This window comes from Capra hircus, chromosome 9, assembly GCF_001704415.2.
Source record: "Capra hircus breed San Clemente chromosome 9, ASM170441v1, whole genome shotgun sequence".
Classification (NCBI taxonomy): Eukaryota; Metazoa; Chordata; class Mammalia; order Artiodactyla; family Bovidae; genus Capra; species Capra hircus.
Window position 1 is genome coordinate 46,943,378 of NC_030816.1, and position 144,179 is coordinate 47,087,556.

At 39.7% G+C, this 144,179-nt stretch overlaps 1 protein-coding gene and 1 long non-coding RNA gene across 6 annotated transcripts; both read left to right on the top strand.

The window, feature by feature from the left end:
- MAP3K7 (mitogen-activated protein kinase kinase kinase 7) lies at positions 17,830 to 92,039 on the top strand. Of its 5 annotated transcripts, XR_001296084.2 has the most exons (19): positions 17,830 to 18,202; positions 32,019 to 32,129; positions 35,900 to 35,965; positions 36,465 to 36,510; positions 37,603 to 37,741; positions 41,378 to 41,502; positions 47,056 to 47,184; positions 48,876 to 49,006; positions 50,613 to 50,694; positions 53,343 to 53,473; positions 54,138 to 54,267; positions 56,819 to 56,899; positions 64,499 to 64,563; positions 73,471 to 73,576; positions 78,080 to 78,141; positions 78,818 to 78,933; positions 88,935 to 89,700; positions 90,493 to 90,547; positions 91,567 to 92,039. XR_001296084.2 is itself a non-coding variant. In XM_013966480.2 (17 exons), the coding sequence occupies exons 1-17, from the start codon at positions 18,083 to 18,085 to the stop codon at positions 89,113 to 89,115; spliced, it is 1,821 nt and encodes a 606-aa protein (XP_013821934.1). In that variant the 5' UTR covers positions 17,830 to 18,082; the 3' UTR covers positions 89,116 to 92,039. The 5 variants fall into 5 exon arrangements, 2 of the variants coding, with proteins under 2 accessions (XP_013821934.1, XP_005684732.2); XR_001296081.2 differs by having other exon boundaries at positions 88,935 to 90,547; XR_001296083.2 differs by having other exon boundaries at positions 90,493 to 92,039.
- Positions 98,181 to 101,834, top strand: LOC102173003. Its single transcript, XR_310275.3, has 3 exons — positions 98,181 to 98,467; positions 99,505 to 99,532; positions 101,166 to 101,834. It is a non-coding gene; the product is annotated as an uncharacterized LOC102173003 (long non-coding RNA).

A 144,179-nucleotide genomic window follows, 5' to 3' on the forward strand; every position in this document is an offset into this window, starting at 1 on the left:
TGTTTTGGTTTCTGTTATCTCACCAGCTTTCTGTGATCACTCTCCCAGTTTGGCTCCTGAGGCCCAGCCTATCACATAAATAGATGATGACTGCTGTACCACAGTGACCCCGAGAATAGACAGCTAAAGGAAAGGGCTACAAAGGGTCCTTCACTGGGAAGGCATGAGGCTCAGAAAAGGGTTGAGACAGTAGAAGCTACATCTCAAGAGCCCCGGTCAAGCCAGTTATGCAACAAATTTATTTAAGTCCCTACAATGTGCTAGGCAATATGCCAGGCACTGAGTAATTCGGTGGTGAACAAAATATAGTCTCTGACCTTATAAAGCTTACATTAGTGGGAGAAACAGTAAATAAGCACTAAAAATCAAATACCTATACATATATCCTTTAGAATTTATTACACATACTATGAAAAGTACGGTTCTCTGATGGATTATTAAGGAGATCTACTTTAGACTAAGTGGGGAGAAAACACTGAGGAAATGTCATTTCTGTTGTGACCATAAGAAGTATTAGAAAGCAGAGACAGTCAAGATAGAAAGGAGATGTGAAAGTCTGTGAGACACAGCAAAATTAGAGGAAAGGGAAGAAGGCCTGTTTAAACTAGAGCAGCATGAGTAAGGGCGTATAAGCTCTTGGATGAGGTTTCAGACTAGTGAGCACAGACCAGATTTGAGCAGTTCTGATAAATGTGCCAAGGCTTTGGATTTTACTGAAGTACAATGGGAGACCCTGGGTTCAAGTCAGAGGTTCAAATGAAGTCTTCCTGAGTGCCACCTACCCCAGAAATCACACCAGTTCTGCGGACCAATATTCTGGGATAATAAAAGAATGTCAGCTCCAAGAGGTCAGGGATTCTTATCTGTGTTGCTCACTGCTCTATTCCATGCCTAAAATAGCAGGAACTTGGGAAACATTTGTTGAATCAACAGGGTGTCTCTAAGAACAACAGGTCTTCCTTATGACTGTAGATTTTGTTTCAATGGCTCTGCTCTCCTTTAGGCAACTATTGTTTCAACATCATAGCCACTTTTTACTGCTTCACAGCAAAGAAAAGCTTAACTCTCTAGCACATACTCCAAGAGTCAAAATGTTTTTAAAATAGAAGTCTATTTATTTGGTGTTTTGATCCAAAAGAGTTGTTGAGGGAGGGAGAAAAATGGTTTCATATGGTTCATATAGCAGATATTAGGAAACTTACCGTGGAAAGTGAGGGGGAAAAAAAGCAAACTGTGAAGAAGTTGCAGGAAAGCGTTGGTGGACCAGTTGGAACATAACGGTTCACATAAGTAACAGTTCAGGATAGATCCCTAGGTACCACTGAACCCAAATGCTCTGACATTGTCCTCAGGAGTCTCCACCCACACTCCAATTTCCGTTCATAGGCTTTGTTCTCAAGCAAACTTGTTCCACAAAGATACCTACTAGGAGCTTCAGGTATACTGACTAAGAGTCTAGCAAAACAAGCAGAAAGAGAATGCCTCTTTCCCATGGTTTTAGCCAAAGTCTATTGGCTCTTATTGGTCTGACTTGGTTTACACATCCTTTCTTGAACCAATCACCATGGCTACAGGGGTATACAACTCTTCATGGCCATACCAAGATGGTGTTCTTACCACTGAAAGGGGGAGTGAGTAGTCAACCTCACCTTAAACCCAAGTAAAGAAAATGGTCATTCTCCAAAGAAAAATGAAGACGCTAATGCCAGAAGAATTTTAGGGAAGTGACTGTTTGGGGGACAAATAAAAAGCAACTACAGAATGTTAAGAATTATTTCTATGTACAAAGAAGAGTAAAGGGAAAGAATGGCTAGAAATTGCTTTTTTTTTTTTTTAAGGAATGCAGAGATTATATTACAAACATTCAAATAACAGACTATACACATAAACTTTCTGTAATGTTTCCTCAAGTTTTGGCTAAGTGCAAGTTTCAGATGAACAATCCAATCAATGCATGCACATTTTTAAAAAAAAGCATAGCTTTTAATTTATATATGTTTACCCTGACATGTGACAGGAAGGCAGTAACCATTTACAAGAATTTTATGCACCTCAAACAAAGATTTAACTTGATATATTTTTAAGCTAAGCTGAAAACTGCCACAATGTGGAAAGCTAAATGTGGCAATTATTTCAAACTGATAATACACTATTCATTATAGTATTACTTGTATTTTGGACCACTTATTTACTTAATCAAAAATGTATACAATTTTGAGCATTTTTATACTTAATCAAAAACTTCAAAAATCTTAACTGCAAAATATGGCTTAACTGGGAGTTCCCAGGTGGTCAAGTGGTTGGGATTCTGGACTTTCATTGCCATGGCCCAGGTTCAATCCCTGGTCCAGGAACTGAGATCCCATAAGCCATGTAGTGCAGGAAAAACAAAAAAGGCTAAACCAAATACAAGAATACTGAAAAATGAAAAGCTCAATGAGATTAATGAAATAATAATATATTCCTTAAAACAAACAAAATTCTACAATAATGAAAAGTCACTGGAAGAGAGTTCTTGAGAGGAAATGACAACTGAAAAGGAAGAAGAAAAGAATTAAGTAGACGGATGAGATATGCAAATCAGTAAGTTGTGATCGATACAGAAAAGTATTACAGAGGAAATGCATTACAACTCTGAGTCGTGCAACTTAAGTACTAGGAGAAAAACTAAACACACTGAGCAAAACCAATAATCTTCTATTAAAAACTATCAAAATTTGCAAGCACCACACACATTTGTAACAACAGCATATAAACAGAACTGGAAACAACAACACAAGCTCAACTTTAAGCTTTTGTGAGGGCAGAGAGGTAAGACTAAGTAATCATTCGTCTTGTTCACTGATAGATCTTTAAATGGTCTTCCCTTGTGGCTCAGCTGATAAAGAACGTGGCTCAGCTGGTACAATGCAGGAGACCTGGGTTTGATCCTTGGGTTGGGAAGATCCCCTGGAGAAGGGAAAGGCTACTCACTCCAGTATTCTGGCCTGGAAAATTCCATGGAATGGATAATCCATGGGGTCGCAGAAGAGTCAGACACGACTGAGTGATTTTCATCTGGCACATAAAGAATGTTCAATAAACTTTGTTCAGTTGAAGAATGACACATATAATCATTCTATCCAGTTATTTCAAGTAAACAGTTTGGTGGGCCATTTTGTGATCTCAAAATGAAACCAGTTAATCCAATACAGCATTTATGTGACTATGAATCTATAATCAAATAAACCCAGAAAGACTCTACCAGTCATATGTTGGGGTATGTAAGTTTCAGATTGGAAAAAGATATAAAAATTCTACCCATTATTTGTGTCTTGTAGACCTGCAGTGCCACAACCAAGATTCTACCTGGACTGGTTGCAGAACAAGTTCTTAGCTTGGCTTCTAGAAGCAAATCCTGAGACAAGAACTGAACGTACATAGCTTTTTAGAACAGTTGACTCTGACGAGGAAATATGAAAATGATAGAGAAAAGGAAAGGCAGCCATTAGAGGGTGTATTATTAAGCCAACTAACCCAGTGGACAACACAGGGAAGCTTTAGAATTATTTCAGCAAAGGAGTGGAGAGCCTGGGAATTTATACCTCTACATCACAGCTCCACTGGGTTAAGGGCCATCACCTGAGGGAGACAGTTCTTATTCACTTTCAGCCTACCCAAGCATGTACACAAAGGGGGTTTTGGCAACCCAAGGCTAGTGCAACAAAGATGCAGTTGCTGGCCCCTGAAAGTCAGGCTGGCACGCATGGGAGAGTAATAGAATCTGAGGGGATGTGGGTAGAGCACTCACAGTGTCTGCTACACCAGGCAAGTAATGGCAATATGTATATAAATGGGAAGAGGTCCTAGAATAAAGATAGGATATGAAAATAAAATGTAATTGTAATTTCTTAGTATTAGGTTAAATAGCCTTTAAAGGCACTAAAGTACAGTAGCTACCACTATCTGTGTTCAATAAACCACTGTTGTTGATGAGGGAGTGAACCAATGATTTAGGACTGAACTATTCAGAAACAGATATACCAGAATTTCACATTCATAGCAGCTCAGTTACACTGAGCTTTGAATATTTATTTTCTAAATTTCACTTTTGACAACCTAGCTAAGAGAGGATAGCTTTTATGTAGAACTTTTTATTCTATACAAGTTACATACTGTTTTAGTCATAAAGTATCAAAAATAAAAACAACAGATTAAACCCTAACCACTTTCCCTATATGAACATGATTATACAATCAAAAATCTAAAGTCAGAAAGCATCTTGAAAGAAATAAAGTCATTTAACTTCTTGTTCTCTATATATCCTAAACCTTGTAAATCTTAAGCTTACATTCTCAAGCTCTAATGACTTTTAAAGTCTAATTTTTTAATCCAGATTTCACGCCTTAGTTCTAAAGATAAAATCTGTTGCTTTCAGAAATCATTTGTATGTATGCCAGTTCAATATGCCTCAATCGGAGGTGAATTATCAATTCTGATTATACCTTTTTTAAATAAATTAAGCTAGAGACACAGGAAATAATGTATTCTTTGTTTCCCAAAGGGGATCAATCTGAGATTTATTAAAGTTGATAATGAGTCCCTTAGAAAAAAGTAGAAATCAATTCTGAGCAGGAAAGTTAAGGTAAGCAATATTACATGAAACGGAAACCAAAGATGACTCCACTTTTGTTTAATAACCACCACATGTCAATTCAAATATGCTATTGTTTTTCTTCTAATGAAGATGGCTTATATTGATTAATAAACTCTTGAATTGCCTGCATATATGAGGAGGTGTAAAACTTGCTCTCATTTAGATTGATCAAGAATTGCTTAATTTGATCTCAGAATAAAATTCCCCTTCAGGCAGTGAATTGCATCCAGTTTGGATTAGGATAATGACATACTTAAGCAATTGCCATTTATCAAGGAAACTGGAAGTAATTACCAGAAAACTTACAGAAATTTAGAGATTTAAAACCTTAACAAAAACTGAATGACAATATTTGCTATTTTTCATTCTCCCCAAAATTATCAATTTCTATTCAAAGGCATATAGTATATTTGATACATTCATTATAATATGACCACATTCCTAAACATCCTTGAAGATTCATTCCTAAGGACTAAGTGACCTTTCACTCTTTAAAATATTTCACTCTACTTAAATTTCAACTTCAATTTCCTCTCCCTGAAACCACAGAATCTCACCACACCAGGCACAGGTTTAAGCATGTGCATACATGCTAAGTCACTTCAGTCATGTCCAACTCTTTGCAGCCCGATGGACTTAGCCCACAAAGCTCTTCTGTCCATGGGATTCTCCAGGCAAGAATACGGGAGTGGGTTGCCATGTCCTCCTCCAGGGGATCTTCCCGACCCAGGGATCAAACCCACATCTCCTACACTGCAGGCAGATTCTGAGCCACCAGGGAAGCCCAAGTTTAAGCTGGCCTTAAATGAGTAGTAAACGATCAGATAAGAAAAGAGAATACTATTAGGAAAATCATAGTGATGTAATCCTAAGGTATAATTATCAATCAAATAAATGAGTAGGAAAGGCCCCATATTATTTTTTCAGGGAAGGCCCATATTCTTCAAACAAATAAGATTATAATTAATCATCTGTCTTAAGGAAACCCAATATACTCCAAAGTAATTTAATCATCTAATAGCTCAACAGAAGCCTAGAACTAGTAATCTAACTCCACAATTTCAGGCAAAAAGGCTTTGGTGACTTACAAGGAACCTCTGAAGTGAGGTGAAGTCACTCAGTCATGTCTGACTCTTTGCAATCCCACGGACTGTAGCCTACTAGGTTCCTCTGTCCATGGGATTTTCCAGGCAAGAATACTGGAGTGGGTTGCCATTTCCTTCTCCAGGAGATCTTCCCAACCCAGGGACTGAACTCTGGTCTCCAGCATTGTAGGCAGATGCTTTACCATCTGAGCCACTGGGGAAGTCAACCTCTAGAACTCATTAAAAAAGATGTCTTCTTAGGGTTGCAAGCTAGTTGTCTTTTTAAGCAGTACTCTGGTTGATAAAATATTATAAGACACTAGTAAGTTCATTACAACTGTAGCAATCTCTTTAAATATACCACTCCTCCAGCCTCCTTTTGCTAATCTATAGTATTATAATTGTCCCTGCTTAACTATACTCCCTTTCTCCAACCTTATCCTCCAAAGGACTAGTATACAGTATTGGGTTTTTAGTTCACATGGCCACTAGTGGTTTTGGAAAGGAAGAATCAAAAATCTAATTGTTCTTAAAGCAAACCACTAAAACTGAGTTACTGAATTTACAAAACCAGAGATTACATCCAAGACCAATATCTCCTCTCACTAAGGTGAACTGCTGTTCCAAGCACCCTACTGGAAAGTCCTGAACTTTAGTTAAATGTATTACAAAATAAGAATAGAATCACTAACATCAACTTTATTTTTTAAAACAACAGGAAAATGGGCCCAAGATTAAAATGTTATCAGTAATTTTCAGTTCTTCAAAAATGAATTATTAAATTTATTTCTTAAAATATATGCTGCTGCCTATATGTTACCCTAATGGTTCTCAACTCTACAACTGGGCTGTGAAATAGAAACTCAGGCTGCCTCAGTCACAGCTGAGACCTGCTGGATCAGAATCTCCAGAAGTAAAATTCACTGACTAATCTGTAGGCTGTGGCTAACTTTTATGGACACACCATGTCATGTCTCTCTATGCCTTTACACAGCATTTCACTCATATTAACATCTTTGGACACCATATAGGTTCTAGGCACTGTACTATATACTTTCACATACCATTTGGAATACATTAAGATTTAGAGATAGAATGATATTTTAATATGTAACATCGATATGATTCATATTCCTATTAACAGAAACAAAATATTTTAATATTGATAGGACTACAGCATATTCATTTAGCTCAATATTGACAGCATGGCTAAGTCAATCTTTAAATATTAAAACTTACCAGATTACTTCTTTATTTAACAATTCAAGCTAACACTTCTAACATGGGTTTAATAATCCATGCAAAAATTTATGTACTTCAGGTAGAGATTCCATTAAGGAATAGTTGTCAAAAACCACTTCTTGAATGTCTTCTAATACTTTTAATATTTCTTCAAATATCTGAGCACTACTGATTTCCCAAACCTATCAAATGTGATAGAACAAGTAAATATTAAAGATAAAACTATTTAATACAATCACATTTAGGAAGTGATTTTCTGTCTACACTATTTCCCTTAACTTTCTGGATGCCTCTGGGCATAGCTGGTAAGACTCTGTTACTTTTCCTGTACCATGTGTTAATGTTTAAGTGTGTTACATAACTGATTAACAATTTTTAGAAGATTAATTAGCATCCCAACAGAAATTTAACAGAACTTTTCATTAATACCTTAATCTTGATAGTACCAATTTCCCCCTCAAAACACTGTGAATTCCCAGAGATGGCTTCCAAATACGGAGCCTCTATTTACTTAATGGAGCTTTGAGCCCCTGAGAAGAGCTCTGTAGGGTGCTGGGGAACTCACAGGAAAACGTTAAAGGGGCAGCTTACAAATAAGAATGCAAAGTAGACCCTCTCAGCCTAGCAGGTTTCAAGTACTATCTATCCCTTACCCTGATTGCAACTTCAGCAGAGAAGAGTGGTTTGTTTGCTGAAATAATGAATAGTAGATGGCATCCATTTTAGTGGAAAGTTTTAATTTGTGATTCCCTGAGGCTGTGTGAAATGAAACACCCTTATTCATTCCCGTAAATGAAGCCAAATTGTTTCTGGAATTTCTTCTGAAAAAGGCCGTCTAGGAACACTGATCTGACATATTGGTCTGTGAAAGAAAACATTTAATGAATGCCCTTTTGTAGTGAAAAGCACTATTTCTATGAAGACCATTTTTATTTCTGAAGTATGTTATCTGATTAAATTTCTGCTTTTAAAAACTGATGCTGAGGTACAACAGAATGTTTAAGCTTGCCTCAGACATTCAGAAAATAAAAACGTCTATCCTGTCTGATTTTGCATCTGTTTTAGTTAAAATACAAGTTACGTCCGAAAGCAATCATCAATGCCACAATAACACCTTATTACTAAATTTCAACAAACAATTCAAATGGATTAAATAGTAGTGAGTATTGGGGAAGAAGAAGAACAAAAGTTTACCCTTGCAAAACATACAAGGTGAATTATCTAACCATTAGTCATTTTAACATTAAAGAGAGGTATAAATTGACTGATAGAACAAAGCACCTTCAGAATTCTCAAATACTTAATAAATCTCTGTGATAAATTAGGTATGCTACTTGTTATAGGAAATATTTAGTTAATCTATTCCTTACACCTGAAATAAACAGCATTTACTTAGAAATGTGTATATTCACTTAAGTTTTGGAAGATTATTAAGTGTCTACATTTCGGGTGCAGTTCTAAATCCTGAGACAACAGTGGTGAACACAATGCTTACGATCAATCCCTGTCCCAGTGGAACTGACATCCCCTGGAGTGGGGAGAGGGTGGGAGGACAGAAAATAAACAAGGCAATAAAAGTAAATAAGATAATGTCAAATAGGTAAAGGGAGAGAAATAAAACTGAGTAATGGATAAAAAGTGAAGCGGTAGGAAGCTGAGGTGAGCCAAGATCTAAATGATAAGATAGAGACATCAGTGGGAAATTAGAGAAACTGCAAACTGGAGTTGGGAATTGCACATCTACCTACCTGTGGACCTGTATCCATGAAACTAAAAGATGCCTGCCCCTTGGAAGAAAATTTATGACAAACCTAGACAGCATATTAAAAAGCAGAGATGTCACTTTGCCTACAAAGGTCCCTATAGTCAAAACTATGGTTTTTCCAGTAGTTGGATGTGCGAGTTGGATAATAAAGAAGGCTGAGCATTGAAGAATTGATGCTTTTGGACTGTGGTGTTGGAGAGGACTCTGAACAGTGAAGTTGAATAGAAGGATATTAAGAAATAACACTTGAAACAATGTCCCATAAAACACAAAAAGAAACTGAAGGAAGCAGTCAGAATTCTGGGGGATCTGGCTGAATATTCATTGGAAGGACTGATACTGAAGCTGAAGTTCCAGTACTCTGGCCATCTTACACAAAGAGCCAACTCCTTGGAAAAGACCCTGTATGTGGGGAAAGACTGATGGCAGAAGGGGATGACAGAGGATGAGATGGTTGGATGGCATCACTAACTCAATGGAGATGAGTTTGAGCAGACTCCAGGAGATGATGAAGTACAGGGAAGCCTGGTATGCTGTAGTCCATAGGGTTGCAAAGAGTTAGATACAACTTAGCAACTGAAGAACAAAAACAACAACCTGTAGACCACTGCTGCTGCTGCTGCTAAGTCGCTTCAGTCGTGTCCGACTCTGTGCGACCCCAGAGACGGAAGCCCACCAGACTCCCCCATTCCTGGGATTCTCCAGGCAAGAACACTGGAGTGGGTTGCCATTTCCTTTTCCAATGCATGAAAGTGAAAAGTGACAGTGAAGTTGCTCAGTCGTGTCCGACTCTTTGCAACCCCATGGACTGCAGCCTACCAGGCTCCTTCGTCCATGGAATTTTCCAGGCAAGAGTACTGGAGTGGGGTGCCATTGCCTTCTCCGTGTAGACCACTAGTACATGAGAAAAGAAATCTAACTCATATAAAAGCAGGCCTTCTCCTAACATTTGCAGGGCCCAGAGCAAGAGTATAAACAGAGGCTCACATATGTAAGTCAAAATATTTGTAACTTCTAACTCAAAATGACTGGTAAAGGGAACAAATTCCATCTTGCACCAGCATGCAAGTGGTATGAGCCCCTGACCTATCCCCACTCCTCCTATGCTAGACCTAATTTTACACTGCAAGGAACCTACCACCACCCACAAGTGGACACTCCAACCTACCCACTGGAGCCCATTCCCACACCCTCCCTACACAGAGATCTGCCTTGGCTAACCTTCAGGAGACAAGACCCAAATCCAATGGGCACTCCGAGTTTTTCTCATGTTTAGCTTCTTGAAAAGTAACACTGAAATATCCTTTTATATTGATTTCCACAACATTACAGTTTTTAGTTTTCTACAAATTTCTTTGGCAGTTCCTCTGCCTCTTCTCCTACCTTAAAGATTTTACCCCATAAGGTTTTAATTCCTCTTCTTTCTCATTTTATACATCTTTACTAGGTAATCTTGTTCATTTCCATGACTGAAATGACCATCAATATCTGTTTCTCCAGCACTGCCTTTTTCCCTAAGATTAGTTGCCTACTTGATAATTACACTTGGAACTCTCTCAGGCATCTCGAGCTCAGTGTCTTGAACTGCTCTTTATTCTCCTCTCCCCCAATCTTGTTCCAGTCTTCCCTGCTTCTGAAAATAGCACCCTTCCCAACTGAGTTGCACAAGTGAGAAATCTGGGAATCATCCTTTATACCTTTTGCCCTTTCCTTTGTCTCCTTCCCCAGCATCCCACCAATTCTGTTTCCTGAGTATCTCTCAAATCCATTTATCCGTAACTCCTGTGGCCACGATCTGTATTGTTCAAATCACTAACACTTCTATTACTACTGCAACACTCTCCTAGCATCTCAAAATTTTCATGTCATGGTAAAGGTTAAAGATGATAATATTGCAAAATATTCTGGGATAAACTGGAAAACATTTTAAAGAATCTATTTGGGCTTAATTTAAAAAACAAAACAAAAAACCTGCTTTTCCCACATTCGGTTATTTTAAAAATAAAGCATTACAACATCTAAAGAGTCCTTGTAAACATCAAACACGTTTTTTCAAAATTTTAAGAGGAATTTTTATAAGCTTTCCTTCATAAATATAACTTTTTAATATAAGATTTTATATTGTACTTGAAATACCTACTAACAATCCTAATCAAGACTTTTTAAAAATGAACTCTTCAAATTCTTGATAGTCATTATCAAAGAGAACATATATTCATACAAGAAAATGAAAATGTTTAAATATTTTCACAACCATTTAAAAATCTACAACAGCTGAAATAGTAATTTAAAACTCTCTAAACAATTCTTCCTCTTATTTAAATGGCAAATACAATGTTCAAACTCCTTGAGATAATATGAATAGATCTTGAAACCAGCTACATTGTTTCATATCAAGAATTTCAAAAACAAAGATGCAAATTTTATCTGCAGGACACATAGACACCATCAAAGCAGTTGCCTTGCCACTAACACAATTGATGGGGACAAAAACAGAACATCAGCTGCAAACAGAAATGCTAGCTTTGTATAATGTCAGAGAACATCCTGGAGCTGCACCTTTACTCTACTTTTGCAGGTCCACTCTGACCAGTCACATTGTGGACACTTGGAACACAAACCCTCCCAGGAGCCCAAAGACCTAGAATGAAGACGTGGGGAGTATATGGAATAAAGAAACCCAAATATCAAAGAAATGCATGAATTTGGGGAGCCACTCTCCAGCACTTTAACAAAATTGCTAAGGGATTGGCTCTTTTCTGTGAGAAAACTGCAGTTTTGAATACAGTGGAAAACTACTTCTGAACTTTCTATAAAGAATATTTGACTGGCGGGCTAGTTTGGTTCTGGCACACAGTAAAGACACACATTCTAAGTATAGAGCACAACCTGAACAGACATATAAATAATGAACATTTGTTGGCTGCATTCCCAGCAACCATTCCGTGCTTTGCTTTCTTAAAAGTCTCTAGATCTTTCTTCTGGTTAGCAGCTCCTTCTTCTCAAAGCTCACAACACGGTGAGTCCTAGATCTAAGATAAAGACATTCATAACTTCAAACCCCATCTCCATTCTTCAGTCAAGGATATAGTCGCCGAAGTTTAAAGTTCCCTGTTCTTCTGAAGCAGCTATCAAAAGAGATGCTGTCATTGTACTAGACAATGGGATATGTCACATGAAAAATGAAACTGCTACAGCATGCATTCTTAATGGGGGTGATATCATCTCCCAGTGGGTGAAATTGGAGAGGAAAAAAATTTTACTGACTTTACATATAAAGCAAAAATATGCATACAGTACATAAACAGATTACTAAGTATATATGCAGTAGTAAAAACTCTGGGGGCTATTAAGAAAAAGTCTTAAAAGGTTCCATGGTGATTGCAGCCATGAAATTAAAAGATGCTTACTCCTTGGAAGGAAAGTTATGACCAACCTAGGTAGCATATTCAAAAGCAGACATTACTTTGCCGACTAAGGTCCATCTAGTCAAGGGTATGGTTTTTCCAGTGGTCATGTATGGATGTGAGAGTTGGACTGTGAAGAAAGCTGAGCGCCAAAGAATTGATGCTTTTGAACTGTGGTGTTGGAGAAGACTCTTGAGAGTCCCTTGGACTGCAAGGAGATCCAACCAGTCCATTCTGAAGATCAGCCCTGGGTGTTCTTTGGAGGGAATGATGCTAAAGCTAAAGCTCTAGTACTTTGGCCACCTCATGCGAAGAGTTGACTCATTGGAAAAGACTTTGACGCTGGGAGGGATTGGGGGCAGGAGAAGGGGATGACCAAGGATGAGATGGCTGGATGGCATCACTGACTCGATGGACGCGAGTCTGAGTGAACTCCGGGAGTTGGTGATGGACAGGGAGGCCTGGCGTGCTGCGATTCATGGGGTTGCAAAGAGTCGGACATGACTGAGCGACTGAACTGAACTGAACTGAACTGAACTAAGGGATTAACAATGGGAAAAAAGATTGAGAAACTCTGTTCTAGAATAATGGCAAATATCACAAAAAGCAGATGACAACAATGGAAATTCAATTACTGATGTTACCATTAACTTTATGATTCAAATGACACTCTAAGTCTGTTCTAGCTCTTAGCTTTCAACTTAACTAAGCTAATAAATCCCCTTTATTGTTTAAGCAATGTTGTCTTGTCTGTTACTCATAACAAAGTCACACTAACAGGTAAAATACAGAACTTGTTCTGTTAAGTACTGACATTGAGGATGGGTGGTACAGAGTGCTCAAACTGGGAGGGACTTCAAGTCCAGTTTAATAGCTTGATATTCAGTTCACTTCAGTCACTCAGTTGTGTCCAACTCTTCGTGACCACATGGACTGCAGCACGCTGGGCCTCCCAGTTCATCACCAACTCCCGGAGTTTACTTAAACTCATGTCAAGTCAGTGATGCCATTCAACCATCTCATCCTCTGTCATCTTCTTTTCCTCTCGCCTTCCATCTTTCCCGGCATTAGGGTCTTTTCAGATGAGTCAGTTCTTCGCATCAGGTGGCCAAAGTATTGGAGTTTCAGCTTCAACATCAGACCTTCCAATGAACATTTAGGACTGATTTCCTTTAGGATGGACTGGTTGGACCTCCTTGCAGTCCAAGGGACTCTCAAGAGTCTTCTCCAACACCACAGTTCACGTGCACGCACACACAAACACCACAGTTCAAAAGCATCAATTCTTTGGTGCTCAGCTTTCTTTGTAGTCCAACTCTCACATCCATACATGACTACTGAAAAACCATAGCCTTGACTAGACAGACCTCTGTTGGCAAAGTAATGTCTCTGCTTTTTAATATGCTGTCTAGGTTGGTCACAGCTTTTCTCCCAAGGAGTAAGCGTCTTTTAACTTCATGGCTGCAATCACTATCTGCAGTGATTTTGGAGCCCAAAAAAATAGTGTCTGCCACTGTTTCTCCATCTATTTGCCATGAAGTGATGGGAACAGATGCCATGACCTTAGTTTTCTGAATGATGAACTTTAAGCCAACTTTTTCACTCTTTCACTTTCAAGAGGCTCTTTAGTTCATCTTCACCTTCTGCCATAAAGGTGGTGTCATCTGCATATCTGAGGTTATTGATATTTCTCCCAGCAATCTTGATTCCAGCTTGTGCTTCATCCAGCCCAGCATTTCTCATGATGTACTCTGCATATAAGTTAAATAAGCAGGGTGACAACATACAGTCTTGACATACTCCTTTCCCAATGTGTAACCAGCCTGTTGTTCCAAGTCCAGTTCTAACTGTTGCTTCTTGACCTGCATACAGATTTCTCAAGAGGCAGGTCAGGTGGTCTGGTATTCTCATCTCTTGAAGAATTTTCCAGTTTATTGTGATCCACATAGTCAAATAAAAAAGAAATAGATGTTTTTCTGGAACTCTCTTGCTTTTTTGATGGTCCAGCAGATGTTGGCAATTTAATCTCTGGTTCCTCCACCTTTTCTAAAGCCAGCTTGAACATCTGGAAATTCACAGTTCATGTATTGTTGAAGCCTGGCTTGGAGAATTTTGAGCATTATTTTACTAGCGTGGGAGACGAGTGCAATTGTGTAGTAGTTTGAGCATTTTTTGGCATTGCCTTTCTTAGGGATTGGAATGAAAACTGATCTTTTCCAGTCCTGTGGCCACTGCTGAGTTTTTCGCAAATTTGCTGGCATATTGAGTGCAGCACTTTCACAGCTTCATCTTTTAGAATTTGAAATAGCTCAGATGGAATTCCATCACTTCCACTAGCTTTGTTCATAGTGATGATTCCTAAGGCCCTCTTGACTTCACATTCCAGGATGTCTGGCTCTAGGTGAGTGATCACATCATCGTGATTATCTGGATCTCTGGAAATTTGTGGAGACGCTATAGACAAGTGACTGAAGTTCACATGACATTGTGAGGTCTAAGCTTCCATCCTTAACTCATGAAAGTTAAAAAAGTTAAAAGGAATATGAAGTCAAAATTCAGGTGAACTGAGACAAATTCCCCTCCCTCAATTCTCTAGATTCAAACTATATTATTTGATTCTTTGATCGCAAATAACAAAAATACAACTTGAATCAGCTTAAATGAAAAAATGGGAATGTACCAGCTCATGAAATTAAAAGACGCTTACTCCTTGGAAGGAAAGTTATGACCAACCTAGATAGCATATTCAAAAGCAGAGACATTACTTTGCCAATAAAGGTCTGTCTAGTCAAGGCTATGGTTTTCCCAGTGGTCATGTATGGATGTGAGAGTTGGACTGTGAAGAAAGCTGAGCACCAAAGAATTGATGCTTTTGAACTGTGGTGTTGGAGAAGACTCTTGAGAGTCCCTTGGACTGCAAGGAGGTCCAACCAGTCCATCCTGGGTGTTCAGTCCTGGGTGTTCTTTGGAAGTACTGATGTTGAAGCTGAAACTCCAATACTTTGGCCACCTCATGCAAAGAGTTGACTCATTGGAAAAGACCCTGATGCTGGGAGTGATTGGGGGCAGGAGGAGAAGGGGATGACAGAGGATGAGATGAGTCTGGGTAAACTCAGGGCGATGGTGATGGACAGGGAGGCCTGGCGTGCTGCGATTCATGGGGTCGCAAAGAGTCGGACATGACTGAGCTACTGAACTGAACTGAACTAGCTCATAAAATCAAATCACAGAATGAGAGAGGTACACTGGACCTTAAGGATGATAAGATCCAGAGTCATAAGCACTGCTGAGAGAGGGGACTTAAAAAAAAAAAGAAAGAAAAACAGCAAGCAAATAGCATAAGGATTGATTTTAGATTACTATCAACATCAGAAGTCTGAATCTGTGCATAAAATATAGAAGCAGAAGTATTAAGGTAGATGTTCAAGATCATGAAGGAGATTCGCTTTGAAATGCATCCAACGAAATAAGAAAGATGTACGCATGAGAGGATGCATAAGACAGATATGGGATAAAAACAAGTATAGTAAAATGTTAATGATAGCATCCTACCAGTAAGTATGTAGTGGTTTACTGTGAAATTCTTTCAACTTTTCTGTATTTCGATATTTTTTATAACAAAATTTTTTGGGGAAAAAAAAAACCAAGCAGAACACCATCATGATTATGGTGACTAATCCCTTGTCTGCCTTTAGTTATAAACTGAAGGTACAGAAAACAGATCATGCACTCCATGAAAGTTAGGACTGGCAAAAGTATTCATTCAGCCAAAACATAAAAGAATTATCTCTTCAATTCCCACTTGGTAGCATCCACTGTTTTAAGATCAAAGTGTTAAAGAAAAAGTAAATATGACCTGTGAGTGAAAGGACAAGGTTAAAAGTTGACCATTCTAGTTTGGCAATTTGAGTAAAGAAATGACAGGTAAAAATGGTTATCCTATTAATTTAATATGTTTCCATTTGGTGGTTGTTTTTTGTTTAGTTGCTCAGTCGTGTCTGACTGGAGAAGGAATGGAGAAGGAAATGGCAACCCACTCCAGTATTCTTGCCTGGGAAATCCCATAGGTTGTAGCCTTCCAGACTCCTCTGCCCATGGGATTTCCCAGGCAAGAATACTGGAGTGGGTTGCCATTTCCTTCTCCATTCTATTTGGTTATTAGTGCACTAATTAAGCATCATTTTGTTGTAATACACATAGAAATAAAGCTCTGATTTCTCACTTGGACAACTGAGTAAACAATGGGATCCTTCATGGAGACAGAAAATGCACACAAAGAATATATATGTAGTGGGTGATAACTTCTGAATTTGTTTTTGGAATCTTAAAGTTCATGTGCTAAGTTACATCTAAACAGAGATGTCCAGTAGGTCCAGAATTCAGGAAAAATTTGAAAACTGGGAGAGATTGTGAGTTATCATCATAAAAGTGGTCAATATCCTGGGTAAGATCACCCAGAGATTGCTCTGTGAAAGAAATTATTCTTCCATTCTCTTACCCATTCACCAAATTATCATTGTTATTAACACTACAAATAAAAAAACGACACCCTGTCTTCCAGGAGGTCATAACTTCTTAATTGCCAAATTCAATGACCTATTTGCAATCCCAATGTTGGTTAGCTATTCCTTACTTGAAAAACTCTCCTCCACTGATACTGCCATCACCATTCCCCTCACTTTCTCCTTTCTGACTGTTCCCTTTTTGGTCTCCTACTGAGATAGAACTTGACTTTCACAACGTTTCATTCTTAAACCTTCATCTCTAACTCCAATTTTCCCAATTAGCCTTTAGGTCAAACTGACTGATGTTTAACAGATAGTTTAAAATTAAAAATTATGTTGACAGTACAACACAGGAAATATTCTCACCTTGGAAATATACTGAGCTAGGTGCTTGTGAGAATCATAATTGATTTACTCCCGAGCCTGTCTACTCCTGTCCTGAAAATGGCAACAAAAATATTTAATTTTAAAGGCTACTGTTAATGATAAAATAGGGATACATAAATGTAAAGCATCCAGCACAAAGCACTGCACTCCGACATGTATCAATACATCCTATATGTTCAAATGAAAGACAAATTATGCCAAATCATAAATATCTACCTTACCTAAAATTAACTTCTGTTCGTGAGCCTATATTGTATTATTCAGGTTACATACGCTGGCTCGCTGTGTATTATTTTCTTTAGAATCTCTGCTAGCATCAGGGACTGGCTCAAAGTAACAGTAGCAATCGCTTCCCTCCAAACACAAAATACCTTTTCCTAGGCTTTTTAAGAAATAGTGCAGTTTAGCTTAGGAGTGAAACTGCATAGTAAGCTTCATCACAAAAACTCAATCCAATACTACCCCGTCCATCTGCAGGTCTCTGACAGAAAAGGGAGCGGGGTCAAAACATACTTCACCCAGCAAGGCTGAAACTGTAGCTTTTATCTTTCCCGCTGGTTCCTAAAGGACCAACCGTACTGAGATTCCATCGTGCTCTGCGCCACTTCCGTTCGCGCGTTTTAATTACGTCACATGTCAGCTCTCGCGGTATCATCACTTTGCTGAAGGCCCTTAATAAAGGTCTCGCGAAATTTGTCTCTCAGGTCCAAACTAGCCTCCCACCCTCCCCCACTCCACCCCTGCGCCACCCCACCCCCAACCTATCCTTCCTTTCTCTGTCTCAGTCACCGAATTCTCCCCTCCCCTCCCTTGATCTCAAGGCCCTCCTCTTGTTTCCGATTTCTGGCCGGAACCGGAAGTTTGGTGGGCGGGGCCGGACGGCGGAAAACGCAGCTGAGCCGGAGCCGGGACTCGGCTGTGGCCGCTGTCCCTGTCCCCGCCACGGATCGCCGTGGCTCCAGGTTGAAGGTCGGTCCGGAGGCGGGTGGGCGCGGGTCTCCCCCGGACTGTCCGGGCGGCAGCCTTCCCGGGCCCCCCGGGCTCCGCGAGGGATCATGTCTACAGCCTCCGCCGCTTCTTCCTCCTCCTCGTCTTCCGCCGGTGAGATGATCGAAGCCCCCTCCCAAGTCCTCAACTTTGAAGAGATAGACTACAAGGAGATCGAGGTGGAAGAGGTGAGCGAGGCCCGGCACGGAGGCTCGAGCCCTGGCCTGTCCTGGTCTCTGCCTGGTCCTGACTCTTAAGGCGCCTCCCCAACCTTTCTATTTCTTGAGACCCACCCGGGAGTCCCCACACCCCGCAGAGACCGGGTATAAAGGGGCTCTCTGCGTTCGGCTGCTCCGGGGTAGCTCTCTTTTTTTCTCCCTTTAGCACTCTTGAGTTTGGATTTAATACTCCGGTGCTTGGAGTTTGGGTCATCTCAAACGGAAAAGGATAAACTGGTGCGATCGTCTGGTCCACCAGTTCTAGAATCTGTAAGTAGTAAAATATATCAAAGACCATGGCCGTTTTGGAGTTTTAGTTCTCCAAAACATGGTGTTCTTAAGGGTCAAGGATTATATTATGTTTGACTTCTGGCTCAGCATCTGGCACGCAGTGGGTGCTCAGTGGATGCTTCGTAAATTAATAAATCCACAAGTCTAATAGTTTTTCTAAGTACCGAATAGCTGTTTCGCCGATTCCATAGAGCAGTAGTCATATTAAATGTTATTTAATAGCCTTCAATTAGACTAATTTAGGCTAATTTCACCAGTAGTAATGTAGACTGGTTTAGGATGAAAAAATGTTTCCAGTAGCATATTCTGAAGAAATAACGATTGATTTCAGTGACAACTAGAATGTGAGATCAAACCAGAAATCGCTGTTATAAAACCCGAATACATCCTTTATTCTGCAATATTTAAAATTATTTTGGAGCAAGGTAACAATGTGCCTTTAGCACGTTGCTTCTTTTCAGTGCACAGAGGTTGGTTGTATAGACCATAAAATTTAGAAAAATGAAAGCTATGTATATTTTAAAGACACTTCAGAAAGTATTAAAACTTTGGTTGGAAATAGTATTTATTATTTACCATTTGTTTATCATTTAAGAAATTTACTAAATACCCTGCATTACATACACCCACGAGAATCCTGCATGTTCTCAAAGAATTATCTCTATTTGAAAAATTTCAAGTTACTTTTAGACAGTGGTAAGCTAAAAGTAGATAATTATCCTTCGACGAATAATTTTTTTTTCTATGCATGTTTTGGAAGAATAATGGATTACTTTATTTTTACTTGCTTAAAATAATCTTAAAGATCGCTGAAAACAGCCTCATTTCACAAGATAGTGTAAGTGGGAAGAGCAAAACCTTTGGAGTTAGATGAAGGTTCAGTGAATCAGCTATGCCATTTATTAGCTGCGTGATCTGGAGCAAGTTTCCTGACCTTTTTGAGCTTTAGTTTCCTTAACTATAAAATAATTATAATTTCTACTTCATTTTATTTGTATGAGACTTTATTAGGCAGTACATGCAAAACACCCAACTCAGTGCCTGACACACATTATTAGGAAACTGAGTTCCAGAAAGGAACTGTGACCTGCTTTAAGGTCATATGGCTAAAAGAAGGACCCATATTTTGGAAGGGGGGAGTTTTGTGTGTGTCTTTGTGTGTGTGTGTGTGTTTCTATTGAGACTATGATAAATTCTTTTTTCAGAATTGGATAGTTGATCCCACTTTCATGGCTAACATTCTTTCTTTTTTAAGAATAAAAATTCGGTGAGTCAGTATAAAAGAATTGCAGTTTTTAAATAAGCATTTACGTCTACTCTGTGGCGAACTGCTTGCTATGCTTGTAGACTACAAATTGTTATATAATAATAACTTCGTGGTCTACCAAATGTTTTCAGAGACTTACATCATCTGATTTTTACAACCTTAGTTTTCCCGCACTGCTTTCTGAAGCATTTTACATTCTTGGTTATTAGTAAGGTCTCATCTGTCCTTTAACTACTCTTCCCCCAAAGCTATTTAACTTCCTGTTTGGGTTCTGTTTCCAAAGACCCTTGTTTTAGTTTAGATGATGTTTCAACTATTCTTTAGTAGATTTAGGACATTCCTAAGAAGTAAATTTTTGTTTCTAGATGAAATTTTCTTACATTAGGTAGTCTTCTAATTTTGTTCTTTTCAGTTTTTATTACTCAGTTTATTTTCATGTTAAAGATTTGAACTTAGACCTTTCTAATGTTAAAACCATTACATAATTTTCATCATATTCTTTATTTTCACATTAAAGCAGTATTACTATATAATCTAGGAAGCACCATGGGCACTCATTAGTTCTCAACTTAGATTCTGCTCTCAGCTTAAAATCATGAATAACAGAAAGATGACTAGAAACAAAAAGTATTTTATATTGCTTTCATTATTTCATATGGTACCAGTATATTGCCTACAAATGAATCATATTCTGTTTCTCAAATAACAGTGTAATTGAATCAGCATTATACTGATTCAGTTAGAAACTGTATAAAGAAAAATACTCTGACCATAGGCCAAATATGCAGTCATTTCACAGATGCATATTTTTAAGGCATCAGCTGATTTTAATCCTTACATTTCTTATACCATGACTCAGTAATAGTCAGTGTGAAACTTTCTAAATTCAGTTTTGATTCAAATTATGTCAGATCACAGCATTAGAAACCTATGAAGGTATTTTTAAAATTTTGTAAGTCATTTAGCTTTTATCATTCTGGATCTGACTGAATTGTGAGTTATGTATCAGTCCATTGGGGACTAGGTTGCAAGAAGTAATAGAGGCAGTGTGGTGTGGTTAAAATAAAAGTGTACTGGGCTGGGTATTTAGAAAATGTAGATGCCATACTGATTCTGCCATCATGTATTTCAATAACTTTGAGCAAGTAACATGATTTTTCTGAGCTTCTTGATTTCTCACGTAAAAAGAGAGATTGAACAAGATAATTTAAGGTTTCTTCCAGTTCTAAAATGAAATCACACCTACTGTTTCACCCTTTTTCTAGCATTTATGCTCTGTTTCCACAGTCAGCTTTAAGGACAGTGATCATGATGAAATGTAGTTTATGACTGCTGCTGCTGCTAAGTCACTTCAGTTGTGTCCGACTCTGTGCAGCCCCATAGATGGCAGCCCACCAGGCTCCCCCGTCCCTGGGATTCTCCAGGCAAGAACACTGGAGTGGGTTGCCATTTCCTTCTCCAATGCATGAAAGTGAAAAGTGAAAGTGAAGTCGTTAATCCTAATTAAATAGGGCAAACAATACTCCCAGTTTACAGATATTGACAACTAGTCATAGAGTTTCATTTGCCAGAAGCTTCATATCTAAGTACATGGTAGAGCAGGGAATTGAGTTTGAGATTTCACACTCCTGAGTCATTTGCTCTTTCCTCTTGGATTTATAAGGTACCTTTGGTTCTTTCTGAAGTTAGTTTGTAGCCAAACCTTATTGTAAGAATGGGAAACAAAATACCAATTTCATTTATAATAGCTGGTCTCCAGCACCTAATGAACATTCTTTTCTGTGCTAAAATTATGAAAGATGAGTGAAGAATCCTAAGGTTCTCTCCTTAAAAACTTTGACTTATCCTGAGACTGGATTTTCAGAACCATAAATTAAAACTATGAATGTAATGTAAATTATACACTTAAGCAATAATTTGAAAGTAGAGTTTATCAGAGAAGGCTCCATTTAGTGGGAAAGATTTTGAAACTAGATTTTGAATAAAGTAAGCATCACAGATTGGGAAAGATACTAAAATGAACTCTTTGTAGTTGTTCCTCTGCCTCTAATGCTCTTTTCCCTAGAATTTCATTGACCTGTTCTCACCATTCAAGTCCCATTCAAATGGTGGTGCTAGTGGTGGTAAGTCGAGTCCACCTCTTGCGACACAGGGACTGTAGCCTGCCAGGCTCCTCTGTCCGTGGGACTCTCCGGGCAAGAATACTGGAGTAGGTTGCCATTTCCTTCTCCAATGTTACTTCCTTCGAAAAGCTTTCCCTGAGCAACCTAGATTTTTGTCAGTTCTAATATCCTTCATGACACTTAGCTGTCACTGAAAGTAGGTATCCCTCAGCAAAGTTTAACCTTATTCACACTTAAAACTCCAATGCCTAGCATCTAAAGGTTTTCTATAAATAGTTGCTGAATGAGTAAATGAAGTTACTGCAGCGTAATCATGAGAATTCTAGTGTCCATATGGTTCTCTTTATGTGAGCTGGTTCTTTTATGTGATTAAACCAGAGGTTAAGATAAGTTAGTGATTTGGCTAACACAGTATTTACACTAAAAATAAAATCTGATTCTCTTTGCAAATGTTGATTTCATTGCAATTAATTATACCTAGCAAATAGTTTGGTTTAACCAGGGGTAAAAGATTCTGCAGAGGGTCAGGTGCTATAACAATACAAGCCATGTATTAGTGGGCCTTTACTAAAATGCTAAAAAGACCCTGTTTGGCATGGTCACTTTTTAAAGGGGAGATCCACAGTGTTGACATTAAGAATAGCATATGTGCAATGCGCATATAATAATTGGATACTTTATATGTTCTTAGAGACATGCAGAGGTTTTGTTTTAAATTGAAATACAGAAAGAGCTTTGACAGTGTTGTACATTTTGTGATTTTTTTATGTTAAATGTGTGGGCAACTGATAATAGAACCTAACTTATAGTGGCCTGAATAAACTGTCTATAGATTTGTTATTAGTATTAATATTAAGAATATTCAGAATTATTAATAAGTGCTTCCATGTGAATCTTGATTGTTGGTTTCAGGAGAAACCTGTAATTATTATCACAGTGAAGAGGTAGCCACAGTGATAACATTTATAGTGTGCCTTTGTAACTTAAAAGATGACATTAGCATATTATTTGAAAGAAAGGCCTGTTTAAGGGGTCAGATGTCTTATGGCTGGTTTTAAAAAGTCTGAATAATCAACTTTACTTCTGTGTTATAAAGTCTGTCTTGTCAGCAGGTGGCAGTTCTACTCTGCCACAGTTAATTAATAGATATTGAAGTTCTGAAATAGTTGGAGGCTCCAAGTTCTAACTAATAAATGTTCAGATCTATGCTTGTTCTGTCATGTCCCAAATTTCTAGCCAGAGCAATGGCGGCATGGCCAGGGTCCATTCACATAGATCACAGGTCAGGGCCAAAGCAAAATGACAGCTACAGTCATTGAACTAAAAATAACATGAATTGGAGACAATTAAGAATTATTTCATAGTAAATTAAGAGTGCATGGGTGCACACCCTTTTCCATTTAGTTTTCCTTTAGTTAAGTTTTTTTGTTTTTAAAAACCTGACTTGACAAAGGAATGGAGTGTTTGTCCATCTTAGAGAAATTAGTTTTTAAAGGAGTTGCTTTCTTTGAACACATACACCAAATTTTGATTTTGGTATTTTTGCCTTTTAATATTAATTGCATGGAAATATTTTTTTTCTGTCATTTCACATTCTTCTGCTGCACTTTCTTATATTCAGAAATTAACTTTAAATCTGCTTTCCTACATGAGACTAAAATTGTGGATCCCAAACCATGAGGGCTAAACCACGGAGGGAGAGGTACATATAATAAGGGAATTAATCTGAAAACATTTGATTTAGAAAACAGTCATATGTTCAGAAGGAAATATTTCGATTTGACTTCCCTTTTAAAACCAAAGTTCTCGCTGCATTCCTTTGTTTTTCTATTTTTATAGATGAGGGATTGTGAAAAATACCTGAAATATTTATTTCTGGGTTCGCCATTTTGGATGGATGTTTGCATTGGGGGAGATACTTGTAATTTGGACATGTGCCAGTTTTTACACTCTTGGTGAAAACTGATCTTTGGGGAGAGCTGTCCATTCACAATAATTGTTAATAATAATATGTCAGAGAAGCTTACTCAGATATGAGTACAATCAAAAAAGCAAATTTGATTGTGAACTTGAATTAGAAATTTGGTAGTAAGTAAAGAGTGACTTCCTGTCATTGTTTTGTAGTTTAAATATTGGTTTCTTTTATTATTTACCTCAGTTGCCATTGTGTCTCAGCGTGCCATCTGTGCCACTCTCTCCTTCTGATCTACCATGTGTCAAGAACAACAGTGCGTTGCTCTCAAGAATTCCCCTTTTCCTTTCTTCCTGCTGAAGATATGTCAGTGGTCTGGAAAACTTCCATAGACCGTATCAGCAGTAAGCGAAGGCTCTCTGGTCTGTGTGATGGTTTCCAGTGAGGTATTTTGTCTTACTGTTAGTTATGGTTTTAGTATAACCTGATACAGTCATTCTCAAATATCAGAATCACCTGAAGAGCATGTTAAAACACAGAATGCTGGACCCGACCCTCAGACTCAGTAATTCTAAGTGGAAAACTGAAAATTACATTTTCACAAATTTCCAGGTGATGCATGTACTTCTGACCCAGAGATTACACTTAGAGAGCCATTCACTTAATGCTCTTGCTGTTTTTATATTTGCTTTCTTTTTGCTGGTTTCTTCTTCCCCTGTGTTCTAAATGTTGAAGTGCTTCAAAGCTCAGATCTGGAACCCCAGTGTTCACGTGCTGTTTTTTGGTCACCACACCCAAGGGATTGATTCGAAGTACCAACTAAATGCTAGTGACTCTCCCAAGTTTTTAATATTCTGCCTGACTTCTTAACTCATGTTTCTCTTTCTTGATATCTCTACTCAGATAACTAAATAGGCATCTTAGGCTTTATATGAGTAAATCAGAACTCTGTGGTATTAAAAAAAAAAAGAAAATCTGCTTGCTTCATCCTTTCTTATCCTTTATTAAACTGTTTCTGAATCTAGACATTATAATTGACTCATGTCTTTTCCTGTCCACCTGTCCTGCCTGCATGCAGGTCATCAGCAAGCTCTTTTGACTTTACCTCTAAAACATATGGTTTATGAGACGGTTGGATGGCATCACCGACTCAGTGGACATAAGTTTGAACAAGTTCCAGGAAGGACAGGAAAACCTGGCGTGCTGCAGTCCATGGGGTTGCAAAGAGTCGGACACGACTTAGCTACTGAACAACAACTAAAACATATTCCCCTGCTTCCCTGATGACTCAGCAGGTAAAGAATCTGCCAGCAATTCAGGAGTGGCAGGAGACTCAGGTTAGATCCCTGGGTAGGGAAGACCCCCTAGAGTAGTAAATGGTAACCCACTCCAGTGTTCGTGCCTGGGAAATCCCTTGGACAAAGGATCCTGGTGGACTACAGTCCATGGAGTCACAGAGTCGGACATGACTGAGCACAGGAGCACAAAAACAAGCTGAAACATATCCCAGTTCTGCTCATTTTTCTGTACTACCATCAGCCTTGTTCTCAAAGCACTTCTCTCTTGCTTGGGCTGCTTTTACAGCCTTCTGCCTGATCTCTCTCTATATATAAGCTAGCTTCCTTACAGTTCATTCTTCACACAGAGCCAGAATGATTTTTTTTAATGTAAAATCCTATCACATTCCTCCTTAAATTCCTCTAATTGCTTCCCATCACACTTAGACTGAGATTCAGACTCCTTTTCATTGTGCCAAGAACCCTCCAGGATCCAGACTTTGTCTGTCTCTCTGGCTTTATCCTTCCTCACTCTTCCCTTTTCCCACTATGTCCTGCGTACACCAAACCCTCCAAGTGTTTCTCTAGGTCATCATTAAAATGTCACCTTTCTCAGTGAGGCCTAATTTAAAATTAGAGTGGGAGGAGTGCATGAATGTGTACACACACAGACGCAATTACGTTTCTTTTCTTCTTAGTGCATTTATCATTTTCTTGAAACATTACGTCTTATATATATATATAAACCTATATATACACACATTTTGCTTCCTCTTTGTCTCCCTGCACACAGAATATAAGTAGTTAGAACAAGGAGTTTGGTTTAACTTGTTTACTTCTATATCTGGAATATGTAGGATAATGCCTAAACTATAGCTGGGGTTCAGATGTTGAGTAGGGATTGTAGGGTTTTTTTCCCCTTTAGGGTCTTTACATTAGTAGTTTCTTTGGTTCATTCCTTGTGTCATTCAAATATGAAATTAGTCCATGGGGTCGCTGAGAGTTGGACACAACTCAGTGACTTCACTTTCACTCATCCCAGAAGGAAATGGCAACCCACTCCAGTGTTCTTGCCTGGAGAATCCCAGGAACGGCGGAGCCTGGTGGGCTGCCGTCTCTGGGGTCACACAGAGTCAGACACCACTGAAGCAACTTAGCAGCAGCAGCAGCAGCAGCAACCTCCTCAGATGCCTTTTATACTATCCAGCCATTAACTTCCACAGAAGTTTATCCCATTATTCAACTTTTTCTTTTTATCCATGGCAGTTTTTTATAAGCTGTTACTTATCTTATTCATCTTTTTATCTCACATGCTTGCGAGCTCAGTCATGTCTGACTCTTTGCAACCCAAAGAGTAGGCTGTCCCACCAGGCTCCTCTGTCCATGGAATTCTGCAGGCAAGAATACCAGAGTGGGTTGCCATTTCCTCCTCTAGGAGATCTTCCTGACCCAGGGATCAAACCTGCATCTCCTGCGGCTCCTTCATTTTCAGGCAGATTCTTTGCCACTTGAGCCACATGGGAAGCCCCATCTTTTTGTCTATTGACTGTCTTTTCTTTCTTCTCCCTAAAGTACATTTAATGTGAATCTAGGCCTTTGTCTTATTTATGGCTTATCTCTTGTATCCCAGATGGTAGCTGAATATAGTAGACATTCAAGAAATATTGGTTTAAGGAATAAATGCAGTTCATTGTTCTGTTGGCTTTAGCTTCACTTCACCTTTTGAAAGCAGGAGACCTTACCCATTTCTCCCCACCTGCTAACTGGACCCTCCCCTTTGGCTTTCATTGATCCTCTGAGATGCAGCTGAGCGCTGCATTTAGCTTCCTGTATTTTGAGCTGTCTGCCATCCAACAGCCTCCTTCCTGCAGTCAGAAGACACTTATGTGTTCAGTTATCCTGTTTTTCTCTTGGCAGGAGTTTTTCTGTTCTGTCAAGGCTGAAAGAATGGGGGGCCTCCCTCTGACTGTCTCCTTTACCACACTTAACTTACTTGCAGCTTCCCATGTTGGCAGAACCTGTCCTGTGAGGCTGCTTTCTCCTACAGATCTCAGTGAGAAGTTGAGGGGGAGGGGGCATGGAAATAAGTCTTTTCTACCCTTGAATCCCTAAGTCTGTCCTGAAAGCCACCATCATAGACTCTCATCTCTGGCCCTTTTCAGCTGGGAAGTGTTTGTGTGTGTGTGTTATTGTTTTGTCTTGAATTTCTTCTCTACCTCACTTTCAACCCTTGAAGGCAGGGATGAGTTCTTTATATATTTTTTCTTTTACCCCTAATATTTATGCCATTTGAAAAGATGGGAAGTTACATTTTGATTCTGTGATATGGTGATTTACAAGAAATATGAAAAGAATCCACCTGCAATGCCAGAAACCCTGGTTTGATTCCTGGGTCGGGAAGTTGCCCTGGAGAAGGGATAGGCTACCCACTCCAGTATTCTTGGGCTTTCCTGATGGCTCAGACGGTAAAGAACCCATCTGCCATGCGGCAGCCCTGGGTTGGGAAGATCCCCTGGAGGAGGGCATGGGAACCCACTCCAGTATTCCTGCCTGGAGAATCCCCATGGACAGAGGAGCCTGGCAGGCCGCAGCCCATGGGGTCACAGAGCTGGACATGACTGAGAGACTCAGCACACATATACTTGGTCATTCAGATGACCAAAATATTTCTTAAATATATTTGGTCTTTGTCTGCTGTTTCTGGCTCACAGCTCCCTAAACCCTCTGAATTTTGTAAGTGCTGAGAGATAAAGATGTCCTGAGGTTAATTTTGGACCACACCTAAGAACAGGGCTGCTTGCCAGGAGAACCGACAATGTGATTAGGGGGTTGGAACTTTCAACCCCACCCCTCTGACCTCTGGGGAGGGAGAAGGGCTAGAGGTTTAATCAATCAGCAGTGGCCAGCAGCTTAATCATTCACGTCCATTTAATGAAGCTCCACATAAACCCAGAAGGACGGGTATCAGAGAGCTTCCAGGTTGGTGAACACATGGGCACAGAGAGGGCATAGAAGCCTTTGGTGGGAGAGAGGGAGGGTACAACACAGTCTCGCAGAACTGAGCCCTTAACCTGTGGGATCTGATGCTCTCTCCAGGTGGATGATGTCAGAATTAAACTCAGTGGTAGGCTGTCCAGCAGGTATCTGAGGAGTGCTTGAAAGTGTGGGGAAATCCCCCTCCACACACTGGAATTTAGTAATCAGAATCATTACATACACAGAAATATAATTCATTAAGCACTGATTCTGTGCCTCTGAAGGAGAAGGCGATGGCACCCCACTCCAGTACTCTTGCCTGGAGAATCCTATGGATGGAGGAGCCTGGTAGGCTGTAGTCCATGGGGTCGCTAAGAGTCGGACACTTACTAAGTGACTTCCCTTTCACTTTTCACTTTCATGCTTTGGAGAAGGAAATGGCAACCCACTCCAGTGTTCTTGCCTGGAGAATCCCAGGGACAGGGGAGCCTGGTGGGCTGCCGTCTATGGGGTCGCACAGAGTCAGACACGACTGAAGCGACTTAGCAGCAGCAGCAGCAGCGGCTGTGCCTCTGACCTTTGAATTATTACAGTTATTTTTTCTGTTATGTATTTCAGTTTACCTGTACAACCTCAGGCATCTTGGACTTTATTTAATCATTTTAGATCTGTTGTTTCACCATACACGTGAAATATCACATGGCCCTGATGCACGCAGAGGCTTCTTAATAAGTTCATGGACTCTTATCTTACATGAAATGCCTGTTTTATATTTCAGAGTGTTTCCAAAAAATTGCTTTTGTAAATGAGAGGGAGAAAGTTTATCATGTCCTTAGTTGCCCACATTGTGTTCTCATGGTTTTAAGTTGCAGGCTCAGGTTGGCCATCATCTCAGCACTAGGTGGCACTTGAGCATCACAGTGAGTCGTGCACACCTCACACAGTTTTTGCAACAGATGCATGATACACAGATGTAATGTTTGAAATCCCTGTGGGGGCATTCTTGAGAATAGCAAAATGAAACAAGAGACCTGCTGAGTACCAGTTGCTTTGAGGTATCTGTAAATACATGAAAAGGGAAAGAAAAGTGAAATTACTATCCACTAAGTCCTGTCTGACTCTTTCGTGACCCCATGGACTGTTGCCTGCCAGGCTCCTCTGTCCCTGGAATTCTCCAGGCAAGAATACTTGATTGGTTAGCTATTCTCTTATGAAGCCATTCCTTCAGGAATTTTCCTGACCCAGGGATTGAACCCATGTCTCCTGCATTGGAGGCAGATTCTTTACTGTCTGAGCCACCAGTATCAGTATCAGTTCAGTTGCTCAGTTGTGTCCAACTCTGCGAGTCAGACCTGAGCCACCATTTATAAATACATAGTTGGAGAATGTATTAAATTACTTCCCAGTCGTTATTCATAGTACTGTTAACAAATAGACTGGTCTCTCCATCCTTTCTTCACCTGATACTGTCATAATGTTGAAATTCATTTTAGGTGTGCTGTTCATTGTGGTTAATTTTAAAGAAATAAGTAGTATAACTCCTCAAACTTACTCATACCCAACTCCAAGCATTTATTATTATTTTGTGGTGTATAAGAAAATGTCTGATTTTGACTTATGAACCCTATAGATAATATGCTGAAGAAAATGTAAACATCTCCCTTTTACTGTTGAGAAAACAGAATCTCAAAGACATTAATTTGCCCAGTATTGATAGCTAGCAGGCAGACAGAGTCTATATTTAAACGCAAGTCTGTTGGGTTTCAGATCCTAGGTGTGCTCTTGCTATTATTCCAGTGGTACCAGGTTTAGCCAATCACTGTTCATGTTAAAGTAACTGGATGCAAAGTTCAAATAAGTGACATTGACTCCTTTCCCTATGAGAGGTACGGAGGAGGGCCAGAGCCTAATTAGCAGGGGGTCCCTGAGCACCAAGGCCCAGGAATGGAAAAAGAAAAGTCGCCAGAATCAAGACAACTCAGTTTCCTTTAGGCTGATGGCATACAGGCTTCCCAGGTGGCTCGGTGGTAAAGAATTCACCTGCCAAGCAGGAACGCAGGTTTGATCCCTGGGTTGAGAAGATCCCCTGGAGGAGGTCATGGCAACCCACTCCAGGCTTGCCTGGAAAATCCCATGAACAGAGGAGCCTGGTGGGCACCAGTCCACAGGGTCACAGATGAGTCAGACACAACTTACAGCCTAAACAACAATGACATCAAAGGTTGAATATAAAATGAATTGTTTATAATATGTGTTTCAAATCCTGGCTTCTCTGACTCTGTGATCTTGGGCAACTTGGCAACTGTGTGACTCAGTTTACTTACTTTTAAAATGGAGGAGGATTAAGTATGTTAATGCACTAAAGCACGTAGACTAGTACTTGGCACATGGTAGACATTCACTGAATGTTAACTGTTTGGGTAGTTTTATACATTAAGCAGCATGAGAGATGTCCATACTGCTTTTTGTAATGGTTGAAGTGGAATTTGAGTTATGGCTAGAGTGGCCATCCATTTCAGCTTACAACTAACTATCCTGGTATTTACTAGCACCTGTTTCTCACTCTGGAAAGAGTACCTGTTCATGTAAGTTTGCCTGAAGTGAAGACTTCCTCCAAGAGATGTAACTGCTCCTTTCTGATGCATGGTACAGATTTGCATGCGTGCATGCGCAGTCGCTGCAGTTGTAGCTTACTGTTTGTGACCTCATGACCTGCCTGGCTTCTCTGTCCATGGGATTCTCCAGGCAAGAATACTGGAGGGGGTTGCTATTTCCTTCTCAGCTCAGTTCTTACTGCATAGAAAGTACATCATTGGTGAGAACTGTAGATTTTTCCCTTAAGGAAGTACTTAGATCCTTTGGAATTTGAAAGATTGAAGTAAGTGGCACATAACTAAGGTCATTTTCAGTGATAAAATAGACTGATTTTATTCTAACAAGTATCAAAAGCTATTCTTTTGTTGTTGTTTTAATATAATGGTGAATTTCAAACATCAGTAAAAGTAGAGTAGCTTGAGAGAGGAATGAACTCGAGAGCTACCTGTCAGCTTCAACAATAATACAACATATGGTCGGTTTTTATTTTGTAACTTAAAAAAGTAACTTTAATGAGATATATTTTACATATCACAAAATTTAGCCATTTAAAGTGTACAGTGATTTTTACAATTTACTAAGTTGTGCAAACATCACCGGAAATCTGTTTGCAAACATTTTCATCGCCTTGGTAGGATTCCTCCTACCCATTTGCAGTTACTCCCAGTTTCCACTTTCAGCCCCAAACAACGACTGATCTACTTTTTACCCCTAAAGGTTGCCTTTTACAGACATTTCATATAACTGGAGTCATACAGCGTGTGGTCTCTTGTGTCTGTCATTTGAGCTTAGTAAGGTTCATCCGTGTTGTAGCATGTATCAGTAGTTTATTCCTTTTTCTTGACGAATAACATTCCAGTGTATAATATGCCGTGTTTTGTCCGTCCTTCACATTGGCCAGTCTTTTATCATCTATATTTTTATCCTTTCCCCTCTACTCCCTACCCCACTGAAAAAAGCTATTTTTAATTTCATAAATATAAGAGCTTAAAACATTGATTACGTTTCTGCTTTCTATTTTTGTTTTTCCAAACCATCTTCTCTGTATCTTCTCATTCATCTTGCCTGTTTTAATTTGTTTTCTGTCTTTAAGAGTCCTTTTTTTTAATTTTGGTTTTGAGAATGAAGAGGTGTCTAGAGCATAAACTTCCAAAGATAGAGACAGTGCCTTTCATTGTCTCCTTGTTTTAACGAAAATTCATACTGGCTCTGTGGCAAATCCCGATCGTGATGATTTCGAAAATCTTTAACCTTTCAGGTTTGCTTCAGCGTTATATGTGGGCTGGATCTATTTGTTTCTGATTCTCATGGGGTTTTTTTGTTTGTTTGTTTGCTTTTAACTCAGGTTGTTGGAAGAGGAGCTTTTGGAGTAGTATGCAAAGCCAAGTGGAGAGCAAAAGATGTTGCCATTAAACAAATAGAAAGTGAATCTGAGAGGAAAGCTTTTATTGTAGAGGTAAGTTGAAATGTCATTTCTGTTGTGTAGTTCTTTACCTAAGATACTCTGTGAATTTGATATTTGTGAAAAACAAAGTGTTTCTCAATTGTCATTTCTCTGTGTTCTTAAACGTCAGCAATTTAGTTGAACTAAAGGGAATGCCATAGGAACATATTTTCATTCATACTCTTAGTTCTGATTAAAGATTAGAAGATTTAGCTGCATAAATGAATTCATCCCTGAATTAAAATACAGTTTCTTCCATGTAATTCAGATCTATTTCAAGGCATAGAATTTAAATTTTAAAATAGAAAAGAAATGGTAATCTCTCCCATTATCTAAAGTTAAGAAGGGAAATTTTATGCATTCATTTTTGACTGAATGTTTTAAGAAATTCGAATGAGATTATTTTAAGGAAAAATTATGTCAAATTGGCTTTTCTCATTTAGCATGAAAATTTATAGCTGTTCTCTTACAAATTTGATGATGGAGAATTCAATAATCATGAGATTATTTATTATCAGGTTCATTCTTTTATGCTGTTTTGTATATTAGATTACAGTATTTGAATAAATCAGTGATTTTATAACTTTTTAATTTCATTGGCCAACAGAAGTGGTCTTTACCTTATAAACTTTCTGAATTTTTATCTGTGATTTTATTTAATTATAATGTCAAAATATACTTCCTGATATTTTTAAATGCATAACATGAAGTAGATTTTTGTAAATTAGTTGAATGAATTGAGAGATACTGATGAATGGTTTGATGTCATCATGAGGAAAAACGATCTGTAGTCCAGCAGTCTGGCTTTATCTTACCTTATTCAGTTTTTGTTTATGGTTTAAATGAGGATATTGATCAGATACTGTTGTATTGGCAGTTTCCTAAAACTAGATAAAATCATATGTATTAAAGTCTAGGAATCCAGTCAAAAAGATGATAATAGCTTGGAGAAAAAATTTTTCATCAAAGTTATAGATACACATAATTTAAATTGTTGAATGGTTCTCCAGTTTTTATTAAAAATCCCATGTATCTCCTCCCATCAAGTTTTCTCCTTCTCAGAGGCAACTACGTTGAGCTCATCCTTAGTTTTGTTTGATGTCCCTCAATCCAGACTCACACCTTCTCTATATTTCTATCTCTGTGTTTATCTCTGCATTAAATATATATCTATATTTAGAGAAGATATTATTATACCTTCTCTAAAGAATCAACTTTTAATCTTTTTTTTTTTAACTTTACAATATTGTATTGGTTTTGCCATACATCAACATGAATCCTCCACAGGTGTACACATGTTCCCCATCCTGAAACACCCCTCCCACCTCCCTCCCCATACCATCCCTCTGGGTCATCCCAGTGCACCAGCCCCAAGCATCCTGTATCATACATCGAACCTGGACTGGCGATTCATTTCATATATGATATTATACCTGTTTCAATGCCATTCCCCCAAATCATCCCACCCTCTCTCTCTCCCACAGAGTCCAAAAGACTGTTCTATACATCTGTGTCTCTTTTGCTATCTTGCATACAGGGTTATCGTTACCATCTTTCTAAGTTCCATATATATGCGTTAGTATACTGTATTGGTGTTTTTCTTTCTGGCTTACTTCACTCTGTATAATCGGCTCCAGTTTCATCCACCTCATTAGAACTGATTCCAATGTATTCTTTTTAATGGCTGAGTAATACTCCATTGTGTATATGTACCACAGCTTTCTTACCCATTCGTCTGCTGATAGACATCTAGGTTGCTTCCATGTCCTGGCTATTATAAACAGTGCTGCAATGAACATTGGGGTACACATGTCTCTTTCAGTTCTGGTTTCCGCGATGTGTATGCCCAGCAGTGGGATTGCTGGGTCGAATGGCAGTTCTATTTCCAGTTTTTTAAGGAGTCTTCACACTGTTTTCCATAAGAGGCTATACTAGTTTGCATTCCCACCAACAGTGTAAGAGGGTTCCCTTTTCTCCACATCCTCTCCAGCATTTATTGCTTAACCTCTAATCTTTGGGACAATAAAGAGGCTTTCACTAGCTGTTTGAAGACCGGGAAGGAGGGAATCTTTGGCCTAATTTTAAGCAATTTCTCTGCCCTTTTATTAGTAATCACGTAATGTGACTAGCTACCTGGTACTGTCACCACTCCCCAACCTTTTGGAGGTTTTAGAGTTAAATCTGGTTGCTTCTCACTTTTTCTCATTTGCTTTTAGATCTGTAGTGTCAGTTATTGCTTCTCATTTGCTTTCCAGCTTCCAAAAATGTGTGCTGTTTTCTCATATCACGTTTTCTTCATCTTTCTGAGTTTGTCTTGAAAAAAAGTACCTTTCCTCTTTTGGTAGTATTTGATGGGGGAGCAAGAGTAAATGCTTGAACAATCTGCTATCTAAAGCTCAGTACTTCAGAATCTTAACAAGGTGAAATATAATAAATAGTGATATTAAATCTCTTAGGATTAAAAATCTAGAAATGTTGGCTGTAGAAAAGTTCAGCTTTCTAGTAGCATGTGGCAAAAAGGTTTACCTTTGGGCTTCATATGAGCCAGCAGTATTATGTAGATAATAGAGAAGGAGACGGAGAAGGCAATGGCACCCGACTCCAGTACTCTTGCCTGGAAAATCCCATGGACGGAGGAGCCTGGTGGGCTGCAGTCCATGGGGTCACTAAGAGTCGGACACGACTGAGCAACTTCATTTCACTTTTCACTTTCATACTTTGGAGAAGGAAAGGCAACCCACTCCAGTGTTCTTGCCTGGAGAATCCCAGGGACAGGGGAGCCTGGTGGGCTGCCGTCTGTGGTGTCACACAGAGTCAGACTGAAGTGACTTAGCAAGAGAAGGAGAGGAAGAAGAAAGGGGAAGAAGCAGAAAAGGGGGAGAAGAAAGAGTAGGGAGCAGTTAGGGGGGATATGTTAATATTAATTTGAGATAAAGAGCAAGAGAAATGAGTACAGCCAAACCACTCATGGATCTCACTATGAATCATTGGATTGGATTTGATTGGATAAAACTGAAAGTACGGAGACCAGTTAGAAGGAGGCTGTATAATTACTACATTGGTTCAGATTGGAATTGCTAAGGCAAAGGCAGTTGTAATGGGAACTGAGAAGAGGGAATTAACTCAGGAGATAGGAGGTGGAGGGAAAAGAATGCAAGAGTGCAGATTTTAAGTCAGACAGACCAAAATTCAAACTCTGGTTCTACTACTTCCTAGCTCTAGGGTATTTAGCAATTCATTTAACCTACTCTGAGCCTTATCTTCAGGGTACCTCATCTTTAAAATGAAAATGATAATACCTGCCTTGCAAAGTTGTGAGGATTATACAGTATCTGTGAAGTGCCTCCCAGTGCCCAGCATAGAGTAGGTAGAGTATTCCTTCAACCATAGCTATGAAGATGAAGGTGCCGATGATACGGCTTCCTCTGGTTTGGATAACTCAGCTCAGTGCCATCTCAGGGATGGCCTTCTAACATTTCTTGGCAAACTTAATTGCTTCTTATTGTACTCACACCTTGTTCATAACTCCTGTTATAGCACTTTGCATGTTGCTTTAATTATTAGTGTATGTATCTCTCCCACAACTAAACTGTGAGAACTCCAGGGCAGGGATTCTGTACCATTGTAGGCAGGTGCTTATGATCACGGTGCCTGCTACTTAGGAAACAGTGACTGTTGAATGATTAAACTAATGTTTTGTACAACCTTAAGACTTGAATGATACTGTGAGATCACTTCCTCAAAAGTTAGCACTTTTCAAAAGGAACCTTTTTTTGTTACAGCTTCGACAGTTATCGCGTGTGAACCATCCTAACATCGTAAAGCTATATGGAGCCTGCTTGAATCCAGTAAGTTTGTCATTTTTTCATTTTTCTCTGTCTGTGAGAAAAAACATGGCAAATACATGCAGCTGTGTAGTTTATGAAGCTGTTTTGATCTGGTGTATTATTTCTAAAACAAAAAAAAAATCATACTGTGTGTGCTTCTAATCTGTTAGCAACACAGTATAAGGGAAGAGTTATCTTGGGTGGTCTTATCCAGTAACTTCATTTTCTTTGGAGATTCAAAATAACCTGTGATAGCCTCTGTTCATTTGCACTGGAAAAAATCCGCAAAGGTCTTGTGATTATGTTTTTATATACATCTTCACTCTTAGACAGTGGGCCTCTAGAAGACAAGGTCTTAGATCACAGATACCTTTTTTTTTCCTCTAGTGCTATTCAGATACTGGGGACCAAAAGAATGATTTTTAAATGCATTTATAAAATCAAAGCTCGATCTAAGTTGTCTCTCAAGTTCCCTAGGATGCTGTAGCTCTGTGGTTATTCTGACATATGTTTCCTTCAGGTGTGTCTTGTAATGGAATATGCTGAAGGGGGCTCCTTGTATAATGGTGAGTGTCATTAGACCTGTCTTTACTAGAGTAAAATAATTGAAAAGCTTTTAATACAAACTGTAAGTTACTTAATGTTCTTCACAATTTATCCTCAGAGTCCCAAAAGGAGATAGTTAAGAAAAGAAATCTGCCAAAGATTAAAAATCTGCTAAAGACAAGAGGCTACAACATTAGTATGTGAAATTTAGACGTCTAAGTATAGTAATCTTTTAAATTGATGGTACTCTTCATAATGTTAAAAGCATTACTTGCTTTTTAAATAGATTTTAAAGTATCTTCATACTCAACAACCTTTTCTTTTTGCCCTGTCTTAGCTTTCAGTCTCCTCATTTTAGAACTTTTTAGCTACACATCCTTATTCTGCTTTATTTTGCCTTTTTTTCCCCCAAAAAGTAAATTTGTGAAAATGTTCACTTTATGGAACATTTTAGTAACAATGAAAGGAACCTGTATTATTTAGTTCCCTTTATAGAACAGAGCTAATCCATTTAGTTAGCTGTGTAGAACAGAGCTGTTTCACTCTAAGAAACACCAACCATATATATAGTCTCTTGTCACACCATTTTCATAGCATGTAGCGTTTATTTAGCTGTGTCTCCTGCTCATGTGTTTGTCATTGTTAATGGCTGTCTAATACTTCTATGTTTTATTTTGAATTACTTCTAGTTTTTAGCTATTATAGAAAGCATAATTGTAAACATTTCAGTGCACATCATTTTGTTTTCTTCTATACTGTTTGTTTGTAGCTCTCTAAAAGTACAGTATGCTATCAGATGCTTGTAATTTATATTATTGCGTGCAAGACTGCATCTGTTGAGATTAAAAAATGTGGTAATATATATTAATTGTATTTGAATGTACGTATAACATTTAATAGATGTCCTATTAAATGTTAGGTACTTATGTGGTAGTTATCCATTTGAAATCATTAGCTGTTTCTATCTTTTTATTTAGAAAAGAAGGAAAAGCATGAGCGTTGGGAGCCTGTGCAGGAGAATACCCAGTCATGTGTTCTGACAGTGCTGGTATTCACCTTGTGTCTTGTTATATGCAATAAAGTTCTTTTTAGTTTGTGCCTTTCTCTTGCAGTGCTGCATGGTGCCGAGCCATTGCCATATTACACCGCTGCCCACGCAATGAGCTGGTGTTTACAGTGTTCCCAAGGAGTGGCGTATCTTCACAGCATGCAGCCCAAAGCTCTAATTCACAGGGACCTGAAACCACCAAAGTAAGTTCTAATCATGCGGTCTCTCTCTCAGCACCCCCCACCCATTCCTGAATTTAAGCTGGTCATTGCACGTCAGTTTTTCTTTTCTCTTCCTTTTTAGCTTGCTGAAGAATGTTTATTTTTATTCTTTTAACATTGTTTATTTTTAACACACCTCCATCATTTAGCCATCTAAACTTGCATTTTAGAACGTTGTCTTCAGTGGCATTTTTATTTTAGTGGCATTTTTATTTTTAATAACTTCTGCCTTAGATGAGCGTACTTCTAGAATCTGTTAGTCTGTGCGTCCTGTTTTGTGCCCACAGTATATATTGGTTTCCCTGAACAGTTTCATGAGAGCAGAGACAAGCCTGTCTTGTTCCCCATTGTATCCCTAATAAGCACAATGTCCACACATAGTCAACATTCCACCAAACTACACAGGGTGGTTATTATTTGCATTTTCAGAAAAAGGCAAAGGGCATTGCTGGCACATCTGAGTAGAAACTGAAAATACTCTGGACTTCTTTATATTGTGGATCCTGGGACTTTGAAAAAAATTGAAAATTCCTTAAATTAGTATTTTTAAAGGCTAAAACTTCAGAGATTCCCCCCGCCCCAGGGGTACTCAAGTTAAAGAAAACATACATATTTCTGCCCCCATTTCTCTCTAATTTTTCGCTTTTCTATCCACCTGTGACAAAAATCCCCCCTATGCCCTTTCTCCTCTACTGCTAGCCATCACATGGGTTCTCAGATAAGAGGTTTCCCCTAGGAAACCAGTCAGAAGTATTCCATTCTCTTGACAGTGATTTAAAGCATCAAAGTATCCCTTCCAGGTAGAACTTCTCACTCTCCTTTCTAATCTGATGCACTCTACATAGGTTTCAACTCTTAGAATCTCCATTCTCACGAGTGTACCTTATTTCCACCTCCAGGCTTAAACTGATTTCTCGTTCCCTAGGTCCTTGGTCAAATCATGTTTAAGTCCCAGGTTTATGATACTTCTTTTTAACTTGACTCCCAAGATTGTTGTTGTAGCTACCTATCTTGGCTAGTAAAGAAGAAAGCAGCTTTTTTGGTCCCTGTTTTGGGAGATTGTGTTTTCCTTCCCCCCGCCTCCCCAGATTAACACAGAGTTGAATTAGCAAAGCAAATTTGTAAAAATATAGCTCTTACCCAGGAACAATGAGGTGTGAAGGTATTATGCCTTCATGATGCAAGTATGAGGCATGAAGCATCGTTTTCCTAGAGGAGCCAGAACCCATTAGATGCAACACCTGTTTGCACTGGGGCATATTTGGCTTTGAAATGACTAATGAGTTATTAAACAATATACTTTAAAATAATCTCACAAGAGATGTTTTTTAACATCTTTTAGATTCCATAATTATAAAGGTTAAACATCTATTTCCATTCTCCATTCAACCACACCCTGTAAATCCATAAATTTCAGGTTTATTTAACCAACCTATTTAGGCAGACCAGATATGTCTTACCAACATCATCTGCAGCTAGGGACTCTTCGTTTTGCTAATAAATACCATTCACATATTTACAAGAGATATAGTCTAGGTCATTCATTCCTCTCAGTCATTCTTACAGTTGGACTCATGGTGTAGTGTTGAAAATTGCCTGTGGGGCACCCTGTATACAAATTGGGCTTTATCATTGAATTTATTTTTTAGAAGGTACTGGGGAAAAGGAAACTGTTTGGAATGGCTGTACTTTCATATATAATTGTATATACAGACACATGTGCCCTATCTTATTGTCCCTGGAAAACCTGTGGAGTCTCCAGTCAGGAGGAATTTTTTTAAATGGTACAGAAAGAAGGCGCCTGATGATACAATTAGGTGTTTCATACAGTATCAGCTTGTGCCCCTACTTTAGTTACCTTTTTGTTAGTTCATTCAGAATCTTATGAATAAAGGGGTATTCATTGTAAATAGTAATAATATAAAAGTCATTCAGAAAAAATACTGTGATATTTTGAATATACTAGGATGAAACCAGGAAGTCAGTTACAGAATTCTTCTCTTGGATAAAGAGTAGTAAGAACTTAGCAACAGTGAAACAAGGAAAAATTTTTTGTTTGTTGAAGTGTATATAAAGGTAATTTGCACTTAGCATTCTTTCTACTTAAATTATCACAGTATTTGTGGCATTATGGAGATATGAATAGTAGTTTATCTGGCTTATTTTGGTCATGATGGACTAAAAAAAAAAACTAATATTCTAAATAATCTGTCCATTTAGAATTTTAGAACAGAATTATATGCAAAGAATTTATAACTTTATGTAAATATCTGTATATAATGATATAAAAAAACATCCCGGGAAGGGGATAAAGCAACATTATGTATAGTGTAACCTATACATGCTCAAATCCCCATATACTGCTCTTGACAGTGCTCACAGTGCTCATATAGTAACGTGGCTTTGACTCTTAAACTCACATGAGAAGAATTTTGGTCCTTCAGCAATATGGCAAACTGGGTAAACTGCAAAAACATCCAGCAACAAACCCAGAGGTGCTGCATATAACCGCAAACGTCCTTTACATGCATAGGTGATCTTACAAGAAGATAAGGGCATCATTAAGCCAAAAGATAGAGAACTGAACCCTAAATGGGTTCGGTGGTTTGTGGGTTTTGCTCCTAAATTTCAAAGTGAACATTCCTGATTCATGTCCCAGACTCTATCTGTCTTATAGGTCAGAATCCTCTGCATTCAGTGACATATAGGGAAAGGAACAGGAGTGTGTGTGTGTGTGTGTGTGTGTGTGTGTGTGTGTGTGTAGGAGATTTTTATGGATCAGGCTTGAAGGTGAAGTACATCACATTGTACTGGCTAGAATGGTCATAATAACCATACCTAATTGCTCAGAAGGCTGAGAAATGTACCCAAAAAGGAAAGGAAATAACTGAAGACTCATTTCTGTTCACAGTAAGGCTAATCAGAGCAGAGAAGGTTTGGAAACTTTTGGTACCATGATCCACAGTAGGAAGTACTTCACAGTCTGTCGTGTGTACATAATCATGTGTGTAGGCCTGAAACTGAACTTTCCTGAGACAATATTTAATCTCAGTAGTTGTGATATACTTTGATATTTTCTATTTTTTTTTAATGCTGTCATAATCTTCTAGGTTGTTTTGCAATCTAGGTCCCCAGATACGTGATCTGGAATTTTTATGATTTAGATTTTATGACTAGGTTTCTACGTGCACCTTAAAAAACACTGGGGTAGGTAGGTAAAGTACAGGAGCCAACAGTTAATGAAGGTATTGATACCCATCCACTCCCATTTCAGAACACCTTAATGTTCACTTACTAGGTGTTTTTTAAAACACCATATTTTGGCCCAGAGAGAAGCATAATCAAGAAAGATTATGGAGATAGAGATGGAGACATCAAAATTTGAGTCTAGCAGTCACCCTAAGAACTGGCTTAAAGTTAACTTTTGCCAATATTTCTCTGTATTATTAAGCTATTACAGGTGACGGGTTCACATTTTACAGAAGTTGAATGGTGACATTTTGCTTATTAACCTTTTCTATTTCCTCAAGTGTCTCTTTTATTGTAGAATCAAATACTGGTCTTATAACCTTTAATTCATTTTTTGGCTTATTTTTGTCTTGTTTGTTTTTTAAACAGCTTGCTGCTGGTTGCAGGGGGGACAGTTTTAAAAATCTGTGATTTTGGTACAGCCTGTGACATTCAGACGCACATGACCAACAATAAGGGGAGTGCTGCTTGGATGGCACCTGAAGTTTTTGAAGGTAAAATAGCAAAAGCGTGATGTGACTGATAATCTGCCTTATTACCCCATGTAAATCCACTGTGTTTATGGCTTTCCCCTGTTTACATGATTTTATTTCTACATGGCGTTTACACAAGATACTTCCTAAAGTCTAAGGAAGTACTGCATAAATACAACCTAGGATCTTGAATCTCATAGCAAGATTTCGGTTGTCTGTGAAGTTCAGGCATATGTACAGTTGATCCTCATGCTCAGATTCCATAACTGCAAACTTGGCTATGTGACCCCTAGAATCAGTACTCATAATTCTTTTCATAAGTTACTCACAGGTATGCATAGAGCAGGAAAAAATTTTGAGTGGCCCAACACACACATTCCCTGCTGAGGTCAAACAAGGCACTGCTCTGCCCTCTTGTGTCAGTTCTCATGCTGTATCACTTCTGTGATCTATCGAGTGCCTCATTTTTTCCCCTTTTTTGTACTTTGTGTTGATGATTTCACAGTTTAAAACAGCCTCTACGAGTAATACTGAAGTGTTTTCTAGTGTTCCTAAGTATCAGAAGGCTGTGATGTGTCTTACAGAGAAAATGCACTTGCTAGCTAATCTGCATTCAGGCATGAGTTACAGTGCTTTTGGCCATGAGTTTAATATTAATGAATCAACGATTTATATTAAAAAGTGTTTTAAACAGAAACACATGAAACAAGGTTAATATATTGATAAGTTGACAAAACTATTGTGAAGAGGCTCACAGGAACCTTTGTTTACAAATTTTAACAGTTCAGTTTAGTCACTCAGTCGTGTCTGACTCTTTGAGACCCCATGGACTGCAGCACACCAGGCTTCCCTGTCCATTGCCAATTCCTGGAGCTTAGTCAAACTCATGTCCATTAAGTTGGTGATGCCATCCAACCATCTTATCCTCTGTTGTCCCCTTCTCCTCCTGCTTTCAGTCTTTCCCAGCATCAGGGTCTTTTCAGATGAGTCAGTTCTTCGCATCAGGTGGTCAAAGTATTGGAGTTTCAGCTACAGCATCAGTCCTTCTAATGAATATTCAGGACTGATCTCCTTTAGGATGGACTGGTTGGATCTCCTTGCAGTCCAAGGGATTCTCAAGAGTCTTCTCCAACACCACAGTTCATGCGCACGCACACACGAACACCACAGTTCAAAAGCATCAATTCTTTGGTGCTCAGCTTTCTTTATATTCCAACTCTCACATCCATACATGACTACTGGAAAAACCATAGCTTTGACTAGATGGACCTTTGTTGGCAAAGTAATATCTCTGCTTTTTAATAAGCTGTCTAGGTTGGTCATAACTTTTCTTCCAAGGAGCAAGTGTCTTTTAATTTCATGGCTGCAGTCACCATCTGCAGTGATTTTTGGGAGCCCCCAAAAATAAAGTCTCTCACTGTTTACATTGTTTCCCCATCTATTTGCCATGAAGTGATGGGACTGGATGCCATGACCTTAGTTTTCTGAATGTTGAGTTTTAAGCCAACTTTTTCACTCCCTTCTTTCACTTTCATCAAGAGGCTCTTTATTTCTTCACTTTCTGCCTTAAGGGTGGTATCATCTGCATGTCTGAGCTTTTTGATATTTCTCCCAGCAATCTTGATTCCAGCTTGTGCTTCATCCAGCCCAGCTTTTCTCATGATGTACTCTGCATATAAGTTAAATAAGCAGAGTGACAGTATTCAGCCTTAACGTACTCTTTTCCCTATTTGAAACCAGTGTGTTCCGTGTCCAGTTCTAGCTGCTGCTTCCTGACCTGCATACAGATTTCTCAGGACGCAGGTCAGGTGGTCTGGTAGTCCCATCTCTTTAAGAACTTCTAGAGTTTATCGTGGTCCACACAGTCAAAGGTTTGGCATAGTCAATAAAGCAGAAGTAGATGTTTTTCTGTAACTCTCTTACTTTTTCGATGATCCTTTGGATGTTGGCAATTTGATTTCTGGTTCCTCTGCCTTTTCTAACTCCATCTTGAACATCTGGAAGTTCACGGTTCATGTACTATTGAAGCCTGGCTTGGAGAATTTTGAGCATTACTTTGGTAGCGTGTGAGATGAGTGGAATTGTGTGGTAGTTTGAGCATTGTTTGGCATTGCCTTTTTTGCTGCTGCTGCTGCTAAGTTGCTTCAGTTGTGTCCAACTCTTAGTGACCCCATGGACTGCAGCCCACCAGGCTCCTCCGTCCTTGGAATTTTCCAGGCAATGTGGTGCCATTGCCTTCTCCATGCCTTCCTTAGGGATTGGAATGAAAACTGACCTTTTCCAGTCCTGTTCACTGCAAACGTTATAAGACAATACAGGGCATAACGAGAACCGAGTGTACTTTGTGCTGGTTTCCTAGTGATTAAAAATCGGCCGTTCAAAGCTTAAATGAGCATGCCTTAGGAAGAATGCAAGTAACTGCACACATACATCTGTGTGTCTTAACTCAAGTTTTAAAACAGTGATCCATAAGTTGCATATGAGGTTTCTGTATAAGAACATCAATTATCTTTTAAACAATTGAGAAAATTTGAACTGCAGACATGTGATTCATACATTCAGTTCAGTACACTTCAGTTCAGTCGCTCAGTTGTGTCCGACTCTTTGCGACCCCATGAATCGCAGCACGCCAGGCCTCCCTGTCCATCACCAACTCCCGGAGTTCACTCAGACTCAGGTCCATCGAGTCAGTGATGCCATCCAGCCATCTCATCCTCTGTCGTCCCCTTCTCCCCCTGCCCTCAATCCCTCCCAACATCAAAGTCTTTTCCAATGAGTCAGCTCTTCACATGAGGTGGCCAAAGTCCTGGAGTTTCAGCTTCAGCATGATTCTCTCCAAAGAAATCCCAGGGCTGATCTCCTTCAGAATGGACTGATTGGATCTCCTTGCAGTCCAAGGGACTCTCAAGAGTCTTCTCCAACACCACAGTTCAAAAGCATCAATTCTTCGGCGCTCTGCCTTCTTCACAGTCCAACTCTCACATCCATACATGACCACAGGAAAAACCATAGCCTCGACTAGATGGACCTTAGTCGGCAAAGTAATGTCTCTGCTTTTGAATATGCTATCTAGGTTGGTCATAATTTTTCTTCCAAGGAGTAAGCATCTTTTAATTTCATGGCTGCAGTCACCATCTGCAGTGATTTTGGAGCCCCCCAAAAATAAACTCTGACACTGTTTCCACTGTTTCCCATCTATTTCCCATGAAGTATTGGGGCCAGATGCCATGATCTTCGTTTTCTGAATGTTGAGCTTTAAGCCAACTTTTTCACTCCTCTTTCATCAAGAGGCTTTTAAGTTCCTCTTCACTTTCTGCCATAAGGGTGGTGTCATCTGCATATCTGAGGTTATTGATATTTCTCCCAGCAATCTTGATTCCAGCTTGTGCTTCTTCCAGCCCAGCATTTCTCATGATGTACTCTGCATAGAAGTTAAATAAGCAGGGTGACAATATACAGCCTTGACGTACTCCTTTTCCTACTTGGAACCAGTCTGTTGTTCCATGTCCAGTTCTAACTGTTGCTTCCTGGCCTGCTTACAGATCTCTCAAGAGGCAGGTCAGGTGGTCTGGTATTCCCATCTCTTTCAGAATTTTCCACAGTTTATTGTGATCCACACAGTCAAAGGCTTTGGCATAGTCAAGAAAGCAGAAATAGATGTTTTTCTGGAACTCTATTGCTTTTTCCATGATCCAGCATATGTTGGCAATTTGATCTCTGGTTCCTCTGCCTTTTCTAAAAGCAGCTTGAACATCAGGGAGTTCACGGTTCACATATTGCTGAAGCCTGGCTTGGAGAATTTTGAGCATTACTTTACTAGCGTGTGAGATGAGTGCAACTGTGCGGTAGTTTGAGCATTCTTTGGCATTGCCTTTCTTTGGAATTGGAATGAAGACTGACCTTTTCCAGTCCTGTGGCCACTGCTGAGTTTTCCAAATGTGCTGGCATATTGAGTGCAGCACTTTCACAGCATCATCTTTCAGGATTTGAAACAGCTCAACTAGAATTCCATCACCTCCACTAGCTTTGTTCGTAGTGATGCTTTTAAGGCCCACTTGACTTCACATTCCAGGATGTCTGGCTCTAGATTAGTGATCACACCATCATGATTATCTGGGTCGTGAAGATCTTTACATTAGAAGGTATGAAAGCCCATGAAATTCAGAAACATTCAATAATTGAATTCTGATCTTGACTTTAATTTTTGATGAATTTAAAGGTTTTTGTTCTTTGTTTTTAGCCACCAAGAGAAAGAAATTTGTTCTGCAGCTGATCCCTTGAGTGGAGCTATTTTGCCACAAGGTTCAGTTAAAAAGTTTGTGGAAAAGCCAGTGTTCAATTATATAAGGTTAAATAATGCCACTTGTTTTAAGTTTGTATGTAGAATACACATAATTGGCCTTGTTTTGAAATTATTTATTTAATGTGACTTTCTTTGAGTTAAAATAGTACAGTTATTACCATAGTGTGCAGAGCAGAAAGATTTGTTTTTGCAGAAGAACCCAGAAATGAAAGTTACTCTTAATGTTTAGAGCAACAAAACTCAGACTATTAGGCTATGTAGATTTCTTCATTTCTGAAAGATGTCAGCACCTATGCTTCAGATCAGACTGGTATGTCACTGTCCGGTTTATAGTGCACAGTGCCTCTGGCACATGCGAAGTGCGTCTGTAGCTACTGTTGTAATAATCGGTCATTCTCACAGTGGGTTGTTCATGGGTTTTAGGGTTTTGTTTGTTTGTTTATCAGCTGATTGACCAACCAACTTATAATTATGTACATTTCCCCGCATATATCTGCTTACTGTAAGTTTGGTATTTGTAGTTTTCCTGCTTACAACTTACTTTTAAGTTTTCAAGTTAATAATTTATCTCATCAGATATTTTAGGAAAAAAATCTTCACACTAGATTAGAAATTTCTTCTGCTTTGATAGTGTTTTCCATCAAGAGAATGGGAAAAGAAAATTTTAAGATTAAGAAATTACAGAAAGGAATAAGAAATTACAGAAAGGAATGTATAAGTTGTTTTAATTCTCTGCCCCAGAGAAAATATGTTTAAATAAAAGATAAGGTCTACATTTATTGACAAGAAGGTAGAAAATAACTAACTTTCTAAAGTGGGTTTTGTTTCATTTTTTCTTTATTGGATGATAATTGCTTTACAGTGTGGTGGTCTCTGCTGTACATCAGTGCAAATCAGTCATAACTATACATATATATGTGTGTGTATGTATGTGTCCCCCCTTCCTTCTGAGTCTCCCTCCCCTACCCCCCACTCCAAGTCCAGATCATCACAGAGTGCCAGGCTGGGATCCCTGTGTTATACAGCAGCTTCCTGCTAGTTATCTATTTTATACATGATAGAGTAAGTTTTTGAGTACATTATTAATACTTAACTCATTTTAAAAGTATATTTATTGCAAAGACTTGAGGTCTTCAGAAAGAGTTTCTCAGCCCTACCTGTGGCATTCTCTTGTTTTTGTACATAATGCTTATTCTTAAAATTTATGAAAGCCACTACTTCTGTAAGTCATGTGGGGAAAAGTCTTGAAATATTACTACCTTTTTTTCTAGGTAGCAATTACAGTGAAAAATGTGATGTCTTCAGTTGGGGTATTATCCTTTGGGAAGTGATAACACGTCGGAAACCCTTTGATGAAATTGGTGGCCCGGCTTTCCGTATCATGTGGGCTGTTCATAACGGTTTGTGAAGTTTTTCGTCAGTATATTTTGTATATTTCTTATTTGGAAATTGTTTCTCCCCTAAAGAAGACCATTTATCCCCAGTGTTAAAGTATACGATTTCCTGTAACCAGCCTCAAGCCCTACCTGCCCTGACACTGATCGAGCAGAGCTGGGGCAGTCCTGGCTCTGGACAAAGCTGAGAAGGTCTGCTGGCTGTACCCGTGCGGAAGAGGCCGTCAGTTGACAGCCAGAGCCAGCTGCCTCGTTGCCTCTCTCCAACAGACAGGAACACGTTGGACTGGACGCTGTGGGGAAAAAAAAAATTTCTCACATGGTTAAGATAATTAGGGAGCTATTGCTTCTTTCTCATTAAGAAACAGTGTCTCACTGAGGAGAGAAAGCAAAACATATCGAGTAAGAGTTGTTACTGAAGCTATTCATAAAGGCAAAACGTGAAGTGCATCATGTAGTCTTGCTTTTTAGCTTCCCATTCATCTTTATGATGTGAGTGCTGTTATTGCCCCATTTTACAGCTTTCCTTATTAGGAAGCTGAGACCTAGAGAAGCTAAGTAATTTTCCTGGGGTCACAGGTTTAGTAAGTGGTGTTGCTAAGATTAGATCTGGATGTTTCTGACTCAGATGTCCATATTTTTAAGTTATATTCATTTATGGACACAGTGTCCTTGCATCCCTCCTATTCCCTTTATACCTCTAATTACAATGTTTCTAACCACTCATGATACTAGAATACATCTCCTTCATTAATCAATTTACTTTGCAGTTCCTTTGGGAAAATAAACTTCTTGAAAGGAAATTGCTGAATCTTTTAACTTTTGCTATCCTTCTCTATTGTTTAATTTCTATCTCTTGATTATAATTACTCTGACTAATGGCATTTTTGACACACTGTTCCACATGTGATAGAACAAATATCTGCCCCACTGTTTTGGTCATTCATAGACCTGTCAAGGAGTCCATTGGAGTAATCTTGTGTGTTTACCGGTTTCCGGTTCATTGTGTTACCTTTTTTGTTGTTATGGAGAATGCTAGAGCATTGACCAGGACAGTTTGTTTTCTTCTTCTATCATGTGTCAGTAAAATTGAATGTCAGTGAAGTAAGAAATAAAAGAACTAACTTATTAATTGATAAATTTACAAAGATTTCATTATAATTGAGCCCTTCTTTTAAGTTAGGGACCTTGCTATACAAAAGTTGGCCTTGTTTTCGGCTTGTGAAATGACTGACTCACAGCTACTGTAAGGCCTGCCTCCCACAAAAGAACCATTTAGAAGTCAGTGAGTGTAATACTATATAATATATCAACTGTGGTAGATGACTTTTGATATATGGAAGATGATTTGTCAAACATTGAAATTTTTATGATAAATCTGAAAATACAGGTCAGATAAGATGACCTTGAGTTACCATTCACATGTTAAGCTGTTAACCATTTGTTAAAAGAGTGTTTATAATAAATGAACTATTGTTAACTCAGTCATAATGCATGTGAAAATTTTAATTCGGTTTCTCAAAAGGTGTAGATTCCCCTTTATGAAAATGTAATGTTAACCTAAAGGACAAAATAAATATACTTTTATTCCTCCTAAAAAAAATCTTGATTTAGAAAATAAATACCATGTTAGAAACTTATACTATTCTTTGAGTAAATACATTCTTTTCTCCCCTCCTGTAACTTTTAATTGTTAGGTACTCGACCACCACTGATCAAAAATTTACCTAAGCCCATTGAGAGCCTGATGACTCGTTGTTGGTCTAAAGATCCTTCTCAGCGCCCTTCAATGGAGGAAATTGTGAAAATAATGACTCACTTGATGCGGGTATAATCCTTCTTTTGAGGGGCTTTGGGATTAAGGGACTTTTATATATACTGAGTTTTAATGAGATTTTAAAGTAAATGGGTATCATTTTTTTGTTTGTTTAATGCAATTTTGTATTTTCCACTTTAGAATAGGTATTCATTACTCACATAATCAGAGGAGAAAATATTATTTTGGAAAAAAAAAATCTAGTTCTTTATAATGGAAAGATGGCTAGACTAGGTCTCTGAACATGCTTTTTTGCTTCTGCTTAACTTAGTAGATGTATTTGTTACTGGGCCTGTTGCCTTATCTGTAATGTGAGAGAAGTTGAATTAGATGATCTCTAAAGCCTTTACAGGACTTGGGTACTTTATGACTCTAATTGTTGCTGAGTTATAAATTTTCTTTAGTACATATCTTTATCAAGCAGTCATTTATGTAGCGCACTAGAGAGGCTACATTCCCAGACACTTCTATTTAAGTGATTTTTACCTTTTGGTTTTTCATTGTATATTTTCAGCTTTCCACTTGCTGTTAAAAAGTTAAACTTTTTTCTAGGATCTGTAGAATTTTAGAATTTAGAAGAATCATTTTAAATGATTATTAGAATTTCCCAGTCTATAAATCAAACACTTTTGTTAAGAATTATTTGAATCATTCTAGGCCTCTGGTTGTTGATGCACTAACAAATCTGTCAAGTAGTACCTTGACTTGGAAATGTTTATGCACTTGCAAAAGTGCCTGAATTTCAGAACAATTTGCTAAGTAGAAGAATCTTTCAATCTCTTTGAATATAGATTAAGTGATTTCCTAAATGGCCACATAATTAATTTGTTCCTTCCATTGAAAATAAGTTAGGCACAGCAGCTTAAACTCATCTTATTAAAGCTTAATTTCATATTTGGAGAAGAGCTATATGTAGAATCCTGGGACCTAAAGATACACTGATAAGAAAACAACTCAGTAAAAATTAAAATTAAGAAGTATAGAAAACAGCTTGGTCTCCATAATCAGATACCTTAAAATTTTGGATTATATAAATTACTGAGATTTTGATTGTGTGTATATGTGCTTTGTCTAATTTGAGAAGAAAACGTTTCTTTTTTTTCTCCCGAAATTCTAATTTTTATCCAGCAGATATATCCAATATTTTACCTCTGATTCATAGAGTGACATTCATAATCTATCCTTGATATTTAAAATGTCTAACAAATTATTCTGTGGCATACCATCTCAGTTGTCAGACTCGGCCATTTCAGCACTTTAGAGATTTGCATCACTGCTCTGAGAACATGAATAATGTTTCATGTAATTATGAGGAATGATACTACTGTATTTCATATGTTCCTCTAGAAGAATATTGGATGTTTTCTTCAAGATTATCTAGGCTCTATGTAGGTAGATATATGGCACTGATAACAATTGAAATCTAGAAGAGTTAGCACATTGTTGTCTTTGTATCTACAAATTTCCATGTATGCCTTAGTGAAAATAAAGCAGCATCTTTGCTGCATTCAGATCTCAGCAAGAAGTAGTTCAAACATACTTACTCTGTAAGTTAATTTTCACACGATTTAATTTGTATTAAAGAAAGTTTAAATTGTTATTTACTTTTTATATATAGTACTTTCCAGGAGCAGATGAGCCGTTACAATACCCTTGTCAGTATTCAGATGAAGGACAGAGCAACTCCGCTACCAGTACAGGTAAGTGGATAGATTGGAATGTAATAAGCTGAATTTTTGTGTCTCTGTTCCTGTGAAGTGATAATCAAGAAGCAATGAATGATGTCCCTTTTTGCATTTTAATTTATTCCTTTAATATGATTGCAATTTGAATTTCCAGGTGCATCATTCTTCATGCAGGTACCCAGGGTTAGTTAATTGAAAACCCACTTCCAAGTTTTGAAATTCTTACACAATTGTATCTAAAAAGACTGGATATTAGATTTCTGTGGATGCCATTCTTTACTTGAAAAATAATTCTTACACAGATACAGTTAGATCAAATAGTATCAAAAATTATTATAAATATATATATATAACAGTATATTTCCTATTTCTTGATCTTTGTAGAAGAATTCATACAGACATTCATTTAAGAAGCTGTGTTTTAGTTCAGAGTTCCTCAGTTCCATAGTTTGTGGTCATCAAAAACAAAACCAGTAAAAGTAATACTCTAACTTAGAAAAATTTTACTTCTCAAAATATATGGTATTGTGAACATTTCATTATTAGTTTGATTAAAACTAAAAGGCATAGGTGTGTATGTACACATATACTTAATGCATTCTTAAAATTTTATTTTTACTGGTCTATTTCCCCTACCTCCCAAAAAATTATATTTAAACTTGTTCCAGTTTTACTGAAAGTCTTTCTGAGATGCTCTGAATTCTAAAGTGAATTTCTCTAAAAACATTTGCTTGCCACTCCTTACTGTCAGCTGACCTTCTTTACCATTTCTCTGTGATCAAAAGACAGCTGCCACAAACTCCCCCTCTCCATGTGCCCACCTGCCTGTGTCTGCCCCTCTGCTCTGCACTCTCTTCTGTTCCCATGCTGAGCTGTCCATGCTCATAGCCAGAGGCAAGCCTGTCCCCTTGTGCATCAGATCCCATCTGCTCTCCTAGCAATTCTTCCTGTCTCTTGCATCATCAGTTTTAGCCTTTGTGCTGGGATCATTCCCTGAGTATATATACAGTCGTCCCCCCTTGTCCACAGTTTTACTTTCTGCAGTTTCAGTTACCTGTGGTCAACTGTGATCCAGAAATACTAAATGAAAAATTCCACAATGAAATAATTCATAAGTTTTAGATTGTAGCTATCTTGAGCAGCATGGTGAAATCTCAATCCATCCTATGGATCGTCCTTTTATTCAGTGTATCCTATCCATTTGTCACTCGGTAGCCCTGTTGGTTTTCACAATCACCTGTCAAGGTATCACAGTGCTTGTGTTCATGAGACCCTAATTTTATTTAGTAATGGCCCCAAAGCACGCGAGTAGTGATGCTAGCAATTCTGATATCCCAAAGAGAAGCTGGAAAGTGCTCCCTCTAACTGAAAAGGTGAAAATTCTCAACTTTAATTGGGGGGGGGGGGAAATAATCCTGTGCTGGCTGAGGTTGCTAAGATCTGCATTAAGAACTTCTATCCATGAAATCATAAAGAAGGAAAAAGAAATCTGTGCTTGTTTTGCTGTCATGCTTCAAACTGCAAAAGTTAACAGCCATAGTGCAGGACAAGTGCTTAGTTAGAAAAAGGTATTAAATTTGTGCAGTAAGATATGTTGAGAGAGAGAGACCACATCATTCGTGTAACTTTTATTACAGTATATTGTTACAGTTGTTCTGTTTTATTTTTAGTTACTCTTGTTAATCCCTTACTGTGCCTAATTTATGAATTAAAGTTTATCATACCTATATATGTGTAAGGAAAAACACAGTATGCAAGGGCTGAGTACTATCTGAGGTGGCAGGCATCCACTGGAGGTCTTAGAATGTATCCCCTGTGGATAAGGCGGGGACTCTTAAAGTCTGTATTTGCATTTCTCTAGCTTCTCTCTTGCCATTCTCTCTTGTGCTCACTCCGTTCAAGCTTTTATTATACCACTACTCTAGAATTGCTCTTGTCAAGGTCACCAGTTATCTTCACATTACTAAATCTAAATGAAGGATTTTCAGATCACATCTTTTTTGATTATCAGTAGGCTTTGACACAGTTTGTGGCTGTCTACTATTTTCAGCACTTTGAATTGGTCTCCAGGACACCATGCTAGCCTGGGCTTCATCTTACATCTCCGATCACTTACTTTCACGCTTTCCTGTGCTGGTCATTCTTCATCTGCCCAACCTGTAAACGAAGGAGTGCCCAGGGCTTAGTCCTTTGACTTCTTTGTTTGTCTAAACTCATTTCCTTAGTAATCTCATCCACTATGCATGTATACCATGTATTTGCCAATATTTTTGTTCCATCCCAAATTCGAACTCCATACCCACATATCCAGTTACTTGATTGATATCTGCTATGAGCTCAAAATTACCATTTTCCTAACTGAGCTCCCTTCTGAGTCAGTCCTTCCACAGTCTTTCCCATCTTGATTAATAGCCATTTCTTTCTCTCAAGCTAAGAATTAGTCATTCTTGACTATTAGAAAACCATTTAGGCACTTCGATTCCCTTTTTGTGCTATCCTGAAATATCATTTTAAATGGGTTTGTTTGTGTATCTTCATTAGCTTGAAAAGTCTTATTTCTATTCGTATCTTGCTAGTTTAGAAAAGAATTTAAGTTACATTTTATTGAATGAAGCATTTGTGTTATTCCCAACCTATTGTCATAAATATTTTTGCTTTCCTAGGCTCCTTCATGGACATCGCTTCTACAAACACCAGTAATAAAAGTGACACGAACATGGAACAAGTTCCTGCCACAAACGATACAATTAAACGCTTAGAATCAAAATTGTTGAAAAACCAGGCAAAACAACAGGTTTGTTTTGTTATTAAAAGTAAAATCTTTTGGTAACCTTACCAGTAGTCATGAAGTCCTGAACGTTATACTAACAAGTATTGTTTGCCTTCTTCGACTATACAAGTCCTGAATCTTGTTCCTGAAGCAGACAGATAGGCTTAAGAGTAGGTGTGTGTAATGAGATTCTCCTGAAATTCTTTATAATTAATTGTTCTCCCATCTGATGATTACTGCCTTTGACATTTGTGCGTATCTTCCTTACGATGATCCCTAACTTGAACAGTTGATGGTTACAAGTATAAGATGGAGATTTCTTGGGTGTACTACCTGGTTAAAGGAGTTCTTCTAGATCCATCATTTCATGTTTCCAGATTTATTATACTTTTGCTGTTACTGTTTTTTAAATATTTTAAGGAGTGATTTTATTTGTCTTCCTTGAGGCATGTAGGATAACTAATAATTGGGACATTTAACTCCTAGCTCTAGTGATCACCTTTTCCTAAAGGCCAGTGTCTGCAGCTTGTTCTTCCTCACTCTTACAGCTCCCTCTCCCTGAAAACTTGCCATTTCTTTCAGAACAGAACCCATAAAAATCCCAGTTGGTATCTCCCTTCTTCTAGCTGCCCAGGATTTTTAAATAGAAAGAGCTTCAGTCATTCAAATTGACCTATGTTTCTGACAGAGTGAATCTGGGCGTTTGAGCTTGGGAGCTTCTCGTGGGAGCAGCGTGGAGAGCTTGCCCCCAACCTCTGAAGGCAAGAGGATGAGTGCCGATATGTCTGAAATAGAAGCCAGGATTGCTGCAACCACAGGTAAAAAGGAAGTAAAAGTCTGAAGAGGAACGAAGACGGTAGTTTCAGTTGTTTCAGTCATGGGAATGTCAGGGGCTTTTTGTCAGTGTCCTAAATTTTTTTAAAGCAGGAAGTTGATTTATAATATACTTCCTATGCTTCTAGCAGAAAGCATCTCAAATTCCAGATAAACCAAGCATGATTTGTAAAATTATTTGCATTATAAAGTTTAATTTCTTATTACAGATTTTTACCAAATATAATTCAGCTCAATATGAGCTGAAAATCTTAATGAGAAATTGAAATTTAGCCAATACTAGGATGTTTTAGGAGGGTTTTGAGTGATTCTACTAGAGTTTTGTGCTGAACTCGAGTAATAGCAAATGTTTTGTTTTGAATTTAGCAGAAAAATGTGCTCCAGATCAAAATATGATTTGGCCTTACTGTCTGCTGCTGCTCCTTTCAGTGGCAAAAGTAGCTACATTTGTGATTAATTCTTTTAATTGTAAAATAAAAGATCATAGTAATTTGATCTGGAAAAAGCTAGCATTTCTCTTCCATTTTGTCAGTACTTAAATGATTAATTGTGGAAAGACTGGTCAGCACAAAGATAATACATGTTTTGTTACCTTAGTGAACTTCTAACCTTCTTTTCTAACCAGGTTCATTTAGTAATGGTGGGTTAAATTGTTTTCTTTCTGATTTCCCTAGAGGTGGAGAGGAACTGATTATAAATACATTTCTCTTGTGGAAAATGTAGAAATATAAATCTAAAAAACCCAGTCTTCCATAATTGTCCCACTAAAAAATAAACACAGCATTTTTGTGTATTACCTCTAATCTTTTAAACTACGTATGTATATACAAGTATATTCCCTAATGTATTAGCTTTTTTTTTTAACTTAGCTAACCAGGTTTTGTGGGATTTTGTTTCGTTTTGTTTTAAGATCTTTCTAAAAAGAATATTTTCATTTTGTGTGAAGTTCTTTTAAGAAAGAAGTTGTCCAGAGGACCATCCTAACTCTTCTTGTCTTCAACTAATCTTGGTCACTTATTTATCAGTTAGCATTAGAATCAGTTAGATATTATAGAATATCCAAAATAACAGTGTCTTTAACACAAAACTTTTTTTTCACACACAAATCTGGAGGTAGGCCTCTCGATCTTTGGTGCCTGGGTTTCTTCTGTCTCTCTGTGTTACAATCCCTGTTGTGTGGCTTTCATCCTGAAGGTGACTTTGTGCTCCATAATGGCTGTTATAGTTCCAGTCATCACATCCACAGTCCCAGCATCAGGAAGCAGGAGTTAGGGCAAGGGCTACTTTTTCAAAAAGCTTTCACAGAAGTCCCTCCTAACAACTTCCACGTTTATGTCATTGGCCATAGCAATAGGGTCAGATGGCTCCCTTTGGACTCAAGGGAAGAGGGCATCTGCAGTCTTTTATCTGGGAGCATTGCTGTCCTGAGTACAGTTGAGGTTCTGTTGCTAAGAAAAAAGGGAAAAGTAGAGATTGGCTGGTCTCTGCCACATAGATGGAATCTTCAGAAACAGTCAAGTTGAGTGGAGGGAGGTCACTTGAGTCACAAGTGTTTCTGTGTGCAGTGGGGATGTCACAGTACAATGTTTGATGAACAGTGTATACAGAAATGCAGCCTAACACTTTGGGAGTCCTTTTCATTTCAGGAATATCTTTCAAGTTAGAGCTGCCAAACAGTGATTGCTACCTTAAAACAGGAAGTGTTCTGTAATGTAATAGTAATAATTTTATATATCTGCTAGTGTCAATTTTTTAGTCAGGTACTGGTTTATAATTAATCTTCACATAAGTGATATTTCACCAGATTAAAGGTAACCACATATATTTAAATAACCCTATCCTTTCTCTGCCTAAATGTGAATAAAACAGATGGGCTGAACATTTGTTGGTGAATTGTCTTACTTTGACAGGTTCATATTCTCCAGCCTTTCAGAAATATTCCAGTTTAGCAGGAATAGACCCTAAACTTTGGAAACTACAATAAATACTCAGTTTATCAGAAGTTTGTTTAAATATTTATAATTATAAAAGCATACACATTTCATACTTTGATTCAATAGTTATCATATAATCACTGAATTGTACTTTGTAGCACACTTCAAGAAACACTTCATTGAACACATATTCCTGTGTTTGTTTAATTAAAACAAATGTGACAGCTTATTTCTTTTTAACTCCTCTTTTCTTCCCATTTTCATCGTAGACCCGCACTGCACATCAGTGGCTGCATTTAGATTATTTCTGTGAACGTGTTGGGAATCTAGCTTTCTCATTACCCTGCAGCTTTGTTTGTCTCTGTCCTTTTTTTTTCCCTGCTAATTAAAGCCAGTATGTGAAACATCTTGTATTGATAGTTGTTTGCTCCTTAATCACGCCTTGTGTAAGCATGGACAAAGGGTTTGATAGTTCTGCATGCCATCCTGCATGAAGTGTTATTAACATAACTATATGAAAAGTATTCTGTTTTTGTTCACCGTTTTCTGTGTTACTGTTTGTGGTTGTTTGCATGTATACTGTATGTGTGTATTTTTGCAGCCTTTTCCAAGCCTAAACGGGGCCACCGTAAAACCGCTTCATTTGGCAACATTCTGGATGTCCCTGAGACCGTCATAGCAGGTATCACGGACCACCTGGGTTGGTCTAATAGCTGTAAAACTGGAATAATGATCCCTAGTACTTATAAAATGCTTCTTGCTCCAATTTGATAGAATGTGAAAATAGATACCTTGCATGCAGTCCTTAGGGAGACAGATTAAAAACTGTACACATTTATCTGCACTGAAGCCAGCTTGGCCAGAAACCTCACATCTCCAAAATTGAGGATGAATTAGAAGGTAAAGTAATAAGCCTTTTCGTGGAAGGAGGCATACCAGCCCAGAATTCTGCCAACTTCCTCTCATCTTTTAAATGAGCGGAATAGCTGAACCCAGACCTTTTTTTCACCCAGCAGAAAGGAAACAATCCTTTAAAAAATACTTGTTGTCCTTGGCTCCTTTTCTTCCTTCATTGCAACTTGGTGGCTCCCTCTTGGCATTCTGTCCCAGCCTCTTTCTGTTGGTAGCAAGTAAAATACAAAGTTGAGAAAAGAATAACTAAATACTATTTCGCCTTAACCTAGAAAACAGAAACAAAATAAAAACTAAATGAGATTTTCTGTTTTGCATGGTATCTTGCCAAATAATTATGGTCACTTCAGATTTCTATGTATTATTAGGAGGATCTTCTTGCAAATTATGTTTTTATACCTAACTCCCACAAGTCTCATATGGTTAAATTGCTTTCATTTCTTATGGTGATGATCTCATAGATGAATCTTAATCACCATGCCTAGTAGTTCTTGTCTCCTCCAGTAAACTGAAACCTGAGGATAGAGACTATGTCTTTGTTACTTATTATTGATGGCATCAGCCGTGTCTGGCTCAAGACCTCACACATAGTGTTTAATAAACATGTGCTGGTTATGAAAATGACCCATTATTGAGCTCCCAGTGGGTCAGAACTAGTATACATGTAAAATCTGTAAATTACAGATGTATATAAAATATTTCAAACAGTTCTTAGGGCCCATTCCATATACAAAACCACTTTATTTCTAGAGTAGTTCTTTGTTATTCTGGTTGTTCAAGTGGTTTATTTAACATTTTCATTGTTGCCCTTCAGAGAATACAGTTAATTTATTCCTTGCATATTTTTATTGAGTCATGGGCTGCTTTCAAAATTAGTAAAGTACTTAGGATCATTTTACTTCTGCCTTGAAAGATACCAAGTTTAAGGGAATAATACTCTAACTGAAGAAGCAGCAATGTTTAAATATTCATATTGCTGAGCTATGATTATCTTAAATGTTTGAGAGTATCAGAAAAATTTAGCCAAATGGCACACTAATCTTAATCTGGGTCTTATGGGTAAACATTAAGAACAGATACACCCACACATAGCGAAATAGCCAGTGATGTATGTGATAATGAGTGAGGGAAAAGAGGAGAAAAACGGTCGCAGAGGTTCTGGGACAGGGTGAATGTATGCACCACACCACACCCCACCAGGGGACATTTGGCACTCTCTGGGAACATTTATGATTGTCAAAACTAATAGGTGCTGCTGACATGTTAGACAGAAGCCGCATTGCTGCTAAACAGTCTGGAGTGTCTCAGGCAGCCTCCCACAGCCAAGAATTACCCATCCTGAAGTGTCAGCAGTGCCAGGGCTGAAAAACCCTAGTTAGATGTGCTGTGTGGCCTGTAAGGTAGTTTAAAGCACATCAGCTTAATAGCCATTTTACAGATGAAAAAGATCCAATGAAGTTGAATGGTTTTCCCAGAGTTACACAGCCAGGATCCCATCATGGGTCTTCTGACACCAGATTACACCCTTTTTTTGTTTTGTTTTGTTTGAGTCACAGAAGTTAGAGTAATTCTGTGCTGCTCCTACTTAGGGTTCGTATTAAATTTAACTGAGCTGTTCATCCAGAAGATACTTTTTAATGACATTGGATCCTTATGGGGTCAGGAAAGCTTAATTCTGCTGCTAATTGCCAGAGTACCAATGCTTGTTAAGTGGAAATAGTATTCAGTAATACATTTTGTTAAATATTCTTGTTGGGTTTTTTCCCCCAGATATTCAAACATTAACCTAGTAGTTTCGCTTTTTTTTAATAAAGGATGCAACCACTGGAATTGAAATAATTGGACATAAAAGTGAAACATTAATTTATTCTTAGGTTATATTTTTAAATTAAACATAAAAGATATAACCTGTGCTTTGGGAATATCTCAACTATCTTACATGCCATTTTAATTGTAAAGAAGGATGAAATTTAATTCCCTAAATTTCTTAATACCTTTTAGAACTTTTTTACTTGAGGTTGATTCCCTACAAACTCTGTGGTTATATTATCAGAAACTTCTTGATATATCCAAACTGGCATTAATTAGCATTGGATCCCAGTTGTAAGTATTTTTAAAATATAAGCTCTATTTTTCATCTGTTATGGATAAGTATTTTCAGTAATATTTTTCTTTGACCAAGTGCCGTATACTGAGTTTAATGTACCTCTTGGGATAAACTGCCTCTTTTTATTAGGAATGCTCCTTTAAGCATCAAGTAAGTTTTTAATGTGTATGTATTAGCAGTGTACAAATGTATCATTTTTGAAGTGTTGCTTCTTGCATTTAAAAAAAATTTTACCAAGTTTTAAAAGTGTTTAAATAGGCACTGTTACTCTAAAAAAATTTTTTTAATACAGTCTTTTTAATGACTAAAATGCCTAACCTGGTCATGGGTCAACAAATTTAAATCTTGTTTTTTGCTTGCTCTTCAACACTGTTAAATACCCTGCCATCCACAAATGAGGAACAAGCAATCTATGGCTAACACCAGCATTCATCAGTTTAACAGTCTCTCAGGTCATGCAAAAATGGACCTTTAATGCCTCAGGACTTCTGTGGATCAAACTACACAATTTTTTGTACCCTTGCTACTTTAGGCCTGGCTCTGAAAGAGATATTGGCAACTTTGTTCTGGTTAAGTCTTCTTTCTGCTTTCCCCTGCCCACAGAGTGGCTGTAAATCTATCTGGCTTCTTTTTAGCAAGCAAGACACATAATAAGAGTAATTGCCAGTACAGTATGACATTGTGCTAACTCTTCATTTGTAGAGAATGTCCTGCCAAATAACTGTGCAACCTAAGCAAAGTTCATGTAAATGCAGACATCTCTTGCTCATAATTGAAACTATCTGATCTATAGTTTTCTAATCCGTTTTATGTTACTTTTACTGGAAGAAAAGAGAGTGGGTGGCAGATTACTGGATTGCTTTAAATTTTTCTAAAGTTTTTTCCTTTAAGGTTTTGATAAAAACATGAATTTTTGTTTATTTGGTTCTTTTACTTGGATTTTCTTGACTTTCCCACATTTTGCTTTTGTTATTTCCTGAGCTTCCAAGGGTCTATTTTCCCCCCATCTTCATTTCAAATACTCAAATGAGATAGGGATTATGAATTGGGAAACTGTAATACATTTGATAGTAACATTTGATCTGGTGTTAGAAGAATACCTAAATTTTACATTTCTTTTAAAATTTCACGTGTCAAAGTTAAACAGGTAAAATGTCAAAAAGTTACCCAACAAGAGTAACAACCTTTTCCATCATAGAGTAAGAGACTGAGTCGGCTTCCCTGGTAGCTTAGTGGTAAAGAATCCACCTGCCAATGTAGGTGACATGGATTCAATTCCTGGATTGGGAAGATCCCCTGGAGAAGGAGATGGTAACTCAGCCCAGTATTCTTGCCTGGGAAATCCATGGACAGAGGGGCCTGGCAGGCTACAGTCCATGGAGCTGCAGAAGAGTCCAACTTAACTTAGCAACTAAACAAGAGACTGAATAGTTAAAAGATATTTTGTTCATGGCTCTGGTGTCTGTTATCAAGGGGTATCAGCAGTCCTGCTCTGGAGTCCTTGTGTGAAGAGTTAGAGTACTTAAGAAAGTCAACTATGATTATAATGTATTTTGAAATCCACTGGATGAAAGTACTGTCAGATACATATACACATACCACCTGTAAAAGACTTAATTGAAACATAAGTCTTCTGTACTTTCTCCCTTTCTGTTGTTAAAAAATCCTCATGCATAGTTTATACCAGATCGATTGCTATTATGAAACGAAATAAATTTCCAACATATGATTTGCAAAAGTAAATTTTTCCAAATACTGATATTGATAACTGTTGTTAATTATACTATAAAAGATAACTTTTTAAAATAAGCTAAATTGTAAGGTTTTATAGAATATATTTAAACAGTTTTTATTAATACTACTATAATATCTTACTCAGTGGTTCTTAAGTTCAGACTAAATTACAATACTTGGCTTCATTTTAAACACTTGAAATTTTTCTCCTCTATTCTACAGATTAGCATTGCCTTCATGTACTTCTGTTTGAGAAACTTGAACAGTGAGACTCTAGTGTACCTTTTGTTATTTCTAAGCCTGGAATAAGATGGTATAACATTTTAAACTGATAGAACGCTTTGACCGAAAAGCATTATGTACTGTCTTAAGGATTTGCTATAGAAGGCTGAATATGCAAGTGTTTTGTTGAGTCAGTCTTAATACACATAAAATATTTTTGTCTAGGTCTCTGAATTTAATTGACATTTGTTGTTAATAATATTCTTGAAACTGAAAAGAAACTTGAGGGAGTCCTTATGGTTTCAGCTGCATTTAGATCTCTTAACTGAGAAAAATTTAATGACTATTCATTCACTTTAAATTTCAGTCAGGTACACTGAGCTCTATTGTATATTGGTTATTTACCAAAAGTGTGATAAGTAGTTAATTAAAATATGAAAAGTGCTGAGTGATAAACAGTGCAGCACCATTATGAGGAGACCATGAAGTAAAAGAATTGAGCTTTTCTAGATCTCAAGTTCTTACCTTGCACAGACAGTGTCATTAACACCTGCCTTTGTTTAGGGACACAGGGGCCCAAGGAGAGCTCTTCTAAGATGTATTACATCTGCTTCTGCCAAGTGCAGACACTGCTCCTTCAATAAAATTCTGTATTTGTGACTAATTAAATAGGAAAGTGCATATAACTTTACAGGAAATATTTTGGTAGTCTCTTTCCACCTTATTGTAGTCTACCAAGATCACTTTTTAAAATATAAAAAGGGTAAGTGTCCCATAATTTTTAATATTCAAAACTTAACAAATATCAAAATTTCCAACATTTTGATTGAGATGTCTCCAAGAAAATGTGTTGATTTTTACATGAATCGTGTCTTCAGAAAGTTGGAACCTAGAAAAATGTAAGTAGTTTAGGTAAGGAAACTGATAAGAAAAACCACAGGAATGACCCTCTGGGACCTAAGCCAGCGGTCTCTGAAAGGACTCTGATGACTTTCAGCTACCAGCTCAGAAAATCAGTTGTACTTAAAAGAACAGCTTTTTGGAGAGATGGATTTTGTTTGTGTTGTAAAAGCTGCTGTTCCAACCACCCTTTTAGGGGTGGGGAAGAAGGCGGGCTTAGGGACATAGTATATTCCTTTTGTTGCTCTTAGAAAAGTTATTTTTTAAAATATCTTTTGTTCCCTGTCAGAAGTCCTGAACATTCCAAAATTCATTACAGATTAAAAAACTCAAGACATCATTTATAAATTCCATACTTTTTGATTAAGCATTGACAATATGCTATCATATTGTCCCTTATTTCTACTTTTTTCCTTTATACTGCTGTGTTTAATACAGGTATGCACATATTAAATAATCATGAAAAAATGTAAAGTAAATGAGTTTCTAAATTAGTGTTTAGTTACTAAAAAATTCAGAGTCAGTCTAAATTTACTGAGCACACACTCAGTAATTTTCATTTGTGATAATAGGAGCTTGATGTTTTTTACATTCATATTTCTAAATTATGGCTTGAAACTTAATATTGGAGCAACAAGTATTTGTTGATTGCAATCCTTTTTTGCTTCGTCTGAACTGTATGCCAGATGGTTTCTGCCATGGTTATGCTAATGAAAATGCATTGCCTAGTATTGCTCGCTTTTGACTCTTGCTGTAGCTTAAAGATTTCTCATTTTATGGCATCTGTTAACTGTCAGTTCTCCTTTCCCCTACTTAAAACTTTTTATTCCCCTTTCCTCCCCTTCTCCCCTCTCTCCCCTTAGAGCTTGTCTTTGTTGTTATTGCAATGGTGATGTAATGATTTTCAGACACATGTGCTGGGTGGTTCCCCAGATTCACAAATGTTGCTAATCTGAAAAGAGAATTCCAGACACTTTTACAAGCCTGTCTCATCTCAGCTAATTTTAGAATGATTGTGTTGAATGAAATGTGCCTGAAATTGCTCATTAGTCATGGTAGTTGGGATCCTTTTTGTTCTCAGGAAAGTGGGGATAATTAAAAGTTTTCAGAGAAATATCTTAGTGTGCCCGATTCCATAAATGTGCAGTTTGTTATTATGTCAATTTGTAATTGAAAGTTGGAGCTTGGAATAAAATGAAATGTGAAATAACTTTAAGATTATGCAAAGAATTCTAAAACATAGCTTTAAATACTGGAGTTATACTTTTGAGGATAGCTATAAATTTGAGTTTTTATATTCACTGAACGTACTATTGCATTAAACATTATTCTTCTGTTGTAAGGTCCTTTTAGTGTATGTACAAAATAGTAGGTTCACCTTGATTAAGATGCTAGGATATATTGCTGGTTGGTTTAAAATAAGATAATGAAGGTTATGGAGATATAAAATTTTAGAAATGAATTCTGTTGGCTGATCAGGCCACAACTATTAGAGTACGTGGTCTGAGCACTGCCCACTATTACATAATACGGTCTTCAGAGTCAAAAGAATTTTGACTATTGTGTCAGCTGTTACTCATAGTATTTTGGTGTTTCCTTTTAGACAGCTGATCTCTCATCTTAGAAAATAACTGTGTAAACAGCCCTATTCCCAAATAGAAGTGCTGAGTGAAGCTGTTGTTCAGTTCACCCCATGTTGCTGAAGACTTAGATTTGTCTAGTTCTTTCATAAACTGATTTTTAAGTCAGTTATGCTTAGCATGGTAGTTCCTGAAGCAGAGTTAACACACTAGCCCATTTCAACAACCTGTATATCTGAGAACGGAATGAGAGTCATTCATCTCCACTAGGAATTAAGAGTTGTTGTTCACAAATAATAAATTACTAGATTCTGACAAAGACTAATGGGATTAGGTAAGTGTGACTCAGTGCAATAAATTCAAGCCTAAGCATCCTTTTAAGCTCTGAAACGAACAAGGTACTGCTGTTGGTTAAAGCCAGTCAGGGCTCACAACTTGCTAGCTGTCTTGCTGTAGAAACTGTAACGTAAGGCCCTTGAAATAGATGCCGTCATCAGCCCCAGCCCCCAAGCATTCATCTATTTAAACACATGACAGAAGATGGTGGAAGAGAATTCAGCAGCTCTTCGTGTGGTAGGAATGGTTATTGTATTAGGACACACTTTATTGTAAGCCAGCAACTTTTGAGTTAAAATACTATAGCTGTTTCTTTCTTTACTTACATCTTTCTTTCTCTTTTTTTAACAATGAACACACTTGTTTTTTCTCACATTCTGTGTAGATCCAAGGAGCAACAAATTCCAACTTCCTACTGTAGCAGTTAAACCCTTCTTGTCTCTGAATAGATTTCAGTATTTTAATTTTTAATTTTTTTATTTTTTTAAAGGCAACGGGCAGCCAAGACGTAGATCCATCCAAGACTTGACTGTTACTGGAACAGATCCTGGTCAGGTAAGACTTAATATTTGAATTCTCTGTCTTTGGAGATGAGTGATAGGCACAAATCAAAAATTAACTGGAGTATATATCCTCTGCAAAATAAGCTTTATAAGTTGACCTAAAATGATAATGGAGAAATTCATTATCATCAACTTAAATATGTAAGGGGGAAAAGGTATAGATGCCATTATTAACTTGAATCTAAGAAGAGATTGGTTAATTCAATAGTGCTATGTGTGTGTTATGTGGTTTTCATATATGCTTTAATAAGGAAGTATTCGGTTTTGTACTTAGGACAATTTGTCATTAACATTGTCCTCCAAAATATATCATTAGTGTTAACCTCCTTTTTACTAAAGAGATTAAGTATTCCCCCAGTAAAGATGTCACTTCTCTGGGGTCACAGGCACTGCCATACATGGTGGACTCTAACTAATCTTTTAATTTGTCATATCCGCTGCTGCTGCTGCTGCTGCTAAGTCGCTTCAGTCGTGTCCGACTCTAGATTTACATTTTTAAACATCCTTAAGACAGTATTTACTAAGCAGATGGATAAACTCTAGCAGAGCTTCTATCCCAGTTGTTCCGGGTTTTATTCTTCATCTTTATATTTCTGGATGTTCTTCTAAACTCCCCTTACCTCTTTGAAGATGTCCCAGACAGTGCTGCAGTTGAAGCCATTATTGAACAGGTGCAGAGTTTAACCAACCAAGTATATAAAAGTAGCAATCATTGCCTTTTTTATTATTTACATCAATACTTAACATATATAATTTATATCATATTCTTAAAATGAAGTGAGAACTAATTATGAGGTTTTGTTGTTGATTTGCTTTCAGTTGTGCCGAAATAAATTTTAATACTGTAGCATGCATCTGAAGTGATAAAAATACCACATAAAAAATAACAGGATTATGTGTTATAACCAATGTGATTTAATTTCTGGTAAAATGTGTTAGTACTTTTCATCTTAAAAGATGTTTTATTATTACTTCCTTTTTATAGCATGCTTGAAATTTTAGAGATTCTTTGTAGTTGTTAATAAAAATTTGAAAGCCTTTTCTAGCCATCAACTAGCTTAACTAACAGAAACTACTTGAGATATTTAAATAATAAGTATCTTTGATCTTCACTTATATCTGGAAGTATTTCTCATAATGCCCACACACACCTTCAGATTCATATATGCACAGCTGTGTGCATATGCACACATAAGCATGTATATAAGCATATGCACACATATATGCATAAATATATGTGTGTAATACTAATTTCTTATGATATTGTTATCCTAAATCTTAATTTTATTAATTTAATAGCATCTTTTTCAGTATATCTGCTTTTGTGAGATCTCAGAACTTTTAAATGAAATTTCCCACTCTCTCCCCCTCAAATACTTCAAGCATTAATCAGGGCATTTAGTAATAGATAGCTTGACATCTGATACTCGCTTTGATTCCTTAAAGGTTTGATGAACTCAGCCTTTTTAATGCTGTTTACTATTGCCATTGCCATTCCAGTTGTCAAAACTCTAGCAAAGTATTCTCCCTTTCATTAAGAATGAGAGGCTTGCTCTAAGACAGCTCAGGAGCATCTGCCAGTGCTTTTTCTCTGTATTCTAGGATAAAGGCATCGCTGTATTTCAGGACTGACCTGACCATACCAAACCTTACTTATTTGCTCACAAATCCTGTATGACCTGAGACTTTGATCATTACCATTTGTGTGTATATTTATGTGTACATGAGATAGTAGAACTCTGGAACTGAGGCAGACTTGCATGCATTGTCACTGAATACTTCAAAGGTTTAGAATAAGGGGTATTTGATACAGTGGTAAAATTCGTTGTGAAACAGGTTCTGTACAACCATTGCCTAGCCAGTGTTAAAATTGATCCACTCATTCAGAATTACTTACATATTACAACCTTAAAATGCCTAATATCCAGTTAGGGATGAGAGTGACAAATAGTAATCTTAATATACTATGAAAACGTTTTCCCTTGAAAATGTTATTTATGATAAATGACCATTAAATCTTTCTAGTTGCTCATGAAAATAACATTATTTGGAGAGGAAAAGTATGCAAATCTGGATTTTCAAAATTGAAGGTATAGTTTTTTTTTAAGTCAGGCTAGGCAGTGATTAAACAGATGCATAGGGGTTTTTTTGGTTTGTTTTGGCTGTGGAAATTGATAAAGAACGTAAAAGTATTTGCCCAGCCAGTATAGTCCTCAGAGGAAAAGAGAGTTTCCTGATGAAGTTCAATATTATATCTCATAGAGGAAACTGATCGGATAGGCGTTTCTACTTTGACTCTTGATTCAAGATTGATCTTAATAAAATCATTTAAACTTTCCATCTGTCAACTAAAATCGGCAGTTTTTATACTGCCACTTCTATGGAGAGGAGGAATGGTGAACATAGCAAGCTTCTTAGTTAAAAGTGCTTGTGTAATGTTCATGTAAAAGATTGAATCACACAGCATACATCTCAGTTTTAAATTAACTGAGGTTTTTATTAATTCAGGAAGGTCATTAAGCATATGTAATGGATCTGGCCTCCATTTGAGAAAAAAGCCACACCTGGTCGAGGAACTGATCTCATACTAAAGCCTTGGTGTTGTTAGAAGCTCGAAATAAACAGTATCTCAGAACACCAGTAGACAAAGTGACTCTGAGACCATGAAAAATGAGACAAAACAGGGCCATTTTACAGTGTTGTCTAAGCACAGATGGAAAACAAGATCACTGTGCCACCCACAGAAAACCAAACACTGCCCTCTCTCAGCGGATATGCGTGCCTGCTGGCTCCTCTACTAGTTACCAGCTTTACCCTCACTCTGCTCTGCCCTCCCGGTAGAACTGCCGCTACTTTCTGACAGTAGCCAATCTAGAGTGAACCCCTTCTTCCTTGTGGCCTCCTTCAAATCACTCACAGAAAGCCTAGACCCTCTAGTAAGTGAAAGTGAAGTCGCTCAGTCGGGTCCGACTCTTTGCAACCCCGTGGACACCAGGCTCCTCTGTCCATGGGATTTTCTAGGCAAGAGTACTGGAGTGGGTTGCCATTTCCTTCTCCAGAGAATCTTCCTGACCCAGGGATCAAACCCAGGTCTCCCGCATTGTAGACAGACGCTTTACCGTCTGCTGCTGCTAAGTCACTTCAGTCATGTCTGACTCTATGCGACCCCATAGACAGCAGCCCACCAGGCTCCCCCGTCCCTGGGATTCTCCAGGCAAGAACACTGGAGTGGGGTGCCATTTCCTTCTCCAATGCATGAAAGTGAAAAGCGAAAGGGAAGTTGCTCAGTCGTGTCTGACTCTTAGCAACCCCGTGGACCGCAGCCTACCAGGCTCCTCTGTCCATGGGATTTTCCAGGCAAGAGTACTGGAGTGGGGTGCCATCACAGAAACACCCCCAAAGTGCCTCGGGGAGAGTGCTTTGCTTTACTGCAGCAGATACTAACGGAGAAGGCAATGGCAACCCACTCCAGTAGTCTTGCCTGGAAAATCCCATGGGTGGAGGAGCCTGGTAGGCTGCAGTCCATGGGGTCGCAAAGAGTCAGACAGGACTGACCGACTTCATTTTCACTTTTCACTTTCATGCTTTGGAGAAGGAAATGGCAACCCACTCCAGTGTTCTTGCCTGGAAAATCCCAGGGACAGGGGAGCCTGGTGTGCTGCCGTCTGTGGGGTCACACAAAGTCGGACACAACTGAAGCGACTCAGCAGCAGCAACAGATACTAAACCCCACTCATTCCACTACAGGTAGATGCATTCGTGGTAGGCTTTGACCAGGGTACACTGACAGGCCAAAAAGGCCCAGACTCCCAGGAGCTTGTTTGGGCAGATCAGACTTACACCCAGATCAACTGGAGAACTTCAGTAATAACAACTGCCTTTTATTTACTATGCACCCATTTTGTGCCTTTACTGCCAGGCCTTTAATATATGTTATTGACATTTTAACCTGAAAGTTTGGTACTTTTTATTTTCCCCATTTTGCAGATAGATAAACTGAGCCTTAGAGAAACTTACCTAAGTCTTACTTCCCTTGGCACTGGCTAGTATTTGCTATATTCAAGTTTCAAATCCAGATCTGCTTCCAAAAGCACACAAACTCTACACTCTGTCGTTCTGTCTTGCATATAAAACTGAATGCAGTGCATGGTAAAGTAATCCTAGACCCCTTCACTTTCAAGTGTTTTGGCTTCCTTTGGTCTGCATCATCACTAATTATTTCAGTACTGTTTATCAGTTTTTACCGTGTTTTTAAGCAAGGCTAATCCTCCGTGATAATAAATTTCTAGATCTGTTTTCAAGATTTCTCTTGGAGGGTGCTGCAGTCAATGACAAATTACAGCTGCAGTATGATACGATTGTGATTATTCAGAGAACCAGACATACTAATTGTTATGTGAACTCAAGAATCTACCTTTACTGACCTGATACGTGGCTTTGAGCAAGTCCTTCATTTCCCTCAGCTTCAACATTATCTACCAGTGGGGTCAGTAATGTCCACCCCCCAGGGTTCTTACAGCATGCGAAAGTACCAGACACACCAGTAGATGCTTGGTACATGCTTGTATGCCTGCCCCCATCTTGTGCCTTCCAGCTCTCTTACCACATATTCTCACTATAGTACTATAGAAAAATAAAGCAGAGCTACTACTTGAAAAGATGTAAAATCCGTTGGCATTCGTTTCTTTCTGTATCATAAGGGAAGCTTCTGTACAGAGACTATAGAAAGTGTCTGCTTTAAAGGCCTTCTGTCACATATCTAGAGATGTACTATCATACATTGTCATTATTTAGTTACGGAATACAATTTTTCATACTATTTCTTTTGTCTATAATAATGTTCTGTTCAAGCTCTAAATCAGAAGCCTGCATAATTATATTTCCTAAAAATTCCTAATTCATAGTGTACCTTCCTATTGGAGAATTTAAAGACCATATAAGAAAAATAAAATTCTAAAATTTGTCTTGTAATAAACTGTGGTGAAGCCAGAATTAGATTGAACCCATAATTTTGGATTAAAAAGAATATTTTAGATTTAATTAATTAGTGATTATCGTGATGGAGTAAGTACTCTTGTAAATCCACATTACCTACTGATATCCATTTCTTTTGAATATTTATGCTCTTCAGATGTTATTTCACAAAAATATCATATAAATCAACATTTAATCTCTGTGTTTCATGCTCCTATAATTTTAGCAACTAAGATGATTCCTGAGGGTTTTAAATAGCTTTCAGATGTCAGTCTGATAGTAACCCTGGCCGTAGATTCTTGATTTATGAAAATGTTTTCCCAGTCTTTCAGGTGAAACATAAAAAGCAAAGCTTTATTTTTGTTTGTAAATAACTCCCAATTCCTTTTTATAAAGTTTTGGTCCAAGTCCAGTTTGGGTTCGTGTCTACTGATGGTCACTCGCCCTGCAGTTTAAATTTGGCTTAGTATTCTTTTGCTTCCTTAAATTGCTGTGTGGCATTTCTGAACCCTCATAACCACTTTCATAGCCAGTCCTTGTGGTAAGTCAAGTTTCTCTATATTTCTTATTGAACTTTTCCGTTCCTTTGAGAATAAAGGAATTATAAATGTCTTGAAGGAAATTGTAAATGTCTTGAAGGAAGGAGCAACCTAAATGAGTTTTAGTAGTTTCAGAGCATTTATGGCCATCGGTGATTCTTTTTTTTAAACAGCTACTATAAAAATAAGACTTCCTTCATACTCAATTGCCAGCAGTTTGATACTTTTTTTAAATTATCAAAGTATTACCTGCCCTGATTTATGCCTTGGATTTTTTTCAGGTATTCAAAAAATATAGTTATGGTTTGCTTTTGAATATTTCTTTAGTTTGTTTTTAATACAAATGTTAGCATATTGTGTTACTTGTTGAGATGCTCATTCCTTGAAATATAAAGACTGGTTTAGTTAATTTATGGATTTAAATTTAAGTTGTAGCTTTTGGTATAGCCTTGAGGAAAGACCAGTTTTGAGATGACCTAAAAATATTAGCCTTATTTCTTAGTTTTATAACTCCTGGGAAATCTGAAGTAGAGCTAGTGAGTGTGCGCATGAGATGATACGAGAGAAAGTAGCAAAGAATTCTCTTGGAAAAGATTTAAGTTTAAGGAATATAATAATTCGTACTAGGTTCAAGTGGGATTATTTGTTTTAATACCACATACTCAGTGACCCTTTTTTTTAGTGTACAGAATTCATTCTTATACTTTGTATTTTATCTTGTTTAATTTCTCACAACTGATACTGGTTCTCATATGTCACAAATATTTATATTTAAAATATTGACATAAAATTAGGCTGACTGAAACCCTCTTCTTCTAGCACTCTGAAGAAAAATTGCTCTGTATTTGCAGTAGAAATTATAACTATGGTCATATCACTGTACTCTTATTAAATCAAGACTTGGCTTTCAAACAAAGAAGGTTAAAGGACTGAGGAATAATGTCATATCTATTTGTTTACAGAGGTTAACAGCATTCTAAAAATAACAGTTGATTATTTCATCACCATTCTCTATGGTGTATATTTTCATTCTTATTATATATCAGTGGTTCGGTTCAGTTCAGTCGCTCAGGCATGTCCGACTCTGCGACCCCATGAATCGCAGCACGCCAGGCCTCCCTGTCCATCACCATCTCCTGGAGTTCACTCAGATTCACGTCCATCGAGTCAGTGATGCCATCCAGCCATCTCATCCTCTGTAGTCCCCTTCTCCTCCTGCCCCCAATCCCTCCCAGCAGCAGAGTCTTTTCCAGTGCATGAGGTGGCCAAAGGACTGGAGTTTCAGCTTTAGCATCATTCCTTCCAAAGAAATCCCAGGGTTGATCTCCTTCAGAATGGACTGGTTGGATCTCTTTGCAGTCCAAGGGACTTTGAAGAGTCTTCTCCAACACCGCAGTTCAAAAGCATCAATTCTTCGGCGCTCAGCCTTCTTCACAGTCCAACTCTCACATCCATACATGACCACAGGAAAAACCATATCCTTGGCTAGACGGACCTTAGTCGGCAAAGTAATGTCTCTGCTTTTGAATATGCTATCTAGGTTGGTCATAACTTTTCTTCCTATCAGTGGTAAATAAACCTAAACACCAGTCTTATATCTGAATACCAAAAGCTTGTGTTATTATTTAATGAGTCTTAATTATATGGTTCTTTACCATGTATGTGGTTTTTATTCATTATATGATGTATTCAGCAATCTCCTTAATCCTGGAGTGACCAGTAGAAAAATACACATGATCTATGCCCTTAGGAGATTTGCATGTTTTTGAGGAATCACAGACTTTAAGAGTAATATAAAGCATTTCAGGCCCAAGTTGGAGTTCATGTCTGAACAGCCTGTAAATACACCCAAAGAGAAAAATACCTTTGTGACCAGGCTTGGTCAGTGTCTATGTTTTGTAAAAGAACTGTAATTTTGAACTAGGAAAGGAATTGTTAGGTGCTACAAGTCTACTCATTTATTCCCATCTTATAGTTACAACAACCTAATTATCTACTGCTTAGTGAGCATTTTTATCATTTTGCAAAAGTGTTCCATGGGTGCTTGAAAAGAATGCATAATCCCTTTTGTTAAGCATGTGTGTGTGTGTGTGTGTTAAATCACTTTAGTTGTGTCCAACTCTTTGCGACCCTATGGACTATAGCCTGCCAGGCTCCTCTGTCCATGGGATTCTCCGGGCAAGAATGCTGGAGTGGGTTGCCATATCCTCCTCCAAGGGATCTTCCTGACCCAGAGATTGAACCTGCATCTCTTATGTCTCCTGCATTGATAGGCGGATTCCTTACCACTGTGCCACCTGGGAATCCCTTTTTAAGCATAGGGTTCGCAAGTATGTTTATACCAAACTTGCTTTTTATGAAGGTCAGGTTTTTACTGTGAGCATAGTTTGGTTTTTGGACCCTTTTATATATCACGAGAGTATCAAAATATCTCACCAGGATGGTAAATTCTTTTGATAAGAGTCTGTGGGTGGTAACCTCAGGTTTTGTTCATCTGAGAATGTTATTTTGACCTCATTCTTGCCATTTTTGATGACTGAACAAATCTAGGGTGACAATTGTTTTCTTTCAGCAGTCTGAACATAGTCTGCTTCTGTCTTCCTTGTTGCTGCTGAGGATCTAACTGGTATTCCTTCATGGATGATCTTTTCACTCTGGCTGCATTTTACTGTCTTCTATTTTCTTTGTTTTCTAGAATTTGACTGTAATATGGCCTGTGTTTAACTCTGTAATGTAGGTTTTCTCCTTATGTTTTTCTGCTTGGGCTTTATTATGGTTGGAATTTGTTATATCTTCCATCAAGTTTGGAAATCTTTTATTGATTGATGGCAGCTACATTTTCTACCCTGTACCCAGAGCTGCCACTTAAGGTCGACAGATTTACTTGTTACAGCTTTTGTAGGGTAGGCTTTGTTGCTTTGTTTTTCTAGTTCACTGAGAATGAGGCCTGCTTGGGTTTAGCTTTAAGCGGGAGGTTCTCCAGTCCTACTCCCATTGTGCGAAGACCCCAAACTTTGCGCCTGTTCCTCTGAGGATAGCAGGCAGTCAGAACAGAAGCTCCAGCCCATTGGGGTTCAGCTGAAATGCTCAGGGCTAGCAGCTTAAGCACTTGCTAGACTTTATTTCTGGTCTCAGAGCCTTTCCCTTACTTTCTTGCAAGCTTATTGGTTTCTAAGAGATATTATGTGTGAATGCATATAAAATGTTAGCATACATATATTAATATAATATTCCCAGAGGATCTATTTGATTTCTTACAAGTGTTTTAGAACCTCTTCTGATAAAAATAGAAGTCTTTCCTTTGCCTTAGAATGGAAATTTTCTCTTGTTGTTTTTGTTTTTATATCAAAATCACACTTTGTTCCTCCTGTTATTTTTTCCTACAGGTGAGCAGTAGGTCATCCAGTCCTAGCGTCAGAATGATCACTACCTCAGGACCAACCTCAGAAAAGCCAGCTCGCAGTCATCCATGGACCCCTGATGATTCCACAGGTGACCAGTTTATTTCCTCATTATGAAGTTGAATCTATCATGTTTATGTTCATTTAATCATGTGATTAGTCTAGTGTTTATAAAGACTGGCATTATACTATAGTTTAGATTTTCCTATTAATAAAATCCTAAAATAAAATATTAATAAAATATTTCCTATTAATAAAATCCTAAAATAAAATATTTAGCAATACATTTTAAACTATCTTTTTTTTTACTACTAAGACAGAAACTACTTTTCCTCATGTGGTTCTCCCCCTACGTCCCCCATGCTAAACCTGTATTTTGAAGATGGTTTGTTTGGGGATTTTTTAAGTAGGAAGATACTCTCTTCTTGATGTTTCAATCTGATTTTTTATTACAATCTATCCTTCTGGTAGTAATGATAGTAGTAAACTCTCATCTTTTGAATAACTAAAAACAAGATGGTAAAGTAATCATCTTCATCTCAGTGTTTTATTTTAAAAATACAAGATATTGTGTACCTCGGTAAGAAAAAAAATGTTTTTTCTGACCTTTGACCTTTTGAATCATTTTTAACTGAGAGGGAGACTTCATTTCAGTCACATAAATAGTCTGTTAAATAGATTTTTAAAGGCCTGTAAGAGTTATTAAAACTCCCCAACATGAATAACTTAACTAATCAAAATCAGAATATAAGACTTAAAATCTGTCTGTCTGAAGGTAGTAATGAAATAGTTTCATTATGGGTAACCAGGAAATTATGTGCCATAAGAAAATTAACTTTTCTTTAGCATTAAGAGGATACCTTGATAAATATGCAGAATATTCTTCTGTGAAAATTATTTATATGTTATTGTGTCAGAGAGGGAAGATGATCTCTTAGACCTCGAAAAACTAAACCATTTGGGATTTTATATCAGATCAACAATGGAATTAATAATGGTGATTAAATTGAAATTAAAAGGTCAGCTTTCTGTCTTTACAAACTGAAATTCTGCTTATAAGTATTTTTAGATATTTGACATGGTATCGTCAAGTTCATAATGTAATTTTAAAAAATTAACTGGGTGGCTTTTCTCTGTGTCATGTAAGATAGAACTATATTTAGCCTTGGGTGTACTCCCTAGTTTTAGAAAGTTTAAATTTAGTGGTGGCAAAAACTCCTAAATTTCACTCCCATCACAGCCCAGCCTCCGATTGCCCAGAACACTCACCACTACTCAGCACATGTTTACCATGACATGCTTCTCCTCAGAAAGGGACAGGGAAATGATCTTGACAGATTTGACTGTTAACATTCAGGTAGTAGTAGCTCTTTTCGATTGACACATCCTTCAATGAGGGTGTACTTGCCCTGGCATCACAGCATTTGCTGGGTCTCCTCATTTCAGCCTGGACTAACCTAGACATCCCAAAGTGGGGCAGGTAGCGAATTCATGAGGGTAAAATCAAGGTTCTCCTACATCTCTCTCATTTAACCGCCGTGATTCCATTTCATGTGTCCTTCTACTTCCAACTTCCATCTCTTTTTGTTCCTTTTCTGGAACCTAAAATACCGCAAAATACCAATAGCTAGACATCATACGTAAGTCCAGGTTGCAGTATCAACTAAATTTCATCTCTGCTGTGAAATGTACTATAAATGTATGGTTATTGTTTTTAAATAATTTTGAATATAATTTTTGGTATTGAGAATCTGGTTTAAGTTTGTAAATAATAAAGTTCAGCTTTGCACTGTTTCTAAGAAAAATATTGATAATGAAGCTAACAGAATAAATTGTAGGGAAGAGACAGGTAAAACCTTTTTCTTTCAAGGCCCACTGACCAAGAAAAAAATGTAGAAGTGCATATGTTAAGTTAAAACAACCTAGTTAATTGGATTTTTTAATTTAAAAGGGCAGCAGTTTTTTGTGTTTTTCAGAGGAAAAGAACAAAATAATTAATAATTGTAATGCATAGTGCTCTTGTAATACGGGTTTCTACTTGTGGTATATTGGGCATACCCAAGAGCAGCTAGTAAGAGAGATACTTGGATCCAGTAGAGGGTGCCACAGTGGTGAGGGGACACTCGCTCAAGAGATGGTCCTGGACCTAGTACTTTGCAAAGATTGAAACATAAATCATGCCCCATTTGTTTGCATTCTGATTAGAGTCATGGTACTGACACATTAAAAGTAAACTCATCATGGTATGTAACAGACTGCTACATTTACGGTATAAGCTGAGTGTTTTACTAGTTATAGATAAGACCTGGCATAGTCCATGACTTTTTTAAAAAAAATAATGAGATTTATTATTTAGTCATAAAGCAGAAAGGAGAAGACAGCATTCCAGTTGAAGGGACCATATATTTAGAGAATATGAGATAGTGATAAGTTTCATGTTTAAGAGACTGGGCGAGAGGTTTTACCTAACTTAACCAACTCAATATGAATTCTGATATTTAGGAAAAGAGGTTAGATTTAATCAGCAATTAAAACATTATAAGACAAACTTTCATGGAATAACCTTGCTGTCTTAAAACCAGAAAGTAAAAGTTGCTCAGTCATGTCCAACTCTTTGTGACCCCATGGACTGTACAGTCCATGGAGTTCTCTAGTCCAGAGTACTGGAGTGGGTAGCCTTTCCCTTCTCCAGCGGGTCTTGCCAACCCAAAGATCGAACCCAGGTCTCCTGCATTGCAGGCAGATTCTTTACCAACTGAGCTATCAGGAAAGCCTTGTAACCAGAAACTGAAAGCTAAATTTCAATTTTAAGTGAGAAGGTGAAATCTCACTTCTTGGATTCAGAGAACAGATGAAATTTAGTAAAGGACCTTAATTCCCACCATCAGAGGGCTTTAAAATTGTTTGAAAATAGCACAATCCTTGGACTTTTTTTTTTAACCCCAACAGTACTGTGAAACATTGGTATGTTTAATTCTGAAATACATATTGGGGAAAGGGGACTGATTAAATATGATATATGAAGTATCAAAGATTTAAGAAAGAGTGATAAGAGTGGAAATATTAAATTAAAGAAATTTGAAGACACTTAATTTTTCCAGTAAGTTCAGAGGAAATCACTTAATAAGTTTAATTTTGTGAAAAGCAGTATTCAGTGGAAGCATTATTTGAAACTATTGTAGGGGGTGGGGAGAGGTTTCATCAGAGAAATAAATGTATTTCTTGTTATAGCTGTTTCAAAAAAAAGCCTTTGCATTAGTATATGATTTTAGGGTAAAAGCTCTAAGGCAATACTCTTATTCCTTCTTTATTGAACTCCAGCACACAACCTAGCAACTAAACAACAGCAGCAGTTTAACATGACTTTTTAAATCTGAAATGTAAACTTGAATATGTTAAATTGCCCTGTTTTCCCAATTCTTCACCTAGTATCAAAGACAATAATTAAAAAAGAAGAACCAGTGCCATGTGTTGAGTCCTCCCCAGAGACTAGCTAGCACTGCATGGTATTTCTTAAATACGTTATCTCATCTGCTCTGAATTAGCTTCACTTTTGGAGTTATTTGAAAACACATTCTCAGTGGCTTTAAAAAAAAAAAAAACTGGAATATCAGTCAGCAGTAACTTAGGAGGTTATTGAACCATCTAACTGTCTTAGTTTTTTATTGTATTTGAGAAAGTGCCTGGATGTCTTCCTGACCTTGCCTTATCTCTACCACTCTTTCCTGGAGTCTCTAGCAGAAAAAGAGTGAATAGCTCACTTGCTTAACTCATTTATACTCTGTTAATACTGGGGAAGCAGCTACTTCTGAAATAGGAAAGTCTATATTACCTCCCAGTTACCCTTCCTGCTCCTGGAAACATACATACATGTTCATATTGGGAAGAGAGCGAGCCATGTTTCTCCAGCAAGTTGTTGTGGCAGTTTTACCTCTTTTTGAAATACAAACAAAACTTGTGTGTTCAGATATTTTGATAAATTGGCTGGTTGGTTATTTGAGTTAACCCATTTAATTGTTTTTTGACATGACATTAAATCACACTTTTCATGCTGTCCATGTGTGTAATACACTCCCATCAGTAACACCTCTCGTTCTCTGCAGTGATTCTCATTGGCAGGAGTGGGATGGACAGTTAGAATCTTTGCTAATTGAGGATGACCCACTGGAAAAGAATGTGCCTCTTGCTTTCCCCCTTTCCCTGTGAAGGAACACTGATAATTGCTGGAGTTGACACAGCCTTATAGTAAACTTAACGTGATCAAGGAGAGAAGGAATGTGAGGCTTGGTTAGGTAGAGTCCATAAGACTGAATTTAAAATATAAAGGTCCCATATGACTGTTTTTGATTTTAATTAAACAAGGGCTTACATGCTTTAATATATGATGTTCAGTTCATAGCCACCTTAAATTATAGGCATGAGAGTATGGTTGTACTCTAATTATCTGTAATTGGATGTCCTCTGTTTACCTTTAGAAATAAAACATTACCAGTAGCAATAACTTTCCTCTAGGAAAAACAGTCATCTGCTTTGTTGCTTTTTGTTTTTAATTATTTATGACAGAAAATAAATAAAACACATGCTGTAATTCCAGATACCAATGGATCAGATAATTCCATCCCAATGGCTTATCTTACACTGGATCACCAACTACAGGTAAAGGAGTACTTTCTCAGCGGTTTCCTTTTTCCTTTTTAGAGAAGTTTGTCTTTAAAGCTGGTGGTTGTGTTCTTATTTGTCATAGTGTGTGCATTTATTTATGCTTTCAGTTGGCCTCCTTAAACTTTTAAAAATCAAATTGAAATAATTGATTCTCAAGTCAGTGAGATTGCCAGAATCATATGTTTCTAATCCAACAATCACCTTAAAATACTCATATCTTTGTTCAGCTGCCAAGAATAGGTCTTGGCTCTTCATTGTTAGTGTATTAAAATTTAAAACTCATGTAAGCTCATTTCTCCTTAATAGATTTTGTGATACATTGGCATGTTCATGGTGACTAAAATATAAGTAATACACTTCTCTGCCTGAGTGTGAGAGCTGTAAACATCTTTCAGTATAATAAAGTTTGGCAACTGAAATGTAAAACCAGAGGTCAAGAGTACTGTAGTCATGGTTCAAAAGTTTGAAAACAGCAAGTATAAATTTAAGATCTGAGTTAACAGTGACAAAAGGACACTGAGATTTTCTAGGCCTAGTTTGTTTAACGCTTATTTTTAAAAGATCATTGCTTCAGTGCTATAAAAGGCTTATTACAGTCTCTGTCTTAACGCTCAAATAGATATTGAGATTTGATTTAATTATGTTTTTAACATTTGTGATTTATTTCCAGCCTCTAGCACCATGCCCAAACTCCAAAGAATCTATGGCAGTGTTTGAACAGCATTGTAAGATGGCACAGGAATACATGAAAGTCCAAACAGAAATTGCATTGTTATTACAGAGAAAGTAAGTATCTTTTATGAATAAAAGTAAATAATTGGTATTTTGAGTTTAAAATCTGCTAAGGTGCAATATAATCATAAGGGATTTGATTTAGGTCATACCTGGAATGGTCTAGCAGTTTTCCCTACTTTCTTCAATTTCAGTCTGAATTTGGTAATAAGGAGTTCATGATCTGAGCCACAGTCAGCTCCTGGTCTTGTTTTTGTTGACTGTATAGAGCTTTTCCATCTTTGGCTGCGAAGAATATAATCAATCTGATTTCGGTGTTGACCATCTGGTGATGTCCATGTGTAGAGTCTTCTCTTGTGTTGTTGGAAGAGGGTGTTTGCTATGACCAGTGCATTTTCTTGGCAAAACTCTATTAGTCTTTGCCCTGCTTCATTCCACATTCCAAGGCCAAATTTGCCTGTTACTCCAGGTATTTCTTGACTTCCTACTTTTGCATTCCAGTCCCCTATAATGAAAAGGACATCTTTTTTGGATGTTAGTTCTAAAAGGTCTTGTAGGTCTTCATAAAACCATTCAACTTCAGCTTCTTCAGCATTACTGGTTGGGGCATAGACTTGGATAACTGTGATATTGAATGGTTTGCCTTGGAGACGAACAGAGATCATTCTGTCGTTTTTGAGATTGCATCCAGGTACTGCATTTCAGACTATTTTGTTGACCATGATGGCTACTCCATTTCTTCTGAGGGATTCCTGCCTGCAGTAGTAGATATAATGGTCATCTGAGTTAAATTCACCCATTCCAGTCCATTTTAGTTCGCTGATTCCTAGAATGTTGACGTTCACTCTTGCCATCTCTTGTTTGACCACTTCCAATTTGCCTTGACTCATGGACCTGACTATTACCAAATTCAGACTTAAATTGAAGAAAGTAGGGAAAACTACTAGACCATTCAGGTATGACCTAAATCAAATCCCTTATGATTATGCAGTAGAAGTGAGAAATAGATTTAAGGGCCTAGATCTGATAGATAGAGTGCCTGATGAACTATGGAATGAGGTTCGTGACATTGTACAGGAGACAGGGATCAAGACCATCCCCATGAAAAAGAAATGCAAAAAAAGCAAAATGGCTCTCTGGGGAGGCCTTACAAATAGCTACGAAAAGAAGAGAGGGGAAAAGCAAAGGAGAAAAGGAAACATATAAGCATCTGAATTCAGAGTTCCAGAGAATAGCAAGAAGAGATAAGAAAGCCTTCTTCACCGATCAATGTAAAGAAATAGAGGAACAGAATGGGAAAGACTAGAGATCTCTTCAAGAAAATTAGAGATACCAAGGGAACATTTCATGCAAAGATGGGCTCGATAAAAGACAGAAATAGTCTGGACCTAACAGAAGCAGAAGATATTAAGAAGAGGTGGCAAGAATACACAGAAGAACTGTACAAAAAAGATCTTCACGACCCAGATAATCATGATGGTGTGGTCACTAATCTACAGCCAGACATCCTGGAATGTGAAGTCAAGTGGGCCTTAGAAAACATCACTACGAACAAAGCTAGTGGAGGTGATGGAATTCCAGTTGAGCTGTTTCAAATCCTGAAAGATGATGCTGTGAAAGTGCTGCACTCAGTATGCCTGCAAATTTGGAAAACTCAGCAGTGGCCACAGGACTGGAAAAGGTCAGTTTTCATTCCAATTCCAAAGAAAGGCAATGCCAAAGAACGCTCAAACTACCGCACAATTGCACTCATCTCACATGCTAGTCAAGTAATGCTCAAAATTCTCCAAGCCAGGCTTCAGTAATACGTGAACCGTGAACTTCCAGATGTTCAAGCTGGTTTTAGAAAAGGCAGAGGAACCAGAGATCAAATTGTTAACATCTGCTGGATCATGGAAAAAGCAAGAGAGTTCCAGAAAAACATCTATTTCTGCTCTATTGACTATGCCAAAGCCTTTGACTGTGTAGATCACAATAAAGTGTGGAAAATTCTGAAAGAGATGGGAATACCAGAGCACCTGACCTGCCTCTTCAGAAATCTGTATGCAGGTCAGGAAGCAACAGTTAGAAGTGGACATGGAACAACAGACTGGTTCCAAATAGGAAAAGGAGTACGTTAAGGCTGTATATTGTCACCCTGCTTATTTAACTTCTATGCAGAATACATCATGAGAAATGCTGAAGCACAACCTGGAATCAAGATTGCCGGGAGAAATATCAATAACCTCAGATAATGCAGATGACACCACCCTTATGGCAGAAAGTGAAGAGGAACTAAAAAGCCTCTTGATGAAAGTGAAAGTGGAGAGTGAAAAAGTTGGCTTAAAGCTCAACATTCAGAAAATGAAGATCATGGCATCTGGTCCCATCACTTCATGGGAAAATAGATGGGGAAACAGTGGAAACAGTGTCAGACTTTATTTTCTTGGGCTTCAAAATCACTGCAGATGGTGACTGCAGCCATGAAATTTTAAAAGACGCTTACTCCTTGGAGGAAAAGTTATGACCAACCTAGATAGTATATTCAAAAGCAGAGACATTACTTTGCCAACTAAGGTCCGTCTAGTCAAGGCTATGGCTTTTCCAGTAGTCACGTATGGATGTGAGAGTTGGACTGTGAAGAAGGTTGAGTGCCGAAGAATTGATGCTTTTGAACTGTGATGTTGGAGAAGACTCTTGAGAGTCCCTTGGACTGCAAGGAGATCCAACCAGTCCATTCTGAAGATCAGCCCTGGGATTTCTTTGGAAGGAATGATGCTAAAGCTGTAACTCTAGTACTTTGGCCACCTCGTGCGAAGAGTTGACTCATTGGAAAAGACTCTGATGCTGGGAGGGATTGGGGGCAGGAGGAGAAGGGGACGACCGAGGATGAGATGGCTGGATGGCATCACTGACTCGATGGACATGAGTCTGAGTGAACTCCGGGTTTGGTGATGGACAGGGAGGCCTGGCATGCTGCGATTCATGGAGTCGCAAAGAGTTGGACATGACTGAGTGACTGAACCTAACTGAACTGAAGGTGCAGTATTGTTTAAAGACATGAAAACCATAATTCTTAGTATTAATCATGAAGTATATTTCTCATGTGGAGCTTTTCTCTATGTTTATGTTTTTTCTTTCCTTTTTTTTTATTAACGGATAATTGCTTTACAGAATTTTGTTGCTTTCTGTCAAACCTCACCATGAATCAGCCATAGGTATACATATATCCCTCCCTTTTGAACCTCCTTCCCATCTCCCTCCCCATCCCACCCCTCTAGATTGATACAGATCCCCTGTTTGAGTTTCCTGAACCACACAGCAAATTCCCATTGGCTATCTATTTTACATATGGTAATGTCAGTTTCTACGTTACTCTTTCCATACATCTCACCCTCTCCTCCCGTCTCCCCATGTCCATAAGTCTATTCTCTATGTCTGTTTCTCCATTGCTGCCCTAATTCTTCAGTACCATTATTATAGATTCCATATATATATGCATTAGAATACCATATTACCTTTCTCTTTCTGACTCACTTCACTCTGATAATAGGTTCTGGGTTCATCCACCTCATCAGAACTGACTCAAATGCGTTCCTTTTTATGGCTGAGTAATATTCCATTGTGTTTATGTACCACAACTTCTTTACCTGTTCATCTGTCAATGGACGTCTAGGTTGCTTCCATGTTCTAGCTATTGTAAATAGTGCTGCAATGAATGGGATACATGTGTCTTTTTCAGTTTTGGTTTCCTCAGGGTATATGCCTAGGAGTGGGATTGCTGGGTCATATGGTAGTTTTAGTCCTAGTTTTTTTAAAGAATCTTCTATGTTTATGTATTTTAAACACCCCTGGCTAATTTTCCATGTACAACTGAACTCTTGACTGAATTTTATTATATTAGCAAGACATAAGGGAAATAAATAGGTACTCTTAACCATATATTTTATGTCCTTAGAATTTTAAAGTTAAAAGCTATTTAGATTTATTGGTAAACGGATTTATTGTCCTTGGACACAGGTAAAATAATTTGATTTACTAATGTTTAGTTGTGCTTTATCTTAGAAACATTTTGGTAGATACAGTCTCTCCAGGTGTATGTTTCAGAGAGTAGAATGACTATATTAGAGGGCTTTATTTCATCTCTGATTGTTTTTCTGAGGAGTTTAATAGTCACAGGTTGCTCTGTGAAATAGACTACTTTTCTCCCCTTTTAAAGAATTACAGTCCCATTTCCATTCTTCTCTACTAGAGATTCTTAAGAAACAATGTTTCCGTTTTCTTAAACATGATCTTCATGAAATTTTACTCCTTTGACACTGATTTATGGTGGTATTTTCAAGAAGGGAGAAAAGGGGTTTTTTCACAATTTTCTAATACAATGATTTTGAATTCAACTTAACATTTTAAAGGTAAAGCTAAATAGATTAAATATTAAACTGTGTGAACTGTAGAATGATGGGATTTTGTCACACTTTATGTTAAGGAAAAAAGCTATTTCTTATGTCACATGTTTAATCTGTACTGTTTTCATACTTTAATCACTTGAAAGAGGAATTCTATGTTGGAGGAAAAAAAACAGGATGAATTGAGGGACACCATAAAAAATATGGCAGTTTTAATCTTTTTTTTATTTATTTTAATTGGAGGTTAATCACTTTACAATATTGCATTGGTTTTGCCATACATCAGCATGTATCCACCACAGGTATACACATGTTCCCCATCCTGAATCCCCCTCCCTTCTCCCTCCCCATACCATCCCTCTGGGTCGTCCCAGTGCACCAGCCCCAAGCCTCCAGTATCATGCATTGAACCTGGGCTGGCGACTCATTTCATATATGATATTATACATGTTTCAATGCCATTCTCCCAAATCATCCCACCCTCTCCCTCTCCCACAGAGTCCAGAAGACTGTTCTATACATCTGTGTCTCTTCTGCTGTCTCGCATACAGGGTTATCATTACCATCTTTCAAGTTCCATATATGTGCATTAGTATACTGTATTGGTGTTTTTCTTTCTGGCTTACTTCACTCTGTATAATAGGTTCCAGTTTCATCCACCTCAATAGAAGTGATTCAAATGTATTAATGGCTGAGTAATACTCCATTGTGTATATGTACCACAGCTTTCTTATCCATTCATCTGCTGATAGACATCTAGGTTGCTTCCATGTCCTGGCTGTTATAAACAGTGCTGCGATGGACACTGGGGTACATGTGTCTCTTTCAGTTCTGGTTTCCTTGTTGTGTATGCCCAGCAGTGGGATTGATGGGTCATAAGGCAGTTCTATTTCCAGTTTTTTAAGGAATCTCCACACTGTTCTCCATAGTGGCTGTACTAGTTAGCATTCCCACCAACAGTATAAGAGGGTTCCCTTTTCTCCGCACCCTCTCCAGCATTTATTGCTTGTAGACTTTTGGATCACAGCCATTGTGACTGGCCTGAAATAGTACCTCATTGCGGTTTTGATTTGCATTACTCTGATCATGAGTGATGTTGAGCATCTTTTCATGTGTTGTTAGCCATCTGTATGTCTTCTTTGGAGAAATGTCTATTTAGTTCTTTGGCTTATTTTTTGATTGGGTCGTTTATTTTTCTGGAATTGAGCTGCAGGAGTTGCTTGTATATTTTTGAGATTAGTTGTTTGTCAGTTGCTTCATTTGCTGTTATTTTCTCCCATTCTGAAGGCTGTCTCTTCACCTTGCTTATAGTTTCCTTTGTTGTGCAGAAGCTTTTAAGTTTAACTAGGTCCCATTTGTTTATTTTTGCTTTTATTTCCAATACTCTGGGAGGTGGGTCATAGAGGATCCTGCTGTGATATATGTTGGAGAGTGTTTTGTCTATGTTCTCTTCTAGGAGTTTTATAGTTTCTGGTCTTAGATTTAGATCTTTAATCCATTTTGAGTTTATTTTTGTGTATGGTGTTAGAAAGTGTTCTAGTTTCATTCTTTCACAAGTGGTTGACCAGTTTTCCCAGCACCACTTGTTAAAGAGATTGTCTTTAATCCATTGTATATTCTTGCCTCCTTTGTCAAAGATAAGGTGTCCATAGGTGTGTGGATTTACCTCTGGGCTCTCTATTTTGTTCCATTGATCTATATGTCTGTCTTTGTGCCAGTACCATACTGTCTTGATGACTGTGGCTTTGTAGTAGAGCCTAAAGTCAGGCAGGTTGATTCCTCCAGTTCCATTCTTCTTTCTTAAGATTGCTTTGGCTATTCAAGGTTTTTTGTATTTCCATACAAATTGTGAAATTATTTGTTCTAGCTCTGTAAAAAATACTGTTGGTAGCTTCATAGGAATTGCATTGAATCTATAAATTGCTTTGGGTAGTATACTCATTTTCACTATATTGATTCTTCCCATCCATGAACATGGTATGTTTCTCCATCTGTTAGTGTCCTCTTTGATTTTTTTCACCAGTGTTTTATAGTTTTCTATATATAGGTCTTTAGTTTCTTTATAGATATATTCCTACGTATTTTATTCTTTTCGTTGCAATGGTGAATGGAATTGTTTCCTTAATTTCTCTTTCTATTTTCTCATTATTAGCGTATAGGAATGCAAGGGATTTCTGTGTGTTGATTATATCCTGCAACTTTACTATATTCATTGATTAGCTCTAGTAATTTTCTGGTGGAGTCTTTAGGGTTTTCTATGTAGAGGATCATGTTATCTGCAAACAGTGAGAGTTTTACTTCTTCTTTTCCAATTTGGATTCCTTTTATTTATTTTTCAGCTCTGATTGCTGTGGTCAAAACTTCCAAAACTATGTTGAATAGTAATAGTGAAAGTGGGCACACTTGTCTTGTTCCTGACTTTAGGGGAAATGCTTTCAATTTTTCACCATTGAGGATAATGTTTGCTGTGAGTTTGTCATATATAGCTTTTATTATGTTGAGGTATGTTCCTTCTATTCCTGCTTTCTGGAGAGTTTTTATCATAAATGGATGTTGAATTTTGTCAAAGGCTTTCCCTGCATCTATTGAGATAATCATATGGCTTTTATTTTTCAATTTGTTAATGTGGTGTATTACATTGATTGATTTGTGGGTATTGAAGAATCCTTGCATCCCTGGGATAAAGCCCACTTGGTCAAGGTGTATGATCTTTTTAATGTGTTGTTGGATTCTGATTGCTAGAATTTTGTTAAGGATTTTTGCATCTATGTTCATCAGTGATATTGGCCTATAGTTTTCTTTTTTTGTGGCATCTTTGTCAAGTTTTGGCATTAGGGTGATGGCGGCCTCATAGAATGAGTTTGGAAGTTTATCTTCCTCTACAATTTTCTGGAAGAGTTTGAGCAGGATAGGTGTTAGCTCTTCTCTAAATTTTTGGTAGAATTCAGCTGTGAAGCCGTCTGGACCTGGGCTTTTGTTTGCTGGAAGATTTCTGATTACAGTTTCAATTTCCACACTTGTGATCGGTCTGTTAAGATTTTCTATTTCTTCCTGGTTCAGTTTTGAAAAGTTGTACTTTTCTAAGAATTTCTCCATATTGGCATATAATTGCTGATAGTAGTCTCTTACGATCCTTTGTATTTCTGTGTTGTCTGTTGTGGTCTCTCTATTTTCATTTCTAATTTTATTGATTTGATTTTTCTCCCTTTGTTTCTTGTTGAGTCTGGCTAATGGTTTGTCAATTTTATTTATCCTTTCAAAGAACCAGCTTTTGGCTTTGTTGATTTTTGCTATGGTCTCTTTTGTTTCTTTTGCATTTATTTGTGCCCTAATTTTTAAGATTTCTTTCCTTCTGCTAACCCTGGGGCCCTTCATTTCTTCCTTTCCTAGTTGCTTTAGCTGTAGAGTTAGGTTATTTGTTTGACTTTTTTCTTGTTTCTTGAGGTATGCCTGTATTGCTATGAAACTTCCCCTTAGCACTGCTTTTACAGTGTCCCACAGGTTGGGGTTGTTGTCTTTTCATTTTCATTCATTTCTATGCATATTTTGATTTCTTTTTTGATTTCTTCTGTGATTTTTTGGTTATTCAGAAGTGTGTTGTTCAGCCTCCATATGTTGGAATTTTTAATAGTTTTTCTCCTGTAATTGAGATCTAATCTTACTGCATTGAGGTCAGAAAAGATGCTTGGAATGATTTCAATTTTTTTTTAATTTACCAAGACTAGATTTATGGCCCAGGATGTGATCTATCCTGGAGAAGGTTCCGTGTGCGCTTGAGAAAAAGGTGAAATTCATTGTTTTGGGGTGAAATGTCCTATAGATATCAGTTAGGTCTAACTGGTTTATTGTATCATTTAAAGTTTGCATTTCCTTGTTAATTTTCTGTTTATTTGATCTATCCATGCTTGTGAGGAGGGTATTAAAGTCTCCCACTATTATTGTGTTATTGTTAATTTCGCCTTTCATACTTGTTAGCATTTGTCTTACATATTGCGGTGCTCCTATGTTGGGTGCATATATATTTATAATTGTTATATCTTCTTCTTGGATTGATCCTTTGATCATTATGTAGTGTCCTCCTTTGTCTCTTTTCACAGCCTTTGTTTTAAAGTCTATTTTATCTGATATGAGTATTGCTACTCCTGCTTTCTTTTGGTCTCTGTTTGCACGGAATATCTTTTTCCAGCCCTTCACTTTCAGTCTGTATGTGTCCCCTGTTTTGAGGTGGGTCTCTTGTAGACAACATATATAGGTGTCTCATTTTTGTATCCATTCAGCCAGTCTTTGTCTTTTGGTTGGGGCATTCAGCCCATTTTCATTTAAGGTAATTATTGATAAGTATGATCCCGTTGTCATTTACTTTATTGTTTTGGGTTTGAGTTTATATACCCTTTTTGTGTTTCCTGTCTAGAGAATATCCTTTAGTATTTGTTGGAGAGTTGGTTTGGTGGTGCTGAATTCTCTCAGCTTTTGCTTGTCTGTAAAGCTTTTGATTTCTCCTTCATATTTGAATGAGATCCTTGCTGGGTACAGTAATCTGGGCTGTAGGTTATTTTCTTTCATCACTTTAAGTATGTCCTGCCATTCCCTCCTGGCCTGAAGAGTTTCTATTGAAAGATCAGCTGTTATCCTTATGGGAATCCCCTTGTGTGTTGTTTGTTGTTTTTCCTTTGCTGCTTTTAATATTTGTTCTTTGCGTTTGATCTTTGTTAATTTGATTAATATGTGTCTTGGGGTGTTTCGCCTTGGGTTTATCCTGTTTGGGACTCTCTGGGTTTCTTGGACTTGGGTGATTATTTCCTTCCCATTTTAGGGAAGTTTTCAACTATTATCTCCTCAAGTATTTTCTCATGGTAGTTTTAATCTGTTTTAAGTACTTTAAGAAATGTTACTAGTAAATTTTTGTTGGAGAGCCTTTCATTAATTATTCAGTTGTTTCTAGTAGGGCCCCTTTAGGAACTAATATATAATATCCTTTAAATAAAAGGCACTCAAAGAAGTTTATCAGGCTGTAAAAGACTCTGATTTTTCTCAAAAATAATTGCAAGTATCGCACACTTTGTATTCATTTCATTATTTTCAAAGTAGGAAATAGATTTAAGTTAGATAGCACCTATTTTAATTATCTTGCCAATGTTTTATAAGCTACCACTGCATTGTAGTTGAATAGAATTGTGACTTCAACTTTGCATATGAAAACGGGAATGTGAAAGTCAAATGTGAATGATTAAAACTTCCAAGGGTTACTTCCAAGTGTAGCCAGAGTAAGCTCTTCCCAGACTTTTTTCTTCCTTCCTACATACAAGGGATAACAAATGAAATTTTCTGGAACTTTATTATACCACTTTATCTGTTTTCACTACTTATCTCAGTACAGTTAGGCTTATTAAAAGGAGTATGATATTTGTATGGGTATGCTAGAAGAGTAGATGATAGTGTCTATCGTAATTGTGTCTGACTAGTGTACCTAACCTCCATTCGTGGGATTTTCCAGGCAGGAGTACTGGAGTGGGGTGCCGTTGCCTTCTCCATTAGTAACAGCAGCAGCAGTGTACCTAAGATATATAATGATAGACCCAGAATCAAAGTTCTAATTAATTAGAGCTTTCATCACCAGCTGTTAAGGTAGGAATATTTCCATCCTATGTAATGTGTGGTATTTGTTTTTAGGCAGGAACTAGTTGCAGAACTGGACCAGGATGAAAAGGACCAGCAAAATACATCTCGTCTGGTACAGGAACATAAAAAGCTTTTAGATGAAAACAAAAGCCTTTCAACTTACTATCAGCAATGCAAAAAACAGCTAGAGGTCATCAGGAGTCAGCAGCAAAAACGACAAGGCACTTCATGATTCTCTGGGACCTTTAAATTTCAAAATATGCAAAGAAAGACTTTTTTTTTTTTTTTAAGGAAAGAAAAACCCTTATAATGACAGTTCATGCGTGTTAGCTTTTTGGCGTGTTCTGAATGCCAGCTGCCTATATTTGCTGCATTTGTTTCATCGTTTATTTTCCTTTTCTCATGGTGGACATGCAATTCAACTGTCTCCTTACATCACATGGGGGCATCTGTACTTGAATAAGCAGCAGTTCGCAACTTCAGAACAGATGCAGTGAACCATGCCTGTATATGCATGCTCGTTGTGTGAAGGCTAGCCTAAGGAAAACAGGGGTGTCAAACTAGCTGCTATGAGCAAACATCGTCTTTTTTTCGAGGTGGAACCTCAAGAATGATTTTGTTCTTGTATCTCATCTCAAACAACCAGTAATCTTTTTATCTAAAAGATGGTATATACCAAGTTAAAGACAGGGTATTATAAATCTAGAATAATTGGTGGTACATTATAGAAATGCAGAAACTTTAGGGATAGTTGAAAGGGAGGGCTTTGATGCCAGCATCCTTGGATCAGTACTGAACTTTATCCATAAACTTTAAGGTAAGTGATGGCCGCTGTATTTAGTAGAAGTGTATTTCTTTAGACTTAAATTTGACTATGATACATTGAACAAAGTGGAACCCTTTTTTTAAAAGGTATAAAGATTTTTAATTCTGTGATTGCGTGTATGTGTGCTGAAACTATAAAGCTTTTATGACTCTAATGTTAATATCCTTTAAATGAAATTAAAAGGTAAATGAACATGATCCAGCTTAACCGATCATTCCTTCCTGCAGTGATTATTGTATTGTTTTATTGTATATGAAAAACTGAAGAGAAATCATGGAAAATGGAAATAATTGCTCCAGCTAAAAGGCTCAGGCCTAAACTACTTACATGATACCAAATGAGTAAAAAACCTAACAAATCAGGACAAGTTAGTGAGGAAGTTAAAGGAATAAGTCTCAATTCATCAAGTATCCTATTTATCAATATTGGAATGATTGATTTTCCTTGCAAGCCCATCCTAGAATGCCTTTCAACACTTTTAAAGGAATTTCACTTATAAAGAAAAAATTTATATTGTTAACAGTAACTTTGCTACCAACTTTGAAAGTAAAAGTAATAATAAAATTTCGTTGAAATAATAGACTATATAAGCTCTATTTTTTCAGTTGGTATTAAAATAAACTACGTTTTGATACCAGTACAATGTGTCTTTTAAATAGGGATGTCATCAACCTCATTTTTATAGCGCTAATGTTTTATGAAGAGAAAATTAAAAATGAAAGCATAATTGCTGTGATTATTAGAATTATATTGTGATTGTATTGTAGTTTTGCTCTGTTTCAGATAAGCAAGTTGATCTAAGAAGTTACCAAAACTATTCTTAAAAATACTAAAGCAGGTAACTTTTTCTTCCATTATTTTTTCCTCTTCCCACTGAGTTTTATAATGTATTCCTTGTGTATACAAGCAATAAAGGTAAAGGACAGTTTGTACTTAACTGTGTCATTTTTAGCTTCTTCAGAATCTATTATTTAAAAGTTTCTGGCAACTATCAATAAATATTGACTATTAGTTCATTTAAATAAACAGAGGGTTTTCATTCCCAAATAATTTAATTACCTAGCCAAAGGTGATATTAGGCTCAATGTATCAGTAGTCAAATAATATTGACATGGAGAATAACTTTAAGGAAAAGCTTCACTCTTTCATAGTATTGCGCTTGTTTGTACATCTGTCACTCCACCAAAAGGGACCTAGCCAGTGTTTAGAGACTTTTCTAATCATCTCAGAGCATGAGATAGCCAAGCGTGGATGCTAAGATGGAACTTTTCCATTAGGATTTAGCAGATTGCAGATTTTATTTCTGGTCATTAATGTGTTTTTGTTATACATTACAAAGTTAAAGGGAACGTTTATTATTATTATCATATGCAGTCACTTCATAAAAATATCCCAAATAGGTAAATGGAAGAAAATAGTAGTTTTAAGTCATGGTGCCAAATGCAGAAAAGGCTGTTAAACCCTCATGTGTCTGTTCACAGTATGTTCCTGGGGTTTCCAGTACTGCAATTGTCCTGCGCACTGAGTACAATTCAGCCTTACTTTGTTTCTAAGTTCTTGCATTGCCAAGCTCATGTTTTTAAGTCCTTATTATTCTTGATGAAGGGGAAAAAAAGATAGCAGGGTTAGTTAAAATCTGTAGCCAGTTTAACCAGTGTTCTTACCCGTCAGCCCTTCAGAGATGTTAACAAGGAACCAAATTTGTTATTAATTCTGGTTTTACCATTTCTTCTAACTCATGTATTTTGGGGGGATGGAAATAGCTAACAGACATGGAAGTATCTAAAAGGTCCTAGTCTGAAAAGTTCTCAAGCAGTCCTTGAATGAGCACTAATTACATTTTATTTTTGCCTCCAGGGGAAGAAAACAAAGCTTTTATCTAACTTACAGGGAAATGCTCCTCAGCAGTTAAAATAGACTTTTTGAGTCAAATAAAAATCAGTTGAGAATATTTACCTTATAGCCACATAGTATATTGGAGAGAACTGTTTAAAAGTTGTTTACAAATGTTTGACTATTTTTGCTGAAGTATTTTAGAGCATTGAATGTCTTTTCTGTTTCTCCAAGTTTCTTTTGTGTTCCTAGTTTCAGCTCCTGCCTGTAGCCAGAGATCACAGGCCTTGCCTGTGAAACTCTTGTTTCTTTCTGTAAATGTGTGTGGTTTTCAGCGGTCAGCTCCTCTCTTCAAATGGTAGGAAGTTCTACTTCTGTCATTCAGAACATTTTATGTAAAATGATGTAATGCAGAAATCCTTGTGCATACTATGTAATTGAAGGAAGCTTTTTAGATTTATTTTTGTTTGTAATAAAATTCAGATTGTTACTCTAAACTTGGTCATAAAACTGGTGAATGATTTATATCAGCAAAAGAGCCATGAGGTGTTCAGCTCCAGCAGCCTGTTTGGCTTATACAAAATAGAATAAAAACTGAACAGTCACACTCCTAATACTTAATGCCATCGTAAAATTTTTAAATGATTTTTGAGAAGCTTTCCTCAAATTCAGATTTTTGGTTAATTGGATTCTCTTCACAATTTCAATGAACCCTGATTTATATGAAGTATAACACAGTGTACATCATTACACTTATGCACATTAGCAACCTGATTTCTTGTAGTCTATCTAAATTACATTATTTCATTTCTTTATCAACCTGTTAGCCTTCTAACCTACACATCTGTGCATACACATCCTTATAAAGTCTGCCTTCACTTTAGTAAATACATCTGCTTATTCACCATTCCTCAACAAATACTTATTGGGCACCTGTGATAAGCCAAGCTGCTGTGGCTACTGCCAAGTGACATGTCCATTTCAGTCACATGGTAGTCAGATGATATTCCCATTTCACAGACGGAACAGTAGGCTCCTAAAGGTTAAGACTGGCCTGAGTCTGCTTTTCCATCATCATCTGTTTTCAGCAGAATCACATGCCTGGAGATTGTGGCCACTGCCAGCCCATGTGAAGGAAAATTGAATGGCAAACCAAGGAAGGGAAAATGAGGTAACTTTGAACTTGCAGTCCCAGGGACTAAGTGAGCACTCTACAGATAGCAACAGTGCCAACATTGAGACCCACGTGTATCTCTTTTAAGCTTAAGTCTGTGTTCTAAACCACTTTGCTGTGCTGTAGTTTAAAATGCTCGCTGAGTACAGAGGCGCTGCAGCTTTTTCATTCACTTATTTGATGGGTAGGGTGTCTTCAGTCTTCTGCCCCATCCCCAACCCCCACACCTGAAGAATGTGCTAAAAATGGGAAAACAGGCCATGGGCTTGTAAGACCTGGTCTTTAGACTCCTCTGTTCTTCAAAAAAAATGAGACTTTACCCAGGGTTTTTTCACTTTTGGTTTGTTCTTGTTTTCTTTTTTGCCCTTTCTGGTGTGTGCTAAGTCACTTCAGTTGTGGCGGGGGCAGGGGGTCTCATTAAAGAATAATAGGAGTGTAATTTTTAATACAATAAACTGTATCTGTTTAAAGTGTGCAATTTATTGAGTTTTGACATATGTACATACTTATAAAGGGATTATCCCAGGTGGCTCAGTGGTAAAGAATCCACTTGCAATGCAGGAGACACAGGTTCAATCCCTAGGTCAGGAAGATCCCCTGGAGAAGGAAATGGCAACCCACTGCAATATTCTTGCCTGGGAAACCCCATGGACAGAGGAACCTGGCAGGCGACAGTCCCTGGGGTCATTAAAAGAGTCTGACATGACTTTGCAACTAAATACACTTGTAAAATCATGCCAGCAACCAAGATCCCAAACATTTCCATCCCCTGCAAAGCTTCTGTCATCTCTTAACAATCTATCCCTCCCTTCTCTCCAAGCCCCAGTGTTCTCCTCTCTAGCAATATAAAATAGTTAACATTTTCTAGAATTTTACATACATGAAATGATTCAATATGTACTCTTTTTATGCTTTTTCCTCCTCTTGAGTTGTTTTAATTCCTTTGAGAGGAATTTTTGATTTTAATCATTTTTAGTGATGCTTGAAAACCTTTCAGTATCAGTTTTTGAGGGAAAATGTAGGTTTTAAGAGGTTGTAGGTATGTCCAGTATGGCCTATTTGATTGTACAGTGTTACCGTCTTCTGAAACATTTAGGATCACTTTATATTTTTATAGAACTTTAATACTTCACTCACAAAATCCCTTGCATTTGTTTGTTTTAAGCTTATTTGTATCTGTATTACTTCAGGTGTTAGAAACGTGAATGGTCATGGCGAGTAACAGTAAATATTCAGTCCTTGGTGATTTTCAGCAAATATGATTGATAAATGTAATTTCTTTTCAGATTTTTGGGTTTTCTTACATTGTAGCTGCTTTTTTCTTGATCAAAAAAGGAAAGATTAGGTTGGTTACACTGCAGAATAATATGAAGAACAACATTTTAAATAACAAAACAATCTTCTTTAAAAATTGTTAGGTATGATATCTCATACAGGTGCTATCAGTGGTCCTATCTGTTGCTTTGGCAAAGTGTAAACTGCTTACCAGCAGGACCTATACTCTGTTCATCGATGACTAATCCTTGGTTCTCAGAGCATCTTATGACCCTGCCATGAGGTCCCACTGAAATTTAGACTTCTGTTTAAATGAGCTACCCTTCATGTCAGTTTTTTTTTGAAATATTTTTTTATTTAATTGTTTATTTGACTGTGCCAAATGTCAGTTAGAGCACATGAGATCTCTAGTTGCGGCCTGTGGGATCTAGTTCCCACACTAGGGATAGAACCCAGGCCCCCTGCACTGGGAGCACAGTCTCGGCCACTGGACCACGAGGGAAGTCCCTTCATGTCACTTTTTTCAGTGAAATTTTTCTGAGAAACAATTAATGTTATCTGATTTTCATGGTGCTTTTACATTTCCAAGTAGTGAAAAGCATTCTTCATCCTGTAATTTAATGGTCAGCAATATCTTATAGATGCCATAAGGCAGCAGGATAATTGCCTTGAAAGCACCAGAAATTACTGAGCAAATGCTGACTATTTATCTTCTGGAAGTCAACAGCAGTTCACAGAATGAAGTTACATTTATTGCTTATTTTCTCTCTGTGGATACCTGACTTTTCTTTAGTTGTAGGAATGGCTGTATTAATCATTGGTTGATACATTGACCAAATTAGAGACTGAAGAAACCTGGAAATGGACATAACTTTATGGTTGAAGAGAAAATGGTGATATTTCTTCGTCACACACACACTAGACCCCTTCTGACTTTCAATGTTTCCTACAAAAATAGTTTAAAATATTGTGAGCATGAGAGATCCCTTAGTTTTAATGATCCTTCAGGATAGTCTCCCCATTTCCAAGACTTCAGATGAGTCTGCATTTTCCGCCAGCTATCACAGTTAAAACTACGTGATACTAACTTCCGTGACTATATTAAAATCCAAGAGATCATGTGCAGGGGATGTTCCAAGTTCCCCAGTAGGTGCCTGAAACTGCAGATGGTACTGGACCCTTTCACAAAGTTTACTTTGTCTGTTATACACAGAATATTGGCACTAATAATAAAATAGTACAGTTATTACAATATACTGTAATAATAAAAGTTCATTGAATGTGGTTTCTTTCAAAACATCTTATTTTACAAATTTGTTGCTCTTCCATCTTAACTATGCACTTTACCATGCTAGTTCAAATTTTTTTCCTTCTTTGTAGTTTCACAGGTAGATTTATTTCTTCCATAGATCTTAGCCATCTCAGCATATGATATTTTTTTCCTTATTAAGTCAAGAGCTTTCACCCTTTCACTTAAAAGAAGCAGTTTATAGTTTCTCTTTGACATATCCAAATTGCCAGCATCACTATTCTTACATGTGGGGGCGATTATTAAGTAAAATAAAGGTTCCTTGAACACAAGTACTGTGATACCACAACTGTCAGTCCAACAAAGGCTATGACTGTTAAGTGACCAGTGTCACCATGGAAACACCAGAAGGATAAATGCTCAAGTCCCTGGCACGACATCACAAAATTTCTTCACAGTACTCAGAATAGCTCGAAGTGTAAAACTAATGAATTGTTTATTTCTAAAATTTCCTATTTAATCCTTTGGGGCCGTGGTTGACTTTGGGTAACCAGAAAGCAAAACTGTGGGTAAGGGGGAAATGCTGCAGTCTTTGGCCAGGTCTGTAAATCAAAAAGTACAAGAATTCGGCATTTATTTTCCATTCTTGCTGGACAAACTATTAATAGTACCTGAGCCAGTTTTGCTACATGAAATGTTTACGCATTCCTGTAACTGTCCCCTGGAACTTCATTTTAGGATCCAAAAAACCTGCCTTTCCTTTAAATACCATCCTGTGACAGACGTGGAGGTGGTTGGTCTACAATGTGAGCAGGCTGAATCTCAGCAAACTGTTCCATATGAGAGCAGGAGGCACGGTCACTAACACAGAACAGTCAAATGTGCCCCCACCTCCCCCACACACACAGTGCTTCGGCTCTTTAAGGAAGAAAAGGTCTTGTTTTACGCTTAAAAATAGCCAGACTGCTGCTTGTTACTTAAAAGATTTCCAAGACACAGTTGTGTATAACGGACTTTTGGACTCAGAGGGAGAGGGAGAGGGTGGGATGATTTGGGAGAATGGCATTTTAACATGTATACTATCATGTAAGAATTGAATCGCCAGTCTATGTCTGACGCAGGGTGCAGCATGCTTGGGGCTGGTGCATGGGGATGACCCAGAGAGATGTTGTGGGGAGGGAGGTGGGAGGGGGGTTCATGTTTGGGAACGCATGTAAGAATTAAAGATTTTAAAATTTAAAAAATAAAAAACTAAAAAAAAAAAAAGCTTGCCAAACATTAACGTGCACCCTACCCCAAAACACAGACTTTATAGGGACTTTCCTGGTGGTCCAGTGACCAAGTCTCTGCACTCCAATGCAGGGGGCCCAGATTCGGTCCCTGGTCAAAGAACTAGATCCCACATGCTGCAACTAAAAATCCTGCATGCTGCAACTAAGACAGACACGGCCAAATAAATAGACTTGATCAAAAGTCTCAAGGGGTAGCTCAAGGCCTCTCCACTTTCAGGAGATGCACACACCAGTAGAGAAAGGTGAGCAGAACATTTAGACTGAATTTGTGATTTGGGGTAGTTGATGCTTTGTCAGTTTGGCCCCAGTTGAGAGGCAACAGGGGAATGGACTTGCATCTAAGTTCAGCTGTTGGTTCTGATACTTACTGGCTATGTAATGTTGGGTAGCATTTTCCAATATTGATAACAGAGATAATTACAGTACATACCTCTGTAGAATCCTGTTACAATTAAATGTGCTAATACATGAAAAAAAAAAAAAATAGCCAGACTGCTGCTTGTTACTTAAAAGATTTTCTTAACCACTCTTGTCCCAAATTCTCTTATTCTGCTGGCTGTTAGGGAAGAGACATTTTATTATCCTCTAAAAATAACATCTCATCCCGTAGGACTGCCCTCTACAAACTGACTTCAAAAGCACGTAGGTATGCTTCTTTTTACTTTTCCTTGGTGAATAGCCATCTGTTTGTTTTTTTGTTTTGTTTTGTTTTTAATGTTTTGGCTGTGCTGCATGACATGTGGGATCTTAGTTACCCAACCAGGGATTGAACCGGTATTCCCTGCATTGGAAGCAGAGAGTCTAAACCACTGGACCTCCAGGGAAGTCCCAAGCCATCTATTGTGTGTGTGTGTGTGTGTGTGTGTAAAGGAAAGGAGGAAAAAGAAAGCTGAAGTAACAGGGACAAGATCAGACTTTTGACATAATAATCTCCAGTTTGTGTTATTCATAATTCCAAGATAGGCATGCCAGCTATAGATGGTGTGATATGATAAGTGCATTTCTGCTTTCTCTTGTATCAGCATTCATATGATTGCCCCTGGATTCAGGGAAAGGCACTATAGTCATCAAATGAGCTTTGCCTTGGAACCTGAAAATGGGAGGGGTGTAGCTGACTGGGAGGGGATGACGGAGACCTGGGAGGCAGACTGCCTCTGGTCCTGGCCACCCTTCTGTTGGGAGACTCTTGGGAGAGAGGAGACTGAGCCCCAAGTTTCTTCATTCATAAACACAGGAATGGCCTGGGTCCAATTCTAAATGCCTGTCATCTCTGTATTTAGTATTACCTTTCCCATTCTCTGCTAGGACTAAATTCATAGCGTCCATCACATTATATACCTCAGGTGCTGATAAGAGAATGATCTCAAATGTTGGGGGGAAAATAGAATTGAATGTGTATTTGTGGATTCCTTCTTTCAGAAAAATATTCTAAATCCTCTCATTTACAGTTGCACCATTGTTTCCATAAATTCTCCACAGTCCTTTAAAAAAATGTTACCTTGATTAGGAATCATTAAATATCCTGGGAGGGCTTCCCTGGTGGCTCAGTGGGAGAGAACCCACCTGCAACGCAGGAGATGCAGGTTTGATCCCTGGGTCGGGAAGACCCCTGGAGAAGGAAATGGCAACCCACTCCAGTATTCTTGCCTGGAAAATTCCATGGACAGAGAAGCCTGGAGGGATACAGTCCGTGGAGTCACAGTCAGACATGACTAAGGTATGACTGACTTAACGACTAAACAGCAGTAACATCCTGGGGACGAAAGTAAAAGTCAGATTCCACGTAGAAGATCTCCAGGACTGTAGGGAGAACCTGGACTGAGGGCAGATTACTGCTGCTCTGTTCTCAGGATGTGTTTGCAAGCTCAGCACAACGGAAAGAGTCTCAGATCAAATGGCAAGGCAGCGTTGCCACATAACAACATGCAACCAACTGTAAGTCTCGCTGTATTACACCCGAGGGATGCTGAGGGAAAAAAAACTGCCTCCAAACATAAGTGGAAATTGAACTTAATACTCTAATCACCATAAATTGTAGTGATTATTTGTGTAAAACCATAAATGTACACTATGACTAAATGAGTCATTTACAGAATATCCTTTCAGTTATTAACTTGCCATAAATACTAATCCCTAAAAATGAAGTTGAACACTAATCACTGGGAGCATTTGGGGACCTCTTGTAATCCGAGGATCGTATTTACATAGGGTAATTACCCCCATGGTAGCGGAGTAGGGCAGCTCGCTTCTTTGTAAGTAGTAACATATGAGAAGGATGCTATAACAAGGAATGGATTTTCGTCTCTTCTCCCAACCCCTCCCCTTCTTTCCCAATTTGAGCCTAATTAAAATTCCTCAGAACTTGGCTCTGCTTAACAAGCGGGCAAAGCCAGTCCTTTAAACGCTGACACCTCCTCTACTTCTACCCATTAAGGGTCATTACTGGAGAGCACATCCGAGGTGTCAGGGCTACAGGTCAGAGGGCAAGAATCCTCAGAGCGAAGAAGCAGAACGCACCACAGCAAGTGAATCTACCATTTGCCTGACTTTTAAAATGCATTTTTAAAGATGAATTTTTTATTTTTTGATGTAATCCTTGAAAGTCCACATAGCTTTACATCACATTTATCTTCTATAAAATGAGCAGCTGCTGCCCCACCCCCACTCTCGACCCCTTTTCTCTGCCCCACATTTGTAAGTAATATACTACTATTTCTTGATTTATCAAATTTGCATTCCAAAATTCTGGCTTCATCTCACAGTAGCCGGGATTCAGCTAACACAGGCACATCTCTCAATCTCCTCTACTTCTTCCAAAAATAGTCGATCTCAATTTTAAATCTGCCACTATTACATTATTGTGACCATGTAACTAGAACTCACTGTTGAGCCAAGTAAAGTATGACTATAACTATGTTGCCTTTCTCTGCAAACCATGTTTCTCCTAGTACTATTTTTCTTTTGCCTTACAGGTTTATCACGTTTACATACTTCAAACAGGTATGTCACCTGTTCAAACAGGTATGTCAGCCATCAGTAATCTTTCATATTCTCAAGCACAGTGGCCAGGTCCATGTCCCCTGTAGAGCCAACAGTCTCCCTCTGAGTTCAGGACCAGCTTCTGACCGGCTTGGTGCTCTCCAAGCTGCTGCTCAGCTGTCATCCTTGGTCCCCTCCATCACTACTTTCCTTGGCTAGATCACTTTCCTGGACTTCATGTCTGTCTGTTTTATGGTTCACACCCTCATTTTGCTAACGTATGTTATCCAATAGCTTCTTCAGAAAGGGCAGAAACAAACTTTTTGATTCATTATGTGGCTGAAAGATGGGCTTCCCTGGTGGCTCAGATGGTTTAAAAAAAAAAAAAAAACTCCCTGCAATGTAGGAGACAGTTTGATCCCTGGATCTGAAAGATCCCCTGGAGAAGAGAATGGCAACCCACTCCAGTATTCTTGACTTGAGAATTCCATGGATAGAGGAGACTGGCTGGCTATAGTCCATGGGGTCACAAAGAGTCAGACACAGCTGAGCGACTGACACACAACACTTGTGGCTGAAAATGCCCAATGGCCCTTATATTTTGCCCCGAGGTGCACACTGGTCTATATTTCTGCATCTCCTGAAGACAGGACCTCCAGGTCAGAGGACTCTAAAATGTCCCTCTTGCTCAGCTGTTTTCTGGACCATTTTAGACTGTTTTTGTGTTAGTCACTCAGTCGTGTCTGACTTTGCTACCCCATTGGACTGTAGCCCACAGGCTTCTCTGTCCATAGTATTCTCCAGGTCAGAGTACTGGAGTGGGTTGCCATTCCCTTCTCCAAGGGGTCTTCTCGACACAGGGGTTGAAGGGGTTGAACCCAAGTCTCCTGCATTGGAGGTGGAGTCTCTACTGTCTGAGCCACCAGGAAGCTCTTTTTTAGAGTAGGAGGGAGAACTTATCCTTTTAGCATTCCAGGCTCCTCCTCCCTAGCATATAAGAAAATTCTTCCTGCCGTAGTTACATACTTCTTTTTTTTTATTGTATCCTTGGACTTATTCTGTCCAAGAACATGGATTGGGGAGAGCAGGGAGAAGGCATAAGTAAAGAACTCAACTGCCTGAAATTGACCCTCCTTGGCCTCTGAGGACTTGACAGTTTTCCAAGACAAGGGGAGGGGCATGTAGGTTGGTCTTGTGTCAGGCTGCCACTTGCCCATCCATGCCATGAGTTGTGATGCAGCTCATGGGCAAAACACCTGACCTTAAAAGAGTCCACATTAGCCAATCTCAAAGGAGTGAGCTGTAGACCTCTGAGAACATCAATACCATTTTTTTTCCCTAAAAGAGCCAAAGCAATTTAAGTTACACCTGAGAAGGAAGAGGGAAAGGGCTTCTAGGATGTTGCTCAAATTAAGGGAAAAGCAAAGGGGGAAAAGGTTTATGTAAAAAGGAAATATATATAAAAAAGATGTGCAGCAACCACTGTCTCCACCGTGCTTCTCCCTTGCCTGTCTCTTTGCATAAAAGCTGGAAACACAAGACTTGGATTTCAAGCTAATTTACCACTTGGAGTGGCTGAGTGGCCTACCTGAGACCAAGGGGCAGTGGCAGGGAGACTGCTGAGGAGCTCCTGATAAGGCTTTCTCTTTTCCAGACAGAGGCTCGGAAGGAAGCAGCCTTTGTTCCTTCCATCCTTCCTGCATAAGACCCTGTGTGAGGACCTAACGTGGAAGCGTCATGTGAAAATTGTGCTAGAGGTCCCACACGTCAGGATGATGGAGATGAGGATGGGAGTTACCTGGACGGTTTACCCCACCAACCCTGAGATCACAGTCCCCGGACAGCAGCAGTGAATGTCCCATACTTCTTGGTGAATCCTTAGTCTCAGTCTAAAGTAGACTCCTTTGCTGTGCCTTCTTTTGTTTTTTTGAAGTGAGATTCACATAATGAAAATTAACCACCTTGGCTTTACAATTCAGTGGCATTCACAGTGTAGTGCAGTCCCCATCTCTAATTCCAACACATTTCCATCACCTCAAAAGAGCCGTGCACCCATGAGGCAGTCACTTCCTGTTCTTCCCTGCTCCCAGCCCCTGGCAACCACAATCTGTTTTCTAACTCTATGGATTTACACATCTGTATATTTCATATAAAAGGAATCACAATATGTAACCTTTTGTGTCTCACTTCTTTCGCTTTGCATGTTTTTGAGTTTCACCCATGTTGCAGCATCTATCAGCACTTCATTCTTTTACATGACTAAATATATAATGTGATGTCATAGATACCCTGTATTTTGTTTCTCCATTCATCTATTAAGGACTTCCCCGTAGCTCAGATGGTAAAGAATCTACCTGCAACACGGGAGACCCAATTTCAGTCCCTGTGTCAGGAAGACTCCCTGGAGAAGGGAATGGCAAACCACTCCAGTATTCTTATCTGGAGAATCCCATGGACAGAGGAACCTAGTGGGCTACAATCTGTGGGGTCGCAAAGAGTCGGACTCGACTGAGTGACACACTACTGTTCATCAATTGATGGGCACTGGAGTTGTTTCTACCTCTTGACTAGTGCAAATAATGCTGCTATGAACTTTCATGTATAAGTGTTTGCCTATTTTCAGCTTTTGGGGGTGTATACCTTGGAGTGGAATGGCTGGCTCATCTGGGAGTTCTCTGCTTGACTTTTTGAGGAAATATCAAAGTATTTTCCTTGGCAGTCATGTTTTTTAAAAATCATCCTATGCATCTCCTTGTATCTGTGTCTTACCTATCATGCCAGCTCTGTAAATGTCCTGATCATATCACTACACACTGTGTCCCCAAATACTACTGAAGTAGGCCCTCAAACATACTTGTTGACAACAAAGAAATGAGTGAGTGTGAGAAAACTGATTCACAATTTAAACAGACCACTGTGGATGCAGGTGGTGGATGGATCAGAGGGGCCAAGGATGTGGCAGAGAGCAACAGGAGCTGTGTTCATCTGGAGCCGTGGACCAGGTGAGATGCTTCGCTGCATGCTGACATTACCCCGGGAGCCCACGCAGCTGTCTCACACAGCCCAGCAGCTGCATTGTAGCTGTCTGTTTATCTTCCCCCACTGGGCTGAGTTCTGTAAGGACAGCCTCCAGGTTTTTTTCATATTGCCAGTTGCACAGTAGATTCTTAACCAGTGTTTGATGAATGAATGAATGAATGGATCTGAATGGAGAAACAGATAATAGCTGCATGATCTTAGGTAAGATACTTAACCTTTTAAGTCTTAGTTCCTTCAGTGGTAAAGTGGTTCCTGCCTCAAAGGATTCCTTTGATGGGTAAAAGAAACAAAGTTGCCAGGGATCTTAGCACCAAGCTGCCCATGGCAGTCACGCAGTAAGTGATGCCAGAACATTCCTTGTGACTCTGCAGACATAACTAGAACAAATGGGCCCAAGGTGAGGGGACAGGATTCAGCCTAAAAGAAGAACATTCTAACATAAGCTAGAGCAGGACCATGTCCATGTTGTTTCCTTTGGTATACCCAGCGCTCAGCACAAAGTGAGAACACGCTGTTGACTGAACGTGTAGTAAGTGAGACTGACAAATGTGGAATGGGCAGCCTGGGGTCGAAAGCCACTCATCGCTGGGAGTGATCAGGCCAACACTGAATGTTCACATGTCTGAGATGGAGGGATAGGGAAGCCTGCTCTGGTAGGACAGATGTGTTGACTGCAGAGATCCTTTATAATTCTGGGTGGTTCATGTTCTTTGATGACCCTGGCGAGACAGCAAATTCTTCCAGGGCAAGAATTGGCAACAAAGAAATCAAAAAATATCTCTAGAGATAAGGGCTACCAAACATAGTACTTTTATTATCTTTCACGAGAAAAGGAAAGCATTCAAAATGCCTCAAAACTGAAGATGATAAAGTGAAATTTGGCATTTTCTCAGTAGTCTAAAGATGAAGGAAATCATAGAAAATGAGGAGCCTGAATCTCAAGAAGATACTTAGACTCACAAGTTCATGGCAGCATTATTCACAGTATCCAAAACACAGAAGCAAGCTAAGTGTGCGCCTATCGACAAATGGATAAGGGGTGTGTGTGTGTGTGTGTGTGTGTGTGTGTGTGTGTGTGTGTGTGTGTGTGTGTGTGTGTGTGTAAGGTAATATTATTCAGGCTTGGGAAAAAAAGAAACTCTGCCACTTGCAATAGCATCAGTTCAGTTCAGTTCAGTCGTGTCCGACTTTGCGACCCCACCAATCGCAGCACGCCAGGCCTCCCTGTCCATCACCAACTCCTGGAGTCTACTCAAACTCATGTCCATCGAGTCGGTGATGCCATCAAGCCATCTCATCCTCTGTCGTCCCCTTCTCCTACTGCCCCCAATCCCTACCAGCACTAGGGTCTTTTCCAATGAGTCAGCTCTTCTCATGAGGTGGCCAAAGTATTGGAGTTTCAGCTTTAGCATCAGTCCTTCCAATGAACACCCAGGACTGATCTCCTTTAGGCTGGATAGGTTGAACCTTAGGTGAACCCAAAGGACATTATACTAAGCAACTGTCCATGGAATTCTCCAGGCAAGAATACTGGAGTGGGTAGCCATTCCCTTCTCCAGAGGATCTTTCCAACCCAGGAATCAAACTTGTGTGTCCTGCACTGCAGGTGGATTCTTTACATCTGAGCCACCCGAGAAGCCCATAAATAAGCCAGACACAGGAAAATACCACAAATACTCTCTTATATGTGGAATATAAAATAGTCAAACTCATAGAAGCAAGGGTAGGATGGTGGTTGCCAGGGCCTTAGGGTAAGCTGGGAGGGGAATCAGGAGATGTTGGTCAAAGGATACAGACTTTCAGGTTAAGGTGAGTAAGATGTGAAGATGGCATGTATAGAATGGTGACTATAAATAATATTGTATTGTTTACTTGAAATTCACTAAGAGGATAGATCTTAAGAGTTCTCACCACAAAAAAAGAAAATGGTAACTATGTGAGGTGACGAATGTGTTAGCTTTATTATAATCATCATTTCACAGTATATACTTACAGTAAGAAATCAAGTTCAGTTCAGTTCAGTCACTCAGTCGTGTCCCACTCTTTGTGACCCCATGGACTGCAGCACGCCAGGCCTCCCTGTCCATCACCAACTCCTGGAGTTTACTCAAACTCATGTCCATTGAGTTGGTGATGCCATCTAACCATCTCATCCTCTGTTGTTCCCTTCTCCTCTTGCCTTCTCTGTCATCCCCTCCTCCTCTCACCTTCAGTCTTTGTCAGCATCAGGGTCTTTTCCAATGAGTCAGCTCTTTGCATCAGGTGGCCAAAGTATTGGAGTTTCAGCATCAACATGAGTCCTTCCAATGAACATTCAGGACTGATTTCCTGATGGACTGGTTGGATCTCCTTGCAGTCCAAAGGGCTCTCAAGAGTCTCTCCAACACCACAGTTCAAAAGCATCAATTCTTTGGCGCTCAGCTTTCTTTATAGTCCAACTCTCACATCCATACATGACTGCTGGAAAAAACAATGGCCCTGACTAGATGAACCTTTGTTGGCAAAGTAATGTCTCTGCTTTTTAATATGCTGTCTAGGTTGGGCATAACTTTTCTTCCAAGAAGTAAGCGTCTTTTATTTCAGGGCTGAAGTCACCATCTGCAGTGATTTTGGAGTCCCCCAAAATAAAGTCTCTCACTGTTTCCACTGTTTCTCCATCTATTTGCCACAGATTAGGATGATGAAAAATCTTTGGAGACGGGTAGTGGTGAGGTTGTATAATAATGTGAATAGACTGAATGGTACTGAACTGTACACTTAGAAATGGTTAAAAATGGTAAACTTTGTAATGTATGTTTTACCACAATGAAAATAATATTGAAAATTTCCAATTTTCAAAATTGGAAAATTTCCCAATTGGAAATATCTCTGTAATTGCTAAAGAAGTGCACATTAAGCAAAACAATCATACCTCAGGATCCTAGCTTTCTCCCCAACCCCAACTTACTTAAAAAAAAAAAAAAACTAACATTTGTATTTCCTTTTCCTATTTTCCTATAGGAAAAGACATCAAGTGGTATACCTTAAATGTATACAAATTTTAGTGTTTTTTTTTTAAGTAAATTGGTGGGGGGGGGGGAAGCTAGGATCCTGAGGTATGATTGTTTTGCTTAATGTGCACTTCTTTAGCAATTACAGAGATATTTCCAATTGGGAAATTTTCCAGTTTTGAAAATTGGAAATTGTCAATATTATTTTCATTGGGGTAAAACATACATTACAAAGTTTACCATTTTTAACCATTTCTAAGTGTACAGTTCAGTACCATTCAGTCTATTCACATTATTATACAACCTCACCGTTACCCATCTCCAAAGATTTTTCATCATCCCAATCTAAATATTATTCTTTAATATTAATATTTTATCTAACAAATTTGTTCAAAAGCTAGAGCTAACTATTAATCAGCAATTAGCTTTTTAACAAAGTAAAACCAATAGAATGTTGTTTTTCCTATAATCAAATGAAATTGCTTTCAAAAGGAGTAAAATAGCTGGATTTCCTGAGAAGGGAAAGAGCTATTAAAGAATTTTCTATACTTGTAAACTGTTTTAAATGTCATTTATTTGAGTAGCTAAAGAGATTAAAAACCATACAGATTTCATGTATATCAATCACACTGGTCAACAAAACCCAAACACCTTTTATTCCCAGAGACAATAAATGAAGCTTTATAAGCATAGATGCTACTGGAAAAATTTAAATCATCAGCCTCAGGTAATTTGGTTACTTGCTTTATTGCACCTATTTGAACTGCAGCTGCTTTCACGGAAGGGGTATAATCAATTCCACGTGCCCATATCAGAATCTCAGAGATAAGACTTGAAGTTAACAATCAAAGTCATTTTTGATAACAGAGCTGCTTCCCATTTCTTCAGCTGACCTCACGGGGTCTCTTCCAGCACCTCTTCTCGCGTGCCAGGCTCCGATGCCGGACACCAGTGCAGAGGTGTGCCTGGATCACACAGACCCCAGACGCCCAGGCAGCTCACAGGTCCTGACGAGTGTGCACAGAGGGGCCAGTCACACCGATTATAATCAGCTTCATATTGTTTCATTTTACTTCCTCCATTCGATAGAATCACCAAATTCAAAAGATTACTGGGCAGCAAAGGTGAATGAAGCAAACAGCTAATATCAGACACCATTTCAAAAGCAACTGCCTGGGTAAGCCTTTAATAGAATTTCCCAGTTTACAACTCTGAAATTGAAGAAGGCAAGTTACCATGGAAACAAATAGTCTCTTTAAAGAGAGACGGCCTCCTCTCCTGATCTAAGCATGTTCCAGAAGGGAGGAGGTGGGAGGGGAGGGAAAACGCGGGCCAAGCATTTGCGACTGGAACAATGAAGGGAAGTTTTCTTCTCATTAAAATCTTCAGAATGAAATAAGCTTGGAGGGTCAGCTCAGGACTTGTTTTCTTGGCTGTACTATTAAACCTTAAGCCAGAGATTTTGAGACATTTGGGCAAAATGACATTTTATTGGTAGTTTCTTTTTTTTTCTTTATTCAAATAGTGACACGTGCTATGACAAGTGAAACCCTCAGTACATGACATAAAAGGCAAAGAGGACTCACTTTTCCTGGTCTTCTATCAGCAACAAATACCCATTGAGGTAACAGGCCATTGATTGCTTTTCTCTGCCTTTAGCTTCTTCATATGTTTGTATATATACATATATATACAAGCAATATATACAAACAACAACAAAAAAAAACTAAAAATTGGGCAAAGGACTTAAATAGCTATTTGTCTAAAAAATGTATACCAATGACCACATGAAATGATAAGCACATGAAATGATGCTCACCATCACTAGTCATTAGGGAAATTCAGGTCAAGGATAGATATTATTTTTTTTTAAAAATTAGTATTACTGAAGATGTGAAGAAATTGGGAACTTTAAACACTGATGGTGCAGCCATCATGAAAATGATAGTATGATACTTCCTCAAACAGAATTACCACATGATCCAACAATTCCACTTCTGAGTATATCCCCAAAACAGTTGGAAACAGACCTGAAAAGATGTTTGCATAGCTGTGTTCATAGCAACAGTATTTACAATAGCTAAAAGATGGAAGCAACAGTAATATCCATCAAAGGATGAATGGATAAACCAGTGTGGTATATACATACAATGGAATATTATTCAGCCTTAAAAAGGAAGGAAACTGTGACACAATTAAGACATTATGCTAAGTGATCGAAGCCAGCCATAATAATGTATAATTCCACTTCTATGAGGTACCTAGAGTACCTCATGAAAAAAGAAGGTATTAATAGCAGGGTGATTGAGAGGAGGCAGGCGTGGGAAGCTGTTAGTGTTAACTGGGTACAAAATTTCAGTTTGGGAAGAGAAAAAAGGTCCAGAGATACATGGTGATGATGATTATACAACAATGTGAACACACTTAATGCCATGAAAATGTACATGCTAAAGTGGTATTTTTTTGCATGTTTATGCAAATATGCATATTTGAGCACAATAAAAATTTTAGTTCAATATATATTTATGTACAGGAGTATTTTGTATATATGGATGTTTTGTATGTATAGATGTATAGAGATTTTGTTTTTGCTCTTGACTGTTTGCTTTTACTAAAAGAATTATGCTACACACTTACTCCTTATGAAACAAACCCCAAACCTTACTGGTATAAAGTAACCATAATTATGCTTAGATGAGACTTCCCTGGCAGAGAAGGGAAGTCACCATGTATCTCAGTGCATGCAGATTTGATCCCTGGTCAGGGAACTGAGATCCCCTTTACCATGTGCAGTGTGGCCCCCAAAAAAATTCTTTAAAAAAACCTATGCTTAGAACTAGGGAATCTATGAGTCAGGAACTTTACCTAGGAAGAGAAGGGACAGTTGACTCATCTCCATGGTGTCTGAGGCCTCGTCTGGGAAGACTCGAAGCCTGGAGCAGGAATCATCTGGAAGGAAGCTTCTTCACTTAACTGTCTGGCAGTTGATGTTGGATCCTTACTTGGGCTGTCGACCAGAATATCTACATGTGGGCTCTCCACATGGGCTGTGCCTTCGAGCTTCCTCACAGCATGGCAGCTAAATTCTATGGGCAGCATTCCAAGAGAAGAGAGCATAGCATGTGGCATATTTACAATGGAACATCAAAGTGTCCTTGGCTATCTGCAACTGGTTTCAGAGAGGTGATGCCAATATAACCTTTGGAAAATACAACCTGTTATAGCACATTGATTAGTTTGCTACTTGCTTTTAGGATATTTCATTGACATCCCTTTAAGTCAGTAAAGACATAATTCTTCAGTTTTTCTCATTTCTTTATAATTACAAAATTACTTTAAATTCTAAAAGTGATATAAGTACAGCAAAAAAACTTGGAAAACATAAAAGAAAAAACTATCTGCAATTCCCCTTCTTCAACCAATCACAGTAATCATTTTTAGACTTTTTATTCCATAATTTTCTCATAATGTACATAGAGTTTATGTTTATTTTTTAAAATTTCCCCTTAGCACATAATCCCCCAAATTCACATCTAAACATTAAGTTATCATCTTTATTTTTCTTGTGTGGACAAAGCAAAAATAAGAGGAGGGTACACCAGGGAATTAAGACCTCAGGTAGGTTCTTGCTTATCTAATCCTACTGACAGCTATCAGGGAAAATCACTTCAGGGCTTTCAAGGTTTCCATCTTCATTCCCAGGAGCATAAGGCAGACACACTGACTCCAGAAAAGTAATGTCCTGAGTGAGCTGTGCCTTCTGTCACACTCATCTAAGGAGATGACTGACCTGGTGTGGAACGCCAGCTGGTGGCCTTTTACTCAGTTTTCTGCCACCCTGACTTGGCATTGGGGTTTCGAGAAAATGCGTGGATCTAGCAAATAAAGTTTGGCAGAGCCCATGTCTCCCAAACATGACTCCAAACTGTTACTGGTTTTCATTGGTCTGCTGTGAAATGAGAAAAATGACCATGGGGTGGGTGTTTCATGAAGCTAAATGGATTCAATTTTTTGAAAGCTAGGCTTTATTCAGAGGTGATGAAAATGTCAATATCGGGAGTTCCTTGCTGGCCCAGTGGTTAGGACTCCACGCTTTCGCTGCCATGACCCAGGTTCAGTCCCTGGTTGGGGAACTATGATCCCACAAGCCAAAAAATAGCTACAAATAATAAAACTAAAAATGTCAAAATTTATAACGTTATTCAGATCATAGATTTTCTTAGCATTCCTAAGTAGCAAAGTAAAAAGCTGGCAAGTCTAAACTGAGTTTCAGTCATTTGCCTGATTTGTGTTGCTTAGTCGCCGAGTTATGTCCAACTCTTGCGACCCCACAGACTGAAGCCCACCAGGCTCCTCTGTCCATATGATTTTCCAGGCAAGAATACTGGAGCGGGTTGTCATTTCCTCCTCCAGGGGGTGTTCCCAACTCAGGGACTGAACCTGCGTTCCCTGCATTGGTAGGCGGATTCTTTACTGCTGAGCCACCAAGACAAATGGAAACACTGATCCAGTCGCCTTACGAAGAGTCTTTGAGTTTGAGGTACAATATTTGTCAAAAGGGATTACACTCAGGTTGATGGGGGAAAAGAACTGCTTGACACGGGAGAAGGATGCAAACTCGACTGCTCGGGATGGTCAAGTTGTGTGGCCTTGGCCATGTCATTTATACTGAGTCTCCTCAACCATCACGTGAGTCGGGGCTAAAGGCTTATCTGTGGGAGGTGCAGAGAACTGGGTAAGTGCTGAGTGTCTTGGGGCTGCACCCTCGAAGCTTTCCCTCACCAAGGCAGCTGAGCGGGTCCTGTAATAGCTGGTGAAAAACTCAAGAAGGGACTTTCTACCATCCCAAGTATTTCCCTGGGAGTTTCCTAATTTCAATGAGAAAGAATATTCTTTAATTAAAATGCCGCCACAGAAATTTTTTAAAGAACAAATTGCCATCTAATTTCCCTTTGATCTGTTTTTTTCCACTTGGGTTGCAAGGTTTTACAGAATTTTCCCCAAACGCTTGGAGTCTGCAGTAATTTTATTTCATTCTGATTAAACTTCAAAGGAGAAAACACCAAGCCACCAGAACAAGCTAAGCTTTTTTTCCACTTCATTTATTGGGTAGGCATTTCGGGGGCATCTGCAACGTGCCTGATGATGTGCTGAGAGCTGGAGATACAAAAATGAATACATACAATTTGGCCCTTGCCCTCACTGCATTCAGTGTTTCCAGGACCTGAGCAAGCCACAAACAAAACTTTGTAATGCAATGGGGAGACAGTAGAAACAGCATCACGTAGTCATCTTCTTCAGGGCCTTGTAGGAGCCAAATGGTGGCCCTGGCTGAGTTGACACTTTCAATGAAACTTAAAGGATGAATGAAATGAAATCAAAAGAGGACATGAAGGATAACTGAGGCAGAAGAGATAGCAGAAGCCTAGGTCCAGGGGTGGAAAATCACATGGGCTCTGGTGTGTGTGCACGTATGTACATGACAAGATATGTCCATGTATGTGTAGATATATGCATCTATGTATGTGTGCATGCCTCTGTGTGTGTGTGTGCAATTGTCTCCATAATAGGAAAGACCTAGAGTGTCATCCAGAGACTCCACTGATGGCATGGGGACAGGCAAGTTAACTTGAAGCAAGTTGCCAGGATCTTCTATTATCTGTGGAGCTTCCCTGGTGACTCAGACAGTAAAGAATCTGCCTGCAATGCAGGTGACCTGGGTTTAATCCCTAGGTTAGGAAAATTCCCTGGAAAAGGGAATGGAGACCCAATCAAGTATTCTTGCCTGGAGAATTCCATGGATAGAGGAGCCTGGCAGGCCATGGGTCCCAAAAGAGTCAGACACGACTGAGTGAATAATACACGCTTTATTATCTGTGGGTGTCAGGGAAAGAGAATCAAAAATTTGCTTTAGAGATCCTGGAAAGAAGAATGAAAATACTCCAGCACGGGTAAATTTGACTTTAATTTTGACTGACTAAATCAGTCAGACACCAGCAGTGACCCTGGAAAGAAGAACCCAAGTTCTGCAGAGGTGACGTGAGGATCCAATCCAGGGCTTCTCAGCCTGGATGTCCATTTGAATCCCTGGAGAGCTTGTCAAGATGCAGATTCTGACTCAGTGGCCCAGGATTCTGCATTTCTAACCAGCTCCCAGGTGATGTCAGTGCTGCAGGTCCACAGAGCACACTTTGAGTAGCGAGATCAATGCACTTGTTGCCCAGTCTTGATGCCAACCTAGACTCCACTGGGGAGCCACTGACATCAACCCAGAGATCTCCAGAGGACTATGTTCAGTCCCTCACTGCAACCAGGCACAGGGCCCCATCTGGCAGGAGTCCAGACCCTCTGGTCTAAAAGGGCTGCTGGCTCCACAGACCTAGAATCAAAAAGTGAAAGTTGGGAGGAAGGAGGCAGAAACGGAGGGCTGGAACTGGCACTTGCTCAGAAAACAGGCCCAGAGAGCTCCTAACAGGAGCTAAGTAAGACACTAAGGGCACAAGCAAAGGAAGCAGGAGCTTAGGCAAGGGCCCAGGCAGAGCCTCAGACACTGCACACAGACCATCTGCTCAGTGACTCTTTGCTCTATGCAGATATCACAATCATCTTCACCCAAAGCCATTGCAAAGCCGACCGTAAATCCCTGCTAACAGATGAGGCTGGGAAAGTGCAGAGCAGTTCAGGGGATCACTCAACCTCCCAGCAGATACACAGGGGAGCTGCAGTTCACACCCCAGTGTGCAGGATCTGAAAGCCCAAGTCTTTTGGGGACCATCCACTGTCCGGGGTCCTTTTAATGATGAATGAGGTCCAGGCTCTGTGCCCCAGGGTATGGTCTTTCGACTATCTGAATCCAAAACCAGTGATGTCAGCCATGAGTGCCAGGCCAGGAGGAAGCCAGTCAAGAGAAGCCAGCATCTGAAGAGCTGGTATCAGGAACGGGACTGCTCTTGGACAGAGTGGCCCAGCCGTCTTGGTCCTGAAGGAGATCTGCCTCCATGTGGGCCAGCCAGGTGTCCAACACGGCCCTCGCGATCTTGGTAGGTGCAGAGGCAGACAAACCGGTTAGTAGACATCTTAAAGCCATCTTGAGTAGAAATCTTGGCAGAACTGGAATATGACCTGAGAAAAAAGAAAACAGAGTGCTAAATGGGAAGAACTGCCATCTGACAAAGTGTCTGAACATAGCGTGCAGTCAGGAATTGGGAGTTGCTGTTGCTATTATTATTATTGTTTTGGGGTGTTGTTTCTGTGCATTGCTATGGAACCAGTGAGTGATATACTAGGAACATGCTCGGGCATAATGAGATATTTCATTCTCAGGAAACCAAAGTCTACAGGAGTCCAGCCAGGTTGCTAAATGAACGAGCTGAAGCTTCATACAGCGTGATGGAGAAGCATTCACCCCCCTCCAACATTTTACAGTCACAAATATTTAGCTATCAGAATGCTGCTTGCCCGTGGTCACTGCTCACGGCCACTGGTTCCTCCTGGTTGGGCTATCATGGTTCAAAAATTATATTTCTAAATGCCAGGAGCCTTCCTATAAAAAGAGCCTCAGACTAGAGTTGAAAGAACCACTCTGCTCCTCACTTACACTCTCTTCATCTTCTCACCTTGGGAAGGGAGACAAGAGCATCTGTGCTGCCTGCCTCGGGACCAAGCCAGGTGCAGCAAGTGGAAGGAGGTAAAGACTGCTGTCCTCCATGCAGAGAAGCCCTGATATTACCCTGCCCAAGTCTTGCCATTCTATTCTATTCTCTTTATTAATGGTATTATTATTCTTATATCCTCTATGTTTTCTCTAAACTGCCTCCATCCTTTGACGAACCAGACGGCATTTACTTACATTCATACATCCATAAAATAAAAGTCTACATGGAACCTAAAAGCAAACTTCCATGTATAGATCTAAATACACCTAATATATATATAGACATGTATGCATATATACAGGAATTTCTTGTTGGCTCAGAGGTAAAGAATCTGCCTGCAGTGCAGGAGACGCAGGTTTGATCCCTGAGTTGGGAAGATCCCTACAAGGAGGTAATGGCAATCAACTCCAAAAATTCATGGACAGAGAAAACTGGCAGGCTACAGTCCCTCCTGGGGTCGCAAAAGAGGCGGACACAAATTAGTGACTAAACAACAATGTATGTATACAGACATGTGTGTGTGTGTGTGTGTGTGTGTATGTACACCAATATATACACACACAGAGGCATATATATGTACATTTGATTTTTCCCGTGTACTAAACTCAAAGGACTACTCACTAAAGCAGGTGAGACATTTCCACAATTCGTTTAAAAGATTATTATTTAAAAATGGAAATAGCTTGGAGCAGATGACTGGAAATCATTCCTCACTGCAACTCACATGGAGGAAGCTGTCTAATTCTTGGAAATTTAGACATACTTCTCGTAATTTAGCACAAAAATGGGTCTGACTCAATCTGCTCTTCACATTTTGGTAATTTAAAAGGACATACGGAATTTTATTTTAATGGTAATTGCAAACTCATGCAGAAAATGTAAATGAACATTTCATGATTAGCTTACAGCATAAACTATGGCTTCTATTAATGTATTCCAATTTGTAATTCTTTTCACAGTATGAGATTTGAAAGCTGTGATTAAAATTAATTAGGTTAAGTAAAGTTTATCCCCCCTGAGCACTGCTGTTGGGAAAGAGCAAGAGGAAAACGCGCTCTGCAACTGGCTCTGCAGGAAGCCGTGTCTTCGCGAGAAGTCGACCGACTCCTCTTCTCCTCATGGAGGTCGCCTGCTGCTTATTTGGCATATCTCAAGCACCATGTATCTCCTCAAGGAGCTAATTGAACCATTCAACTCTTCTTTGCTGGATCACAAAACCACATAGCTGTGACTGCATCATCTTCCAATAAGGACATTAGTTAGATCCATCGATTGTTAATGCAGGAAAAGATTGAAGAAAGGAGGAGAAGGGGACGACAGAGGATGAGATGGTTGGATGGCATCATCAACTCAATAGACTTGAGTTTGAGCAAACTCCAGGAGATGGTGAAGAGCACAGAAGTCTGGCATGCTGCAGTCCATGGGATCGCAAAGAGTCGGGTACAACTGAGCGACCAAACAACAATGGATTGTTTAAACACGGTACATCTTGGAGGGAAATCCGTACATCCTGTAAAACTAAGGTAATGTGGCCACCAAGAATTCAGAACCGTAACTGCTGTGAAAGAGGTGCCAAATGAGGGAACAATAAGAAAGATAATAAATAATCCCCACCTGTACAATTCTGTTTTTGCCCAGAATTGTCTTAAATATTGATTACCTCCTTTGATCGCCTCAACAATCCTGACAAGAGATCTTTGCTGTTGTCCCATTTTACAGATGAGAGTACTGAGGTTAAGTGATCATTCCAGGATCAAGGAATGATGGAGGTTAATGATGAGATCTGTCTTCTGCATTGGCAAGCAATTTCTTTACTTGTAGCACCACCTGGGAGGGCTTCCCCGATGCCTCAGCTGGTAAAGAATCCTCTAGGTAATGCAGCAGACACAGGAGATGTGGGTTTGATCCCGTCAAGAAGATCCCCTGGAGGAGGTAATGGCAACCCACTCCAGTATTCTTGCCTGAAAAATCCCATGGACAGAGAAGCCTGACAGGCTAAAGCCCAAGGGTCTTGCAAGAATCAGACATGACTGAATGACTAAGCTCGAAAAGCGGCCATTAAGCCCTTGAAATATGGCTAGCGGCTGTGAGAAATGATCTTTTTAAATTTATTATTTAATTTTAATTAGTTTCAATTTAGATAGCCACATGTGGCCAGTGGCTGCTGTGCTGGGCAAAGAAGGTCAATGATCTCTTCATTCTGTTCCATCATTAAAGCTCTGCTGCTACTGCTGCTAAGTCGATTCAGTCGTGTCCGACTCTGTGCGACCCCACAGACGGCAGCCCACCAGCATCCCCCGTCCCTGGGATTCTCCAGGCAAGGACACTGGAATGGGTTGCCATTTCCTTCAATGCATGAAAGTGAAAAGTGAAAGTGAAGTCACTCAGTCGTGTCCGACTCTTAGCGACCCCATGGACTGCAGCCTACCAGGCTCCTCCGTCCATGGGATTTTCCAGGCAAGAGTGCTGGAGTGGGGTGCATTCGCCTTCTCCGCATTAAAGCTCTATATAAAATAAAATCTAAAGCTGGCAATCTCTAGCTTGTATGGTAGTAGAGTGGTGAGAAAGATGGGGGAGTAGATGGGACCTAGTAATGACCCTTATATCCAGCCACATGGAAAACCACAAGCTCCCAGAGATTAAATACAGAATGAATCTTTGCTTTTAAGGTGGAGGATTGTGTAAGAAGGGACTTTCTCTATTGCCAGTGGAGTTTGGGCCAAGGAAGCCAGTTAAACGTTCCTATGTAGATAGTTCCTATACACAGAGCTGGTGTGGTGTGAGCATCTGCTAAAATACTAACAAGTAAGCAGAGACGAGTCTGCAGAACCCTTTGCCTGCAGAGGCTCATGGTACACTTGCTCCTTCCTCCTGCTGCCTATCAGTAAAGATCTTCTGCCCAACTATGAGAAACACACTACCCGGAAACATGTCTTAGCACTGCTGGGGAATGACCTTCTATTCATATTAAAGATGTTTGAACAGACTAAACTTCTTTACTAAAATCCATTCAGCAAACAGGGATGGAACCTGGGCTGCAGAAACACAAAACATAAGATAGGTGTGAAATCTAGCCTGTGACCTTCAGGCAAGGACTATCCAGGGAATGAGTGAGAATTCACTGTCCTGGACTACTGGTTAAAGACAACAAGCTATTATGGAAAGTTTACAAACAAGCTTAGATTTTTAAAACATATTTGCATATTTCTAAATATTCCCTATGAGCACTAAACACTTGAAGATGGTTGGATGGCATCATTGATTCGACTGACATGAGTTTGAGCTAACTCCAGGAGATGGTGAAGGATGGGGAAGTCTGGCGTTCTGCAGCCCATGGGGTCACAAAGAGTCTGATAGGACTGAACGAATGAACAATAAGCGTGGGCTTTGAGGGCTAGAAGCAGAATCCTGGGGAATAGGGAACAAGATGCTATTAATAGAAAGGGAAGAAAACCATACAGTTTATAAAGGAGCTTCATACTCAAACCTCAGTCACCTAAACCCTGCATATTGTTAGCTTCCATTTTTTCTAAGAGAAAATGGGAGATTTTAGGCATTTCCCCGAAGTGGAACAGTGAGACTTTAGACTCCTAGGCAGGGGTTTTTGTCCCTGCCGTGACTCTCACAGCATTTCATTGCTTTAGGGAGTGATCAAATCAAATCAAACTGAATTATGTAACTAGGTTGTAAATCTGTGCATGAAATGTTCATATTATAAAATTTGTGAGGAGGATGTTGGGTCCCGGTAATCATGGCACAGGTGGGTCTGTCTGACTGTGAGGTCCCGAATCCTTCCCAGACTGTCTTGCTTTTGATAACCACGAGGTGGCAGTGCAAGCACAGCCTTCCAGGGCCTTCTTACCATGGACGACCCAGCGTGGTGACAAGCGAAGTTTCCTACGCCAGTCTAGGGTGAATCATTCCGCAGCTCTAGGGTCGTGGTATCGGTTTCAGTGGGTCTGATTATCTGGAGTTTTCTCTGTGCTCTCCAATCTCACCAGAGGCTGCTCTATTTGCGTAGAGATACCTGCTGTGGGACCTTCTACTGAATTATGTAGAATTAGTGAATGAGGGAGATGCTTAACGGGGCTGTCCGCCCTTTGAATGCCAACTAATTGTCATCCTTCTGAGTAAGCAGGGCTGCCTAGGATCCTAGAAGGAAAATTCCAGGTCTCCTTCTCTATGTCCCGAAACCAATTCTCAGGCTATGTAGCATCTTGGTCGCTTTCCGTTGCGACTGGTTACAGAGTAAGTGCCATTAATAATAGGAAATTGGAGATTCGGAGGTGCTGAGCTTATTTCTCCCAAAATACAGTAAATATTCTCATTGCAAAGAAAGGTATCTTGGTGGTGACCAAGGTCACCAAGGTGGTGACCCAGCCTGCCTGCTTCTAGAAAGGAGCATCCCGCACAAAAATTAATTATGCTATTAATATTAGTTAATAGGGACTTCCCTGGTGCCTCCAGTGGTTAAGACTTTGCCTTCCAAGAAAAGGAGTTCAGGTTCAATTCCTGGTTGGGGAGCTAAGATCCCGCATGCCTGGTGTCCAAGAAACCAAAACATAAAACAAAAGCAATATTGTAACAAATTCAGTAAAGACTTTAAAAATTGTCCATATCAAATCTAAAAAAGAAAAATTAGTTACTGCATATGGGAGAAGGCAATGGCACCCCACTCCAGTACTCTTGCCTGGAAAATCCCATGGACGGAGGAGCCTGGAAGGCTGCAGTCCATGGGGCCGCTAAGAGTTGGACACGACTGAGCGACTTCACTTTCACTTTTCACTTTCATGCATTGGGGAAGGAAATGGTGACCCACTCCAGTGTTCTTGCCTGGAGAATCCCAGGGACGGGGGAGCCTGAGGGGCTGCCGGGGTCACACAGAGTCGAACATGACTGAAGTGACTTAGCAGTAGCAGCAGCATTGAACTCACAGAAAGTACCGTGTATACACTTCCTATAGGTTACCTCCTTTACTCTGACAATGGCTAACAGAGGCAAATGTTAACATGATCCCGATCTTCCAATGAAGAGACTGAGAAATTATTTACCCAAGCCATGGAATTTGAGTGAAGGTCTCGGATTGAAAAAACCTAACATTTGTGTCCATCTATGAGTAGTTAGCAGGTTTCCCTGGTAGCTCAGAGGTCAATGTTCTTGCCTGGAGAATCCCAGGGACGGGGGAGCCTGGTGGGCTGCCATCTGTGGGGTCACAGAGTCGGACACGACTGAAGTGACTTAGCAGCAGCAGCAGCAGCAGCAGGAGATATGGGTTTGATCCCTGGGTCAGGAAGATCTCCTGGAGAAGGAAATGACAACCTACTCTAGTATTCTTGCCTGGAGAATCCCATGGACAGAGGAGCCTGACAGGCTGCAGTCCATGGAGTTGCAAAAGAGTCGTACACAACTTAGCGACTAAACAACCAACAATAAACAGATGTGAGTGCTCATCATGTCCTTGAGCTATGTATAGGGTCTCACTTCACGTCTGTCACACAAGCGGACTCACAGATGAGCCCCCATGTTCTAGTGCAGATTCTTTGGAGTAGAGCAAGATGCCAAGATGCCCACCAGCTGGGATGGGCAGGAAGTCTGCACAGGCCTGGCTTAGCTGAGGTTCAGCTGGACAGGCCCACCCCTAAGGTGAGATTGGCCTGGTACAGGCAAAGACAGAGGTGGTCTAGACTGTCAGGCAAATGGCTCAACAGCGATTAAGCCAGCACCGGTGCAAGTACACGAGCTTCCTAGCGTGTCTGTCTGGAGATAAGACAGTGCAAAGATCCTGATTTCACTCAGAAATGGCACGTTTTCCTCTAGGTTTATTTCCTAAAGTGTTGATCATGATGACTCTTTCACTGGTTTACATGAAAATGAGCACTCAAGGACAATGTGGTGAGTTTTTTTTTAAAAAATCAACATTTATTACAGAGAAGATAACCCCTAATTTTGAGATTCTGCCCTTCCTGTTTATGGTTAAAATGTTTCTCTTAGGGAGACATGGAAGTTGATTTATATCTTAATAATGTTCCCTCGAAAAATAAAAACTTGACATACCTACAGAGTACTCCTCTTTTCTTCTTCTTTATAAAAAAGTTGCAGGTTAAAATCTAGAACTCCATCTCTGGGTGGTCCTCAAACTTTTCCTCCCCTGAGCAAGTTAGGAGTATTTCATATACTGCCATCTAGTGGTCACCCACTGTCACACTTGCTGACTCTCTGAGAAAATAAATAGTGTGTGGGAACACAAGGGGTGTGTGTGTGTGTGTGTGTGTGTGTGTGTGTGTGTGTGTGTGTAAACTCAGGTGCCAACAAGCAGAGATGTGTTAGCATGGAAAAATGCAGGTTTTGAAAACTGTGTAGAAAGAATCAGAGTGAACAGACCTCCTACTCCAAATCCATGTGGGCAGAATTGAAAGCAGGTGTGTGGGATTAGCACGCTGTATTTTTTCCAACATCCACCACCCAAAGGGCAGCCGCACAGAATCATTCATGCTCAGGAGCGCAATCAGCTAATGGGACGTGAGACGGTGTAGAGAAGAAGGTTTCAAGACGAAACTTGAACCAAATGTGTTCACGGTGTAACTCATACCCTTTGAATAACAGAGGTATCACTTCCAACTCTGGGAGGACCCCTCAACCTTTCCAAAATGGGTGAGTGTAGATTTCTGCAAGTGCCTGGTGCAGCTGGGAGCACAGCAGAGTATGGATTTGCAAATAGCAGGCAGCCTGACCTTTGAAGATGGCTCCCACTAGCAGCCGGTACTTCCCACCTCTGTCCTTCACTGTTGCTGCAGCCTCTGGGCTTCTGCATCTGCAGCCTCCTGCCAACCCCCTCCTCCAAGCTGGCTGCTCATCCTCCTTCCATACTGCTAGAGAGAGTGAAAGGGGGACAGGGAGAAATGCAAAGAAACCATGTCTAGAGTAGAGAGGAGACAGACGTGCTTCCTGAAAAGGCCTGAAAACCCCTTCTCAACCCCAGAAGACTGTGTAGAAGAGTCTTAAACTACATGGTGTTCTGTAGCTCTCCCAAGTGGTCCTGAACTGAGTCAGCTAATTCAGGCTCTGGACACTAGTGCAGAAGCCAATAATCTATAAGTTGCTAACTGACTGTATTCCGAAAGGTTACGTGTATCTTGGGCTTCCCTGGTGGCTCACCGGTAAAGAATCCAACCTGCCAAGGCAGAGAACCTGGGTTCGATCCCTGGGCTGGGAAGATCCCCTGGAGGAGGAAATGGCAACCCACTCCTATATTCTTGCTCGGAAAATCCGAAGGACAGGGGAGCCTGGAGGGGGTCAGAAAGAGTCAGACGCGACTTTGTGAGTGAGCACACAGGCACATACACGTATATTAGTCCCATTTGAAATTCGAAATACATTTACACATAAAACCAATGAGCTACAGTGCTTAGGTTCCCAGGCCGGCTTGGGAAATCCACTTCTTCTCTGCATCTGAGCTGTGCTGCGACCTTCTTTAGGTCACCTGTGCTTTCTCTGAGTGGGGCGCTCCGTGGGGAGGGGGAGAGGGAGGTTCTGCAGAGCCTTAATCATTGATTCTTTTAATAATTCTCAGGAGAAACTCCTTAACACATCAGAAGAATATCCAGGGGGGTAAAAGTAGAAATAAAGAAATAAATCTGAATGCACTTGCCAAGAGGATGTGTTCAAAGAATTCTTAGATAAGATAAAATTACAGGAAGAAAGGGCAAGGGTACAAATGGGTGCCCTGCCTCCCTGGGCTCTGGATACCCAGGGCTCACTTGTGCTCCTTAGAGTCTTCTTATCAGCTGTCTGTGTGCTCCAGGACAGCTCTGCACCCCTTAGTTCTGGCTCATAGTAGGTGCTCAATAAGTGTCAGATCAGTGGAGCTGCCAAAAGCAGGCATAATTTCTTGCATTCACTTTATACATAGTAATCAGTTATCTGCTATGATGTGTGTGTATTCTAAGTACTGGATCAACAGTGGACTGGGAAGTTGGGTCCCTACTTTTGTATCTTGTGGCAGGTTGAATAATGGCTCACCAAAGTGCCAGCATACTAATCCCTGGAACCTTGAGTATGTTGTTATGGATATAACATGGAAAAAGGGATTTTCAGACATGACGAAGTCAAGGATCCTGAGATGGAGAGAGGATCTTGGATTATCCAGGTGGGCCCAATGGACTCACCGAGGTTCTTATGAGAGGTCACAGTGATGCAGGCCCACAAGCCAAGGAATATAAGCGGCCTTGAGAAGCTGGAAAAGGTGGGAAACAGATTCTCCCCTGGATCCTCAAGAAAGACCACAGCCCTGCTGACACTGTTGCAGAGAAGACGCCAATTCTGACTCCATGTTGGAACTAATTCTTTGACTTGCTTTTCGTTGTTTTTGTTATTATAAGCACACAGCATGGCCTGCCTCAGAGAATCCTGCCCCTCTGTCTGACTGTTAAACGTGCCTTTGTTCAGGACCCTGTCCACCTGTAGATAGCAGGAAGGGAGAAACTGACACATCCCCCGCCTGAGGCTTGCCATTTTAGGAGATGTTTTCTAGATTAATGGTCTTTTTACTTTGTTCCCTCACCTTCCCCCATCTCTGATCTATAAAAGAACCTGGCAACCAGGCCCCAATAAGATGATTATTTTGAGGTGCTAACCTACCATCTTCTTGGTCAGCAGGCTCCCCACTTAAAGTCTCTTTGCCTCACCCCTCACCTCGCGGATTCATTGACCCATCGTACAGTGAGCAGAGTGAGCTTGGACTTGGTAACAACACCTTGAATTTAGCTCTGGAAAACTGCTTTCAGGCTTCTGATCTTCAGATCTGGCAGGTAAGAAGTTTGTATTTGTGTTGAAAGGCACTCCATTCACGGTAATGTGTTACAGCCGCAATAGGACGTGAATATAAACTGAATATCGTTATAACTTATTAGCTGTTTTGTATAAAGCAGAACAGGCTTCCCTGGTGGTTCAGCGGTAGAGAATCTGCCTGCCAGTGCAGGAGATGTGGGTTCGATCCCTGGGCCAGGAAGATGCCCTGGAGAAGAAAATGGCTACCCCATGGACAGAGGAGCACGGTGGGCTACAGTCCATGGGGTCGCAAAAGAGTCGGACCCAACCGAACGACTAAACAACAGCAACATAAAGCATAACAGACGTTAAAAAAGTAGCCCCAATACATCATCATGGTAGAGACAGTATAGAATGATGTTCTCTTCACAGGTGGGCTTAATAATTCGTTCTTCTGTTTACCAGTCAGAGGATCTTTCTGAGGCTGTACCTTTCTGGGGTAGCAGAAATTCACTTTACAGCTTCCAACATCAGATTCTGAATCTCCAAATGCTTATATATATATAAAAAAGAAAGAAACATTTTGATGATAAATCCTTCCCTAGATAACAACGTTTACTTTAGGACAAATATTGTTCCTTAATTGACAATCAGGTTCAACTTGGATTTTTCATCACAGCACCCTAACAGGGAGGAGATCTTTGCCTCTCATTTCTCCAAGGAGGAAACAAGCACAGATCTGACCAAGTTGCTTCACCGCCCATGAGCAAGAATATGAACTCAGCTCTTCTGACACCTCAACCAAGGGCGTTCCCCCAGTCTCAGCTCTAAAAGAGGCTTTAGACACGCGGAGGGCTGGGGTTGACAGCTTGCTACAGGGAGAGGAGAGGAACTCCAGAGAAACACCAGTAGTCAGGACCTCTGGAATAAGAAAGCCTCCAGTTTTTACATTAAAACGAGGGGGAAAATGTGACAATTGGATGAGTTTCACTTTGAAATTCATTTAACCCGAAAAGTCAAAACGAAACTCCAGGGGTGCAAACCCACAACAATCAAAATAAAAACAAGTTTTCACAAGCCCGTTGCGAAGCTAAATATAGATTTTTTTTTTCAGATGGACCCCACTCACCTTCAAATTCATGACTTTTGAGAACTATTTCAAACCTTATTTTAAAAAAGAATGTCAATCTAAAGAAAAATAGTTTCGCGGGGGAGGGAGGGTGAGGCTGGGCTTGTATGTGTGATGGGGGAGCATTTCTCTGACTTAGCTCCCCCTGCAAAACCAGCAAGCTGTTTTTAAATACCATTTGTGGTCACCTGCCCTGGTAATATTTTCTAATTGTGGTCAAAAGAAGCTGACTAAATATTTGTGTGTTCACTCCACGGGGAAACTGTCAAAAGTCAGGGCCTTAGTGGATGGCCTTCCGTCATGTTATTTCTCACCTAGTTCTTGGGTGCATCTGTGAGAGCCCCCTCTGTGTTCTGCCATTGTAAACAGCGTAATTCAAATTGGACACCAAAGTACTCTGGCTGCAGCAGGGGCCGTGCACATGGCTTTTTCCTTTTCCTGTTCCTCTGGCCTCACCTCTGTGCCCAGGAGGAGGCAGACAGCAGGGGCTGGGATCACCTGGGGCCTGAGGGTTGCCCCGGAAAGATGGCCCCTTGGCTCCTCAACGTGCGGTGAGGGCTTTGAGCCAGGACGTTTGAACTGCTGAGCAATTTCGTATTAAGACGTGAGCACCCAAGTGTCAGCTGGAGCTCTAGGCTTTTATTTGTGGTGGGCTGTTTTCCTGTCACGGTTGGTGTGGTTCACCGTCTACCTGAGTGTTCAAAACTGCTTTGCAGAATCCAGTGGCTGAGCTCCAGATGGGTACGGCTCCTTCCCCACCCACCGGTGGCCCCCCCGGGACAACAACCCCAGGGTGCATCTCCTCCTCGGCCCCACTGCATTCCCATCCGGAGAAGAATCGTGAGAAAACAGGCATGAGAAAACACACTGTCAGATCTTCAGTGTGTATTTCCAGGAATGATACTTTGGGGAAAACTGAGACAGGTCTCCAGACTGCTGTGCCAAAGAATTCAGACTGTGATTTCCCGAAACAGACGATGGAAATCAATTGTAACCCCGTGAAGTCCAAGAATGGAACTGGGACTTCAAAAGCCTTAGAATTTTGGGAACCACGACTCATTTATGCTAAGGAAATAAACATGAATGTGTAAAACATTTTCAAAACTAAAGATACGGGGATATTTATTAGGAGTTCACCTATGCTAACAAAAAATGGGAAAAAATCTAAATGGCTAATAAGTTATTGATCGATCACATTACGGTATAATCATATTTTTTGGTCATCATCTGTAACCAGCATTTGTTGAATAGTTACTGTGTCCTGGATGTTATGTATTAGCTTTATGGGTGTTATCACACTTAGTTCTTAAAAAAAACCCCAAGAACTTACACTCAGAGAGGTAAAATTCCTCATCCAAGAGCACAATACTAATACAGTGAGATAAATAGTAACCCCCTACCACCCCACCAAATTCATGGCCACCTGGAACCTGAGAACATGACCTTATTTAGAAATAGGGTCTTTGCAGAGGTAATTGCTAAAAACAAAATCTCCCCGGGCCCATCTCTGACTGGCAGCCTTAACATGAGAAGAGAGAGAGTGATTTGAGCCCCACAGAGACACAGACAGAAGTCTACGTGAGGGTGGAGGCAGAGACTGAAGTGATGTGTCTACAAGGCAAGGAACGCCAAGGGTTGCTGGCAGCCTCCTGGAGCTTGGAGAGAGAGACACATGGAGCAGATTCTCTCTGAGAGCTCCAGGAACAACCGGCCCTGCTGACACTTTGATTTCAGACTTCTCGCCTCCTGAACTATGAGAGAATACATGTCTGTTGTTTTAAGCCACCCAGTTTGTGGTAAATTGTTATGGCAGCCACAGGAAATGAATACAGATGAAGAGAGTAGTACGCAGAGGATTTGAACCCAGGCTGACTCCAGAACCAGAGCTTGCCCTCTGTGCTATGTAGCATCCCACAGCCGGGCTTCACATGGTATATTTAACATCACATTTGGGTAAAAAATTTGAATATATGCATAGAAAAGAACTGGAAGAATATATGGTGAAATGTTTATTTCTGGATAGCAAGAATCCAGATGGATTTTAATTTCCTTCTTTTTGCTTATCTGCTTTTTCCTTTTTCAGCATCAAAAGCGATACTTTTCATAGTAAGATGCACATGGAATGATGTAGGAATGAAGGGGCATCATGCTACAACTTGCACGCAAATAGTTCAGACAAAAAAAAACTAATAAATATGTATCTACACAGAGAGAAAGTGATTAAGCAAATGTGGGAAAATGTTAATCATTGAGAATTTGGATAAAGGGTAGATAGGAATTCTTTGTATTGTTCTTACAGCTTTTTAGAAATTCTGAAATTATTTCAAAATTTAAAAGTTGCCCCTACCCCCAAAAAAGAGTCCTAACATGGAAGACATTCAAACTTGAAACAGAAACAACTTTATAAACATAAATGCCAGGACATGGCCAACTAGAGTACTCTAAGAATCAGAAAAGTTTATTTGTGGATTAAAAGCAAGTATGTGCATTACAGCAAAGATGACTCTCCAAAGGAAAAAAAAAAAAAAAGGCAGAGATAGAAACAGAGTATCAGGTGATAGAAAGCTGTAAAAAGAAGTTCCTGTGGAATTATTGCTGTGGGGCTTGCACAGCCGTGCAGCCCACCCCAGCTCGCCAAGGTCGTTTTTGGCACATGGCTGATAAATAGTGATGGAGTCAGAAGATGAGACTTTGCCCAACCTGCCGGAGAGCTATGTGTCTGTCTCTTCACAGTCCCTTCTGATGGCAGCTTTGAGTCACTGCTTACTAGTTCCCCAGAGTAGTAGTGTGTGTTGCGTGGCTTCAGTCATGTCCAACTCTTTGTGACCCCATGGACTGTAGCCCACTAGGCTCCTCTGTCCATGGAATTCTCCAGGCAGGAATACTGGAATGGGTTGCCATTTCCTTCTCCCAGGGGATTTTCCCGACCCAGGGATCAAACCCACATCTCTTATGTCTCCTGCATCAGCAGGTGGGGTCTTTACCACTAGGGGAAGCCCCCGTTCCCCAGCGGATGGTCATCAATAATAACTATCCAGGTTACATGTTTTAAAGTATTTACTTTTATTTATACATTTGGCTGTGCCAGGTCTTAGTTGCGGCATGTGGGATCTAGTCCCTTGACCAGGGATCAAACCCTGCCCTCTTGCATTAGGACCACGGAGTTTTAGGCACTAAATCACCAGGGAAATCCCACGTATGTGGGTTATTATATTTTATATTTTTAAAATAATATGGATAGACAAACTAGAAAAGAATTTCTAGTTTATTGAAATTAAACTATCATTGATGGGCCACTTGATATTTTTATTTTAGTAGAACAGAAATCCTAATGTGCCAATTTTAAAGCTCACTTCCAACCAACATGTCTAGTTTACCATCTGGGCGAATACAGGGAAGGGTATGTCCATAATTTGGACTTATCTGGAAGGGAAAAGAGTCAAATTACTAAATGGCATTATTTCAGATGGTCCCTTTCTCTAGCACTAATTCCTATAAAAATCTATGCCTATTATGAAAAATAACAGTGTTATTGGCATCATTTTTGTTCAATATATTGTGTAACCGGGCTAGTTCTCATCCGTTTACAGGAGCCATTATTTCCTGCCATTCCAAGGTGGGTGAGTGGCAGGGCTGATGTGAATGAGTCTTGCTTAGAGGCAGCCCCACCTTCGGCCTCAAACAGCATAGATAAGTATATGGTTTGGCAAATGCATATTGAATATATTGTGTGCCCTTAATTGAGTCAAAGAATAATAGGTCCATTTTTATTCCATTCTCAAGTTGTTTCACGTTCAACATTCCTTTCTCACAAAGGTTAGCTAATTGTTCCAATTTGCAGTGCCAAGTAATTTGTGCCTAGTAATTCCATAAATGTTTGTATTTCTGGTTTCTTACAAAGCAATTCCACTTCACCATGCTTCTAGGTCTCATTTGGAGGGAAAGGATCCCCCAAAGACCCATCCAGCTGTCACACTTGCATATTCTGACTGTCCCCAAAACCGCGGAGAGTACTGACAGCCCAGGGCCTCCCATTGATCATACAGAGAGAATCACCAGCCAGTGGGAGGGTATCTGAGTGGGAGGTTTGGTGTATGTGTAGATATTTTTCCCTAATATATTTAAAACTAGTTTGAAGTTCAAGTGGGAAGAGTCCCTTTCTAGCCTTTCCTTTATGGAAAGAAAAAGCAGCTTCTTGGTAAGATTCCAGACCATCAGCCCCACCTCCATGTTGACCTCCTTTCAACTGGTTTTATTAACATTTTCTGCTTAATGACATCCTCATAGTGTACAAAGAATGTGTCCCTTTGAGTCTTACATCTTCCTGCTCAAGGGTAATATCCTCCCAAAGCCTGGCCATGGCCTTTTGGATTTTTGTTCTTATTTTTGGGGTAAAAGCAATGGTGTTTATAAATTATGCATTAGAGCATGACCTAGTGATGTAATGAGCCCTGAGTTCATGGGTGGTATATAAGCCCTTTTGGTAAGTCAGCCTTAATAGGTGAGTATCATTGATAAAGACACTTGCATCCATCCTAGACCACTAGGCTCACAATCCTGAGAGGAAGGATGCAAGCCAACCACTGAGAAGTCTTCAGTTGACCTGATGACTAAGTTAAAGCCTTTTTTTGGGAACTGACATTAAAACAGAGTTATCCTTGTCAAAAACGACTAAGGTTTTCATGAATTGGGGGCGACTGCTATCATATTTAACTCTATGCACTTAACCCACATATGTTCTTGTGGCCTTTCAATCTGCCTTGTAAAGGAGGAGGGAACCAGGTTCTTGCAATTCCTTGCTTAGTAATAACACGCAAGGATTATGCTGTGTGTAATGAATTCTAATTTTTCCATTTCCAGCAGAAGAAATCTAGGGTCAGAAAGCTGATTTTCCTGCAGGTTTACACAGAGTTCATGACGCTTGTGGAGAAGGCAACGGCAACCCACTCCAGTACTCTTGCCTAGAAAATCCCATGGACGGAGGATCCTGGTAGGCTATAGTCCATGGGGTCTCGAAGAGTTGGACACAACTGAGCAACTTCACTTTCACTTTTCACTTTCATGCACTGGAGAAGGAAATGGCAACCCACTCCAGTACTCTTGCCTGGAGAATCCCAGGGACGGGAGCCTGGTGGGCTGCCTTCTATGGGGTCGCACAGAGTCGGACACGACAGATGTGACTTAGCAGCAGCAGCAGCATGACGCTTGGGGCCAAGGTCTCTTCCAGGGCTCTTTGTTTCTTGGGGACCTCAGGCAGTACTGACTCCTGGACCTGCAGTCCGCGATGGTCACCAGGTGAGCAAAGGTGCCTTAGGTTCAGGGTAGGGGCTCTCAAACTCCAGTGTGCATAAAAATCACCCAGCGTTGGGAATGGGGAATTTTTAAAATGTGGGCTCTGGAACCCCTACCCAAGTATCAGTTCTGCAGGCTAGGGGGCATGTGCATTTTTAACAAATATTCTGCGTGCTTCTGATGCAAGTAGTTTGCAGTAAGAAGCACTGTCCTATAAACTGGGATGAAGCATATTCCAACATATGCCTTAATTCATTGTTTTTTTTTGTTTGTTTTCATATTTTCCACTCAAAATTCTATCATTTCAATGTTTTTCCTAATGGGCAAACACTTAGGACAAGAAAAGACACTCAGGGTCATTAGTCATTGGTGGTGGTGGTTTAGTTGCTAAGTCATATCTGACTCTGTGTGATCTCATGGACTGTAGCCTGCCAAGCTCCTCTGTCCATGGGATTTCCTAGGCAAGAATGCTGGAGTGGGTTGCCATTCCTTCTCCAGGGGACCTTTCCAACCCAGGGATCGAACTCAGGTCTCCTGTGTTGTAGGGCAAATGCCTTACCTCTGAGTCACCAGGGAAGCCCCATTAGTCATTGGGGAAATGCAGTGGAAAATCCCAATGAGATACTGCAGCACACCCGTTAGAAAGGCTGCAATCAAAAAGACAGTACCGAATGGAGACAGAGGATGTGGAGAAACTGGAAACCTGACATACTGCTGATCAGAGCATAAAATGATAACACCACTTGGAAAAGAATGTGGCAGTTTCTTAAGAGGTTAAACATGTATTTACCATATGATCTAATAATTCTTCTCCCAGGTATGTGCCCAAGACAAATGAAAACATATGTCCACACAAAGACTTGTGCATGAATGTTCATGGTAGGTTTATTCATAATTGCCCTAAATTAGAAACAACCCAAATGTCCACCTACTGATGAACAGATAAACAAAATGTAATATAGTTATACAGTGGAACATTGTTCAGTATTTTAGAAAAAGAATGAGCTGCTTATATATGGCACAACATGGATGAATCTCAAAAACATCACATAAAATAAGCCAGACACAAAAGACCACAGATCACATAATTCCATTAAGATAAAATTTCTAGAAAAGACAAATCTATAGAGATATAAAACAGATCAGTTGTTGCCTGGGGCTGGGAGCTGGATTGACTTTGAAGAGACAAAAGGGAACTTTATGTCAAGATGGAAATATTCTAAAACTGGATGGGAGGAATGACTACAGAACTCTGGAAAGTTACTAAAAAATCATTAAGCTACAAAGTCACAATGGTGGAGTTTTAAGATATATGATTTATACCTCAAAAAAGGTGTTTAAACAAACAACAGACTCTCAGAAATGGCAATTGAAGGGTACAGGAGTGAATGAATCAATCAAAAAACATTTCAAAGTATTTAGGAGCTGGTGTTCAAAGAAACCTATCTACATATGATTAAGCTCCTTCCGTTGCACACTGTCATCAGCTACAGCCTAACGTGAGCCTCATTAGTCGGTGGCTTTTTTCTTTTCAGCTCGCTCTGAGTCACAGTTTCAGCCTCTGCCTTCACCGACTTATCCCCAACTTTCCAGCTGCTCTCAGCTTTTCTCAGCCTGAACCACCACTAGACTCTCTCCCTTTAAGATAATAGGCAATTTTAGCCTTTTAGCTTTCTTAACAAGCAGAAAGGACCGTCCACCATTCCCTCTGACTCATGTGCTTTCTTTTCCGTGTGGCAGGAGAAGAAAAAAAGAGTTTTCAGTCCCACCATGTGTCTCTGTGTCAGCAATTCAATTGTTCCCTTAGCAACCATCGCTTTTACTGCTGGCTTTCCAATATACACAGCTTTCTCGAAGAGCTTAAAGTCACAGAATATCTGGTTCATGCCAGAAGCAGTTTTCTAAAAAGACCAGTATCTCTTCTAGAGCCAACTATTTTTAAAACAATATTCAAACAAAACACACAGGTTTCAGACAAAGCCAATGATGCAGACAGCGCTGGGGAGATGATGCCTCCCAGGAACATTCTGCTGAGATAAGGAAGGCTGAGCAGCGCTGGTCTGGCTGCTCTCCTCCCGGTCGGTGGATGTCGTGGGTCACAGGGGAAATCAGAAGTGGAGGAGGGAGGATCATGCTGGGCGGGAGAAATCCAGTGACTCTCCTTTGCTGATGCAACAATCGAGGCGTTATTTTTGCATTAGACGCTTTCCAGATTTTCCATTTTTCAGTCTGACTCCTTATGGGAGCATACTGTCTTCAATGTGTTTCTACATCCAGGTAAAAACTAAGACCCAAGGTTAGCTCAAAAGTGTGGTTTCCTTTATTATTCCATCCATTATTTATGTTCCAAGAGGATCTGTAAGTTGTTTTTCCCTTTAAATCAAACAAAAAAAAGAGATATGTTTCCTATGTCACGTGAGAAGCAAAGGGGTCATGTGCATACCCTCTCCAACACCATGAGAAGGATCTGGAGTTTGTGATATTCTATTTCATAGGCCCATCTATAGAGATAAAAATCACTCAGTAGCAATGGTAGTTTCTCCTTTAATTAACAAGAGTGAAGGGGTATTTTATCGCTATGTGAGAACACTGGCTTTTCAGCATTTCAGAACACCTGTACTTCAAACAGCTAATACCAATATCGTGGTGAAGCCCTGCTGAATAGTAGGTGCACTAGGGGTTGAGAATATGGCTTTCAAGATTTAGGCATCTGCCTTTTAAAAGATGTATGGACATATATGTGGTATTCTTTTTTGTTTGTTTTGTTGTGCTTGGCTTTATTACACTTTGCAGAGACCACGCTTACAAAGTTTTTTTATTTTTTATTGAGGTAATAACATTGGTTTATAACATGACATTAAATTTCTTGTGTACAACACTGTATTTCTACTTCTGCGTATGCTACAGTGTGAACAAGCCCAACCAAAACAAAAGGGTAGCTACAGAGAATAGAGTAGTGGGGTTTTGTTTTGTTTTTTAAATTCTTTCTATTTCAACTTTTCCTTTCAATTAGTTCTGTTCCTAATTTAGGCCAATTTTCCTTGATATTAGCCCAAATTAAGACGACTTCCATATACACATATGGGTCCCATATTTACATATATTTTCAACACAGAAGCTCTTGACCCAGTGGGCTTGTAAAATAGGAAGAAATGCTCTGGTGCATTTTATAACCTTTAAGGATAGATACTCACAGTTGTATACGTAATCCTGCAGGTCCCGGCTCTGTGGCCTGGATGTCCCCAAACCAGTCCTCCAAGCCATTTTGAGAGGTTGTACTTAAGGCCAATCCACTCCCTCAGCGTTTCCCAAAATAATGCAAAGTCACCAAAAATGAAACACTCAAGGTTCTAAGTCCGTCTCCAAGGCCTTAAGGATAAAATTCACAGGCGATTTATCACAAATAGCCTGTGGGCAAACACTGCCAACCATTCCCACACAAAGCGAAAGAAGCAGCTTCCCTGGTGGCTCAGTGGTAAAGGATCCACCTGTCAATGCAGGAGATGCAAGAGACGCAGGTTTGATCCCTGGTGTAGGAAGAGCTCCTGGAGGAGGAAATGGCAACCTACTCCAATATTCTTGCCTGGAAAATGCCACGGATAGAGGAACCTGGCGGGCTATAGCCCATGGGGTTGCAAAGAGTCAGAAATGACTGAACACACACACACCTCTTCAGAAAGTGTAAAGAGAGTCCTCCCAATTGGAGTTTGCGTTGGAGGAATCAACAACTATTTGTTTTATTATGACAAAACAAGAATAAAATATTCCTACCTCTGAGCTGTGTGCTGTGCTTAGTCGATCAGTCATGTCCAACTGAGCCTCTATATGCCTTGGAATCTGTCACTTGGAGACTTAGGCAGGTGAATGAGCTTGGGTCTGATCTGCTGTCCCTGAACTGCTAAAGAACAGGATTCTTCCTTTTTAATGTTTCTGGGCATTGGTTTCCTTGCCTGCTGAGAGAGTGGGGAGGAATGAATAGCCTCCAGGCTCTACCGTGGCTATAATCTGTGTTTCTACTTCCTCCAGGTCTGGACTGTGGAATTCCGTGACTTTCTGTATGTCTGCCCCAGCTGCCCCGACCCTCTCTGGAGCCCTTTCTTTCTCCAGGAACCAGGCATCTCTCACATGCATTGTTCATACACTCTGATTCACACAGCCTTTCTTCACACCACCATCTAAGTCCGAGGTGTGAAAATGAAGAAGGAAAAAATATACACAGAAGCATACATGTAAATATATGCTCTATAAAACCATGTGTTTCAGGGAAGCCCACGGTCACCCAGAGCTCAGTGCTCCGAGCCTCACCAGGTGACTCTTCTCGGCAGGAAGTGACCCGTCAACATCCTGCTCTGTCTCGGGGGCCCATCACACATCCTGTTCCTGGCTGGGCTGGCTCCTCTGCCACAGCCTTGCTTTCTAGGCTGGATGGCCAAGTGGGGTGCTTTTAACGGCAATTTCTGAATCAAGTTAGAGGACAGTTTAGCTCAGGACCTGCCATGCCGCTGGTCCAGTCCCATGCATGCGACCTCCCCACTCACTCCTGTTACAAGAACCACATGCTGGCAACTTGTCTCCCCAGTGGAAAGTTGCCCTGAGTTCAAATATAGTGGGAGAGTCTAGAGCAATTCTGCTGTCAAAGCTGACTGATTACCCTACAAACAGTCCTATTAGTCCTAAGGACACTCATTCAGGAAACAAGTCTCCTGGTCTCTTTTCTCTCAACCCTTTTTTTTGTTATCCACCCCTTTTTCTGGCTCATCAGAAACAGGTGAGAGTTTCAAGATGATGCCCATGGTGGGTGGGAGCGTCAAGGCTGTGCCTTGGAGTCTTGTTTTCTCCCAAAGGAATGGATGGATGATTGACTGCTATGTGACCACTGAGGTAATACTGGTGTTCACTGGATAAATAAATGGCTTTCTGGGCTGTGAGGCCATGTGCCAAGACAGTGACCACGGGGACAGGAAAGGTGGGGAGGAGGGGACTAATCAAAATAGGGAAAGAAGTATGAAGACCACACTTCTGAAAGCATATACATTTATATACATATGCATGATTAAATTATATCAAAAGGTCTTGAAAGAATCAGAAAACATAGACTAGTTCCAGGGAAAAATAATCTATAACTTTGCCTCCTAGAGAGAATCATTGCTGACGCTATAGTGTGTTTCATTCATCTTCATTTCCAATGGAAATGAAATTTAAGAATTCAGTTTTGTGACCTGTTTTCTTTCCAGTTGGTAATACATCCCAGATCACTTTCACCACTCGTCGCTGTGGGCCTGAGGCAGGGCTAAGCCCCTTACATTACTCCACGAACCCCGCCCCCAAGGGGTGTATTGTTTATTTTTTAACTTAAGATGAAGCCTTTGGTTTTGACCTGGGTTCAATGACAGAATCACTGCATCCTCAGACCTGCAAAATGATAGCCTGAGATTGTGCAAATCAAACGTGTTTCACAAATGAGAAAACTGAGGCCTGAGCCACAGCCAAACGCAGGACTGGATCCACATTGACCAGGCCTGGTCTGTTTACCCCACACCACAGCCACAAGTGTGAAAAAGCTTTCCTTTCAGCAAACAGCCCTTGAGAAGCCTCAAGGTGGGAAAGGGGTGCGGCCTCCCCAGGATTAGTGGAGGCTGCGAAGCCTCACCCAGTAGAGGCCATGGCTGGAGAGCGTGAATCAGGGGACTGGGCAGGGGAATTCAGAGTCTAGCCACTCTCACAGAGCCCAGGGGAGACTCCTACCATTCCAGGGTCTTCACCTGTCGGAGGTGCAGCTCTGCCTTCTAGACGCAGCACTGGGCCACTTCTCACTACCTCCTCCTCTGCTGCCACCTTCTTGCCCAGGAGCTCCCCACTGGGATTTCAGCTTTCTGTTGACCACCACCACCCCCACAATGATTGCCTACAACAGCTAGTGCATGCTGAGTCGCTTCTGTCATGTCCAACTCTTCTAGACCCTGTGAACCATAGCCTGCCAGGATCTTCCGTCCATGGAATTCTGCAGGTAGGAATACTGGAATGGGTTGCCATTCCCTTCTCCAGGGGATCTTCCAGAGCAGGGGTTGAACCTGGGTCTCTTGGGTCTCCTGCCAGTGCACCACCTGGGAAGCCCCACAACAGCTGGTGGGCTCCTTTTAAAACGTTAAAGTGCTCCAAAGCTGCATTCAACCTTACTGTGGTTAAAGACCAAAGTTTTTACAATGTCCACGGGGCCCTTCCATCCCCGCCCATCTGCCTCTCTCTGTCCTCCTACATTCCTCCCCACCTTTCTGGGCTCCTGCCACACCTGCCTCCTCAGTCTTTCTCACACTTGCCTCAGAGCCATGGCACTTGCTGGTCCCTCTGCCTGGAGTGCTCTTCCCCACATACCATCCTGGATTGCATTCTCACATGCTTTGGGTTTCTGCTCAAACATCACATTTTCAGTGGGGCTTTCCCTGAGCATTTGAAGTTGGGGTCCCTAGTAAGGATTTTAGACGATTTCCTTCTAGAAATCTCTGCTCCCTCCTTCCTGAATTGACTCTCCTAGGCCCTGGTCACTTCCGGACACACCACGTATTCCACTCACTTTCCTCGTCTGTCTCCCTCCACTAGAATGCAAGATCTAGGAAGCCTGGGGTTTTGTCTGCTCACATAATTAGTGAAAATCTTTTCTCACAAGTCATGGGAACCAACTGCAGCTTAAGGGGGAAGGGAGGCCATTTATCCCAAGGACTCATGAAACCCATGGGCAAAAGGGAAGGTTGGACTCAAGGAGGGACTGGGACCGAGAGACAGCTCTTGCTCCCCTCTTTGGAGGTCTGCTTCTTTTGCCTCTATGCGCATCCTGACTCTTCTGCTTCTCTAGACCATAGAACAAAATATGGCCCCCCAGTTTTCATGCATCAAGTCAACTGGGTATAGGATATACCAGGCACTGGCCTAAGTGCTCAGGGCGCCTCAGTGAACAAAGTGGAGTCCTGCCTTCATGGAGTTTACACCCTAGTGCAATAGAGGGATGCAAACATAATCAATGAGCAGAGACTATATTATATATAGCACATTAGATGAGAAGATGGAGAAAGAAAAATGAAGCAGAGTCAGGAGGTGGGGGACCTGGCACATGGGGTAAGGCACCCTGGGTACAGTTTTAAACATGGGTCAGAGGAGACCCCAGGAGGAAAGTAAGATTTCAAGAAAGATTTCCAATCACCATACAACGTGGCTCGGAAACTCACTGCTAAATCCACAAAAGAGAAATCTAATGGATCCAGCTTAGACCAGGTGTCCACCTGTCCAATCACTAGGACAGAAAGGCAGGGTCACAAAGAGCAGGCCACATTTCTGGAAGCCCCTGCTGTGGATGAGACGGGAGGGGGAAAGGCATTCCCAGAGGAGGGGGAATTATCTTGAGCCGGAAAGACATGGCCAAATGGATCTGCCCCTGGAGAGAGTTGGGAACATTCTGTTTGTGCCACTGGAGCACCAGTGTTGACTTTAGAGGTTAAAAAAATAAAGTCCCAATCCAGTTGAGTTGTTCGTGTGACCTCACTTGCTGGAGGTTTGTGGTAAACCAGTCCCCCGATCCTGCCACATTTACGGGAAGGCATTGTGCTATCCAAGTTGCCCAAGACAAGTGGACAGAGATGGTGAAATCACCAAGAACCTTGCTGAATGTGAACTGACTCAGAAAATAATGTACCACTTCTCCAACTGTTGGGCTTGTTTCTGCCTCCTCGGGAAGGGTTGCCCATTTTTAGCATAAGCAGACCTGATTCTCATCTCTACCCTCAGGATTATTTTCCCAAAAGAGCAAAAAGTCACAAAGAATTAAGGGAGCAGGAAGGAATAAGGCATGGACATACTGGATGATAGAATGGCAGAAACCATGACACTCAGGTTATTTCCTACTGAGGGAGCCAAAAATAGCAATGGAAAATTTTATAAACCCCAAGTCATCTGCTGCTTTGCAAGAAATGCCTGAGAGAATTTTGAGCCTGGAGGATTAGCTCAGAGGACCCTCCTCAGATGTTTATAGACTCATGTGAATTGTCAGCCTTTGAAAAGGAGACAAGTAGTATTTATAAATTTACGAATTTAGAGGCCTCAGGCCCCATTACGAAAACCAAGGAATGTAAGACGCTAGTCAAGTTTAAACCCAAAATGTAGGTCATCTCAGGCTGTGAGGTCACAGCAGAGCTCCTGGCTGACCATTGAACATAGATTGTCCCCCATCACACCCTCACTGCACCAGTGTTTGCAGGCAGTAGAGAATGAGATCCTCAAATGTGGATGAAGATGCCAAAGGTAAGGTAGAGAGATGGCAGAATCAAAAGATTGTCCTAGTTTGCCACGACCAAAAGAAGGATAAGTCTTTATGTGGGCTGTCAGCCCCGGGGGCTTTATATGGGGCTGACTGCAGAAACCATCCATGCTCGGCACGGAAAAAGCAGGTCCAGAGTCTGTCTTGCACCAATCCAAGAGTCAGAGGCTCCTAGGAGCTCCTTGGAAGACAGAAGAGGCTTTGAGACTGAGTCAGCTTTGGTCACCTGCCTCCTCAGAGTAAGCAGTGAACACACCACCACAAGCAAAACTAAGTATCTGCAAGAGTCAAAATCAAGAAGGTATTTTCTAATTCGCTTCTGAGTCTCAAGAGAATTTTAAGCACTGACTAGCCAGCAAAACGGAGAAGGCACTGGCGACCCACTCCGGTACTCTTGCCTGGAAAATCCCTTGGATGGAGGAGCCTCATAGGCTACAGTCCATGGGGTCACTAAGAGTTGGACACGACTGAGCAACTTCACTTTCACTTTTCACTTGCATGCTTTGGAGAAGGAAATGGCAACCCACTCCAGTGTTCTTGCTTGGAGAATCCCAGGGATGGGGGATCCTTGTGGGCTGCTGTCTATGAGGTCACACAGAGTTGGACATGACTGACGTGACTTAGCAGCAGCAGCAGCAGCCAGCAAATACAAGTTGTTATTATACTTACCTGGGCTTCCATGGTTTGAAATAGATCCCTCAGGGACTGTCTCTCTAACCCCACCTCTGACTATTCAAGAGACCACACAACGGGGACCTCAAAAATTTCTTTTGGAGAATTTTACTGTGATCAGAAGCTGGTTTCTAAAACCTGAGAATCTTAGCTTTATTAACCCGGCAAAGAAGTGTTTCTGAGGTTATCTAGAGCTGAAGGAAAGCTTCACAAATCCAAAGATTCCTCTTTATACCCAAAGTTCAATCTAAGGAGCTATCTGGAGGTCAGTTTCTCTGCTGCATCTTGTCACATTTCTTGTAAATCAGACTTAAATAAGAAAGGGCCTTCTACCTAAGGTGGGTCCACTCCTTGGTCCAGCCTCCTGGAGGCTGGGACCCAAGGGTTGCAGAATGGTCTTGTGGAGCGCCCTGCTCATCATCACCAAGCACCATTGCTGGGTTGAGTCTGCCCCAGGAATAATGACTTGACCTTGGCAGTGTAAAATCTGTTTCTATGCCAGAAAGTAACACAGCCATAGCACTTCCACTTCAAATTGCTTGTCTCAGCATTTCCCAGAGACCTTGCTGAATTCCTGGAAAGACTGGCAACGCAAAGCTGCCAAGAGGGGCTTCCTGCAGCAAGAATGCAAGAGCAGAGGGAAAGTACATGTGGGGCCACAGGGAGGGAGAGTAGGACGAGTCCCAGGCAGTTGGCTGCCCTGACTAGTGACCACAGCACTTGGGAGATGTCTTCAACATCAGGATGACTTTGTTTCCTTGAATGACTTCAAGGAGTTGTAAGAGACACCATGTGAGTACTAGATGGAGCCTGCTGTAAAAAAATGTGTGGTGATTATGACAAATCTATATTTCTTTGTGTGTGTATGTGTGTGTGTGTGAATCACTAAAGACTAATTTTGAGCCAAGTGTAGAGGCCCTGCCTGCCCAGGGAAGGAGCATACGCTTTGGAGCCATAGAGACTGCAGTTTAAATCCCACCTCCTTCAGTTCCTAGAATGTATCCCTGGGCAAACTATTTACCTTCTCTGAGTCTCAGAGAGGCTGTTTACTTATCTGTGAAATAAATAGTGGTTTTCACCTTGCAGGGCAGATTCTTGTATTAATAACTGGATTAGAGGTGAGAAAGAAGAATCTGCTAGCACAATGCCTGGCACATGTAAGTAGTCAGTAAATGATAGTTGCAGCTGCTATTGCCATTTTTAATAAAATTGATGACATTTAAAAAAACGGCAGGATTCAGAGAGGTGTATTAAGACACTTTCTCTGATGTCAGGGAAGCTAATGGACTAGGCATATGGATATACAAAATATGACAGTCAGTGCTGACTGGCATTCTTAACCCTCTTTCCTCCTTGTCTTTTCACTCTGGAGGCCAGAAAAGCTAAATTGTCACTTTTCCAACCTCCCTGGCAGCCAAAGATTGCTGTAAGACACAGTTCTGATCAAAGCCATGTGAGCAAGATCTTCTTCCCTGATAGAGACTTGGCTAGTGCTACTCTTTCTGCCTTGAATGTGGACCTGATGCCTGGAGCAGAGGCAGCCATACTGTAGCCATAGTGCAATAAGCCACACGGTAGGGATGTCAGGAGAGAACAAAAAACAGGTCCTAACTTCTTGTTGACATCACTGATTGCTGCATCAGCGCTGGGCTACCTAATTCTTAGTCTTGTAAGAAAAATACCCTTCTGTTTGTTTAAGTGACTCAGATGGGTTTTCTGTTGCTTACTGCTGAAAACACTCTTATCTGATAAAGAATTTTGTGATAAGCTTCTGAAATACCTTGCTGACCTAAGCAGAAAAATCCACAGTCACTTTGACTCTCAAACTCTCAGAGCATAAGCTCTGTAGACATTAAATAATCTTAAATTTTTGAATCCAAATGAGCATATGTCTAGGAATGTAAGATACACACATATATTTCTATAGCAGCTTATAAAACCTTGGAGGTTTTCATGTCTCAACCTTTGGAGAGTGTAGTCACAGTGGAACATGCTCATTCCTGGGCTCTAGCCCTGGAGATTCTAGCTTCACATTCTTGGGAAGAGTTCAGGATATCACAAAATTTTGCACAGGTGGTTTAAGGAGGCACAGGACTTAAGGAGACCTATGCTATAGCCTTCCTTAGCAGGGATCTAAGCTCAGCAAATCCTTGGTACTAAAGAGTCCAAGAGTCAGACTGAAAAGGTAAAATAGCTTTACAGGGAGCATGGCACAGTTTGCCGTTTTAACTCAATGGACTTACTCCTCAAATTACAAAAAGTTATCAAGTTTCATGAAAACATAGGATTTATATGCAATCCTCTACTGCCAGTTATACAGGCTTCCTGTTTAATTTTGCATAGCACTTGGTCTGGATAAACCAGCGTTCAACCTGCGCAGGGATCAGAAACAGCAGCGCTGCTGCCTTATGACCATATTTTAGTAGCTGGGATGACTGTGACAGAAACTCCATAAGACAGTGTGGGGCTCAACAGCTAAGCCTGACATATTCACGTATAGACAGACTAGGGCCCTTCTAGGGGGTGCTTCCCAGATGGTGCTAGTGGTAAAGAATCTGCCTTCCAATGTAGGAGAGATGCAGTTTCAATCTCTGGGTCGGGAAGATCCCCTGAAGGAGGGCATGGCAACTCACTCCAGTATTGTTGCCTGAGAATCCCATGGACACGGGAGCCTGGCAGGCTGCAGTCCATGGGGTCACACAGAGTTGGACAGGACTGAAGCTACTTAGCATGCACGCAACAGGGCCTTTCTAATGAGAAGGCAGCCAGATACCTCCTTGTCTTTGGAAATGTTGCCATAATGTGATGTAAAGTACCTACATGGTAAGATCAGAATAACTGACATTGTGACCCAACATGTTTACTCAGAATTTGTAGTTTTTCATATTATCTATAGTCTCTCTGTCAGAACTACATATGTGCTTATATTTCCTGAATAAATTTTTAAGTGAGATCTTTATACATATAAATAAGTTCTTAGGTGGTGCTAGTGGTAAAGAACATGCCTGCCAATGCAGGAGATGTAAGAGATATGGGTTCGATTCCCAGGTCGGGAAGATCCCCTGGAGGAGGGCAGCAAAACCCACTCCAGTATTCTTGCCTGGAGAATCCCTTGGATAAAGGAGCCTGATGGGTTACAATCCATAGGGTGACAAAGAGTGGGACTCGACTAAAGCAACTTAGCAGGCATGCAAGGTCTCGAAGGTTGTTTTCTGCTTTGAGTGTTTGTTTTTTTTAACTCAGCAGAAAACTGTTTTAAGAGCCAAATATATTGTCTTGTAGATTAGGCTTCTTTCTAGTATCCCTGGTGGCAAATACTGCTAAATAGTCTTAGGTTCATATATAGAGTACTGTGTAAATTCCTTTATCAACTCACTTTTGAGAAATAATTGCTGAGCTTCACATTTTAGTATCTGTTGATACAATTTACAGCAGCCTATCCTCATATTGCATTTTTTAATTTTTACTACTGATAATAATAGTATAACTTTAACAAGCCCTAGCTGTATACCAGACACTGTACCATACTCTTTACATGAGGTATTTTATTTGATCTCACTACAACCCAGTGAGGGAGGGTACTGTTGTCATGGCCATTTTACAGGTGAGTAAACTGACTTTGGGGAAGTTGAATTACTTATCCTCTGACAAAGCCTAAAACTCATCAAGCCAAGTTTTGAACCTAGGGAATTCTTTTCCCGAAGTCTACCCGCTTAACCACCAAGTGCCATTTATCATCCACACTTATCAACTGTATTTTTCTTGCGGTCATGCTGTAAGAATCTTTGAACAGTTATTCTATCGTGAATGACTGTCATCAAGTCTGGCAGCCATATTCTGCTATAGCATCATCTATACAATCTTTTCAAAACAAGTATGGCCATGGGTCTTTTACTTGTAAAACTGCTGTGTTTCTGTGTTTTTAAACCTGTTTTGAGTCACTTCCATAGATGCTGGTGATATAGAAGAACACAAGTTTTGGAGTCAGATGCTTTGCTTATGTGGCCCAAGCTGGACATTAATAAAGCTACAGTTTGCACATCTTTAAGGGGACGTGTTCATGCTGCCTTCTCACTCCCCAGGATTATGTTCTGGCCAGACAAGCTAGTGGATGTGAGAAATGCTTTGAGAATGATGGAGTAATATAGACATTATTATTATTTAATGAAGTGCAGTTGATTTACAATATTGGGTTAGTTTTAGGTACCCAGCCAAGTGATTCAGTTTTTTTCCCCAAATGATGTCCCATTTTGAGTTACTAAAAGGTATTTACATCATTATTTTGTAACTTTCATTTCTATACAACTTTTCTGACTAGTTTCACTATAATTCACAATCACAAAATCTCCAAGTGGCCTGCAAGCAACTTAGCATGCACATCGGTGAGCCTTCCCGTTCGCCGAAATGACCATTTTGCATGGTCGCCCTTCACAGGATACCCACCCGAGATTTAGCTAGGGACCTTGCCTCCTTGCACTTCCTCAAGAAAGCTGCAGCAACCCAAAGGGCCTCCCTCATCACGTCACCACCGTAAGACCACACTGTGTCCTCAGGGCTGCCTTCTGGTCACCAGGGATGAAGTCTTCCTCTCTCTAGGGACTATCCACCCTCCGGCGCTCATCTCTCCTCGTGCTTCTCAGGGACTTTGTTCCTCCAGTTTTTCCTTCTCTTCGGCTCCATTCATTTCACTTCCTCTACCAGAGTGTGATCCTGTGCCTCCCATATTAAGAAATAGACACAACAACTCCCTTAGGACACGTTTTCATATAGCCCCTGCCCTGCTTCTCTGCTCTCCCTAGAAAACCGTTAACACACTCTCCTGGTTCTGCTGCCTGTTTTCTGGCTGCCTCTTGTTCAACCTTGCTGCTCTTTCATTAAATTTGCTTCATTTTTCTGAACCTCCGAGTACTAGGGTTTGGGCAGTGACCCCTAGTCTTCCATGTCCTCATACATTCTCTAAGGAGTCTCATACAGTGTCATGACTTGGGAAAAACCCTGATGCTCTTGTGTGGTACCATTCTTTCTCATTTAACCTTGCTCACCCAGGTCAGGTCTTTGTGTTTTTGAAATATACCAAGCTCATTCTCAGAGCCTGGAAGTTTTTTCTCTACCTGGAATGTTCTTTCCCTCAACTTTGTGTTTATTTCACTTGGGTTTTCCCTCAATGGTCTGATATTGACTTCAAGGTCACCTGCTCAAAGACACCTTCCCTGAACACTCCCAGTCTCTCTCTCTCTCACTCCATCCAGTATTTAACTCTTTGCAAATCACCTACCACTCCATGAGTTTCTTATTTGTGTGTTATCTTTGTTGTTGTTTAGTTGCTAAGTTGTATTCGACTATTTAGTGACCCCATGGACCATAGCCCTGCCAGGCTCCTCTGTCCATGTGATTTCCCAGGCCATAATATGCAGTGGATTGCCATTTCTCCAGGGGATTTTCCCTACCCAGGGATGGCAGGCAGATTATTGCTGAGCCACCTGGGAAGCCCATGTTATTTTATGCCCCCATTAAACTGTCAGCTTACCAGAGCAGGCATTTCTTCACATTCACAGCTACATCCTTTGTGCCCTGAATCGTGCTGGCTCAATAAATAGATGCTGAGTGAAGCTGAGTGTTTGTTATGTATTTGGATAATGCTAGAAGTTACTCCCATATTGAAATAAATCTCCTAGTAATAGAATCTGCCTCTTATCAGTTATGAGTACCCTTTCCTATATAACTCTAGGGTTTTCTGTCTTGGGGATCATTCTGGTTACATTCAGAACAATGGATATTTTGTTCCATTTCCTATTTTCTGGGAAGCCAAAGCTCATTAAGCCCCTTCCCCATTAAGACCCTTGGGACCAAAGCAATTACTAGGAGGACAATGGGTATTATGTGCTTCTGCACTTCTCAGAAATGACGCCTGCATCTCATAAGTGGCAGGACCAGGGTCTGCGGTGATTATTTTTATTCTCATTGTTTTGACACTACAGATGAAATAACTTCATATGCCAGTTCCTAAGAGCCGTACAAGAGCTGTAGCTGTCCTAAGTTGGCACCAGGAGAGAAGTTCAATCCTGCTGTCTTCTGCCAGCGCCGAGTGGGGCCTCAGGTTTGCCATTTGAATTCTCCCTGGCAGCCGCTTCTCTTTGAATTTAAAGAGTGGTGCTTTCAACTTTGTGAATGAAACGTGGGGCCAGCAGAGTCAGAAGCCCGGGCCTCCTTCCCGCTGGCACCCAGTCTTCATGGTTTCCTGTGTTAGTTGCCTTCATGAGCAGGAGAAACTCGAAGGACAATGCCATGTAAAAGAGACACTTGATCTGTTCCATGAAACTCAGACCTATCGTCATCTTTCATGCACGCCAGGAGGCCTGTCAATAGGACTGCCCTTCAAAACTGCCCCCAGATGCTCAGGAATATTGCATCTCCCTGTTAACCTACATAAAGGGAGGATGGGATAAATGTGTGCTGACATTGAAAAAAAAAAAAAAGGTGTCTCTCAGTGTTTGCAATCTCAGAGAGGTCGGTGTTGCTGCAGATTTGCCGGAACAGATGTGCACAGTGAGAGGGTGCCGCCTGGAGGCTCCGCTGGGCAGATGAATTCATTACACCACCTAATGAAAAGCAGTGACTCAACAGTGGCCTGAGGGAAGGAAGGTTAGAGTCATACTGAAGATCCAGGCACTTGGACACATGTGCACACAGATATATGCAGATGGGGGAATGACAGGATGGGCCAGGTAAGAGATGCTTGTGACCCTCTGAAGCTGGCCAGAGAGCTCTGCCTGCATCCAGTTTATGTCCAGACCTGCTGCTGCATGGGAGCCAGTGTAGC

Bases quoted from the DNA above. Each gene is read 5' to 3' on its own strand.
- MAP3K7 (XM_013966480.2), top strand. From the start codon at position 18,083: ATGTCTACAGCCTCCGCCGCTTCTTCCTCCTCCTCGTCTTCCGCCGGT. The intron at 47,185-48,875 runs GTTTGTGAAGTT...TTTAATTGTTAG, and splicing joins CATGTGGGCTGTTCATAACG to GTACTCGACCACCACTGATC. The intron at 54,268-56,818 runs GTAAAAAGGAAG...GTATTTTTGCAG, and splicing joins CAGGATTGCTGCAACCACAG to CCTTTTCCAAGCCTAAACGG.